The sequence below is a fragment of the Capra hircus genome, chromosome 26 (assembly GCF_001704415.2).
Source record: "Capra hircus breed San Clemente chromosome 26, ASM170441v1, whole genome shotgun sequence".
In the NCBI taxonomy this organism is placed as follows: Eukaryota; Metazoa; Chordata; class Mammalia; order Artiodactyla; family Bovidae; genus Capra; species Capra hircus.
In genome coordinates, this window is record NC_030833.1 from 29,981,859 (window position 1) to 30,124,468 (window position 142,610).

The following is a 142,610-nucleotide window of genomic DNA, read 5'->3' on the forward strand; positions in this document are numbered from 1 at the left end:
TTGTTTTATATAGTTCCCCACCACTCCAACTCCTAGACTTGTTTCATAGCAAACCCCAGACACCATATCATATAATCTGTATATAAGTGTATATTTCTAAAATAAAATGACTTCTTAAAATGATCATCATATCACTAGCACATCTGAATGTGTAATTTGTGTCATATTTACTTTTTCCTGATTACCTTGTAACTTCTCCTCTTCCTAATCCTCTTCCTCTTTTTAACTACTTGCAGGATTCAAGCTCCAGTACTCTTGCCTGGAAAATCCCATGGACGGAGGAGCCTGGTGGGCTGCAGTCCATGGGGTCGCTATGAGTCGGACACGACTGAGCGACTTCACTTTCACTTTTCACTTTCATGCATTGGAGAAGGAAATGGCAACCCACTCCAGGGTTCTTGCCTGGAGAATCACAGGGACGGGGGAGCCTGGTGGGCTGCCATCTATGGGGTCACACAGAGTCAGACACGACTGAAGCCGCTTGGCAGCAGCAGCAGCAGCAGGATTCAAGTATATTGCAATTAGTGAATACGTTTCTTAAGTCTCCTTTAGTCTACCCTTTTCCCCCCTTGCAATTTCTTCATTGAAGAAGAGATTATTTGCACTAAAGTTTCTCAGAGTCTGTGGAAACTATGCAAAGAAGAGCCTAGATCATGGGACTTCCCTAGTGGTCCCGTGGCTAAGACACCATGCTTTGATTCGATCCCTGGTCAGGGAACTAGATCTCACAGACCACAACTAAGAGTTTGAAGGCTGCAACTAAAGATCCCGTGAGCTGCTACTAAGACCAAGAACAACCAAATAAATAAATATTAAAAAGAAAAAAGAGAAGAAGAGCTTGGATCAGATTGCATCCTTGCGATTTCTCTATTTGCTTATTTTTGGCTCTACTGGGTCTTTGTTGCTGTGCACGGGCTTTCTCTGGTTGCAATGAGTAGGGGCTACACTCTAGCTGTGGTACACGGGTTTCTCATTTGTGGTGGCTTCTTTTATTGTGCAGCATGGGTTCTAGAGCATGCAGGCTCAGTAGTTGTGGTGCATGGGCTTAGTTGCCACACAGCATGTGGAATCCTTCGTGATCAGGTTTCAAACTCATGTCTGCTGAATTGGCAGGTAGATCTTTAACCACTGGACCACCAGGGAAGTCCCTTGTGGTTTCTTTGTTTATAGTGTTTTCTGTAAAATGGTAGTTACAGCTAAAGGCTTGATCAGATTCAGGTTTGATTTTTTTTTTAATACTACTTTTAAAGATTTTTTTGTTTCTTTGTATTTTCATTAAGAGGCACATAATGTTCTGCTGTTTCTCTTCTTGTGAAATTAACAGCCATTGATAATCACTGAAATCTGTTACTCCACTGGAGTCGCAAAATGGTGATACTCTAATTCTATCCATTCCTTCTTCATTTATTAGCTGGAAGACTTCTATAAAGAGAAACTTCCCTTCTTTCACTATTTGATTTCCTGAAGTACAGTTCTTATAAGAAGTAGAAATGCTTGATTCCTTTTATTTATCAGTTTCCCAAATAATGAGTTAGTTCCCTCCCTCCTCTAAAGAAGATCATAAAGATTTTTCTTTTAAGTATAATTATGAACTCGGATTTAAATATGGTTGATGAATTTCAGTCAGTTGCAGCTATTATTCTCACTGATGCTCAATTATCATCTCATTATCGGTCAATGGGAGCCTCTAATGGGCACCTAAGTCCCTTTAACATGATCCTAGTAATCTTTGATAGCTTTCTTGCTTCCTGTTATGACAAGATTTCCTTGATCATCTTGTATATTAATTTTTCAAATCTGACATCTTCCATTTCCCCAAAGAGTCCTGGTTGCTTTTAGTGCAAAGTGGTATTTAAAGACCAGAGTCTAGGAACAAGAGGTGCTTACAGCTATGGAGTTGGTTAGTTTCTTGTCCTTTTCGATGCACAGAGCCAGGAAGCGCATTTTTTAAAAGATGAAATGCATCGAGTTACTATTAATACATCCAATTAAATCCAGGACTATAGGGATTTTACTTATCTTAATTGATCTTCCATTTGGTTTGTTTGTTTCTCCCACACCAAAAACAAAACAAAACAAAACACCTCCAAGCATACAAATATCATTTTCTTATTCGCTTAATCAGTGTATGCCCCACCAGAGAATATATATTTGGTCAAACTCTAGGTTTCAAATTACTTGGAATAATTTCTCTCTATGTGGTTATGATACCAACTCAATAGAGAGTTAAATTCATTTGTTTTATTTGGCTTTTGCTTTTGGGGGGACTGCTTATTGATTTAATTTCATGGTGACATTATGTAAAATATTTACATGGTTCTAAAGTCATATCTTGGAGAAGGCAATGGCACCCCACTCCAGTACTCTTGCCTGGAAAATCCTATGAACAAAGGAGCCTGGTAGGCTGCAGTCCATGGGGTCGCTAAGAGTCGGATACGACTGAGCGACTTCCCTTTCACTTTTCACTTTCATGCATTGGAGAAGGAAATGTCAACTCACTCCATTGTTCTTGCCTGGAGAATCCCAGAGACGGGGAAGCCTGGTGGGCTGCCGTCTATGGGGTCGCACAGAGTCAGACAGGACTGAAGTGACTTAGCAGTAGCAGTAGCGGTAAAGTCATATCTACAATATAAGATATCAGTGATGGCAACCTTCTACCCTGTCTTCTCCATTTTGTTTCCTCCTGTCTTCTATAGATGGATGTTTAAAATAACCTTGTTGTCTTTCCATTTTATAAAATGATACGTTCATAAAATATGCATACATATTCCTCCTTTCTTATATAAATATTTGCCTATTATACACATTTATCCACCTTAATATTGACCTTTTAATAAAATTTATGGCTAGGAATATGTTGCATATTTATGTTGTGTTTCAACTTGTTCCCTGTTTTGCTTCTTACCTAGAGGGCCAAACTTCTTATAACGCAGATAACGTTGCAGATAATGCAATGTCAAGGGCGTGGATGTACTTTAAAAGGGAGATGGACGTTGAATTCCAGCTCTACCCCTTTCTTGCCACATTACCACCGTATAACTTCAGGTTGTTCACCAGTAAGGTCACCCATCATTTCCTGGTTGACATTAGTAAACTGTTGTATGGTTGTCCTCTTTGGGGATTGTGCCATTACAGCCCTACTGAATCACTTATGCCTGGTCACACATCTTTACCACATTATATTATATTCGGACCACAAGAACACATAGAAGAACTGCACAAACAGGTCTTCATGACCCAGATAACCATGATGGTGAGGTCACTCACCCAGAACCAGACATCCTGGAGCGTGAAGCCAAGTGGGCCTTAGCAAGCATTACTATGAAAAAAGCTAGTGGAAGTGATGAAATTCCAGCTGAGCTATTTCAAATCCTAAAAGATGATGCTGTTAAAGTGCTGCACTCAATATGTCAGCAAATTTGGAAAACTCAGCAGTGGCCACAGGACTGGAAAGGGTCAGTTTTCATCCCAATTGCAAAGAAAAGCAATGCCAAAGAATGTTCAAACTACTACATCAATGTGCTCATTTCACATGCTAGCAAGGTGATGTTCAAAAGCCTTCAAGTTAGGCTTCAGCAGTATGTGAAACGACAACTTCCAGATGTACAAGCTGGATTCAGAAAAGGCAGAGGAACTGTTGCAGGAAGGGGAACCCTTTTCAGGGCCCGAAACTGGGCTCTTGTCTAACACTCAGAAATGAATTGTCTGAGGAGACACATGTGTTGACAAAGCAAGAGATTTTATTGGGAAAGGGCACCCAGCTGCAGAACAGTAGAGTAAGGGAACCCAGGAGAACAGCTCTGTCACATGGCTTGCAATCTCAGGTTTTATGGTGATGGGATTAGTTTATGGGTTGTCTTTAGCCAGTCATTCTGACTCAGAGTCCTTCCTGGTGGTGCATGCCTTGTTCAGCCAAGATGGATGCCAGAGAGAAGGATTCTGGGAGGTGGTCGGACATGTGGTGTCTCCTTTGATCTTTCCTGAACTCTTCCGGTTGGTGGAGGCTTATTAGTTCTATGTTCCTTACCAGGACCTCCTGTCAGAAAATAAATCATGCAACTGGTTACTATGGTGCCTGGCCAGGGTGGGCGGTTTCAATCAGCATGCTTCTTCTAACAGAACCAGAGATCAAATTGCCAACATCTGTTGGATCATAGAAAAAGCAAGAGGCTTTTTCTGCTTCACTGCCTATGCTAAAGCCTTTGACAGTGTGGATCACAATAAACTGTGGAAAACGCTTCAAGAAATGGGAATACCAGACCACCTTACCTGTCTCCTGAGAAACCTATATGCAGGACAAGCAGCAACAGTTAGAAACAGACATGGAACAATGGACTGGTTTAAAATTGGGAAAGGAATATGTCAAGGCTGTATATTGTCACCCTGCTTACTTAACTTCTATGCAGAGTAGTACATCATACGAAATGTTGGGCTGGATGAATCACAAGCTGGAATCAAGATTGCCAGGAGAAATACCAACAAACTCAGGCGTGCAGATAATACCCTGCTAGTGGCAGAAAGTGAAGAGGAATTAAAGAGGAGAGTGAAAAAGCTGGCTTAAAACTCAACATTCAGGAAACTAAGATCATGGCATCTGGTACCATCACTTCATGGTAAATAGATGGGGAAAAATTGAGAACAGTGACAGATTTTATTTCCTTAGGCTCCAAAATCACTGTGAATGGTGACTGCAGTCATGAAATTAAAAGATGCTTGCTCCTTGAAAGGAAAACTGACAAACCTAGGCAGCATATTAAAAAGTGGAGACATCACTTTGCCAACAGTTTTTCCTTCTCCTCCTCAGATCAGCCCTGTGTTTCACATGCATCCACGTTGCTGCACAGAGCATGCTTCTTCAGATCCTGGGTTTTGCTCTTTTAGCAAGTCCTGGCTATTTTCTCTACCATTCTAACCTCCAACTATCTGCAGCCTCCTTGGAACCCACTCAGCACAACTGACTGAAGTTAGTCTGATGGGCTCACAGATTGACTGAATGTTCTCTGAGGGTTTCTCATCTTTCCAGCCACCCCAACCTATCTTGGTCTCCCAAGAGAGGTCTGGCTCTGGGGAACATGGCCTCAGAGTTAGGCCAGGCTTAGGGCCAAGACAAGATGAGGCTTTTATTCTTTCATTTATTTGTTCAACAAGTATTTTCTGGTTTCCATTAAGTGCCAGGCTCAAAGGATAAAGACATGGAGTCCATTCTCATGAAACTTAACATTTGGTGGAAAGAGAGAGTGCAGAAGTAGAGTGACATGTTGATGGATAGGTAAGTTTGGGAGCTGTGAAATCTAATCATGGGTTCAGGGAAAGCTTCCTGGAGGGAGTGACATTTAATTTTAAATCTCAAGGATGAATAGGAGTCAGTCAAGTGGTGGGGGTTGCAGGGTAGAAAGAACTTTTCAGGCTGCAAGAAAAACAGTGTCTGCAAAGGCAGGAAGGGAAGGTCATTGGGGCTGGAGTAGAGAAAGCACGGGGGAAGTGTGCTGAAGGTGAGGCTGGGCTGGTGGCAGAGGTTGGGGCTTTGTGGCTTGTGTCAAGAGTTTGGATTTCACCTCCTGCAGGCCCATGGTGGTCCACCAAAGAGTGTTAAACTGAAAGTTAGTGTGTATGTGTGTGATGGTGGGGGAGTACACCAGAATATTATTTGCATTTTTAAAGATAACATTAGCTACAAGCAAGAGAGAGCAGGCAGAGTTGCTGAACGTGGTGATGGGGAGCTAGAAGCAGGTGGCCCAGATTTGCTCTTTCCAGGAGGCTGAACTGACAGGACTTGGATTCTGATTGGCTGAGTGGATGAGGGAGAGGGAGGAGTCAAGGAGAACTGGTAGGGATCTGACATAAGCAGTTGAGTGGAAGATGGTGCCATGCTCTCAGATTGGGATCAATGGTTGGAACAGTCATGCCTTGGACTCTGCACAGAAAGTGACTCAGGATGGTTGAGGGTAATGATGGGGGCACATATGGGGCCTAACCGAGCCAAGGGGCCAGAGAAGCCTTCCTAGTTTAGACAGCTGATGGCAAGGCCTTGACTAAATGTGGCTGAGGGTCCAGGATATGAGATTGGGCCTAGGGTTGGGATCTGGGGACACCAGGAAGTTGAGGGGGGAGGCGGCCTGGAGACTCGGAAGTGGACTTAGGGTGGCCAAGTCCTGGGTGATTCTAGCCTTGGTCGGTGGCAGACGGCTGGGCTGGGCCGGGCTGCCCTCTCCTCCACCGATAATTAATCCCGCACGGGGGCCGCGGGCGATGACAGGGCTGTCTAGCGTGCACTTAAGCATTAAATGACCAATTTCTGTCAGACTAACTTCCCCAGCCTCCCCGTCCCCTCCTCTGCCGCCCACCCCCCGCCCACACCCCCTCCCTCCGCTCCTGCACTCTGAGTTTTTCAGCAACTGATGGCTCCTGGTTCATTTCTGTGGAATTAATTGGTCCCTGAATGAATTCTGTTGACAGGGCAATTTATCATGTGTTTGGGCTGACAGTGCGGGTGTCGGGGGGTAGGGGGGTGGGGAGATGAATGGGGGGGCTGAGATGAAGGGGAGGAGGGGGTCTGGGTTGGGGTGAGTATTGACCGTAGATAGGGACCTGGGAGGTGCCAGCCCCAGGGTTTGGGGTGCCATAGAGCACCCCCAATCATAGCTGCATGCTTTGTAACACATCCTTGATCCCACAAGTTTGAGAGAAAACCCTAAATTGGAGAGGACCTCCAAACTTTATCTGACTTCTCCCCTACCCTTCAATCATCTCAAGTGGGGTGTCTTCATTGGGAGAATTCAGCACCATGCTACGTTAATCCTCTGAAGGCTAGAATGGTGCTGGGGTTCTGGGATAGAATAAGAGAGTGCGAGTGTGTGTGTGTGTGTGTGTGTGTGTGTGTGTGTGTGTGTGTGTGTGCGTGCACATGCGCATGCATGCTCATGCACTCAAGGAGCAAAGGGACTGATTAGTCTGGGGGGTAAGGGGGCTGGTCCCCAGGGAGTTGGGCGCTCAGCCGGCCTGGCTAACAGGGGCCTAAGGGACTGGCTAATTAGAGTATTGGGATGCTCTGGGCTGGGGGAGTGTTGTGGGGGGCAGGACATGTGGTTGGCCCCCAATAGCTTCTTTCTTTGTCTCCCTCCCATGTACCTTATCCTACGCCCTCAGTGGTCTCCACCATTCTCCTAGAGATCTCTGGGCAGACACTGGGGAGAGAGAGAGGGAAAGGCAGTAATGACTCCCAGGTGAGAGAGATGGCAACAAATAAATAAATCCATGCCTCCTTTCCTAGCTTAAAAAGTCCCCCATCCCCTTCCCCATCTGAATGTATCCAATCTTCTTCCACAGAGCTTTCTTGAACTCCTCCTGATCATAGAGAGTGAAGTCTACCTACCACGTATAACTGCAGAAGCTTAGAATGTCAAAGTGGGAAAGCATCCTAAAGGCCATCTGGTTTTACACAGGAGGCAAGGACAGAGACCCGAGGGGCTTGTTGAAGGTCACATGGTGATCATGGGAGCCAATTTCTGGGTTCCTGCTGCTCTTAGCTTGGAGATGCCTCTGTACACACAAGCTTTTCGTTCTGCCTAGAGGATGCATTTCCGGTCTGAGGATTCTTTAGGGAAGGGGTGGCTCTTCTATAGGCCTCTTCAACCAGGAAATTGAGGCTGAGCCTGGGCACTTGAGGATGGACAGTCACAAAGATCAGGCCATGGGAACATACTGAGATGCTGCTGGGGTTCAATCAAGTAGGGAGGCCCCACTGACGAGGATGTGGGTCAGATGCGGGAGGGGAGAGCAGTGTAATCTGGGGGCCCCGAACCCTGGGTTCTGAGAGATGGAGCCAGCCAGGGTAAGGGGAGCCCTGGATCAAGGCGATGAACTCCCTCCCTCGTGTGCTCTCCTGCTGCAGGCCGGCGACGTGCTCAGGAGACGACGTGGTCTCACAGACCACCTTCGAAATCTCCCAGGATGGTTCTTCCAAAGCTCTCTACCCTCCACAAGGCGGGATCCAGTCCTGCTCCCCTCACTCTCAGCAGATAGCAACTGTGTCTCTTGCAAGCTTTCTAGGCAGCTTCTCAGCCCTATCCCCTCACGATCAGCTTTTTCCCAGCAGAATTCTCTGATTCATCCCTACTCCTCAAGCTGCACCCCATTCTTTCAGGCCTGTTGCCATAAGCCCCTCAGTCCATCTCTCAATAGCCCCTCCTTCCCCACTCAGTCTCCACCCTCTGCCTCAGCCCCCAGGCCGGTTCACATAGCCCTTAGCTTGAAAGGACTCTCCCTCAAGCTCACTGACCGCAGCATCTCCTGGCCCTTCTTGTGCCCCCTTCCCTTCCAAACTTTTCAAAAGAATTGTTTACCCTCTGCTTCCATCTGCTTCCTCAGTTCTTAGCTACCCCTCCCCCAGCAGCCCTCCCTCCACCTTCAGAAAGCACTAGCTTCCTGGTCACCAGGTGGCCCCTATTCACCAAATCCAATGGCCTTTCCCTCAATTATACAATAACAAAAAAGCAAAGTCTAGTTTATTCATTGGACAATTATGCTTATATGCATCAAGGATATGGTAGTCTCTTTACTTTTGTTTTAATTTAACTTTTTAAAACTCAAAATTACATTTAGAAAAGCATACTCACAGAAATCTCACCCTTACATACACCCATCCACACTGGTTCCCTGCTCAGAGACAACCATTTTTATTAGATTACTGTTTATCTTTCCAGTGTTTTCATATATATATAAGCAAATGTGATAAAATCTTTATTTTTCTTCTTTCTTACAGAGTGTGTCCATTATTCAGCACTTTTCTTCTTTTACTTAAAACTCTAATCTTGTACATCTCCATGTTGGTGTCCTCGTGGGGCTAATCCTTGGTGTGGCCTCCATCATCTCCTGCCTGGACCACTGTGGTGGCCTTGTACAGGCCTCCCTGTGCCCACTGTCTCTCTTTGTATCCCACTGCTCATGTCATGGACAGAGAGTGCCTCCTAAAATGCAGGTCTATGACACCACACTCTCTTGCTCAAAAACCTTCCATGACTCTCAATGCCTACAGCAAAAAAGTCCAAGGTTCTTAACAGGACATTAGTACCCCCTAGAACTATTTAACTCAGAACTTCTGGGTTACAATTGGAAGACACTCAACACATTTGCTCAAGTGATTAAAAGGAGAAGGTGCTGGCTTAGGACTCTGGAAGTGCCAAAGTGGCCTTGCTTCAGGCCTAGCTGGCTCCAGAGGCTCGAAAGACACCAGCACAGCTCTCCTTCAGTCTGCCTCTCAGCTCTGAGTGTCCCAGCCTGACTCTGAGTGTGTCTGCACAGCGCTCTCAGGCAGGGATTCTCCACACGGTGGGGAACTGTCCCTAGAGATCCAGAGCCCTCATCATTGCAGCTCATAGCCCAAAGAAAGAAGGGATCCTCTCTTTTCCAGCCCCAATAACAAGACGTCTGAGAGGACTCTTCCTACCTTGAGGTGCTTTGAACAGGGACATGGGGGTCCCCATTGGACAGACATAGGTCTCAGGCCCACATCTATGGTCAGGAGCTCATGGGGCATTTTGACTTACAGTCCCATAAGAACTACACAGGATGGGGGAGGGACAGTTTCAAATGGAATGGGGGGTGCAGACACCTTAAAGAAGTGGGGAGCTAGTCATGGGACTGCTTGGGGCACATTGAGAGCAAACGTCTTGATGTCTTGGAAGGCTCATGCTTGATGTAAATGAAGCACAGCACGGAGGCCAGCAAGCTCAGAGCACAGTGAGCTGGGGGTGGTGATGGGTACAGGTGGACAGCCAGAACATGTAGGGCCTTATAGATCAGATTTAAGATTCTGACTTTGGCTCAGAGGGAGAAGGGGAATTACTGGGGGGCTCTGAGCAGAGAAGGAGCATGCTCTGCTCTACACTTCGGGGATCACTCTGCTGATGGGAGAATAGACTGGGGTGGGTGAGGCGAAGATGGAAACAAGAAAGCTAATTTTTTTTTTTTTTTTGCAATTCAAGATGAAGGGTCATACTGGCTTAGACCAGAATGGTACAGTGCAGATCATCAGAAATGGTCAAATTCTGTTAACTGGTTTTTTTCTCCCCCGCTTTGGCTGCACTGTGCTGCATGTGACCTTAGTTCTCTGACCAGGGATCAAACCTGAGCTCCCTGCAGTGGAAGTGGGTAGTTTTAACCACTGGACTGCCAGGGAAGTCCCTGGATCCATTTTAAAGGTAGAGCTGTCTGATTTTGCTGGTGGATCAGATAGGGGATGGGAGAGACAGGAGCAGTCAGGGAAGACTGAAAACCTCAAATACTAGTTTGAGGTTTTGGCTTGAGTGACTGGTAGGATGGAGTTGTCCTTGACTGAGATGAAGAGGACTGGAGAGGGCTTCCCTGACGGCCAGTGGTAAAAGAAATCTTCCTGCCAATGTGGGAGGCATGGATTCAATCCCTGGCTGAGGAAGATCCCACGTGCCGAGGAGCAACTAAACCCGTGGGCCATAGCTATTTACCCTGGGCTCTAGGACTCTGGAAGTGCAACTAGTGAGCCCGCATGACACATCTGAAACCCGTGAGCCCTGGAGCCCATGCTCCTCAACTGGAGAAGCCACTTTATGAGAAGCTCGAGCACCGCAACTGGAAAGTAGTCCGTGCTCTTTGCAACTAGAGAAGAGCCCGTGCAGCACTGAAGACCCAGCACAGCCAGAAATAAAATAAATAAATAAAATAAAGGACTGCAGAATCCCCCAGTCTCCACTGGGCTTTGACTATATATCATGGTCAAATGGTCTTGTTCTCTCTGTTCCTCCTAGTTTTGTGTCCTGAGAGAGTGGATTGATTGGCTTAGTTCAGTTTTGTGTATGAGTCCAATTCTAGTACAGTTGTTGGTGGATACATGGTCAGGATGGGCTGTGAGTGGGACAGCTTCCTTAAAGAAGCCATGAGTAATGGATACCATTTGGCCATTTCTACTGTCCTGACTTTCAATCACTTTTAAGTTTTATCTCTTGCCTCCTCTCCCAACCCCTTCTATCTTTCCCCAGGCAGCTGATACCCCAGCCCATTTCATCTGGTATATTTGCATGCCTCCATGCTTCCCTGGTGGCTCAGAGGTTAAAGCGTTTGCCTGCAATGCGGGAGACCTGGGTTCGATTCCTGGGTTGGGAAGATCCCCTGGAGAAGGAAATGGCACCCCACTCCAGTATTCTTGCCTGGAGAATCCCATGGGCAGAGGTGCCTGGTGGGCTACAGTCCATGGGGTCGCAAACAGTCGGACATGACTGAGCGACTTCACTTTCACTTTCATGTCTTTGCTACTGTTGTTTCCTCGACCCAGGACAATTTCTAACTGTCATATTTGGTGAACATCAGCTAGGAACTCTGTGGGAGCAGGGTGGGAACAGGGCTAGCAGAATCAGAATTAGGTGAGTTCTGAGGAGCAACAGAGCTGGGGAACAGGCCCTGTTTGTGTTTGGAACTGCATTTAGAACAGGCAAATGCTCAAGGATTGTAGAGAATGTTTTGGGCCCCTCAGGCTGATTCTAGGAGGGAATATTCCCCAGGAGGGACACAGAATAAAAGTTTTTTTTTGGTAGAGGTGGTCACTGTTGACAGCAGGCCCTCAAAACCCAATTTAGTATGAAGGAGACCAGAAAGAGAGCAGAAGGTAAGAAGTTCTGGTGGGATCCAGGTGAGAGGCGCTGGCTCCCAATCTGATGAACTGAGCAGGACACTGCTCCCATTCTGGGGCACCTGAAGGCAAAGCCAGGCATCGGGGGCCAGAGAACCACTCCACGTGATGCGTGTTGCATTGCCTGGGCCAACCCAGTGCCTGGCAACATCCAGAATCCACTTGCTTGACTTTAGGCAATAAAATCAGGAGTTCTGCCACACTGGATTTGGGTTCTGAGCAGGCTCTCTAAAGTGGGGTAAACATTTTCCAGAGGGTGCAAAATAATCCATTTAGGCATGAGAAGAGAACACTGGAATTTCTTTGTATTCCAGTCTCATCCTTTTTCTATTTTATAAGATTTTTAATATGTTAGTTGAGTTTTTTATGGAATTTGTGAGTAAGTAAATATACTTATGGGCTTCCCAGGTGGCACTAGTGGTAAAGAACCCACCTGCCAATGCAGGAGACATAAGAGACACTGGTTTGAGCCCTGGGTCGGGAAGATCCCCTGGAGGAGAGGGCATGGCAACCTACTCCAGTATTCTTGCCTGGAGAATCCCACGGACAGAGGAGCCTTGCTTACAGTCCACAAGTTCACAAACAGGCACTGCTGAAGCGACTGAGCACATATGAACAAATATATTAGGAGTACAAATTCAGAATTCTTTTTACTGCTAGGATGCATGATCAAAGTAGTTTAAAGACCATTCTTCTAAGAGACTGGTGATTAAAAGGAGCAGTAGGGGCAAGTGGAAGGTGGGGCTGTCATTTATTAATATGGGATTAGGGAGGAGACACAAATTGTGATGCAGAAGGAAGTGGATGGACTTGACTGCTTTGGGGCTGGTTGATTTGTTGGGGGCCCTGCAGCATCACGATGTGAGTAGGCTGGGAAAGACAGGCCTGCTGGAATCCTGATCGGAGGTAGGGGTCTAGGAGACAGTGTCCCCAACCAATGGGAAAGGTCACTCCTTAGCTCGTCTCCAGGTCCTGCTTGCAGCTGCCCAGCCACCCCTGGCAGCTCAGAACTTCCAGAGTATTTCAAGCGGGAGGAGGCAGAGATGGACGTTCAGCTGGGAAGGTTTCCCAGGGGTAGAGAAGGAAAGTATCCTAGGGCAGAGACCAGGTGGAGGCTGTGGCCTTTGTGGGAGGACTGCCTCAGGATGTTGCTGAAGGGATGGAGGGCAGACCCCTTCCAAGTATAACAGAAGTAGGCTCGACAGTCACTCCATCCCTTCCCTAAACAGGACAGAGAGACATAGGGACAGACACAGTCAGCCTTCACTGGACACCTGGGCACAAGAACAGTCAGGGTGTCTGAAAAAACTACCAGTTCTCTCACTTCCCTACCCCTAGACTCACACAGGAACATGCAGACCCACGCAGAACAACAGAAATGAGAGCCGGCGACCGACTGCATAATATGCGCCCTCAAGATACACCCAGACCGCTCCGATCCTAGCGGCTGCTTGCCCAGGCGGAGACTCCGCAAGATCCAGGGGGCGCGCGAGGTCGCTTGAGCCCGCAGGTTCCCCGGGGTCTCTGTGGGACTGGATGCTGTCCTGGCCAAGAAATAAATGCGCAGCGAGAAAACCGGTGGCAAGCGTTTGTCGTCTCTGGGCGGTCTGGGGATGAAAACTGCGGCTGCGCGGAGGAGGGTGGAAGGAGACAGGACCGCAAAGAATCTCCCTACCACGCAGAGAGGGTCTCCGACGGCGAGTTCTGAGAGACTGCACCCTGAGTTTGGGTGTGAGTGGAGAGGTAGAGCGACCAAAGCACTCGAAGTTATTCTGAAGTTTTGCAAAGCGAAAACTCCTTGCTCCAAGGGCGGGGTGGGGGTCGGGTGGGGGTGGGGATGAGGGCGGGGGAGGGTGGCTTCTGATGCGCCGCCGATAGGTCTGGGCTACGGGGTGGGAGAGGGGTCGCAAAGGGAATGCAGCTGAGAGGATTATTGAGGGTTTATTTGAGATCGACTAGTATGAGGGAAGGCCTGTTCCAGAGACAGGTAGAGACAAACTTGGAGCCATGGGGAGTGACATACAAAATTTTATTATTATTATTTATTAATTATTATTTATTATTATTATTTATTTGTCATGTGCACAGAAAAGAAAAGAAAAAGAATCAAAACGAACCGACGCGCTGAAGGTGGCCAAGGAGACCAGAGCCATCCGGGAAACTTTCGAGGGTTCGGCTGGGTCCTGGGTTTGGGCCCCTGTCGCGCCAGCCCTACAGGGACTGGAATGGGCCGGGCCTCGACGTTTGAACCTCGGCTCCCTCGCCGCCCCGCTTGGGCCGCTGGAGCCTGGCGGGGCACCGGCAGTTCCCTTAACTATTCTCTTTTCTCGTTTTCCTTTTCAAATAAAAAGGCTCGAAGGAGAGAGAGATCTGGGCGAGGACTCCAAGCCTTTACGGATTTGTTCAAGGATTTTTATTTTTCACTTTTATTGACTTTGTTTCTGTTATTTCGAGTCGTCACGATCCACGGGTGAGGAGACATGCAGGGCGCATCGCCGCTACCGAGAGAGCAACTACGGGGCGGGGCGGCCCGGCCGCCGGCGGCCCAGAGCCCACGGGCACGGCCGCGAGGGGCGAACCAAGGGGCTGGAGTTGCCACCTCTGGTCTAGCCTCAGGGGGCAAGGCAGCCGGGGCAGGGCTGGGGAGAGAGGCCGAGGGAAGGACAGAGACAGAGAGACAAGAGAGACGAAGACTGAGAGAGACCGAGACAGAGGCGGAGAGAAGCAGAGAGCTGGAAAGGGGAGCGATGCAGAGAGATGAGGAGGAGAGAGCGAAAACACGGAATTACAGAGAAATAGCCAACAAAACAGAGGCGAGAGGAGTCCACAGGACCATGTTCGTCATTTTGCATAGAGATTTCTTTTCTTTCGTCATTTTTTGTAACATAAAAAAAGCCCCCCCCTCCCCCAGGACGTGCTGTGCTTTAGTGGGCGTGTAGCTGTGTTCCCCCCTCCCCCCCAGCGAGCGGCGACTCTCACAGCACAGACAGCGGGGCGTTATCTACAGGCAAGGCGGGCGGGCACCTGGGACTCTACCGGGAGGGGCGGGGCGGGAGGGGCGGGGTTATATACACGTGGGTTCGCCTTCACAAGACACACACCGTCTTTCTACAAAGCAGCAGCCTGTTGGGTGTTTTTGTTTTCCTTTTTGCAAAGACCATCATATTAAATAAATGTAGAATTGACTTTTTGCGGTTCTGTTCAGTTCCTGCCAGAGGAAGAGGATGGAGGTGGGTGGAGTGGGCAGCCCCCCACCTTCCACTCCGCGCAGCTCAGACGCCAGCTCACACCCTGCTCCTACCACCGGCGGATTGAGTCTGTGTCGGGGCGGGAGGCGGGGGTCATCGGGTAACTGCCTGGGGGGACCAGTGCCGCGGCCTGCAGAAGCTGGTCCTGAGGCAGGCACGGGGGCAGACTCAGGTGAGGGCGGCGAGTTAGGGAGGAGAGATGCAGAGCGACGTGGGATCGAAAAAGGACGGGGAGGAGGAGGAGCTGTGAGGTGGGTAGACGGAAGAGACGCCAAGGTAGGGGCGAGGCGGGGGCTGAGAGTCTGGTCACTAGTAGGAGCTGCCTGGGCTCTTGAGAACTGGGCAGTTCAGGTGGAGCTGGGAAGAGCCAAGGGTCGGACTCGGTGGGTGCGGGCTGCTGGGGCCTGTGTGCCTTGGGTCCCAACCTTGGAAACGCCTGACGATCCCCAAAGCGCATCCCTGAAGCCCGGCCCCCACGCCCCCATTCCATTCCACCTGGCAGGGCACACTCAGAAGGTAGGGGGCTATCTGGCTGAAGCCGGGATTCGGACATTTTCCCGAGGTCTCGGCAGGAGGCTCTTCCTCCTTCTGCAGAAAATCGTTTTGTTCTTCATTTCCTTTGCCCAGTCCCTCCAGCGAAGCCTCCCGGCGCTCGCCGGAGCGTCCGAGGCGGGCTGCTCCCGGGCTGGGCCAGGCTGCAGTCCGCGCTGATTGTGTGTCACAGAAGCGTGTCCCCCCGCGCAGCGGCGGGCCCGGCCAGAGTCCGGCGGTGCGGCTGGTGGGCTCCGGGCCAGCTCCGGCGAGGCGGGGACGAACTGGGTCGGGCCCTCCTCGCGACGCGGCGCAGTCCAGCAGGCGGGAAGGGGCGGCGGGCGGGGTTGGGGGCGGCGGGCCCGGGCCTGAGGGTCCCGCCCGCGGCTTCACTCGTCCTGTCCCGCCTCGGACGGGATGAAGTGAAGGGCTGGAGGGGTCTTGGCAGGGGGGTTGGGTCTGGGGCGGTGGCCGGGAGGCTTCGGGTCGCGTCGATCCTCCCTCCCTCCGGGGCGGGCGGTCAGACAGGGACGATGTGGAGGCCGAAGCTGTCGGCCTGAAGCTTGATGTGGTCCCCGCGGTAACTAGTGGCGGTCATAGGCAGCGGCAGCAGCGGCAGGGGCGGAGCCCCGGGGGGCGGCACTATAATAATAAGGGGAACCTGGAAGTTAACACAGGAGAAGAATGGGCTGGGTGAGAGGACAAACAGGAGAACAAAAAAGGAAAGAAAAGCAAAGCAGAGACCTCCTCGTGCTGGGGTCTAGCAGGATCCGTGCAGGGAGGCCTTGGCTGAGCTGCGGGGCCGGCTGCCCTCAGGAGAACTGCATTCACCGGGTGGGAGAGGGACCCGATCGGTGACCGCCGCCGCCCGACTGCGGACCTCGAAGGGGGCCCAGGGTGGGGCGGCGCAGAGCCTTGCAGCCGCCGGGAACAGAGCAGAGCGGAGGGAGGGGCGAGAGGCGCGGGCTTCCTCTAGGGATCCCGTGGCCTCAGAGCTGCGCTAACGAGCCTGCCCTGCTGGGCACCCAAAGGTCCGGTGGCGGGCTGTCGAACCCGCGTCCGGAAGCCGCACGGCCGAGCTGGCGGGCTGGCGGACCGAGACGCTGAGCCGCCGGCCAGCCAGGTGGCGGTACTCACTTAGTAAGGCGGGGTTGCTGAATCTCCAAGCCTCGTTGTAGGCCGTGTACTGGGGGTGGCTGTACGGGTTGCCGGAGAACTCGCTCCCTGCGGGAGGGCGGGGGAGTGGGGATCAGACAGGCGCAAGGCCAGGGCGGACCCGACGTGCCCGGCCAGGGGCCTCCCCCGGGTCCGAGGTGCAGATGCTTCGCCAGGCGGACGGGCGGAGACAGAACAATCCACCTGGTCCGCAGGGGGAGAGCCCGTGGTGGTGGTGGTGGTGGTGGGGTGTGTGTGTCTGCAGAAGCACCGACGCGCCTCCCACAGCACCGCGGAGGTAGTTTCGGGGCGCTCCCGCGGAAGCGCACCGAGTCACCCAGGGAGGGCTTGTTCTCAGTCCAGGGGCACCTACGCCCTGCGTTGGGGACCAAAGCCTTTTTAGTGGAGACTCTGGTTCGAGGAGCCACAGCCCCACAGCGTGGAAGCGGGGGAGGATAGTGAAGACAGGCTCTCGGGACGCTTTGTCCCGGAAAGTCCTGGGAATGGCATCTCAGCACGGTGCCAATGCGAGGGGTGGGGGCTCTGCTGGGAAACACTCCTCTCCCACCTTTCCCTCTAGAGATTTGATACGTGGGCCACGCAGCTGGGGAAGGAGGCGGCGGGAGGAGGCAGGTGGACTGCCCACGGGTTCACAAGGGGTGAACGGAGGGCCCCGTGGGCTGGGAGCCGTCGGAAGCGGCTTCCCTCCCTCCGCGCGAGAAAGGCCAGGCCCCCGGGTTTCCCCCTCGCCCTTTCTCCTGTGTGATGACCCCAGACTGTTTACAGTGATCCCTAACCGCGGGTTAAGTAGAGGAGAAGGGGCCCCTCTCGGAGAGGGAGCTGGGGTGGGGGTGGGGGATGCAGCCACTGGAAAGCCTGTTTATTGACGAGGAGGGAAAGCATGCGTGCAGCAGGATAATGAGCTTCTGAGCTCAACTGTGACCAAGAGGAACTGAGCTATCTCCTTCCCCATCGCTAATGAAACAAGTGTAATTTCCTCATCAGCACTAGATTCTGTTTAACGACTCCCCCCTTGCCACCATGAGCTCTCTGCGGCTCCCCTCACCCCCATCTCCTTGCAGACTACCACCCTCCCGCCCCAGCACCCCCATCTCTCTGAGACCTCCAGTCTCTACCTGCTCTTGCCTGGGACCTTCCCGGAAGAATCTCCTTGCACCCAACACTCCTGTTCCCCTACTTTAAATCTGGGCAAGAATTCCCCTACTCACACCCTCAACTCTCTTTACCCAGTTCCTCAGCCCCCTGTTCTGCAACACCAGGCAGCAATCTCCCCCTCTGCAATCCCACTCCCCCAGCTCTGCTGACCAAGGGTTGTCCCTGAAAGGCCCATCCAGGAATGGGGCCAGTCACCGTATTGTATCCACCACCCCCGCCTTCCATGAGAGCTGAGCTTCAGGGAATGGGCACACAGAGGGTGCCCAGCAGGACAGGATGCAGGGCCAGTGACTCTCATCCTCTTTAAGACAAGAGTTTTTTGGTGTTGATGTGAATAGGAACTTCAACTCTGGCTTCAAGCCCAGCTCCCAATCTGGGGTGAGGGGTTGGGGAGAGCACAGCCTCCAGGTGTAGTTACCAGATCCTACATAGGGCCCCTTTCTCTCTGATCCACACAGCCCGAACCCAGCTCCTCTCAGAGGGGGACAGGTCAGAGCCCCAGGAGCAGTGAAGGCCCAGGGCTCCTCTGAGACGTGGGGGTGCTCTAGGTTGTCTCTCTGAAGCCAGCCTCTCTGGTTCCTGCCACAGCCTGTCTTCTGTTCTCTCCTTAGGGACTGACTGCCTTCTCTCCCTGGGGTGGGGTTGCCTCCTGGTCTTCCCAGTGGGTTGGTGTGGACCAGGGTGGCTTTGTCTGAGTGACTGACATGCCCCTGGAAATGGTTCTTGGCTCCAAGTTTCCATGGAAACCAGGGCAGGCTCTTTCGAGCAGTGTCAGCTGGCTGGGGGTGGGCTAGGGCACTGAGGGTGGAGCTGAGGCCGAGTGCTCCCCGGGCACAGGCTGGGGTGGGTGGGTACTGCAGAGGGGCCAGGACATACAGGAGACTGCACACAGGGGGTACTTCTGCAGGCTCCCTCCATGGGGTGCCCAAGAGGGAAGGTGAGGGACCCCCGCTGTGGCCTCTAGGGAGACAGAGGGCTAAAACAGCAGTAGTTTGTGGGAGAGGAGATATTGGGTCTCCCCCCACCCCCAGTCTCAGACTACAGACCATGCAGCAGTTCACCCACAGTTCAGCTACCCCCACCTAAGTCAGGCAGCTGCAGCTCGGTCACATACCAGGCACCATTCCTGCCAGGGTGGAGGTGGGGTAGCTTCCCTGGCCAGTGGGGGGCACGTGAGGGGGGTAACCAGGCAGAGTGGTGCTCGCCATGTCACGACCTGGAAAAACACAAAAGGGGAAGGGGTGAGGCCTGGAAGAGAGGGGCCTGCCTCTGCTCACACCAGGGTACTCTGTGGAAAAGAAGCATTGAGTGCAGACACGTGGGAGCAGAGCTGAATGAGAAGGTCCAGGTGAGCCCTTACGTGTATCTAGCTTGTCACCTGAATGTCCCATGATCAGCTGTGTGTATGTACCTTGCTCAGTGTAGCTCTTTGTGTGTTTCTGTGCATGTGTGTTGGAGAAGGCAATAGCAACCCATGCCAGTACTCTTGCCTGGAGAATCTCAGGGACAGGGGAGCCTGGTGGGCTGCCGTCTATGGGGTCACAGAGTCGGACGTGACTGAAGCGACTTAGCAGCAGCAGCAGCAGGAGTGCATGTATGTGTGTTTGCCTTTGCTTGTGTCTCTTTCTAGCTCAAGCCCAGTTGGAGAAGGGAGGGAGATGACCTGGCTTTACTCCTCCTTCCCAGTGAGATACTCAGTTGTATCTCTCCAGTAGGAAAAACAACCTCTATCATCTTGCTCAGCTCTTCCCTCTCTGGTGCACATGGTTATTCCCTGTCCTCTCCAAGTGAAGCTGCAGGTGCTGGGCCTGGCGGGTGTGAAGAGCAGGGGCTGGCCAGTGGGCTATTTTCCTGTTAGTGTTTTTGACATTTAAGTGATAGAAAACCATCTCTGAAGCAAATCAGGAGCTTTGAGCCAGCAGTACAAGAAGATTAGACCAAGTATCAATGAGCAAAATCTGCTTTGCCCACTAGCTGCTAGACTTCTGTCCCTGGAGGTGTCTGTTGCTAAGAGTCTGGAGAGTGGGAGGAAGGGCTTTCCTATTGTCCAGGAGTGAAGGCGAAGCATGCCAGTCGGAGGGAGATACCCATGGACCACAGACATCTCTGGAACACAGCTGTTCCTGAATGGCTTTCCTTCCTTGCAGACCCCCTCCACTGCCATAAGCAGTCACTGCCTCCTTTGCAATTTAGCATGCTCCAGTCTCTAACAATAATTTGCCCACTCCCATACTTTCATGCCCTAGAGACTCATTCATGGTCTCCTGGGTCCCAGGTCCCATCTCTCCTCTCCATATTCCCCTTAGTCTCCTCTTCAGCCAGTGCCACTCTCCCACTCCAGTGCCTCTGTCCAACCCTGGGAAGAGGTGTGGCTGGAAGAAATCACAGAACTATGCATCTCTGGCCCACTTTCTTCTCATTGATGGCACTAGACCTCATCCTCCTGATGGCTATTCCAAAGCGCTTCTCTCTCTCTCCTTGACACTCTCCCCTTAAAGTTGACCTCACCCCCAACTTCCCTGAAATGTGTGAGTTTCCTCACTGCTACCTTAACACATCTGAGTGATTCATCCTTCCTTAAATAGACAAAGACACAGGTCAGGCCTTTGCATTCCCAGCTGCCTGTGAACCTCTTCATTAGCTGTCCCACTGTAACCTCAAACCTGACAGGAAAAAAAGTGATCGTCTTCCCCACAGTCAGTTCTACTGACCCATTTGAAGACCATCAGACCAAAACCTCTGGAGCTGTTCTTGACATAGCTCCCACCCCCTCGCCATATGAAGTCAGTCACTAAGTGCCATCAGTTTTCCTTAGCAATGTCTATTACATCCATCCTGTTTCCATTCCCTGCATTTGTGTTCCCTGCCTCCACATTCTTCTTCAGTCCATCCCACGTGTGGCTGCTTGGTTAGCCCTCATGAAACATTGCTTTCATCACATCACTTCCCTTGCAAAACCACTGCAGATTCTCTGTAGTCTATAGTTGGAGCGTCTCTCTGGCAGTCTAAAGCCTACCAGGCTTTCAAAGCCTCTCTGGTACTCTTCCCACTCAGCTCTCTCAGCTCTGATTCTCACCCCTCCTGGTTTCGTTTGACTGCTATCACTGGCTTGGGTGCTGCGAAATCTCTGCTTTTGCCATGTTATTTTCTTCTTACTATCATTTCCCTCTCCTTCCAGCTCAAGCCTTAAAACCCCTACTGTTCTACCTATCAGAGAAGTTTTCTCTCTTCTGAACTTTTCTATAATTTCTGTCCTCCATGTTTTACCAGTCACTATAGTTCACAAAGCATCAGCCCTATTGTTTGCTTCCTCAAACAGATCATAATGAAACCCTGTCTTCTGCTCTATCTTGCAGTTGAAAATATGGTAGATGCTCAATAAAAATTTACTGATTAATTCTCTACCAGTCTATTGGATTTAATAGACTTAATTAATGGACTTAATTCCAGGTGGGTTATATTGTTTTCTGTTTCATATACGTTGGTGTCCTTTGGACAGGAAAAGCTGAGCAAAATGTAAATTTTAAATCTGCTTTTTCTGTACAAATAGTTTAAATAATGGATTATGAATTTTTATAAGATGATGAAAGATTTATGTAGGATGATGAAAATGAGAGACTCATATGTTGTGAGTCAGCTTTATCATGCCATGGAATGACAGGCTTTCTACCTATCTAACATAGCTAATCTCTTACATTTCAAAACTGAAGAGTAGGACTGTCAAACAGAGATCACTTTGGACTCCCAGAGAGATAGAAGAATCTATATTTGCTTTGTTGTGGGTTTTCTTTCATTGACTTCTATTGTCAACTAAATGTATGACCCTCCTTGACTGTCTCTCAGTGGAGAGGACCAGAAGTAGACAAGTCAGCAACATCTATCAATTCCTAGGGAGATTAGTGATATGGCATTTTGTGGTCAAAAGAGTCCCAAGATAGAGGAGAGTTAGGGAGGATGTAGAGGCTTTTGTGGCTCAGATGGTAAAAGCATCTGCCTACAATGCAGGAGACCCGGGGTTCAATCCCTGAGTCGGGAAGATCCCCTGGAGAAGGAAATGGCAACCTGCTCCAGTACTCTTGCCTGGAAAAACTCCATTGACGGAGGAGCCTGCTAGGCTACAGTTCATGAGGTCGCAAAGAGGCAGAGAGGACTGAGCGACTTCACGTTCACTTTCAGAGGTTTTGAATTACAAGAATATGGAAGACCAGTTCTTGGTCTTCCAACCCTAATGGCCACAAAACAGCCAGGAAAAGGATGCTTCTTCTCAATAAACAGGAATTTAAATGCATTTGAAATTTGATTTTCAGCTGCATGGTTCTCACAGCTTGTTACACACAAATTCCTTGTACTCTAAGGTTGTGTCACACAATACCTTACCTAGCTTCAGGAGAGAAGAGGAAATGTGGGATAACCAGAAAGGTGTTTCCAGCTACCTGGAGGCACCTCTATGCAATGTTTATTTCCACTGGATTTTTCTCTTGCAAATGATCCAGCTTCCAGCCACAGAACTGTTGATTGAGAGACACATTTCTAAATACTATTTTTAAAAAACTGAATCTGGGAAGTGCTATTCAAATATTTTCGAAGTGTGAGATAAGAGACCCACGATGAGGAAAAAGCATAGAAAGCTTCCTGATGTTCTGCACACAGCTGTGCTTCTCCTCTCCTGGATTCTGTAACATCAGTATCACCACCAAGAAGTGCCTGTTCAGGACCCCTGAGCCAACAAAGGTATAAGCCACTGCATACAAAGTACTCTCAATGGCTTCATTAGCACACAGGTGACACCTGAAGAGCAGGAGCAAATTGACCAAACTCTTGCCAGAGCCATATATCCTTCTGGAACACCACTGTCAATAATGGAAAACACATACTGCAGGAAGTTTTCAAATTACTAAGACCATCATACCGTTTGCCCAGCAGCATTCTGTGAGCAAGCTTCTTTCAGTGAGTGAATATGAATGGGTAATGGAATCTGTGCAAGGAAGAATCAGCAGAGGACGGGGCCTTGCATTACTACAGATGAATGGACAAGCGGGAGTGGAGACGGACTCTAAAACGGTATGACAGCATAACCACCTTCTTCAAACAAACAGGCGGAAGTGCAGAAAGAGGAGGAAACAGCTTCCGAGAAGAATACGTGGCTATAAAATATGTATTATTTGACAGACTTAGGAAGCAGTCAAGCATTTGCTTTGCTCTCTGATGATGCCACGGACATGAAAGCAGTGCTAAGCATCACACATGAATAAACCCCCACATATTATAAGAGGATGGGCATTTCTCTTTGGATAATTGTTTCCTAAGATGACAAAGTTTTAAAGATGGAAGAGCCTTTGAGATGTTGGGTCTCACTTCCTTGTTTTAAAGTTAAGAAAATGGGGGCACAGAGAAGCATTGTGACTTTCCTATTGCTGCAGAGCTGGTAAATGACAAAGCGTGAAGCTCTGTCTGTACCACACTGCCTTTCAATGATAACATGAAGCCAGATCCTCCTCAAATGCACCAAAGAAAAGGAAAAAGAAGTCCTCTGACAAGCAGAATCTCATATTGTCACCACTGTTATTAGGATAAGGCAAGAAAAACAGGACACAAAGAACAAAATATTGACACTGAAAGTCTGCAGTAAAACTCCATGGGGTTGGGTATTAATCTCCTTTGAGAGTTTTCTGAAAAACAAAGAAGCTCTTCCAGAAACAGGAGTAGTTGAGAATCTAAAGTACCCAGAAGTGTTAGAAGCACTGTACTTGATGAGGATGTCTTCTCAGTTCAACTGCAGAAGTCCCTGAAGATTCTAAAGCCAATTTCTACAGCAATCACTACATCTGAATCAGACAGTGCACTTTTGTCAGACACTCCTTACCAAATGGGCCAGATCAAATCAACTGTTTGGGAGAAACTAACTGCAGTTCCTCTTACAAGTACAGAGAAAAGCAAAGTGAGGCTTTATTAAGAAAATTTCAGTCCCTGGTTAATTTATGCTACGTTGTCAGCTCTAAGATCCAAGGGCAGAGCTGTGTCTCTACTTGCACCTAGACTAGCTAGCATTCACTGAGCACCTACTAATTATGCTAGGCATTGTCCTAAATATTTTCTATTTTAATCCCAATATTAACCTATGGTGTTGATCTGGTTTTTTAAATCCACATTTTATAGATGAGAAACTGAACCTCAGAGGGGATAAGTATTGTGTTCAAGATTTCACAGCTCATAGATGACAGAACCTGGACTACAGAACAAGCAGTATCCTTGGAAATGGGTTCTAGGATGACATTCTCAACTACTGTAGACCCAGAAAATAGGTATTTGGTCCAGGAAAGTAATCTGGGATTATGCTAAGCAAATCCTTCCTACAATAGAACATTGCATCACTTCTTGTTTCTTGCATATTTCAAGTTCTTCCATTTTCTACAGCAAGTGTTTTAAACTGGGGATCACCGATCCTGTAGGGTATCACTGATGTGCTTTAGGGAGGCCATATAAAGCTATATATAAGATGTCACAGCTATACTTATGCCATATTTAGATGGCTTTTTATCATGTTCTCAAAAGTATTCATGACTCAAAGATTAGTAGGCAGTGTTTATTAAAAAAAAAAGACCAAAGACACTGGTTAGTAAGAAAGACACTGGTTTGTTTGAAACTATTTGAATGGTAGCGATAAACCAGATCATACAAAGAACAGTAGAATAACATGTGAAGAGACAGGAAGGCTTATCTCAAGTAAGACAAATGTCAGCATCCAGAAGACCAAGGAAATAATAAAAAGGAAGCCACCAAAGCAGCACAGATGCTTCCATTTAGTGATGGCAAGACAACAAGACTTATTAGACACAGATTTATACAGTGAAAGTTATATTCAATGAGCTTAGAGATGCCTTCCCTCAGCATCTTTCTCTGAAAATGAGCACTTTTGCTATCCACTTGACACTACGGAGGACCCTAAGGGGAGAAAACATAACTCTTGTTTTACTATCCTAACCTCAAGTTTTGTCTGCTTCTCATATGGTAGTGAAAATGAAGACATTAGATTGCTTCAAGGTTGGCAGTCTGTGCCTGCGTTCGACACAAGCGTTTATAATACTTTCAAGAATACACAGTTATTAAATTTGTAATTACTGTCTAAATATACTGTACATTTACATTTACTGCATCAATTATGATCACTTTAGGACCAATCCCAGTTATATAGAACACACCAAAGCAACAACTTTAAATCTGTAAAATATGTTTTAATAGGAGAGGGGAAGAAATTTCTACCTATTTCATTTTGTTCTTGATTTCCCAGGTTTCCAGATTCTCCAGAAGGTTTCTCCTGGGGGTCAGAGGTGCCTGTGTGAGGGCACCCAGCCCCAGGCTCTGCCTTGGCCCCGTAGCTCCTCATCCGGAGGTTGGCCTGCCCTGGGCTCCAGCAGAGGGGGCTGTTTCTGCAGCTCAGGGCGGTTGCTCTCCCAGCCAATCTGGCTTCCCACCCACAGCTGGACCTCTGTTCCCTGGGGTGTCCTGGGCAGAGATGCCACTCACAGCTATGTAGGGAGAATGAGGCCTGCACCTTGACAGCCAACCTGCTGGACACAGTCAGTCGTGCTGTTACTGCCCTTCTTCCAGCACACAGCCCCTGACTGGGCCACGCTAGCCTGCTGGCCCAGGGCCCCACAAGAGGTGCTCCTATAGCTCATCTGGACCATGGATGGAGCTGCAGCCTTAGGGTCCTGGGAGGACAGGGAGTGCGGGCAAGAATCGCATTCTCAAAGGACTGAAAGGGAAATTCACTATCCTCTAGTCTAAGTCCCTCATTCTACAGAGGAGGAAAGTGAGGCTCAGAGAGAGGGGACAACTTCCCTGTCCTCTCCTCCTTCACTTCCCCAGGCTACTACCTTCTCTGGCTCCACTAGCAAGTCGCAAGTGAAGAATGGAGTCTTTAGGCGCTGGCACTCTGGAGGCTGGGCCTAGGCTCGCTGATGGGCTCTCGGCCCCTCGTGCTGGGTGGGCAGAGGTTAAGCCTGTTTGCAGTCTCTCGATGCTCCAGGTCTCCCAGTTCCTCTCTGGCTTTATTTTGTTCTCTGAGAGCGCTGAATTGTCAGCTCTAATCCTTCCTGAAAGCACAGTGTTTTTCAGGCACTCTGTGTAAGTGAGACCCTAATCCCAAGGAAAACGGCCACTTAAGCTGCCAGAGCATTAGGCTGCTCTCTGAGCCTACTGCAAGATTTCCTCCCTCCCCAGCGGCTCCCGCACTCCACCGACTGGAGGAGGAGAGGGGAGGATTTCAGGCTGAAGGTGTGCAAAGCCTTCTCCGAAGTAACAACAGTGGCAGGGCTTGCCTCCCAAAGCTCAGGGCTGAAAAGGTGCTGGTTTGTTTGTCCCGAGGTTACAGCTCAGAACCTGGGAAGGAAGGGTTCTGATTACCCTGGGGTGGGGACCTACCTGTCACCTTGTTGGGGTGACTGGCTCTATAGGGGAAATGGCCTCTTACTTAGGTGACTCCGAGACCACCAGGGACATTTCTGAGTCCTTGGTGCCAATACATACCTATAACATTCACTGGGACACCACTATTTAGGGTTTCTGGTCCTTCAGGAAAGGCTGGGTTGACTGACTTCACTTTTACTTAGCCAACCTTTTCTTCTTAGTACCGAATAATGGAATAAATAGGTTTAGTGCTGGGGGGTCCCTCTTCCCACCTTTGGAGAACTCTCCTTTGGGACACTTCAAGCGTCTCTAAATATCTACAGCAGCAGAAAGGTTCCCTATAACCCAGCTAACCATGAAAACAGTGTTTTTTCTCTCTCTCTTTGTTTGGCTAGGTCATGCAGCATACAGAAGGACCCTAGTTTCCTGACCAGAGCCCAAACTCTCGCCCCCTGCACTAGAAGCATGGGGTCTTAAACCACTGGACCACCCAGAAGGTCCCAGGGAAGTTTTCTACTAGGCAACACTTTTTTCTTTTTTTTGTAGTTGGCTACTACGTGCGTTTGAAATAAAGATTGTTGCTTCCTCAAAAATATTTTGATTTAGATTCAAACTGTCCTCTCTCCTTGATCTCTAAATAAATCAGTGAGACCATGCTGTGGAGGGCCAAATACAGTCCATTTGGCATGCTCAGCCTTTGGGTCTCATGGATGGAAGGAGGAGATGAAGGGACGAGTCAAGAGGAGAAGTCCAAGGTAATGGGCCAAATTTGAGCTCAACTTAGAAGCCCATAGAAATACATCTTTGCTAAGATGCCAGAGAGCCCTTTATAACTTCTTCCTCTTCCCCATGCCTCCCTTCCCTCAGTGGCTCCATTAGCAGCCCTGGGTGCTTTTGTCCAAGGCACCCTGCTGGAGAGGGCAGCCCATCACTGCTGGGATAGCTGGTGAGCACAGTCATGGGTGTAGAATTGGGGCTGGAGATTAGGGTGGTATAGCTTTTATTGTGTTCAAATTTGACCTGACTCTCTCAGTCCTAGAGTAAATTAATGACTTTTATTTAAAATATCTTTTCCCTCTAGAGGTGGACTGGATGAAGGAGGAAGGGAAGGAGCCCTGATCCAATGACTCCCTAGGCTGCAGACCCACAGCACCCACGTTATCTGTCAATGTCTCATTGCTATGGAAATGCCCCCATAATTAAATCAGAGTTGATGTCTGGGGGCTGGTGGTCCTTGGGGATGTGTCTGGAGGCCTCAGGGATGTTTGGAGGAGGCTAGCCTCTTATCAGTGGGCCTTCTCAGCTGAGGAGAAGCCCTCTTGGCTTCATCCAGCCGCCATAGCAGTGGGCTCTATGACATGCTATGTGTCTGAAGTTGCCCTAGCCCTCTCCTTTCAAGGTTGGAGAGAAACTCTGATGTCTGTGCCCTAAATTCCTCTAGCTAATCAGGGGCTTTGAGCTGACAGACAAGGCTAGGAGACTCCCAGCCTCCTTCAGAAACATTTCTCAGCCTTTATTGCCCTCTCCTCCCCCAAGGGGCTGGCCAAGGGCTAAGCTGTTTGTTTTATGGAGGGAAATGCAGTCGCATTGGAAGGGGGTTGTTAACTACAGGAAAGAGGCATTTCCTAGAGGTCCTCAGGACTCCTGGAGCAAGAGGAGGGTTTCCCAGGGTCCACACCTCTATCTGCTAAAAGGCCACTTTTGCTCACCATCCCAGCTGTGGGTAAGGAGGCTGAACTTCTAACAGTCTGCAACCTTTTCTCAGAAGCTGAGCCCACACAACTCTCTCTAGGCCCCAGGGGCCAGCCCCTGATTTTCTTTGAACTTTGCCTTACTGGTTTCCTCCACCTCTGCTCAGATTTACCAGCTTCCAGAAGAACCCCATCTTCTGCTCCCTCCCCTGCCGTGGTGGTATTTCCTGCTTAGGCAGCATCCACATCTCCTCCCAGATCTCAGCTACAGGTTCCTGCAGAGCTGCAGTCTCTAGGCATCAAGAGAAATTTCCCTGAGCTCTTGAATAAAACCAGCTTATCCCCACCAGGATGGGGAAGCTAACAAGGCTTTTTAGAAATTTCCCCATAAGGAGGAATGGACCGTCCCTGCTACAGCTGTCCAACGTTCAGACATTTTTCCGAAAGGGAAGATTCTCTGCTGAGACTTAGCAGTATGGGAGCTTGGATAAGAAGGCGACAGGCTCTACTTTCAGGGGTGCCTGGGGGTCCTCTCTTTCCATGCCCCCGAGTCCCCAGAGAACACGATCTAGGTGTCTTCTCTGCCTTTTTAAGGTCACTATTACCTGCCTAGTTGCTGAGCAGTGGTGAGGAAGGGGATGTGAGATCAAGATCTGTGATTAACACAAAACATACTTTTAGATGGAGGAATAAATGACAACCCACTCCAGTATTCTTGCCTGGAGAATCCCCATGGACAGAGGAGCCTGGCGGGCTGCAGTCCATGGGGTCGCAAGAGTTGGACACAACTGAGTTACTAAGCACACCCACCCATACTTTTAGAAATAATTTTTAGAATTTTAAACACGCTTACTATATAGCTGCTTTTGGATTGTTCTGGATTGTTATTATCTCTAATTCTTGGGGGGTATTAATTGTTCTGCTTATTGCTTCTACTAACTCTCCCTCATAATAGTCTGTATATTCATATGAGGTCTGTTATTTGTTGTAGCGAGCTCATCTTTAGTGGTGGACTTGTTTCTGTGGGAGTCCCATGTCCTCTGGATTGTACAATGTCTCTGCAAAGAAGATTTGCCCTTGTCCTGCTGGGGTTTCTGAGTGGGTTACTATCCTGGACAAACTTGTATGTAAGTTCTTAGCTGGGAGTTCCTGCCACATCCCCATGGTGTAAATTTGGACTCCGGGTTAGGCTTGGGGTCTCCACTTCTTGTAGAGACATTACTTTGCCCTCACTTGTTTCCATGGGCCCTGGGATGACTCTGTGGTTTCCCTTTCATAGACAGTGTTGTCCTGCTTTGTTCCTGATTTATTCAGGGGAATACTCAGTTCTAGCTGCTGCTTCTCTGGGACCCAAGATCATGTTTTCTGCCTGGTGTGTTACAACCCCAGCCTCCTCCAGTTAGGGTCTGCCTCCAGTGTGGCCTCTCACACTTTGCTCTGGGTTTGAATCTCCCTCTGTTTCTGATACCAGAGGGTGAGGTTTGGTTGTGTATTAGCAACTCTCATTGTTATTTATCCAGCTGTGTTTTGGTGAGTTTAGCCTGCCTTGTTTCTGGACGTCTATCTCATTCATCTGTTACCTCCTGGGACTTAAAAGAGGGTGGGGAGAACTTTACTTGCATAAAGCCCCCTAGTGCTGAGCAGTGAGCCTCCCCAGAGGCTGTGAAGCTCACTCACTCAGGGCAGCAGCTCTGGGCCCAGTGTATCCCTCGGGTTATAGAGTGAGCATGGAGAACCGCTGCACAAGCCCTGACTCCCCCACACCACCTTGCTCCACTGGCGCTCCCGTGCAGGGAACCTGCTCTCATTATCAGGGTGGATCTTCACCCGGCAAAGGGACTCTCTAAATGCTCAGAAGCATCTCCAAGTGACTTTGGGAATCCTGAAACTAGTATTCATCTTACTCTCGCAGATCAACATCACTGCCAAGGTCCCTTCACACTCTTCTGCAGCTGCAGACCTGGCCAGGCACACAAGAGGAGTCACAGTGAGGAGGGCATGGGAAAGAGAGGCTCTTTTCTACCAGCGATGGGAGACTTGGAGGCATCAGCACACAGTCAGAACCAGAGTCCCTACTGAAAAGGCCCTGACTCAAAGGCCCTTGGGACCACTGAGGGGTTGATGGCAGCCCTGCTCTGAGGTCCTTTGAAAGGGTAAGAAGGTGGTAGAGGGTTGCCACAGCCAGGCAACCTGAGGAAGCCTGGGGCTAGAGTGCCTCCCACCCACTCTCTCATCCTGTTGGCCCCCTTTTCCTTATCACTTAGGAGAGACTCGGCTCTGTTCCAGACCAGCAGCCTAGAGCAGTGGGCTGGAGAGAAGAGATGCTGCTGAGCTGGAGCGGCCCAGCGGCGGAAGGGAAAGTGGGTGATAAATTTAAATAACCAGCTTGACTTGGCAGCTTGCTGAGTTGTGATGCAGTGAAATTAAAATCTCGGCAGAACTTGCAAACACTACCCAGAAAAATCCGTCTCCCTCTCTGGTTCCATGATGGAAGGTGGGGAGGGGAGGCATTTGGGCCAAGCCCCAGCCTCCAGCAGCCACCCTTGCTTGCAATGTGATTAGCTGTGTCCTGGCCCACTGGGCTCCACTCTCCCCTCCAAACAATAGTCCAGGTTCCTCTTGCTTCTCAGTCCTGACCTTGTGGAACAGCTGCATCAAGTGGCTGGTGAAGTTTGAAATCAGCCTCTAGTGCCAGGAGGTGGCAGGAATATCAATAAGGTTGGCTTGTCGGGTTGGGCTAGGGCTTCCTGAGCTGTTTCCTTAGGACTCACTTGCAGAGGTTTACAGCCTCAGCTGCCTGTCCCCTGGGAGGAAGAGGAGCTGGGGATTTAGTTTAGGATATGGGAGGTGAAGAGGGCTCCTCAAACACCTGAGCACATTCAAGCCAGACTGTGGCCACAGGATGCCCTCTCTCACCCAGAGCACACACCTGGCCAGAATCACCTGCTGGAAAGCTCCAGCCCTTTCCGCCCCCACCAAAGCCCTTCATACTCTCCAACCAAATAAAATCATAAAGAATCTTAGGGAGGAATTTTTTCAAATACACCAAAAGCCATTCCTGTATCCAAGCTGTGCTTGGAACCCAGTTCTAGATACCAACATCCTTCTAGAAAACTCACCTGAAATCTACCTCTCTGATGTCCGCTCTCTTTACATCACTGCTCACTACTACCTACAAACTCCTGGCCTAAAGGCCAACCTGGTGGACCCAACTCCTGAGATGGTCCAGGAAACCTCTGGGCACTGCCCTGTTTCTCACCTTGACAGTACCTCCAGCAAATTCTGTTCGTCCCCATAATAAACACATCATGAATCATTCATCTTTAATAGATTATGCAAATTAGGAGGACATAAAATCAACAAAGATCAATAACTGCAGCCATTTAATTGCCAGCAAAAACATTTTAAGAATGAGCATAATCTGTAGCCCTTTCTTGGGTAATGGCACCATTAATCCAAACCTTGGATCTTGGCCTAAGTGTAGAAAAATCATTCCCTGCCCCTTACCTCCTCCCATCGCCCCTCCCCCACTTCTCTACACACTTCTCTCTTTTTGGTAATTTCCAGTTTCTGAGCGAGTTTCCCCGTCATTACCACTGGTGAACAGCTCCGAATGTTAATGGTTCTGCTTTTGTTACTCCTCGCTTGATTGAAATGTCGCATACAGATTGAGATGTTAGTGCTAACTTGCCACCTGGGAATGTCAAGCTGGGTCTGAAATGAACTTTTCTCACACTTGGATCCAGATGGATCAGCCGGAGATGTTCCCAGGCTGAGCTGGGACCGTTCCAGGGCCATGGGGGGGAGGGGGGCGGGGGGATGCTCAAGGTGGAGGCACTTTTCTGCACCAGCCTGAGTTCTGCTGTAGGAACCCTGCCCCAGAGAGCCTTCTCTCCACTCCAGGAAGCCTCTACCTTCTGGATGGTGGCCCTGGGCCCAGGGAAGCATAGCTGGGGTTAGAGAAGGCTCCTGGGCTCTGATTTGCTGCTGCCTTAGGGTGGGCCACCTTTGAGAAGTGGCCACTCTAACTCTCAGCAGATCAGAAGAAACGTGACCCATCCTAGGCCATCACTCTTCCTTGGGTTGGAACGCCCACAGCTCAGAGAGCTTCTGTACTGGATGATGGACTGTCTCCTGCTGAGGGCCAGTGGGTCCTGTGCTGTGTCCTGACCCAGATTTTGGTTGTCACGCCCAAAAGCCTGTCCAGAGCTCAACTCTCTCCAGGCCAGGAACAGTGGGACTGGGACACCCCTTAGGGAGAATATGGAACAGCAAGCAACAGGGATCTCCCAAGCCCCCAGGTGGAGGATGGTGGCCGCTTGCAGCCTGTCTCAGACCTGAGGCGCGTTCAGAACAGCTCCAAGTTGGAACCTGTCCTCCAGTGGGGCCAAGCCCGCTCCCTATCTCTGCTGCTGGCTGCTTACAGCGGGGCTGCCAGGTCCCCATGCCACCTCCGCTCGCCTTGCTCGGCAAGTGATGCCTCAGCGTCTCCCAATCCCCACCGAGACCCTTCTCAGTCATTCTCTCTCCCAAGGAGCAAACGGCACATTGGCTTTATTGTCTCCAGAATAATTAGGTGAATTTTAATAACACCTCGATGTGTGTCTCTCCCACTTGGGCACTTTCCTGGCCCGGAAACCCTTTTCTGCAGTGCCAGCCCGCAGCTCGGAGGCCAGGAGTGTCATCAGCTGGGCCCTCCACTGCGCCGCACCTCAGCCTTCTTCCCCTCTAGCTGCCTCTGCTGCTCTTCATCCACCTGGATTAGGTGCCCTGCCCCCTGCATGGAGGGACGGGACCCTGTCTGGCCTTGAAACCAAGCCTTGGTCTCAGTGATGTCTCTGAGAAGCTGGAGAAGGGCTGAACTAATTGAGCTTATCTATTACCACAGAACCGGATGCCATGCCCTGAAGCCCAAAGCCACAATTTTGGCACTCCCGGGCCGCCCAGAGGAGAGGGACACAGGTCCTCCAGGAGACTTGGGGACACGGGAGTGTGGAGGCTCAACACTGAATGGGCACTCAGGCTCCATTCTTGCTGGTCTAGCTTATTTACCCTCCTTCTCCCATGCACATCCTAGCGAGAGGCTCATAATTCTCACCACCTTGGTAGAGGCAAGGAAAAAAGGCACAGAAAGAGGCAAAAGGATGGGCAGAGCCAGCTCTAACCCCTCCTGGCTTTGACCTCTCCAGGCTGCAGCACACAGAGAGCCTGCCCATGGTGTTTTCTCCCACATCTGTACACATCTGTTGAGGAAGTGCCCTGGCTTTTGGAGACTCGCTCTTTCTACAGAGATCATGGCAGGGAGCCCACTTGTCACACTGGGCCCCAGATGGCATAGGCTGAGGCGCCCCCACTGAAAGCAGTTTCCCCACCCTCCTGGAAGCCCCCTTACCGGTCACAACAGGGTATGTCTGCGTGCCTGACACGTTGCTGCCCAGCTCGGGGTTGGTGGATGCAGATAGACTCGACTTGACTTCATCAAGCCCAGGGGTCAGGGCTGGGAGGGAGTACTCATTCCCCTGGGAGGAGAGAGAAAAGAGACAGCTCGCTATTGACGCACACATGCGGAGAGAGGCCTCGGTGTGCAGATGGGGAGGAGGGACGGGGAGCCCTCCCAGATGGGGTGGAAGGAGCTGGCCAGGCAGAGGGCGGGGAGGGTGGGAGGGGTGGGCTCAAGGGATGATGCAGAGTTGTGTGTGGGGGGGAGGCAGACCTGACTCTGGGAAGTTGAGGGGCAGCCCATCCATTCTTGGTGGGTATCCAAGCACCCTTGACCTCTCTGTAGCCTCTCCTGCTTAAGAAGCCCCCAAGGGCGAGGGGTAGCAGTGGGAAACCCCCTGGTAAGAGGCCAGGGCTATTTTCAGGTGCCTGAGGGTAGGGCATCTCAGGGAGGGGAGATGAACCCTGATGTGATGGCAGAGGCAGGAGCTGGGGGGAAGGGCCTAGTGGGGCCTCCAGCCTGGCACTGCTGAGTCGCTGATCGGGTGCTGGCGCCCCTTTTTAAAAAACAAACAAAGACAGCCTCACGGGCCCCTCACTCTCTGCCTGTGCACTGGGGTATGAAATTGGGGAGGGGGAGAGTCCACATGGCTAACAGAAGGGTGGGAGGGGGCCAGTCATTGACTCTGAAAGGGTGTCCTGCCTGAAACACTCCGGTAATTGCCTTTTTATTGCAGCTACCGCCAAGCCAGACCCCAGAGCTGGGCCGACCAGGAGCCCGCACAAAGCAGGAAAAGTTGCTCTGATTAATATTACGTTAAATTAAAACTGATTTTCTGCGCTTTCGGGTCCGTTTTTTTCTCTTCCGCTTCCTGGCCCCCCCCAGAGGACCCCCTCCCCTCCTTGGCTGGACAGGATTGCCTCGTCATTTCCAATTCCTTCTCGTATTGATCTTCCTGTAGAAATCAGTTTTGTAATTAGCTGCAAATTAGGCCTTCTACTGGGGGTGAAGCTGCCCCCTGATTTATCACCAGAGTAATTCGCTGTGATCGGAGAGAAATTAAAATGAACTCAATTAGGCTTCGGATTTGCTTTATGGGCCCTGCTCCGAGTTTCAGGGGGAAAAATGACTGTGCTGGTGTTTAATAGTCTAATGAAAGTAAATAAAGGTTATTCATTGTAATACAGCCGGGGACTCGGGGAGGGTGCACCAAGCCGCCCGCCTCGGCCGGCTCCTCCTTTGTTGGTTTATGGCTCAGGGCACCTTAAAAAGACTTTTGATTTTTGTTTTATGAAGACAAACAGCTTATGGGATAAAAGGACGGGCGGGGAGAAAGGCGAATGGCTGAGAGCTGTTGGAGTCCCAAGTAGAACTGTGCTGTGCAGAGTCTGTGGGGCTGTGCGTGTGCATTGCGTGAGGGTGTGTGCTGAGTGTGCAAACATGGCAGGCTGTGTTGTGCTCGCTGTGGGCCTGGCCCGGGCCATAGTGTGGGGAGAATGTGTGTGTGCTCCCGTGTCGGAGCATGTACTCGCGGCAGGGGGCGGGGGGCTATCCTATCTTCTGGGTGAAAGCGGGCAAGGAGGGGTGCTGACTTGGTGATCTTGGGGAGGGCACAGCAACTGGCTGATGGGCCGTGGGGGAAGGGGTGGGGAGGGAGCAGGTGGGTGGTGGATCGTCTGTGAACACATGCACACGGGTAAATGTCAGGAGTTAGGAGATGTGTTTTGTGTATTGTGCTGGGGTGTTCTGGGGTGTTCTGGGTTGTTCTGCATCTGTGGGAAGTACTGGGTCTGAGGGGTGGGCTGTCAGCCTGTCTGGGGTCATGATGGACAGCCGGGTGAGGGAGTAGGAGGCAGGCACTGGGCTCTCTTCCTGACACCTCCTGGGGCAAGAATAGCATCCAGGCTTCCTCAGACTTTCTGTAGGACTCTAGGGGCATTTAGGCAAGGGGTGTTCCTGAACCCCTATGCCAGGAGCAGGGCTGGAATGCAGGGCTGGAAGCGACCTGTCAGGTTTTCTGTCTAGAGACAGGGAACCTGAGGATGGGGCTGAAACTGAGAGGGGGTAAGACTCGCCTACGGCGATGCTTGCACCCAGAACTCCCGCCTTCTAACTGCCACATACCATGATGATTTTCCCAGCTTTGTCATAATGTCCTCGTGTGAGGGTGCTTACAGGGCGCACACACGGCACACCTACAGGCAGCACATGTGATGCTGGGTGTGCACCTGGCCGACCTGCGAGCATGCTCCAGAAGCCTTGCTCTGCCCAGTCCCTCTCTCTTCTCCAAATGGAGAGCTCCTTCCTCACCTGCTCTGATTTGATGTGCTCTGATGCCTGGAAGACGTCAGGGTAGGAAGGACGCTCAAAGACCCGATCCAAAGCTTCCAGCTGCTGCTGGGTAAAGGTGTCGGCCCGCAAGTGCTTCCGCAAACTGTCCACGCCACTCTGGGAGTCTCCATTGGGGACTGAGCCCTCGGACACATCTGGAGGACACAGGGACACTCGGGGCGTGAGCGCAGGTGAGCAGAGGCACAGAGCAAAGCAGTGGGCAAAGGGGTGGGCACTTGGCTGGGCCCCCGGGGCTCTGCACCGCTTCTAGGACTCCTATGCCCAGTTTTGAGGCTTGAGGGGCTGACCCAGGGGCTGGCCATGCGTCAGAGTCCTGACTGAGGGAGCCAGCGCCCCAGAACAACCTGGGAAGACAAAGGGAAGTTGTCACAGCTGGGGGTGGGGGTGGGAAGGACTAGGCAGAGGTGGGGGAGCCAGAGGGGCTCCTGGGCACTGTCTCCTCAGGACCTGTCTCCCCTAAACCCCTCCTGTGCCTCAGCCCTTGGTCAGCCTGGGAGGAGGAGCTGGTTGTCTCAGGCCAGCATTACTGAGCCTGTGGAGAATTGAACTTGGCTCTGAGATGAATTTCAGTTCCACTGACTCCAAGGGTGGAAAATCATCAAATCTCCGAGGCTGAGTGTAACACAGAGACTGGGTGAAGTAATTAACTTCACCACCGAGGGAGGAGGGACTCGGGGCCCAGCAGAGGCGCTCTTCTTACGTTGGGCCAGGCCTGAGACTGGAGCAGGAGGAAGGCAGGTGGCAGGGAGCCAGGAAATGCGACTCAGGCAGAGACTGAAGCCCGGGTCCTTGCAGATGCTGCTGTGCTCTGAAAACCCCCTCTCAGCTTCTGTCCTTGACCTGGGCTCTGGCTAAACTCTGTCAGAGGCCTGCTCCTTGGCCATTTGGTTCCTCCTGCCATCTCCACAGAGAGCTGAGACCCACCCCAGGTCTGAAATACCAGGACAGCACCACAGAGCGCCCACTCCCGGCGCCTCCCACCACTCGGCTACCCCTGCCTCCCTGGCCCTGCCCTCTCCATCTGACCCACGGGGGTTTTCAGAGTGCACAGTGGGCCAAGCACCTGCTCTGCCCGCATTCCCCGAACCCCTGCCCCGCCACTCCCCGGGCCCAAAGCTGGGTCCTTGCAGCCACCGCTTGGCCTCTCCTTTGCTTCCCTCACCCTGAAACCAGCTGGGGAGTCCGGGGCCTGGGGCCAGCCATGCTGGAGGGCCCAGGGTGTTCCTCTGGGACTGTTATATATATCAGTTTATAGGTGATTATACAATATGATATAATCAATATTGCATTATATACAGTAACACCATACAGTATCATTCAGGAGACCATAGAAAATATTACATATTGATTAACCTCAACCTGCAACCATCGTCTCTTGCTGGTCTCCCAGATGTAGCAAGGGGATCTGCTTTCCTAATGGGACTTCCTGTCTTCACTCCATCCTGGAGGGGGTGGGAAAGCAAAGAAAGTGTGTTGTGTATGTGTGTGTGTGTGTGTGTGTGTGTGTGTGTGTGTGTGTGTGTGAAAGACAGAGAAATGGAGACCAGGATGATGTCTGAGGTGGACAGACAGACACAGGGACAGCATGAATGATATTTCTATGTTCCCTATGTTCCTAAGGCCACAAAACTTGTTGTGTTTTTTCTGTGTAAGCCTCTGGAATGCTTTTCTGTCTTAGAGGGAGTGTGTGCTTCTCTCTATCTGAGTTAGATGGTGATGTATTTATTTTCCCCTTTTGTGTATCTTCTGTGTATATGCATGCATTTGTACACATATACACACAAGAACCTTTCTGAACAGGTGTGTGTGTACGGGTATGACTGCACAGGGAGCGTGAGCCCACATCCCTATGTTTCTCCTGTGCCTCTTCTCTTTCAAGGACGTGCCATCATCCTAAGGCCATCCCTTGGAGCTATCAATATTTGCATGTTTCATTGTGTCTAATCCTCTGTTGCTGGAGTCCTACCTTTGTGGGAAGCCTTTCTGTCAGGGCACAGGGAGACAGTGAGTGTCTTTGTGTGTGGTTACTCCAGGGTCACCAATGGGTCCTGGGGAGTCACGTGCATTTGTCTGTGAACACAGCCTCACATGCTATATGCATAGGTGTGTGCTATGTGCAGTGAGACTCATACTATGCCTCTCTGTAGATTTGTGTATATGCCTGTGTGTGGCTTGGCTCAGCCCGTGTGTGTGTGTGTGTGTATGTGTGTGTGTGTATGTAGGGGCTAAACTGAAGCTTTGTCCTTAGGTCACTGGCTGGAGGAGTCTCTTTTCCTTCATTTATTCAGGGGCCCTTCAGATCTTGACAAATCTGTCACTCTAAATTTGCGAGAGATTATGGTGCTCTCTCCCCAGCCCGCAGAGAGGTGATATATGATATCTGCTGCCCCTATTGATTGCCTGATCTGGTGGCAGAGGCCGGCGAAATGAACTTGAAATGAACATCATGCCTCAACTCATTGTGCGTATAATACACTACTTAATCCCACATTTTTCAGCCGCTATGGAATTCAATTGATCAATCATGTTCCACTGATAGTACTGTTTTAGGGGTTATTGCTGCTCCCTCCACTCACTGACCTTTTTATTTATTTATTTTTTTTCATATACTCAGGCCCTGGTGATAAGACAGGTTACAGAGGCAGCCACAGAAAGGGGAGGGAGGAAAGAAAGGTGAAAGGAAGGCTGCTCCTGGAAGAGGTGGCGGGGAGACTGGGAAGGAGAAGGGGAGAGGGAAGGGGGGTGGGATGGGGAAGAGACAGAAGGTGCCAGAAGGGCAGAAAAGCAAACCAGGGTGATGGAGGCATGAGGCTGCCAAAGGCTTGAGGAGACCCCCCAAAGGAGAAGGAAGGTGACAGGGAGTGGGAAAGGCAGCAGTCGGGATGAATGGCGGAGAAGCACAAAGACACTTGTGGGGAACAGGGTGGGAAGTCACAGGGGCAGGGAGAGGACAGTGGCATCACTGGTGGGGGACAGGGAGGCAGTGCCCCCCGGGTCAGCCCGTGGGCCCACAGGCTCTCCCCAGAGACCAGGGTGGTACCCTTCCCTCGGCTAGAGAAGGGAGGCTGGAGCAAAGGCAGGAGGAAGGGTGGAGAAGGGAGGCAGGCAAGGAGGCCTGGACTCAGAGGTCCAAGGAGGAGGAAGCTCAGTGAAGGAGGAAAGCCAGAGGCAGAGACAGGGCAGAAAGAAAGAGAGGGAGAAAGGGAAGATGCTTCCCGCAGCAGATGCCTAGAGAAGCACAGGCTGTGCTGAGGGCATTTGCCCACTTGCCGTAGGAATGAGCCCAGCGGGCTCTGCTTTCCTGGAAGCCCGGGGATCCAGATGAGGAGCACAGTCCAGGACCCGGGTGGGGGTGGGGCTGGAGGGTAGAGGGCAGAGGAGGAAAGAAGAAGAGCGTAGAGGAAGAACAGAGACCGTGGAAGAAGAGAATTGAAAAGGAAGAGAACACGAAGCCGTTGCCAGTGCCTCCCGCTGGCGGGGATGCATCCTCAGGACGTGGAGAAAGAGGGCCCGGGTGGGCCTTCCCAAGGGTGGAGTCTCAGAGGTGCCATTGGGGGCGGGGTGGGGCTGGGCTAGGAGACACTGCCAGGCCCAGGCACTGGACAGCTCTCTGGGGCGAACATGGAGGAAGAGGCAGAAGCAAGTCTTAATCTGGGCTGAAGAGCGAGCAAGAAGGAAAGTAATTAGCATCCACCTCACCAAGGAGCCAGGCTGGGAGTTCCCCATGGGCAGGAACCATGACTAGTACATCTCTATAGCTACAGTGCCAGGCACGGCACTGGGCACAGAGTTGGTACTCAATGAATGAATGAATGAATGAGGCTCTCCTGAGTAGCATTCAAAGCCAGACCCCTGGCAGAAGGTCTCTGAACCAGCCACCTGGTTGACTTGGCATCCCAGGACATCCAGTCACTTGTCAGGCAAGTCCCATGCAGCCCCAGGTGTCAGAGGATGTGAGAAGCCCACAGCAGGCCCCTGCACTGACTCACACACATTCTTCACCCGCTCCACTGCTCGTTAACTTCCAACAGCATCAACTCTGGTCCATGGAGTTGATGGACCACTCACACCAACACCTTCCTGTCCACCTACAGTACCTCTGTCCAAGAAACAGAGCATGCCATGTTCCCAGTTAAGAGTGAAACTTGACCTCAGAGCTGCAGATGTCATCTAAGGCAGCCGGCAGAGGCTGCTTGAGAACAGGGCCCAGAGATGGCCCTTACGTTGGACTCCCCACACCACGGCTTTGATCACAAGGTGTGGGATAAAGCAGGTCTACCTGCTCATTTCTGGTTCCAGAGAAGTCCTCCCCTAGGTGACACAGTGGGCCCTCAGCCTTCATCTTGATGGGAAAACCAGCCCAAGCCTTGTCAGGGCTCCAAGAAGAGGGCAGGAGTATGATGCCACACGTTCTGGGCTTTCTGGAGCAATTCTGATTTCCAATATCCTTTTCCACTCTTAGGCCCCACTTTCAGACTGAAGTTGGAAAATGTGGTTGCTGAAGGTTTAGTAACCTTGCCCCCTCCCCTGAGGGGACACCCTGCACTTGTTGGTCTCAGTATGTGGAGGGTTCAGCCCTGTTCTGCTGTCCCTGCTCAGCCACCATCCATTAGCAGCTCACAGCACCGAGAGCTTGTTCCATTCAACCCACCATCTAATCCTCCCAACAACCTGCAAGGTAGATGCTGCGATACCTCTTTTAAAGATAAAGATGGGACCTCTCTGGTAGTCCAGTGGTGAAGAATCTATCTGCCAATGCAGAGGACACGAGTTCGATCCCTGGTCCAGGAAGATGCCACTTGCCGCAGGGAGACTAAGCCTGTGAGCCACAACTACTGAGCCTGCACTCTAGAGTTGGTGCTCAGCAACAAGAGAAGCCAGCTCGATGAGAAGCCCATGCACCACAATCAGAGAAAGCTTGCAAGCAGCAGCAACAAAGACCCAGCACAGCCAAAAATAAAAACACTTTTTAAAAAAGGAAACCGAGGCAGAGAGGTTAAGTGGCTTATCCAAGGCCATGCAGCTGGTAAATGAGCTGGGATTTGAATTCAGGTCTGTTTGAACCCAGAGCCTGCCCTCCACATCATTTCATTCTGCTGCCCGGGTTCCAAACCCAGGAGACCCAGCTGAGGGGCCCCTGACCCCATCCAGGCCGCTGTGTCCCTCCCAGGATCCCCCCTTTCCTGATTTGCACTCTCCCTACACTGAAGCTACAGCCTATGAGCTGCTGAGCCCAGACTGTACGAAGAATGATGAGGGGACACTTGGTCCAAACTCCTCATTTTAAGGTAATAAAAACCAGCAGGGTGGACGGTGAAGTGGGGGAGGGGAGGTGACCAGTCCAAGGTCACACTACGAGGCAGCAGGACTCTCAGAACTGGAGCCCATTCCAAGTGCCGTGTCCACTCTGGCATGAGCCATAGCATATCTGAAGGAGAGTGAGCTCCCGTAAGTCGTTTCCAGAATGAGGCAGCATATAAATAAATTAATTAAACAAACTGCTGAGTTAAAACTTTGACGCAGATTATTCTTTCAAAGGGAACAAAGGCTTGTATTGTCTTCTCTGACCGCTTCATATTTGTCTAGCAGTGAACAAAAAGCTTTCGTAGACCTTATGTTATTTGGGCTTCCTAACTACTCTCTAGGAGAAGGCAACAGTAACCCACTCCAGTGTTCTTGCCTGGAGAATCCCAGGGACGGGGGAGCCTGGTGGGCTGCCGTCTATGGGGTCGCACAGGGTCGGACAAGACTGAAGCGACTTAGCAGCAGCAGCAGCAACTACTCTCTAAGATAGCTAGGGATTATAAGCCCCTTTTTACTGGTGGCTCAGATGGTAGAGAATCTGCCTGCAATGTGGAAGACCTGGGTTTGGAAGATCCTCTGGAGAAGGGAAAGTCTATCCACTCCAGCATTCTTGCCTGGAGAATTCCATGGAAGGAGGAGCCTGGTGGGCTACTCCATGGGGTCGCAAAGAGTTGGACACGACTGAGCAACTTTCACTTTTTACTGGTGAGGAAACTAAGGTTCAGAGTAACTGAAGTGCAGGTTAAACGAAGGTAAATGGCTAGATCAAGGGCATATCTACCAGGCTCTACCAGGGAGCCTGGCACACGGAAAGCCCCTGTGGACAGTTGTGGCCTGAGCAGCAACGAGTAGCAGTATCTGCCGGTCCAGCCCACAAACAGGGCTCCAGCAGTGGGGCCCTGAACTCCATGCAAAAGAAGAGAATTGTAGGACCAAAGATCACCTTGACCAGGAGAGCCACCCACAGGGTAACAGTGATTACTCCCTGATCATGAGCAAATGCTTCACTTCTCATCTAAGTTTTTCCATATGATCCAGGCTTTGTACAAGAAGCACATACCACTTGGAGAATCATTAATAAAAATGACTTTTACTCCTCAACAAAAAAGGTGTTATCTCATTCACTTAGCCTTGTCACTCCCCATCCATTCCTGGACTGCCTGGGAGCACAGCCCTACCTCCCGCCCCTCTGGTCCCAGGCCAGATCCCTCTGACTGGCCAGCCATGAATAGGGCTAGCCAGTGAGGTCTCAGAATCTTCGGGAGGAGGGCAGGCACTGATCACAGAATAAAATTATGCCATTTCCTTGGTTAGAAAGCACCAAGGTTCATCAAAGTCAATGTGGAATGAACAGGGGCTGTCCACTGAACCCAAGGAAGTAGGAATCAGGCATTTGAGAGGAATTCTTTTAAAGTATAGCAAAAAAGTATATTAATTTCAAATTAACCCAAATATACCTGTCTACCCATCTATAGGGAAACTGACATCATCAGGGCTTCCATACACACGCATTAATCCATTCAATTTTATGAAGTATTTACTATCACTATTCTCGTTTTTTCAGATGAGAGGCAAAAATTATTTGTTCAACATTTCCCAACTAGAAAGTAGCCAAAGGCTGGATTTGAACTCAGGAAAGTCTGACTCTAAGGCTCTCCCCACTCTATCAGATTTGCTTTCCTTGTCAAAGATCATCATCGCAGCCATTTACTGAGCACTAACTGTGTATGAGGCAGGCTTCAGGTGCTTTCCACACATTATCCCTAATCCCCCACAGAACACTTGCAGAAGAGATACCATTAGTCCAATGTTACAAATGGAGAAATAAGCTAAAGGAGAGTAAAAAACATGTGTGTGATCACACAGCTAACAAGAAGCAAGCTCAGGGAAAATAAGCCTTACTTCACCTGTAGACTAAAAATGACCCAGAAAAGTGATACAGGGAGAAAAGAGGAAAATGTGGAGGAAGTGGGGACACTAAGTGATGGACCCGGCCTCTAGCGGCTTTGGGGAGCAGGAGCGATCAGGGGTACTGGGTCCAGGTGGGGGCTCTTTGCTGCATCCCATTTTGACTGGTGGCCTCTACCCCGCTCTCTCTGCCTTAGCTCCTCTCACACCACCTTCCCTCTGCGGGGTTCACCCCCAGGCCTCCCCCAGTCTCCCCAGCTGCCAGTTGTTGCAGTTTCAAACTCAATTGTTCTCCTCGGTACTGAGGCAAATGGAGTCATTAATTACCTTCTATCGGCTGGGCTGAGTTCAGAATGCGATCAATATCCCCGCTTGTCATTCAGGGCAGCCCGCCTGTGCAGCCCCGGCCCCACCCCCACGGCGGCCAGGACCAGAGGTCTGGGCTGCCACCCTGGCCTCCCCTCTGATGGAGGGCCCGGAGAGAAGTCAGAGATGCCGAAGAACCAGGCTGCTGTCCAGACTGGGAGAAGAGTGGGGATTCAGAGAATGGAGAGGCAAGTGGAAGGAGGAAGGAAAAGGAAGGGGATGAGGGGGTGAGGAGAGAAGGGCAGGAGACCAGAAAGGAAGGAGAAAGCAGGAGAGCGGAGCGCCACATGCTGGGAAGGGGCTGACGTAAATAAACACTGTCCAGGGAGGTGGGATGACATTCCGGAACCACGGCCTCTCATCCTTATATTAATACTAGACAATCCGTGGGACTGCCCTGGCCAGGCACCCCAAGCCAAGTTCAAGGGGAAAGCATAAAGAAGCCCTTTGAAACCTGGCCCGAAGCTTTGGCTCTGAGCAACACCAGCTTCTGCCCAGCCTTCCAGCCCTGGCAAACCTGCTAATTGTGACCAGGCTCTGCTTCTCAACACTCCATGTGTTCAGGACAGGGTGGAAGACAGGGGTGGCTACCTGCCTGCCTGACCTCAGTCTTACTGTGCCAATTTACACCCATGTGTCTCTGGGGACACGAACTACATTTGTGGTCCTAACATAATACTGGACTAGAAGTAACATCTCCTGGGCTGAAATTCTAGTTTTGTCCCTTACCTGCTATATGTCCTTGGCCAAGTCTCTCAAGCTTTTCTAGACTGTTTCCTCAGATGAACACCAGAGGGTTGCTAACTGCTACCTCAGAAGGATTCACTTCTCTGTTCTCTGTGTTCCAACAAACATCTATCCAAACCTCTATTGTAGAAATAATAATAACTAAAATCGATCCAATTCCTATTATGGTACCAGACACTAAGCCTAACATAGTCCAATGATTTAATCCTTACAATAACAGCAGCTAACATTAAGTGCTTACTATATATTGGGCACTCATCTAAGAAGTTTACATATATTAACTCATTTCATTTTCACCAGAACTTAAGCAGGAAGCTTCTATTATTATCTCCATTTTGTAGGTGAGGAAATGGAAATGCAGAGGTTCAGGAACTTTCCTAAGGTTACACAGCTAACTAGTGAAGGAGGAGGCAGAAGCAACCCAGACGACATGCCTCTGGCAGCTGAGCTCATAACCTGGAGAAACTGAGAGCTAGCGAGGTTGGGTAACTTGCTCTAAAGCACTCGTTCCAGACAGTAAGTGGCAGAGTCAAATTTAGAATCCATATGTACTTAAGGCTTTTTTTTTTTTTTTTGATGTTTGTTTTCTTCACTAAACTGTGACTATTTTAAAGCCAGGGACCCATCTTTTTTCATTTTTGTAAATCTAGCCCAGAGCCTGACACATAGTAGCTGATAAAAGAATGTTGGCTGCTTTGTAATATAGAATTCCAAAAGCAAAGATTGATTCTTTCTTTACTTGCCTTACAGTTTACCTTTAGAAGGAGCATAGGACTTTGCTACTCTGAATTCAGTGTTATCACATTTTATAGCTAGAAAGTATCATGGAGATAATTTAATCTGATGGCTTCTTATAGATTTAAAAAAAAAGGGGGCTCAGAAAGGTTGAGTGATTTCCGCATGTCACACAGCTAGTTATCCTTAGGATAGGAACGAAAGCTCTTAGTCTTATGCCCTTTCCCAGTAGTCCAGGCTGCTTAATTCTGATCAAGAAAGAGGAAACTGATAAAACGGAAGCACTGGGGATTTGGGAAGAAAAGAACCATGTCTAGAGCTGACAGTGGCAAAAGAAGAGGACTCGGGCAGAATCCAACTGGAGGAGAGCAAACTGCTACGCCTTGCGGGAAAGAATGGCTGTGTGCACCCACAGCAAGAGATTCTAGAGGGGAATATAATTCCATGAGGACAGGATGCTCTAAAAATGAAATTCCACTGCCACAAGCTCAAATAATCAACCTGACAAAGTAAAGACAGTGGGAGTGGGGGAGGGGTGGGAAGAGAGGGCGTTTAAGGGAAATCATTGTTGCTGCACACGAATGAGCTTTAAAATATGATGAGCCTAGATTTTAAAAGGACATGTACACGGAACAGTGGAAGATTATGCAACCATTAAAAAAATCATGTTTTCAAAGGATATTTAATGATATGTGAAAATGGTCCTATATAATGTTAAGTAAAAAAAGTGAGTTGTAAGCTGTATATACAGGATCATTCCAATTTTGATAAAAAGTATACATATATATTAATATATATAATTATATGTAATATAACGAATTATATACACACAGGAAACAAAAAGACTGTAAAGAATATGCCAAAATTCTAACAGTTGTTATCTCTTGGTGATGTGATTATGGGTAATTTTTTAAAAAAATTACTGTATCTTCTGAATATTTTTACAATGAGCATATATTACACTTAGTATCAGACAAGTTATTTTTTTTTTCTTATGAAGGACAGGAGGGAGGAGGGGACCCTAACCAGGGATAGATAGGAGAGTAGCAGGAGCCTGTCAGGAAGACAAAAGCTCAGAACAAGCTGAAACAACAAAAAGGGCCTTGGCAACCATGTTTGGAGAAAGAACAAAAAGGAAGGCAGGCTTAGGCTCAGTGCTCAGGAAAGGAGGTAATTCTGAGAGAAACGAAAGAGAAGGCAGAACTTCTCAACCCCTGGCTTGACTTTGTCTTCTCCATCAAAGAAAGGAATCCTCAAAATGAGACCAGCAGGAGACGCCTAGTCAGGTGGGAGCCAGGTGGGTAACTCTTAACCATTTCAACTGGGTTACCTCTCCCAGGCTCAAATAACTCAAATATCAGGACCTCAGGTGGGGCAGGGTGGTGGGGTGAGGTGGACAGGATCCTAAATTTTTTGTTGAAAATCCTTGAGCAGTCACAATGAAAGGGCAAGGCAGTGACAAGATCAATGCCATAGCAAAAAAGGGGGAAAGGTAAGCTTATGCAAACAACACTCTAACACATTTACCATTAGGGTCTGGAAATCTTTAGAATAAATTATCATGCAGGGGCTTCCCAGGTGGCACTAGTGGTAAAGAACCTGCCTACCAATGCAGGAGACGTAAGAGTCACGGGTTCAATCCCTGGGTTGGGAAGATCCCCTGGAGGAGGGCACGGCAACCCACTCCCAGTATTCTTGCCTGGAGAATCCCATGGACAGAGGAGCCTGGTGGGCTACGGTCCATAGGGTATCAAGAAGTCAGACATGACTGAAGCGACTTAGCACAGCACACACAGCGTATCGTGCAGTTAATCTGTGGGCATTAGAAAAGAGGGATACCATGGAGACTGCATACACTCACCAAGAGTAGGTTGTAGCACCCTAACTAGTTATCATTATTTAGGTCAAATGCCAGCCCCACCAAGACTTCCTCCATTGCCCTGGTGAGAAGCTACTGACTCCCTCTTTCTTGACATTTATCATTCGCACTTTATGCTTTGATCACAGATCTATCACAATCTGCTTGTATAATGGTGTGCACTATCTATCTATCTCCCTACTAGGCTAGAAGGTTTTTGAGGTCAAGGACAGCATCCTTCCTGTTTACCTTTGTTAAGTCAGTTCTGTTATGCTTTATCCATAGCAGACATTCAATCTGCTCATCAACTTATATTGGATTTTTTTTAACTGATTGAGAAAACACTGCAGATATAGTAAATGTTAACATTTCACAGAAAATCTTTCTAACTTTATGAACAAGATGAAGAACAGCGAAATGGCTGACGGTTGTTGGGCTCAATAGTTCCTAAAGCAGCCAGGAGGGATAGCTCCACTGGTGTGCTTTGTAGCTTTCCTTTATTTTAAAGGAAAATAACTTTTAAAAAAAAGCTACTTGGATGATGACATAGAAGACATCCTTAAGATCTTATTCGGGTGAAATTAAGAGCCCAAACCAACAAGATGAAATTCAACAGGGATAAATGGAATGCCCTATGTTTAGGTTTTTAAAAAATCAATTACACAAGTGCAGAATGGGGTAGACCTGGCTTGATAGCAATTGATGTGAAAAAGATCTCGAGGTTTTAGTTGACCACGAACTCAATATGAGCTTCAGTCTGACACGGCTGCTAAAAAATCGAATGTAATCTTAGGCTACATTATGGATGTAGACTCTCCAGATGGACAATGGCAAGGGTTCTACTGTACTTGGCTTTGGCTAGACTGTCTCTAGAGTTCAGTGTTCATTTAAGAGGGACTTTAACGGTCAAGAATGAATTCAGAGATGGGTAACCAGGATGGTGAAGGACCTCCCTTAAGTGCAGGGACCACACCACGTGAGAAATTGAAATCCACCCAGGGCTCAGCCAAGTGTCTTTTCAGATGCTCATTAAACCAGATGGAATGAATGGAAGGGAGGGAGGAGGGGTGGGAGAGAGAAGGACTGTCGCATGGAGATCTTGTCCTCCATTCTATTATCTGTTCTAAAAATGAAGAAACAGATGCAGAGAGATTATGTAACCAGCCAAAGGTCCCAGAGCAAGCAAGGAGAGGAGATGAAGCCCACATCCAGACATCAAGATCCAAGTCCCATGCTCTCCCCTTACCACCACACTGACTCAATACAAAGGCCATGTCGCTACCAGTGACAACTGTCCATCTGGGTCTTGTGTCCAGGCAGGGGCCGTGACCTGTCAGGAAGACCTGCTGCTGTGGAGAGTTTTATGTGCACAGCAGATAAGACCAGATGACCTTTAGGAATCTGACTCCTCCTTGTCACCACTCTCAGCCCCGTCACTGGCCTCCCTCCATGGGGGAGACAGCCCTAGGGATAGCCTCTCCATATTTCAGCCATTTCCAGCTTCAAGTTCCATTTCCTGCCTGCTCTTCTAGCCACTTGCCTGGATTCCTACTGAAAGCTCAGCCGCGTGGCTCAGCATTGAATTAACAGCTTATCGTCTGATCTAGGCAAGCCTTGCCTCCCCAAAGACTGTGAGTGCTGTGAGGTACACATCTTGGATATTTGCTTCTCTTAAACATCCCAACACAGTGGGAACTTCTGCCCATAGAGATCCCCAAAGAGGTCAGTGAAAGCTTTCTCAGTATCCCACAGACTCTCAGTTCTCTGAAACTGTGGGAAATATGCCTGTGGACAGAGGGATGGACTGAATGATCATTTAGGGAGAAGGGGGATATATGGAGGAGACCTAGAACCCCAGAGAATGATACCTGTACAGTTACTTTTCCTGTTTTGAAGAAGTTAGCCTCCAGTTTGGAGAAAAGAAGTGCACAGTCTCCCGCTGCCAACACACTGCCAGCATGGTGTGTGTGACCTCCAGTGAAGAAGCAGGAGGGTGAGCAGGTGGGGGAAGGGGAGCAAACAGGTAGTGGAAGAGAGAACAGCTGCAGAGAGGAAGAGGAGGGGTGAGTTTTGGGTGGATTTGGGTGAATTCCCCAGAGTGATCAACGTTCCTGGCCAAGAGTATGCGCTGTGCCTTCCTGCTGACTGTGGGCAGAGGCTGGGGCTCTGGGCTCACTGGCCACTGGTGGGGAAGGAGGGCTGGCTGGGGTTCTGTCTGGGTGGGACCTGAGGCCTCCTTCAGTCCTGTTTGGGCTCTCGGGAGGGCTGGGGCCTTCTGCCTGGGGCCGGGCTCCAGCTGCAGCCATAATCAGTTAGAAACCTCTCTGGAGCCAGAAGGGAAGGGGGCTTTGTTAGCTCAAAGGACACAAGCAAGGCGAAAAATTACATACCAGGCCGCTCTAAGTATGCTTGTTTAGAGAAACTGCTTGCATTTATGAAGTCTTTGGTGCGGAAAGCAGGGTTGCAAATGACTGCATCAGAGCGACAGTAAAGGCCATTAATTTCCTGTTATGTTTTCCTGTGTTGGGGGCTTTATTAATTTAATTTTACACTGTCGAACAACAACGAGAGCTGACACTGCCACACCGCCACGGCTGGAGTTTTCTTTTTGTGTGTGTAGCAAGGCTTTGCCTGACATGCAAATCAACGCTATTACCGGAACCAATAAAGATGTGCGGAGGCAAGAGGGGAGGGATGAGGATGGGAAGGGAGGGAGAAGGGGAGAAAAGAGGAGAGAAAGGGCAAAAGCCATCCCTGGGCAGGTCTCCTGGCTTCCCAGAGCATCCTCCTCAATCAGCGATTTCTAGCCACCCTTCCCCTTCCCTTGTACCCCCTCCTCCTTGACTTCCTGCCTTCAGATGACTCCATCTCTGTTGTCTTTCTCTGTCCCAGCTCCTGGAAGCACTTGAGTAGGGACATGGAGCTCCCAGGAAGAGGTGTGTGTGTGTGTGGAGGGGGTGGTCGTAGGCTTCTCCTCCTGCCCATTCTCAGCCCAGGCATGTCAAGGAAGCACAGGGACAAGAGACTGGAGGTTTCCCTCTGTCCCCTCCACCTCTCCCCAGCCAGAGCTAAGGCCTTTGCTATATAGTTCCCTTTCCAGTCATTTTTCTTCACACTCCCCTTTCCTCTAAAGCTAAGGATTCTGGCCTACTTACATATGATTAGTGAACACACACATGAACCCATGTGCTTGTGCACATGATGAAGAGTCTAGAAAGTGATTCCAGCTTGCTTGTAAGTCCCTCTGAGCACTCCTGTAGCCTACCTGGTCAACCATTTATTTCCTTTGAATTCCCAGAAAAAATACTGTCTCTGATTGTTTCTCCTTAAGAGATTCTTAAGTTTCTCCTTCAGAGCTGTCTTAAGTAGCTCCGAGGTATTGCATTGGTCTAGACCAAGTTGCCAAAGAACAATGGATCGCCAGTATCAGAAATACAGGCAGGTTCCTGGGAGACCACTTTTTGGTCCCTTTTCTTCCCAGGACCTCAAGATCACCCACACTGCCCTTCTCCCAGAGCTGCTTCCATAAGCTGGTTGCCCCAGTGGTCCACACTATATAAGTGATGGAGATGGGGGTGGGGAAGTAAGAGGGCAGGGAAGCTCCCAGGGACCCTCCTACCAAACACTTATCCGCATCCCTCATCGCAGGCTCTGCCGTCTGCTGGGGCTGAGAGGGATCTGTGAGAGCCAGAGAGAGAGAGGGAGAAAGAGAGTCCGTGCATCTTGCCTCTGTCGCTGGCTTGCTCGCACTCCTGCCTGCACTTTCTGCTTTGGGAGCTGTCTGGCAGACTTGGAGAGGCTGTTGGACAAACTCCAGCTCTTCCCAGGAGGAAAGCATAAACTTCATAAACTGCATTTACTTTAATGCAGGTTCCTGGGGCTGCTTTCCTCCAGCTTTTCTTTCCTCCCCGTGTCTGTTCTGTCTCGATCACATTTTTCCTCTGCCCCTGTGTGCACCCAGACCACACACACACACACGCGCGCACACACACACACACACACACAATGTGGCTAGTGCTCCTGAAAAAGCTGAAGTCTGGGCAGGAGGACAAGCATGCCTGTTGTAAAAGCTCTGTCTGAAGGAGAAAGCCTCAGCCTAGCCCCAGAGAGACCCTGTGAGATGCCCACACGCCTGTCTCCAGTGGAAATGAGCACAAAGGGTGCTTTGAGGCAAGCTGGCAGGCACCCCAGGGGAGGGAGGGATGCTGACGTTTCGCTGGGACGGCCAAATGAGGAGCCACCTGAAGGCTGGGCCACAGGCTCTGAGGCAGGGAGGGAGAGAAGGTGAGGCCTCCACGCAGGTTGAGGTCTGTGAGGCCTCCCTTGTCTAGGGCTGTCAAGGTCAGCAGGTTTGGGTTCACCGAAGGGTCAGGATGGTTTGAATTACTGGCTCTGCAGCAACTCTGCTCTGAGGCTCGTGATCAGTCTCTCAGCCCTCCCCCAACCCTCCTGGCAGAATGGGGAGGGTCCCGGAGACCCCTACTGGCCACCAGGGCCCTGAGGAAGGCAAGTGATGGCAGGGTGGAGGTTGGGGGAAGGCTTCTGCGGGCCCCAGCGCCCCTCTGATGCAGACACCCATGGTTGGGAGTTTACTGGCACCCATTCCTCTTGCAGGCGGCAGGGCTGGGTCTCCCAGGATGCCTTTTCCCTGACCCTTTTTCTGAAGGATCCTCTAGGACCCTTCCCTTCTCATCTGCCCGTGGGCCTGCAGAGGAGATGGTGCCTGGAGAAGGCGAGCCTTCCTGCAGAAGGGCCTGAGGAGCAGCCTCAGCGCCGAGCTCTTCCCTCCATGGCCCCGCCTGAGGGAGAAGGGCAGAGCTGAGGCAGCGGAATTCTTGCTTGGTGCCCTTGCCCATGGGGGAAGGAGGACAATGCCTACCTGCAAGGCTTGAAGGGAGTTGCTGAGTGAAGACAAGGGGGTGAAGACATTCTGACAAGGTGAGTGTGCATACACAGACGTGGGGGTGGGAGGACCCAAGGCCTCTGCCCAGTGCCCGTACTGCACTCCTGCCACCCCTGTTTCCAGTGGTGGAGGGTTGCACACAGCCCCTCCAATGTGAGTCTGTGCATTCTCTCCTGGGGAGTGGGGTCAACCCATTCATTCTGACTTTTTTGGCACTCTACCGAAAAAAAATACATGCTTTTGTGCTAAACCTTAACATACTTCCTCAAACAACGAAATGTAACTCTTCATCCACAGCAGCATGAACTGGCTGGGAAACTAAGGTGGTTAATGACTCAGCTGCATTCGCTGGTATAATCTCAGGTATTTATGTACAAATTCATGCACCTACGTCAGCTACACACAGTCATGGCTAAACCCTGGTTCCTCCCTACTGAAAAAGGTATGTTCAGGTGTACACAGGGCCCAAGGCAAAGGTCTTAATAAAACCTTTAAACCTATCCCTGTATAATGACCTGGTTGGTGTTCAACAGGCTTGTAGCCAACATTACCCTGAGAGTTTAGCTAAAATATGTGATCCAACTACTATAGAAAAATTCCCCCCTCCGGTATGAACGGTCTAATCTCCAAGGTTACTAGCAAGATATAATCATAACAATGAATGTGTGTTCAGAAGTGGATTTTTGGGGGGCGTGTGTGTCTTAGTGAATGCTGACCTTTGGACCTTAGTTCGCTCTTGGGCTGGATGGACAGCAGCCAGGTTTTGAATATTTGTTGGAAAATGAACATAGGCTGAGCTTTGTTCACGCAAGGTAAGGTCAGGTACCTGTCTGGACGGGTGATTCCCTCTATGGAGATCTGGTTTCTGAGGACCTGGCTCCTGGGGGCTCAGAGTCTGTGACCTGTGCTAGGTAGCAGGCAGTGTGTGTGAAATCCTATCATTCCAGCAATGATCCACAGAAGCATTTTCCTTACAGAAACTCAAGCTCTGCTTGACTTCCCTCTGCCAGTCTACTGTCTTCCTGCAGTGCCTGGTCGGGGCCTGGAGGAGAGGAAAAGCCAAAAAGGCCCTGCCACGCCCACGATGTAAGCTCACTTCAGAGGTGTGAGAGCCCACAACCCGTGGGTCCATGCTCCTGGGGGGTCTTCTCTAAGAAGGAGCTGGATGGCTGGGTTTGGCTGTGATTTTAAGGGTTTCATGGCAAAAAGACATAACTGCGCCCAAGTACCGAGTTTAGGTTAAGGAATCAGTGCAACCTCCTTTTGTTTACCCAACATAGCGCAACCTCACCTTGCTGTCTAGGCCCTCTCAGCTCTGCAGACTCAGCAAAACATCCTAAGAGCTTTTCATGAAGGGAGCACTCAGATCCCTCTCTGCTTTCGCCAGCCCCTGGCCTCTGGACCAAAAGGTCAGAGAGAACTGGCCCTGTGGGCCCCAGAGAACTGGCTCCTGCCTCTGCCTCTAAATGTCCACCCATGCAAACCTGCCACAGAGAACTCACCTGCTGACCCCCTCAACAGGACTGCAGGTCCAGGCCATGGACACCCAAAGAACCAGAGCCTGGCATCTGGCCAGGGGCAGTCTCTCCTCTCTCCTGGGGTCCTCCTCGCCTGCCTTTTCTGACACCAGCACTCCTCCCACTGCCCCTCCAGAAAGACAGCGGAGAAGGGAGCCGGTGACCAGGGCATGCCTGGTTTACATTAATGAGATACACCGAGGGTAATCCAGCCATGGCGGCGGCCTACAAAAGGAGGTGATCGCGGGCGGCCAGGAGCAGAGCGGCTCAGGTAATTGGTTTATCTATCTGGAAGCAGGGGGAGCAATCTCAGCACAGACAGACTAGCAGTAAAGTCTCTTCCTTAAGGCTATTTCCTTTGTCTTTTCAATTGCTTGCACATCCATGTGAGAGAGGGAGAGAGTGTTAAAGAGAGAGGGAGAGGGAGAAATGTTAATTTGTGAATTAATGGCTTTTCTCAGCGGAATTGTAAATTCAAATGTCACCTCACACGGTGACACCACGGCTGGTCTGCTGAAGAAGCAATGATAAGATTCCCCCACCTCCCTCGGTGCCCCTCCCTCCCCAAAGATAGCTGCGGAGTGGAACATGCTACTTTTAATTTGCAATAACAACACAACAGAGGTATGCAGTAATGACTGCCTTCTTCTCCCCTCCTCCTGGCTTCTTGTACCCCCCCAGTCCAGTTGGCTCCCCACTTCCTCCCTCCCACCCCTGTGCTCTTCTGAAACAACACCTCACCTCACCCTGGCTCACCCCCCCAACCCCACCCCACCCAGGCCCTGATCACATGGAGGGGTGTGCCTTTGGAATTGACGATGCTGCAACCCTCTCTTCTCCTTCAATAATCAGGGAATTAATGACCCTGAAGTTAAAGTGAGGCTGATACTGAGGCCCTGCCCAGCGTTGGGAAAAAGCCTTCATTGTTTTCAAGCAGGAGGCGGGCAGCAGAGAGGGAGATTCATGGATGGAGATTGAATATGCAATTTTCTTTCACCTTGCCAAGAGCTGCCCCTGGGCTGTGCCTGGCCTAAATTTTTCCTTTTACCATCTCTGCCTTATCCGGCCCTCCCACCTCCCTTCCATTCTTTCCAGAAAATTACCTTCAAAATTGATTTCCACTTTTACAAACAAATATAATGGGAACACAGGAAAAAACTTGGGCCGTGATGAATTAGGGCTGTCAGGTGCTTCCAGGTCTCCTTTGCTTTTGTTTTACTACCCGATCTGCTCTTTGTTTTTCCAAGGGCTGGAAAAAGTGCCCCCATCCACTGAGGGCCTGACCCTCCAGGCCACCAGGGCCTCAGCCCCCCAATCCAGCAGAGCCCAAGGCGGAAGTGAGCCAGGCCCTGAGACTCCGTTTGCCTTTGGTTTCCAGTGGAAGCCTGGGCCACCTCCTCCTAGTCTGCTCTCTGACCCTTAGGAACCCACTCACTGAAGAGTCTCTAACCACCTCCCCAGCTCTCTCCCCTGGCCCCCGCACCAGGTTCCCTCTGGCCCCCATACCTCTTAAAGTCCAGACCAGATGCAAACCTCCACCTCCTCTAATGTGGGCAGGATCAGTGTATACCTCGACTAGAGCAAATAAGAGACAGACAGACACTGAGAGATCATGAAAGGCAGGCAGGTCGAAGACCAGAGGTAAATCCAGAGACTGGAAGGCCAGGCTCCTCTGTGAGGGTCCCCAGCCTCAGTCTCCCTTGTGGTGGGGCCCAGGACCCCCTGGAGGCAGGACCAGAACAGATCATCGTTTTGCCAACGGGGTAATGCTGACATGGGCCTTTGGGCAAAACTCGACATGCACATCTGTGTCTCAAGACCAGGCAGCCTGAGCGCACCCAGGCCTGGCTCAGGACTCTCCCCATCCCCTGGTGCTGGTGACAGGGACACGATTGTGCACCTGCTCACATTTGATCATCTCTCTGCCTGTATGTACTACCCAGAAAACTGTGTGCCTGCCCAATGCATGGCATTCCATGTCCCCTTTCACCCAAAGGTATCAGAAAGGCAGAAAACACACAATACCCGCTTTTGCATAAATCACGTGAGAAAGCACCTGTGTGTCCACAAATCAAGCACACATTTCCCAGGGTAAATAAATAAATGTGTATGTGGGGGCAGAAATACACAGCAATGGATGGAGGGAGGGAAGACTCCGTGTTGGAGAAGAGGAGGTCCTGGGTTTATTTACACACATCTGAAATGCCTTTGGAGGCTAATAAGAGATGACACGTGGCCCAAGTGGATGGCCACAGAGCAAATGTGAAAACAGAGATGGACAGAGGTCTTCCCGGTTACACAGGGAGGCTGACATCTTTCCTTGGCTGCCCTGGTCCCATCCAGGTTGGTTTATCCAGCATCAGGTTCCCTAGGCTGCTCTGTTTAAAAGGAACCACACCAAGATGAGGGTGCTGGTGCCCACAAAGTTTCCTTCTGACACAACTTCATTTCCCCTTGAAACATAAACCTGCCAATGACGCCTTCCTCCCCAGACACACAGTGAGCCATCTTCGAAGATGGAGTTGGCTCAGCTCCATGTCCATGATTTTGTGTAATCCTCTCCACGGTCCCCGTGAAGTTGGTGCCGTCACTATCTCCATTTTACAGAGGGGAAGACTGAGCTGATGAAGGTTAAGAGGCTTGCCCAAGGCACTGCGATGCAAACCCAGCTGCGCCTCCCTCCAGAGCCCTTCCCCACTGAGTCACACTGCCCAGCCCGGGACTGCCTGCTGGCCACTCCATCGAATCCTCCTTCTACGTGGGGCCCTTTGCAGCCTTTTCTTGCTTGAAGCCTGGGATCCTAGATGAGGCAGGAGCCGCTCCTTCCTACAGCATAATCCCCTCATCTGCCCCAAGTCAAACCCTAGCAACACACGACGGACTTCAAGCAGGGGAACTAAGGAAATCACTTCTCACAGTTATGGCTTCAGCCAAAGCAGAAGGGAGCTATGAAAGGCAGTGGCAGGGTTTGGCTGTTCACAGCCATGCAACCTGCTCTGCCTGCAAACGCACAACTGCACTGCCTTGGCACCACTCAACTGAACAATTCATTGTGCACCTAATTAATGGAAGGCAGAATCACGGCCCCCTGCAATCCCATGCATCAAAGGATGATACCGACACACCTCCCCTTGCACAGATCTAAAGACTCACACCATATGACTTCATTTGGATTTCTGGACAAGTTATGTAATTGTTTTGGGCTTCACCACCACTGATGGACGGCAATGCTTTAAACCATGGCCAAAAGCAACTGGGTGAAGGCAAAGGCCTTTGGTCCTGAAAAAATACAAGAGTCCCTATTCTGCAGTCACATCAGCCAGCTCATGCAATATTCGGTGATACAGTGTCCCTAAAAAGGACTCTAACATACCCACCCATAATTAGAGCCAAGAAGAGGGACAGATTTCAGGAGGGTACTGAATGGGAATCTACCTTCTCAGAGTGATGGATGGCCTGTCTGCCAGGTGCTTTATGACATAACTTCCCCATCTATCCCTGGTCTGTCTACCTGTCTCATTCCAGGATCTTCTGGACTCTTGGGGGGAAGGGGGAGGGTCAAAGCTTCTTGACTAGCACCTTTCTCAAAGGAGAAGTCTGGGGATTTTTCCATCCTTCCAAAGGCCAGGGCATGAGAGGGCGTCTCAAGCAGGCTCACAGTTACTGTCGGTTTCCTTTCTCCCCAGAGTCACAGCTGATCAGTCCTTTACTAATGTCCCCACAGATCTGCTTGCTGCAGATACTAATAACGCTGTCCATATTCTGAGTGCCAACGCCAATAATGCTCTGGGTATTATCACTGTGAACACCAGTAACTACTGCTGAGATTGTCTCCAATAATACCAGCACACGCTGCAGCAATTGTCCTCGCTAATGCCCACCACCGTGACATTGTTAGAGCTAAAGAACAGGCCGCCCTGTACCCATAGGCAGGAGTAGGAGTGGCTTCCTTGAGGACAGAGATGCTCACAGCTGGCCCCTGGGCTATGACACTGCCAGGGAGATGCCCCCCATGTGTGGGGCCAAAATCAAGCTGGCCTGGCAGGGGCACAGGGCCCTCCAGAAGGAGACCTGCCCCCCCACTCCCTCAAGGTCTAGTGCCTTGATGAGCACCCTTGTTCCCATCCCAGCCCCCCTCAGGTCCCTGGGCCAGCTCTTTCTTTTGCCTGCAGTGCCGGGAGCTGAAGGACGCACCTGGGTGTCTGTGCGGCCCATGCCTGAGGCTGCCTTCTGCGCCCGGCCTACCACCCGCTGTGCTACCTTGGCCTGACTGCAGAGTTGGGCTACATCATCTTGACACTTAATTATCTCCCCTGTTCTTAATCATCTGAGCTGCTCCCTAATGCAAACTGGGCCTGGCTGTTTGGAGGTGCCCGGAGTCGAGGGAGGGGGTGGCTGTAGAGGGTCTGCCCTTCCTGTCCTCTCCCTTCCCACCTGGCCTGATGGATCAAGTGCATGGATCATGTGTGGTGTGGTGTGTGTGTGGTGGTGTGTGTGTGGTGGTGTGTGTGTGTGTGTGTGTGTGTGTGTGTGTGTTTTGGCACAGGGTAGTCAGGGAGAACTGGCTTTCCTAATAGGTTCTGGCCTCCACAAGGGAAAGGACAGCTCCATCTGGCCTGGGGTTGATCAGAAGGAAGGGTGGGTCAAGGCAAAAGAACCTCCCTACCTCCCCAAAAGAGAAGCAGGGTCTCTGATCCTTCTTGCCACTGAGCTAGGCCTCGGGGTAAGTATTTATGCAGTAAGAGTAAATTTAGAGACTGCCATTACCTCTCACCTAGAATTCAACTGCTTCCTGAGGTATCTCCCCACTGCCATCGCTACCACCATGCTGGAGGAGGGCCTCCCCAAGCCCAGCCCTGCTCTTGTGCCCTTCCTGATCAGACACTTTTGGTGGCTTCTCATGTCTGCAGGCAAAAGTCCCATCTTGGCCTGCTCTCCCATACCCCTAACCCCTCCATTTAGCCCTACCTCCGCAACTTCCCCTCAGGCCGTTTCGTCTGAGCTGAAGCACCCCTGTTTTCTCGGCACAGTACCTTCTGGCCACTAGGCTCAGTCTGTCCCATAGAATCTCAACTACCATTGTCTTTGAACTGTGCCGCTCGCCATCCCTTAGGCCTCTCCTCAGAGAGCAGCCCTTCCTGGGGGTTCACTCCTTCCTCTGTCTGAGTTCCCACAGCCTGCAGCCCAGACCTCCGTCACAACACAGATATCCAGATATCTGATGGGCCTTTCTGCTCTCTGGGCTCATGTTTTATACGCCCCACTAGACTATAAGCTCCTTAAGGACAAGAATCATATCTTGTTCTGCTCTGGGAACCTAGAGCACCAAGCCTTTCTTATGAGTGATGCCCAGAAAAGGTTCACTGAATTGAATTGACTTGAAACAATGAATGTGATCAACTGCTCAGAGAGGAGAGCATTCTGTTCTGCCCACCTGCAGTGGCCACAGCCTCAGGCCAGTGCTTCTCTATCTCCAGACTCCTTCCTTGACCCACAGGAGTCCAGGAAGCAGCGGACATGCTTGACCCCAACTTCAGACCAGTGGGGAAGAGTCCAAGGGGGTCCTGTGCCTCCCCCAGGCCCCTGGTTGTCTCACAAGTGCTAGAGGTTCAAAGGAGAAATCCTCAGGGTCTGAGGCAGAATCTTCCAGATTACTCAGGGTGCTGGGGAGCTTGGCGAAGGCCTGAGTATGGGGAACCCCCAGGGAGAACTGAGATGCAGGCCCTTTCACACAGCCGCCCCCTGCCCATCAGTGGCTATTGCCAAAACAACCACAATGAAATTTAGTGAGTGGCAAAGGCCGTGGCAGCCAAATGTGTTTGGATATTTTGGAAGAAGGAGAAACAGAGCCAGACAAGCTGTTTTCCTGTGAAACGAGGCCATTAGGGCTTCTGGAAGGAGGCCAGACCCGGGTCATCACTGTCTTGCCAGACCGAGGCCTCGCCTACACACTGTCCCTTTCTGCTGGAGTCCTGGGCTCTCACACTCTCTTTTCCCTCAGCCTGGGCCTAAGGAATCTCAGCTTTGTCTCTCTTCTCTGTTCCTCACCCTCTAGAGCTGTCCCAATCAAGGGCTTGTCTGTGCTTGGGATGACCACAAGATTTACTGTCCAAATAGGACATTTTTGAGAGAAAAAGGAGAGGCTGACTGGCCAAGATGCAGAGACAAAGGCATAAATTGGGACTGTCTGGATGAATGCGATATATGGTCCCCCACCTATGTTCATATTTAGAGGGTTCTATTTCATGGGAGATACCCTTAAAAGTATACCCTCTCTAGACCAGGAAGTTACTGCTTCCCCAGCAGGGACGGTAAGATCAGGGCAGGAAGCAGGCTCCAGACACTGGGGTCTTCCTTTGTCTGGGCCTGCCAGCCCTGTGCCCTGGCCTCATGCATCAAAAGAGAACCAGATGGTCACCAAGGGACCCTTAATGTCACAACATTTGAAAAACACCTTCTCCCAAGCTCATCGCCACCACTTTCTCCTCTGATTTTCTTTCCCTGCTTCTCCTCCTCTTCATTCCTCTCACTCTATAACTCCCTGCCCAACAGCTAGCTGCCCCCAAGGGATTACAGGGGATGAGGGGAAGGGCCAGAAAGGAGCCTTGGGGGTGTCTTCTCCCATAGCAAAGAGCAGAGAGGGCCCATGCCCAGTTCCCCTAGTGGTTTGAATGGGCACAGAGTCAACGTGTTACAGAGAAAGGGCAGTAGGGTCAGCTGCACGTGACATCACTCCCCCATTTCCTGATGGGTTGAGATCAGGGGAGGACAAGTCAGTTTAGCTTTTCATCCCCAGGTCAGAAACCAGCTGTCCCCTAACCTCCAAAACCTTCCCATGGTCCATGGTTCCTGCTTTTCCTCCTGGCATCCCACAGGGATGTTTGGGGTGAGTCCCAGCGGAAGGTAAAGCAGTTGGGGCTGCTGAGCAGATGGTGAAGCTGACGGCCCCACCAGCAGCCTGCCTCCCTCTCTCCAGGAGCCAGCAGGGTAGTGGACGGACCTGGGCTTTGCTACTAAAAGTGATCTCACAGCAAAGCAGCTGCGAAGCTGGGCCGAAACCGGAGCTCTGAGTCCAGGGACAAAGCATGCACAGGGGAAGCCAAGCCTCTTCCCTCCTCCCTACCTTCATCACGTTTCCTCTTCTCGCCATTGGAGCGAGGGATCCCCAGGATCCCGTTGATGGAGTAGGATCCCACTGGATCATTGGAGGCGCTGGAAACAGGAGGGGAGGCCGTACTGGGAACTGGATGGGAGGAAGGAGGAAAGGCCATCAGGATACTGGTTGTGATCGCAGGCCAAAGCCCCAAGGCTGGGGGCAGAGAGAGGCAGAGGGAATGAGAGGGGATGGGGAGCCCAGAGTCTCCTTTCTCCAAGATTTAAGGGGGAATGAGTTGCTGCATACAATTCAGGCTCTTCACTGCTGTCCACCCTGGGCTTAGTGGGGACCAGTCAACCCAGGCCTTCTCTGCAGACCTGGAGATTTCACTCACTCACTACAGGTTGAACCCACTCTTGAGGATGGATGGAAATGGCAAAGCGGACTCAACCTAGAAAGTGGTTCAGGGGCCCTGAGAGAGCACAGCACCTTCTTGCAAAGCTCATCCCTGGATCCCTGGGGCTGGGCAAATCCATTTAAACAAGTCCCAGCCCATTGTTTCTAGTCTCCTAGGTAGAGTCTTTCCCAGTCCTGATTTAGAGTCTGTGGCTTTCTAAGATCTCTCTGATTCTCTTAGAGACACATGAATGGGCCTGATATTCCCCAGGGGTATGAAGCTCTTCACTCCGCCTGTTGCTTCTGGTCTTGAAATCACCTGAGAAGTTCCTAATTTCCCCTTCAGGGCACAGAGTAGTGAACACATTCACTCAGCAGTGATCAACTCAGGTACAGCTCGATCCAACTCTCCCCCCGCCCCAGCACACGCTGCAACCTGGGCCTAGCAAACAGGGCTCCTGCCAACTCCTGGAGGGCTGGGACCCACCCTTTCTACTGGTCCAGAGAGAGGGCACAGCTGCCAAGAGGAACAGCAGGAGAAGTTTAACCACATCCCAGTCCCTCAAGATCTCACCTATGGCTTCTGCAGCACTGAGCGCCCTTGGGTCAAAGAGACAGTGAGTGGGCGGGAGGGGGGCTGCTGGCAGGTGTTCTGGTGGGTCATGTCTCTGCAAGGCTGTGAGCGAGGGTCAATAAATGAGGGGGCTGGAGAGGGCAGAGAGGTATGGCAGATGAGAGAGACAGACAAAGGCATCAAGCGAGATGAACTGAGAGAGGCCGTGAGGAAGGAGGGGGACAGACAGAGGAGGAGGTCTGGGGCCACCTGGACAGAGAGGAGAGGAGAGGGAAAGGCAGAAGGGGGAGGAAGAGGAGAGAAGACAGAGGGAGAGAGAAGAGGAGAGGAGAATCTTAAAAATTAACAAAACAATAACGGAGTAAGCAAGTAGATATGAAAGAGAGAAGGACAGAGAACAAGAGATGGAGCAGGAGGAGGATGGGAAAGAGGAGGAAAGCTAGAGGAAAGGGAGGGAGAGCGACAGACGCACAGACTGATAAGGGCAAGGAGATGCGGGCAGGAAGCAGAGCGGTCCTTGTGAGCTGGTCTCTCAGGCAGATCCTGCACCTCTAGGAACCCAGGGAGAGCGCAGGCCTTGGACCTCAGACACTGTGCATTCCCCAGGGCTGGAGCTGCACTGCCCAGCTCTCAGGAGGCCCAGCATCCCCCCTTCCCTAAGTCCTCTTACCAATGGTGTGGCCAGGGGCAGTCACTCCGGTCCCAGCTCCATCCGGCGTTGGGTGGAAAGGCTGCTGAACTTTGGTCCGGATGATCCTGCAACAGCATCACCAACAGCATCACATGTCACATGCCCTCTGATGCCCTGCCCAGCCAAGCCCTACGGAGGTGGCTCCCCCAAGCTGCCTAGCTCCCTCCTCCCTCAGCTGCTCTCTGCACCCCTGCCCTCCCTGACTGCTGCAAGGCAGGAGCTTGCCCTCCTGTTGGCTCTGTGATCCAAGTTCAGTGCATCCCTGGGCCAAGGCAGTCTGCATTCTGTCCTGCCGTGCATCGACCAAATTGTCGTTTGACGTCTGGTAATGGCAACCCACTCCAGTGTTCTTGCCTGGAGAATCCCAGGGATGAGGGAGCCTGGTGGGCTGCCGTCTATGGGGTCACACAGAGTCGGATACGACTGAAGTGACTTAGCAGCAGCAGCAGCGAGGATAAGCAGAGAAGGCAGTGGCACCCTACTCCAGTACTCTTGCCTAGAAAATCCTACGGATGGAGGAGCCTGGAAGGCTGCAGTCCATGGAGTCGCTGAGGGTCGGACACGACTGAGCGACTTCACTTTCACTTTTCACTTTCATGTATTGGAGAAGGAAATGGTAACCCACTCCAGTGTTTTTGCCTGGAGAATCCCAGGGACGGGGGAGCCTGGTGGGCTGCCCTCTATGGGGTTGTACAGAGTTGGACACGACTGAAGCAACTTAGCAGCAGCAGCAGCAAGGATCAGGGTAGTGGAGTGAGCAGACCACAGCATCCTTCCCTTTTCTGGGAGCTGGGGCTGCCCTGGTGACTCACTGTCCACCCTTCCCTTCCGGAGATCATTTTGGAGCTGGCTTTCCTATTGGGACTGTATCACAGTCCTCCAGAGTCAGGGAGAGGGTGAGATCTCCCCATTTCCTGAGCTAAAGACAGAGTCAGGGAAGGGCTGGGTCACAGTAACCCTTTCGTCTCCAGGGTTCCAACACAGCACACAGTCACTCTGTCAGGCCCTGAGCAACTGCTTGAACTACTTAGTGCTCTCACACCCCGCAAAGCCCTGTTGCTACCCAGCTCGCTGGCACACTGGCCTCCTTCCCAGAGGCCTTACTTGAATCTCAGCTTCTTTACCCTGGGTGAAGAGACTGGTGCCTTCACCAAGCACTCCAGGTGAGGGTGGGGAGGAGGGCTCCAGATCAAGCACTGCAGGGCTGAGGCCCATCAGTGATCCAAGGGCCCAGGGCTCAGGGACGCAAAAGACCAACCCTAGGGCCAGCATCGAGGAACATTTCCCTCCACCCACTGGTCCATCAGGTGCCCTTTTCTGAAGGCAAGGCCTGCTCCCCACAGAGAGGTGTGTGAGCCAAGTTCATCTCAACCAGCCAGGTGAGTCACAAGCTGTGCATGGACCGGAACACTTGCAGGTGGCCAAGATAAGGTCTCTGCCTCCCAGGACTGGTAATGAAATTGGGTAGGGAGGTCACACCCTGAGAAACCTAAGTCACCCCGAGGGAGGGAGCAGGCAGTAAGTACCAGGAAGATGCAAGAGAGGAGTCACCTGCTGTGCATGGGGCAGAGGAAGGGGAATGGGAAAAAAAGACATTGAGGAGGTGGAATCTGGAATTTGATGTAGAGCCTCCAAGCAGTGTAAGGCTGAATACACACACACACACACACACACACACACACACGAGCCAAAGGCACAGAGGATAGTGGAAAAGTCACTGGGCCGCATGTCTAACGTCTTGATTCTGCCATTAATTGGCCACAGAGCCTTGGCCTCATCGTTCTCCTTCTAGGCCTCAGTTTCTTCAGTTATAAAGTAAAGAGGATGGATGACAGGCTCTCTAAGGTCTCTTTCCCCAGTAAAAAATAGCATGCTCTTGACATGAACAAAGAAGTGGGAAAGAGGACGTTATAAGCAGATGCTGGAGGAGGGTGAAAGAAAAGCGAGGGAGGGAGCAGGGGGTGAGGGGGCATGCCTATCCAGGAACGCTGGAGGGATGTAAGGGACTAAGAGGAAACAGAGCTGAAAAGCTGGAAGTAATGATGACACTAGTGATTTTTCTACTTATTGAGTGTCTACTATGTGCCTTTATTACTGTACATATAAAGTTTTTAATTCTCATAACAATCTTCAAAGCAATACTATTATCCTCATTTTGCAGACTTAAAGTCAAAACTCAAAGAGGTTAAGGAGCTTACTGAAGATTACACTGTCAGCTAGGGCAGAGGTGGAATTCAGTCTCTAAAATGTGCACTTTTCATTACGTTGTCAGACTTCCCTCAGTATATAGGAACCAGGTTTACAGGGTCTTAAGCCATGAGTGATTTCTAAACTAAAGGAGACAGGTACAAACCAATGCAGGTAAAGCAACGGACAGGCACAAGGCCTTAAGGGGCTGGTCTCAGAAAAGAGAAGGAAAGGGGGGGAAAAGGGAACTCCCTGGCGGTCTGGTGGTTAGGACTCAGTGCTTCCACTGCTGAGGGCCCGGGATCAATCCCTGGTCGAGGAACTAAGATCCCACAAGCCACTCAGGGTGCCCCCCCCAAAAAAAAAGAGGGAGAAAGAAGAATTTGCAAGACACAGTAAAGGCAGAATGGCCAGGATTTGGCAACTAACTGGAGTCAACCATGACTCCACTAGTCTGCAGCTCTGAAACCACAGTGGTGGGTAACTGGAAGGCTGGTGGTTTGTCCAGCTCTCAGGAAAAGGAACGCAGCATGGTGACTGGCTGGTCCTTGACACGCATCATTTGAGGAGGTAGATGAGTGCCCAGGTAGAAGACTGTTCACCAGCCAGCATAGCAGACACAGATTAGGAGATTGTCAAAGAAGGGCGTGTTGGTTGGGATGAAAGGCCTAAGGAGGAGACCCTGGAGGACACCTCCTAACAGAGGCTAAGGAAAAGAACCTGACCTTGCACGGCACTCACAATTGGTCGTACAGGAAATGGCAGAACCAGGATCAGGTGGTGGTAGCCAAGTCAACAGAGAAGAACATTGCCAGAAGGAGAACATAACCCACAGCCTCCATGATGACACCATCCATGGTGACATAAAGTTTGAAGGGAACTGGAAATTAGAAGTGGCACAGATTTGGGGATTTGGGTGACCACTAATGACCTTGTGAGAGTCAACAAAGCAACTCAGGCAGAAGCCAGACAGAAAGAGGTTAGCGAGTGGACAGGAGGAGAGGGAGGCAGTGAAATAGATCATTGCTTCAGAAGTTTGCAGAAAAGGAGAGAGATGTGTGCAAGCTGAAGAAGGCAGGTGAGTGGAGGGAAGCCTGTTCAGGGCAGGAAGGACCTGGACATGTTCGTAGGCCAAGAAGAAAGAACTGATGAAGAAGGAGAGGCTGAAGTTGCCGGAGAGAATGTGGATGGCCGCGAGACAAGGTAGAAGAAGGAGAGAACAGAATGGCGGGCACAGGGGGCAGGCAGTGAGAAACAGCACGTGCTGACGTGGCCCAGAGTTTCTGGGTTTGGAGCATGATCACGATGGCAAAGACCCGACAGTCGCTAAGGGCAGTGTAGTCTGGTCTACAGGTGAGTGGCTCTGATTTGAGGGCTGATGAGCTCTGGACAGAGGGAGCCCCCAGACTGAGGCTGGGTGAGACAGACAACTGGGTGGCCTCATGCAGCTGCTGTCTTTGTTACCCAGAGCCTCTGACCCCTGGGGCGCTGGTGCAGATTTAGCTGAGGCAGCAAGTGATGGAAAATCACTACTTCCTGACAGCGGCTTGCTGGTGCACAGGAGAGGAGCTGGGCAGGATGCCTGCTGTGACTTACTAATGCTCTTGGTGTCCATCCATGCCCCCCAGGTGGTGGACACTCACCAGTCCCCAAAGCTAGATCTCAGAATTTGAGAACCAGGACTGTGGAAACCTGATGGCCATCCATTGCCCTCCTGCATCCCATAAACAACCCAATGACTCATGGGAATATCCCTAACGGTTAAATGGATAAAGGTTGCTTTGCGTGACTGCCTGATACTATTTCCCCGTTTCTCCTCCTGTTGCTTCTTCAATTCTTTCTCATTCTTGGCCCCATAAGACAGCCAAATACATCTGTAGCCCCCACAGCTCCAGGCAGACTTGGCCTGGAAAGTCAAGTTCCCACACATGCATCCTTGGAGGAGACAGGAGCTTTGAGCACATTTACTGGGGGCTGGGAGGTACCATTTCCTGTTTGCACAGAAAGCCTGCCCTGCCAGGGTACCTGCTCCCCACTTCTCCTCCAGGCACACTTTCCTTGACAGGGATGCTCTTTCTCCCCCACCTTCCAGGGAACCTCCTGGACTTTGCCTTGGCTCAGCACAGGGCCTGCAGATACTCAGCATCTCACACTCATGAGGCTGTGAGCAGAGCAAAGGGGAGTAGAGGGTGGGCTCCGGGCTCAGGCTGCCTGAGCCTGAGTCCCAGTTCTGTCACTTATTGTCCGTGGAATGAATCCCAGGTGTTTCTCATTCTCTCATCTGTAAAACAAGATGACACTATCCACCTCATAGGACTGCTGTGGGGGTTAAACAGGATAATTCATGTAAAATGATTAGTGTGATGCTTGGCTCAATAAATGCTAACTATAACTGTAACTACTACTACTATTATTCCTGTGGGTGACCCCCAGGCCAGGCTGCTCTCTATGGAGGGGCTAAACCAGGTACAGGCGAGGAGGCCACTCAGGCCCATCTGCCCCAGCCTGGTCAACGCAGCTGCTTGCAGGACCCTGGGAGGCGCACTGAGACAGGAAACAGGAGCAGCAGGTGTCAAGGCTGACCCACAAGAGATGCATCAGAGACTCTTGGGAAGACAGACTGGGGGCCCTGTCTGGCAGCACTGGGAAGGGTCCATAGACAGTGGGAGCAGCAGTTCCCTCAGGACCCAAAGATGCCAGGGGGTTGTGGTAGAGCTTTGGAGTAAAGGAGGACAAGGCAGGTGAAGTCACTTCCTCTTTGGTTAAATTCCCAGGAGGTCTCCACCCCTGGCCATGCTGGACATCCAAAGAGTCTCATGAGGGGGGAGTTCCCTGGTGGCTCAGTGATTAGGACTCTGCCACTGCTGGGAGCACGGGTTCAATGCCTGGTTGGGGAACTAAGGTCCTGCATACCCTGCAGCTATGGCCTAAATAAATAAACAAATTTAAAACCAAACCACACCAAATTAAAAAAAAACAAAACAAAAACCCAATCTCAACTGCTCTGTGAGTTAGCCTGAAATCAGGTAATGAGGCTCCCATTAACAGTTTGTTAAACTCACAAAGAAAGAAAGACACTCTCAACTCTAAGAAAGCGCTGGGGTGGGGGGGGGGAATTCTTCACTCCTGTTCTGATTTTCTTCCTCCTCCTTCCTCTGCACCTCATTCTCTCTCTCCCCTTCGTGTCTGTCTCTGCCCCTTCTCTGTCTCCCTTCCCTATGCCTGTCCGTCTGTCTCTCGGCACCCTGAAGTCCCACTGTGGCTGTGTGAGCTTATTGATTCCTGGGAGCTGGGGGAAAGCGGGAGGCAGGGCTGGGGTGCAGGCTCGGGGATGGAAATGGAAGGCTATAAATTATTTGTGACAGGAAAGCAATAGTGGCAGAGTGCTGAGCACAAGTCCTGTGTCACTATTAGATTCCTTTTAGCCTGATGACACTGTAAAAAAGGTTAAGTGTCTGCTGGAATCGTACACCTGGGGGGCCGGGGCAGCCTGGGAGCAGAACAAGCCACTGAGAGCAGGTATATCAATTCTCCAGGCCAATAATATTCCTCTCATTGATCGCCACGCAAAGTTCAAAAATCTCATTACAGCCAGGCAGACCGGGAACTTTTTACAAATCAATAGAATGATATAATGTATGTATACTTAGTACAAATGTATCTATTCATCTATCCATCCATCCACGGTCCGCCTCAGGGTTTCCAAGTTAACCTACCCATCATATTATGTTATGTTATGTATGATATTATATTGCATTATATTATATGATAATAAATGGTGTGCAAAAACTCCCCCTGAGGTGGAGACAAGAAGAGGCCCTATTAGCATTGAGGTGACCTCAGACAGCTCACCTTGGAGTGAGTCAGGTGGCAGCATTTCCAGGGCTGGGCTGCTCAGGATTTCTGGGAGCAGTGCTTCCTTAGCAGAGACTCCAGTAATAAAAACATACTGTTTACTGAGTATTTACTATGAGCTAAACCCAGGTGGCTCAGTAGTAAAGAACCCGCCTGCCAATGCAGGAGATGTGGGTTCATTCCCTGGGTCGGGAAGTTCCCCTGGATAAGGAAATGGCGACCCACTCCAGTATTCTTCGCTGGAAAATCCCACGGACAGAGAAAGCTAGAGGGCTACCGTCCATGCGGTCACAAAGAGTCGGACATGAATGAGCGACTAAATAACAGAAAACAATGTTCTAAGTGCTTAAAACAAACAGTTCATTTAATCCTCACAAGAACACATTTTGCATATAAGGCATATTATAACTTGCCTAAAGTTACCTATTTAAGAAATGGAAAATCTGGGGTTTTAATTCAGGCAGACTAACCCCAAGGCCCCTACCCTTAACTGTGAAACCATACTGCCTCCAGGAAAGAGATACCCCAAAGCCCAGAATTCAAACTCCAGGATTCTACGGTTCTGTTCTCTTGTTCTATTGTGTTTTGAGAAACAAAGGATAAGGGACTCCCTGGGATTCAGCATTCCTTTCTATAAAATGGGAGTATAACACCTGCTGGAGCCAGCTGCTGACAGCATGATACACACGTGGGACCTCCAAGCGCGTCCCCACAAAATCCTGCCCAGCTACCCAGAACAGACTGCTTTCTCCACTTTGGAAGTACTTCTTAGTAGAACCACAGGTTGGCCCAGGGCCTGGTCATATTGCTGATTTGCTGAAAGAGTCTTTGGGGCAACAAGTCAAGTATTAACATACATGTGTTGTGTACATATATAAATCAGTTTCAGTTGCCTGCTTCTAGAGGTTTGCAGAAAACGTTTCATCTCTGGTATGGGGAAAGTCTTTCCTGATTGAGTAAATCAAAGGAACTCCAAGGTAGAGAATGTTTCAGACTAGCTGGCCCCACTGATTATTAAGAAAATGATGGTGGGAGGGGCCTCTACCAGTGACTTTGAGCTGCCTGGGTATTACAGGCTGGATCATTGAAGAGGACAAAATATTTGCTTCAGCAAAGGGTATTTTGCACACCGAATGCAGGTAATTGCTTTAACTCAGGCCTTTGAGAGCTGCCTTCAGCAGGCTGGAGTCCCTGGCTCTGCCCTGAGGCAAATCAGAGCTACAAAAACAGCTGGACACTTTTCACGGCAGAACTTCAACTGAGATCTCATAGATGATTCAGGAAAATTTTGCCCTTCCCCAGAATAGTTCCTACTTCTCCCTACTCCTGAGAACTCTAAGAAACTGACATTCTCCACGCTGTACATCCCAGGAACTGAAGAACTGAAATTCATCCCCTCCTCCCCACAGGCACCAAAAGCAGACAGTAGCCACCCAGCCCTCCCCATGGGTAGCCCGGAAGTCCTTCACATGAACTCTCTTTTGGTGCAGAGTTTAGAGTTGTTTGCCCACACCCACTTGCATGCCCCTTGGGTTTCAGTTTGGACAACTGACCATATGGCAGGCAGGGTTCTGTGCATGAGAATGGCCCCTGATGAGTGGAACCTAAGGACAGGCCCTTCCTTTCTGGCTGCAATAGGATATAATTAGAATACACAGGTTTCCCCTAAATGTGTCAAGAGTTTCTGCCTCTTTTACTACTTCTCAGAGGTCACAACTGAGCTTCAAGAGATGACAGTCCTGCCTAAATGCGTACAGAAAGTTGTCCCCAAACTACCGTCCTTGAGCCACTGGCATTAGAATCCCCTGGGGTGCATGCTAACAGGCACATCCCTGGAACCTCCTTCAGACCTTATGCATTCAGAATTTCTGATGGGAGTCGGATCAGGAATCTGTATTTAAGAAATTCTCCAGATTACTCTTAAACTCTCTGATATTTGAGAAACCTAGCTTAAGTCAAGGGGTAAGGAAACCATTCTCGAGAGAGCTGAGAGAACATCTTAGTGAGTTGAAGGTTTTTTACTCATATTCTATCAATGCGCGTTTCCCTCATCAGCTAATCCTGACTCCATCCGACAGAGTAAACAAAACTCAAGAGGCTATCAGTTCCTCTGTGGAAACAAACAATAAGCCACAAATAAATATAATTTCAAAATAGTTTTTGGTACCTTCCTAGGCTGATGGGTTCCCAGTGGGTTGCTTAGATGCCAGGCATACTTTCTGCATCAGTTTAGCTTCCTAAGACTGGCACTGCCCTTCTACCACGTGTCCCTGGGAGCCCAGGCCAGATACAATTTACCAGGCTAGATGGGCCATGGGGCTGGCCCAAGGGGGCAATAGTGACGGTTTATATGATGAATGGTAAGCATATGGATTGATTTAACTTCAAGATATGCATAGGTTTAAAAATTAAGGGGCAATGTGATTAACTAACCATTTGGAAACCAGTCTGCAGTGCATGCCAAGCTCAGAGCGTGACCAGACTAGCTCCTCTCACCACCGGCCATGCCCTCATCTGTCAGGGCTGCCCTGGGCTAGAGTTCTGGTCTACCAGCTGTCCACCGCACAGTCCAGCGGCTACAAGACTGACTAATGTGATGGTGAAAGGGGTCCCTATAGACTCATTGCAGGGACAAGACGTCCCTATCCATCCTTCCTAGCCTTCCATAGGCAAGCAGAAGGGAGCCTGGAGAGGAGAGGTCTTCAGCAGCAGCAGCCAGGGTGGGACCTACTAGTTGCTGTCTGGCCTGCCTCTGGCCCCTCCCACTGCTTACCTTCTTACCCCATATTCAAAAACAATCCATTGGTCTCTCTGTGCCTGCTCCTGAAAGACTGCAATGTGGCTAAACCCAACTATTGCTTCCTATTACCTACAGGATAAATTTAAAATTCCTCAGCCTGGCCTTCAGAATGTTTCCCAATCTGGCTCCGCTCTGGTTTTCCAACTTGTTTCTCTCTCATCCCCTCTTCCACGTAGGGTGCAGCACAGAGCTGAAACCTGTTCTTTTGTTTACTCAATCCACAGTGAGTCCTCCTCTGGACTCCGAGCTCTGTAAGGTCATATGTGACGCCTATTTTTCTCACCATTGTATTTCCCGCACTTAGCAACAGTGCTTGGCATGATATAAGTACTTAAAAACTACTTGTTGAATAGCAAGTGAATGTTATTACTATTAAAAATAACAATAACATAATCTTAAGGGACATAGTGAACTAATATATGTTCACTATGTGCCAAGGCACTCTGCTAAGTAAATGGATTCTTTGTTTTTCGCAACTCCTTATGAAGACTATTATCCTGTTCTGCAGAAATGGAAGCTGAGGCTCAGAGAGGTTGTGTAACTTGCCAAAGGTCACACAGCTGTTAAGTACCAGAGCCAGGATATTTGAACTTGGGACCCTGACTCCAAAACCCATGTTGCTAAACACTAGGTAGAATAAGTCAGTCAGATCAAGAACATATGGTAAAGTCTATGAGAAACTGGGCCTGGATAGAAGAGTTGCATATAAAAATAGTAAAAGCAATAAGTATCATTTATTTCATACTCATTCTATGACAAGCATTATAACAAATGTATTTTCTTATCCAAATCCTAACTATAACTCTATCAAATGGAGAAGTTTTCTATTTTCCTGAGGAGACAACAGAGGGGCTAAGCACTTAGCCCAAGGTCATGTGCTTCACAGCACTGAAGCCAGACTTTGGGTCTGTGACTCCAATGTCTATAGGCTGAACCATATCACCTCTTCTGGAAATTTCTATTACTAATATTTCTTTTTATTAGCTGTTTGGGCATAAGCAAATTTTTTTCCTTCAGTCTTTTCAAATCCATGGTCTGGACAGTTGAGCAAATGCATGTGTAGACAATTAACAGAAACTGAAGGTGGCTGTAACTCTAAACACACCTACCCTCTCCTGCACACGCGCCATGGTTGTGTTTGATAAGCATCCTGTGTTAGCCTCAATTTCAGGTTAAGTGGTTATGGTTTCACTGTATTTTATACATGAATACATTGGTAGGTTGGAGGGATAGATTTTCTAAATTCTTTGTATCTGTCTATCTATCTTATCTGTCTACTTTCCCAATCATGTACACAATTCTGTGGCGATGCTGAATACAAATGTGTTTTGTCAGTTTCTAGAAACTATTTCTATGATTACTGTATCTTTATATTCATGTCTGCTCTAATGCATTGATCCAAGATTTATAATACTGGATATATTTATCAAAACTCCCCTCATGAATTCTGCCCAGTTATGCCTTTCTGTCAGATCTGTAAGCCACAGTCATACACGACTCCACACACATCACTGTTCTCTTCCCAAGGTGTTTCAGATGCTCACGTCGCAACTGCGTTTTTATATTGGTCTGTGCACCAATATTGATGTGCATAAATGTGCATTTGTATACCTGTGTATCTTTCTGTCTATGGCCAGGACGGGGTGGGGGTGGGGGACTGTGGAAATGAGAGAATTATTAAATGCCAAGTAGATGTGCAATAAATTCCATTGATTTTATAAACTCCTACTTGTCTTCAGTCTCCTTCCATTCTTTATCCTGGGGGCATTACAACAAAAACCTATTTTAAATACCTTTACTCCCCTCTCCCCCTCCCCAAAAAAGTGTCAATATTTTATTTGGATTTTTAACTTCGCTCCATAACAGTTGTTTGACCTCCTGACTCGTGCAAGTCACATAAATTCTGGGACTTTATTCAGGAGCCATGTTCCTGCTATTGAATAAGCAATTTGGGAGGGTGAATTAATGACTTGTGCTGTTGCTGGAAAGTCCCTGAAGAAATATTAAAATTGCTTGCAGACTGAATCGATACTCAGTGAACACCCAGCAAGAGGGCTTCGGCTCTGGAATGGCCACAGGAGGCAGGGCTTGGTGGAGGAAGGGGAATTCCCGCACCCAGCCTGGAGAGCCCCCTTCCAAGCCACCTCACTTGCCCTCCATCCCTGGAGCTCTGTCATTTTCAGTAACGGCCAAGTCTTATTAAACCCCAACCAGTAGACCGCTGATTTGTCCTGTCTCGGGAAGCAGGCTCAGGGGACAGTTTACTCTCTTACTAGCAACGAGAGCCCAGAGGCTTTATTGGAGGTGATGGTCTGGACATATCCACCTGCTGGAGAGATGGGAGGGCGCAGCTGCTGTCTGGCAGGCTGCACTGTGCTGCGGACTGAACACGCTGGGTCTGGGGAGGCGGTGGTGATGATCTCTGCTGGGTGTGCAGGAGGGCTGGGTGTTGCACTGCTGGCTCCATCTCTGTGTGTGCCCGACCAGTGTTTACTATCACTCAGGTGGCCACAGGATTGCAGCCTTTGTGCGCGGGCGTGCCGGTGGGATGGAGTGCTTGAATTGTGTGTGTTACCATGTATTGCTGACACATTCTGGCAGTTGGCTTAAGGTTTGTTACTGGATGTTTTGTGGTATTGTATTAAGGTGACTGCACTTTGTGTAACACTGAGTTGGAGGAATTTGATTATTGTTTGGCGGCAATGTCTGTATTTCTGCTTTGAGTTATCGCATTCGTTGATCATATCAGCATCTTTCTCTTTCATAATGTATGTCTCAGGGCTTAGGTTAATGGGTGTCTCCTTAGTGATGTGGGTTGAGTAACAATGTTGGATCTGGGTGGTGGTGTACGATTCGGTAATTACTTTCTTGGTGGAGCTGTGGGTGAGAAGACCTATCCTTTAGCTTTTTTTAGTTCACTCTGGCTTGGTCATCTGCCCTGCTCCTTTTCAGAAGGAGGATTCTAGAGACGCAGGACAAGTCTCTTCTTGATGACCATTTCTACACTTCTATTATTCTTGGAAGCATGCTCTCTCTGCTCAGTGAAACAGATCTGATCTTACCATGGTGACACAGGTTCTGGTGCCATCTTCCCTGTATCTGTCTAATTTGGAGAGTTAAACCTCAGGGCCAAACACTATGCCTGTCTAAAATTTAGATCCCTGGTAGAACTAGAGGAGGATGGATGGGACTAAACTCCCCAATCCCGATGGGAATAACAACACGAACTCTAGTTCGGAGAATCCCCGGTCCACTCCACTCTGTGACTCTGGCCATAAGCATCTTCTTCCTTCCCAGCATCCCCAGATGATGTGGCTCAGCCGTGGCTTACATTTACAGGGACACACACACACACCAAGGAAGAATACAGAAACTCATACTAGGCATGACTTTCTATTAGGTGCAGAGCCTTTGTTCTGAGCTTGTAAGTAGAAGTATAAATACATCCCTGGGCATGAGACTGCAAAATATACAGAGCTGCCCAAGGAATGCCTGTACTTCCTTTGATCCAAAGCTGATATGAAGTATGGGGTAGTGGAAAAGCACATAGGTTTCAGAGCCAGTATTGTAGGAGTTCAAATCCTAGTTGTGGTACTTAGCATGTAACCTGAATTAGTTACTCAGCTTCTCTGGACTCCAGTTACATTATCTATAGACAATCCTATAAAGCCCTATGGGGTTGTTTGAAAGTGAAAGTGTTAGTTGCTCAGCTGTGTCCAACTATTTGCAACTTCATGGACTGTAGCCCACTAGGCTCCTCTGTCCATGGGATTCTCCAGGCAAGAATACTGCAGTGGGTTGCCCTTCCCTTCTCCAGGGGGTCTTCCCAACCCAGGAATTGAACCTGGGTCTCCTGCATTGCAGGCAGATTCTTTACATCCTGAGCCACCAGGAAAGCCCCTATGGGGTTGTTTATGAGGTTTAAATAAATTAATATATGCAACATGCTTATAACAGTTCCTACTGTAGTAAGCACTTGTTAGCTATTATTATTGAGAACATAGGACTTACCAAGTAAAGTGGCTATAAGATTGTCCTAATCATGTGTATAACCACATATGTTAATGTGAATAAAATCCAAGATAAGTCAAGGGGTGTGTGTGTGTGTGTGTGTGTGTGTGATTCAAGCAGAGAAGTGCAAAAATTGCAGTGTGAAGGCACTTGGCTTTCTGTCCTTGCAGAGAGTGGCAGGGGTTGGGGGTTGATAAGAGTTCACCACTCCCCATCTCCATACTGAGGGCTGTACCCAGGTGATGAATAGGTAGAAAGAAAGATGGTAGCCCTTATACATTTGTAATTGTAAAAAAAAATTTCAGGATGATTGAGCTCTTTCAAGATTAAAAATATTTACATGTTAAAATATTATTAACTCATTAAAAATATTTACTTTCTAATTTTAAAAATCAGGACTAACAGCTAATAGGTGTCAGTGAGGAATAATGGAATCTAGGCACTAAATTGGGAACTAAGGAAGAGATAAGAAAATAATCAGATGAGTGAATATTAATGCATTTGGTATGGATTTTACAGAAGTCCATTGAGCTGGACTTGTTTACCTAACTAGGCCCAAGGGGCAGGGAGAACTTGGGGCCTCAGACTTATTCCACAGGCTTTCCCATCAAGATAGCAAGCCAGACTATATCATGAGTTTAGGAAATGTCAGTTTTCATTTTTGCTCGTGGGCACAGATTAAGTAGGAGAAGTCACAGAGTCCAGTTACTTTGAGCCATTACACTGAGGACTTTAAGCCCAAAGTGATTTTTTTCTCCTGATTTTTAAGAATTATTTTACCCCTTAGTGGTGGAATAACTGCAATAATTATCAACCTCCCATGCTTCCCTGGAATATCCAGGTATGCAGGGCCACAGGAGATAGATTTGGTTTGAATTTGTCAGATGTTTGCTCAGTTCTTCCTCTCCTCTTTCTTCATCTTTTACCTTATCTTCATTTTCTCTCCTCTTTTCTCCTCCTCCTTCTATTTATCTCCCTGTCCTCTCCCCTCTATGACATTTAAGAATCGGAGGAACCCTGCAAACCCATCAAATAAGGATTTTTTCCCCCATAACAATTTCATTTTGTCTTTTAAAAAAAACTACAAAATGCAAAGCACCACAACCCATGAAAAGGCCACGAAGCCCAGAAAATGCCACCCTTCAGCTCCTCGAGCAATCGTAGGCTCGTTCCAGAGAAGGAGTGTGCAGTCATTAAGTACACATGCGCACACACACACACACAGGCTGGGCTCTCAAACTAAGTGGATGAAGGGGGCAATTATCTGACTAATTCTGTTCAATGGTCAGATAACAGTCATAAGGGTTTCTACTTTTCTGGAAGTACACAGAGCAGGTCCCCTTCTTAAATCCAGCTGGGCTTACAGTGAACCATAATTCTCACTGGCATTCATGATACACAGTTCTGTTCACGGAATATCCTTTTGGCTCCTCAAGCTTTTTTATTTCAAAGATTTCAGTGTTTATGCATGCACAAGCCAGAACTCATGTACACTGACAGACACGTAACTTGATGATTACTGTTGCTGTAATAATAACTAACATTTATGGAGTACTTGGTATCTGCCAGGTGCAATTCTAAGCAGGTTTATGTGGAACAATGCATTCAACCTTCACAACAACCTATGACAGTGCTATAGCTACATGATTACCTTCCATATTAGATCAGAGTAAGGAAACTGAGGTCCAGAGAAGACATTCCCACAACCACAGAGCCAAGGCGTAGGGAAGCTAGATCATCAACACAATGGACATGAGTTTGAGCAAGCTCTGGGAGATAGTGAAGGACAAGAAGCCTGGCACACTAGAGTCCATGGGGTTGCAAAGAGTTGGATAAGACTTAGCAACTGAACAACACAACAAGGGAAGCTAGATTCAAACTCAGGCAATCACTTCCCAGAGCCCCCTTTCTTGTGTTTTCTGTACCGCACATGTTTATGTCCGGCACATAAGTCTTTGCTTAGCAAAGACTTTCGGAATGGATGAATGAAAGAACAAATGAAGGATGGATCATATCTTAAGAACCTTGACATGCCCCGAAGATGGTGCAGTGGGCTCCCTTATGAAGCCAGGCCTATCAATAGCTTAAGCTTTATTTGGACAAAGTAATTTGCCCTCCCAAGCAATTTTCCGGGGAAAGTGTCCAGCAGCCATGCTTGCTCAGATATTAAATGTTCCTGACCACCAGCTCGCCACTTGACTTTCAAGCCAAATCCAGACTCCCTTCAAAGCAGATATGAGACCGAAATACATCAAAGATGCTTTCTAACATTTTGTTTCCTAGACTATTTCCCTCCAAAAATGGGTGTTTCCCAATGCAATGAAACACCAGTGAAATGAAAATGGGTGTTGGTGCTGCGTCTGGATAAAAACTAAGAAATTCAATCAATCATGCCAACATCTCTAAATCCCCAGATATTTGGCATCATATTGACAATGTTTATAGATGATTGACTGAAGGTTTGAGTTTTCCTCCAGATGTTTGGGAGTTGCCACAGTCATTAACCTGTTTGTCAGCCAGTGCTCATGCATTTCTAAGAGACATAAGTGAACACTAAAGAGGGAAAGAATAACCCAGAATAAAACAGACTAAAGAGGACCGGAGTAATAGCCATTCGATGAAACTAGTCAAGCAGACTCTGTTCCGGGAATGGGTTGCTGCCCTGGAGATCCATTAGAATGTGGATCCAGCTCACCAGAGACTCAGGTGCTCAAAGACCTTCCAAAACCTCATAAGACTGTATCCTTGACTGTCTACCGAGCCCTACCCCACCAGAATGCCGTGTGGCAGGGCTGATGGACCAGCCCCAGCATCGGCACAGAGAGCTCATGTTGTGGTCAATCCACCTTCATACCAACCCAGCCACTCCCCGGACACCTCATGCCAGTGTACGTAGTATGTCTACGCACTGTCAGTCCAAGCCATCGACTTGCACAAAGCTTGTCGTAAATCTGCTTTGTGCCTTTGTCCATGTCCCCATTTGTGATTTAGCACTCTGCCTTTTATCATCTCTCCTACCTCCATTTTCTTTCCCTCTCTACTTTTTAATGCTATTTACAACTTCCTTAGCCATAGTGCAGCACAGCAATCTTTCAGTGTCTCTATTGATAAACCCAAATGATGTTTCTTGCCCGGGTTTTCTCTCTATTCGACTTAATTTGTGTTTTGGTAAATAGGAACTTAAGGTCGTTCCATTCAATAGCATTTAGAGTTACCACTTTTATCAGAGGGATCAGGGCACTAAAGGACTCCCTGCACGGGACATTTGTTTATTCTCATGAGTGATCAGCTCTCCCTACGTTCGAGAAGGCTGCGTGCGTGCGGGCGTGCATGCACAGCGTCCTCGGTTAGAGCCTCTATGCTCCACTGCTCTGTGTCAATGCCGCTTGGCACTGGCAGGAAGAGCCCAGTGGAACCATTATGTGGACAGCAGCCGGCCCTCAAACTGCTGGAGATAAATCCAAGCCCTGGGCCCTTGTCTGCTGATGACCACTTGGTTCTTTGAGGAGCAAGCCCACATCTGCTGGCAAGGCTGCTTCTCCAAACTCTCCCTCCCATATCCGTCCTTCTTCGCTGAACTGCAGGGAAGGCTTGTCAGGACATTACTCACAAGCAACGTCTGGGGTCCCTTCTCCTAGAGGTGGGTGTTGGAGGGGGAAGGTGGGAAATGGGGACAGTGCCTCTCTTTCTATTTCTGGGCTATCTATTGTCTTTTTCTCCTTTTCAATTCTTTCCACACCTTCCCCTCTATTTCTAACTCTATTTGACCTTGAACTCTGGCCTCTCCCTTCATACCAGAATGTGTCCCAAGGGTGACAGAACCTCCAAAGGAGCAGTTACCTGGCTTGACAGGCCGGGAGACCAGTAGCCAGAGGGGCCAGCCCGTCACTCCACTCCTAGAAATAAATTCCATTGTATTTGCATTTTAATTTTCCACATAAACAAAGGCCCAGAGTACTCGCTTGGGCAGCATCACTGGACGAATTTAATTAGAAATGAAAAGTTTATAGGGCGCTCTTTAATGCGATTAATGCTCAGTTAACATTTATCACATTCGTATGCTGGAATCGCCTTTTTTAAGCAGCCACTGGCCATGAAATGAATTTCTCTCAACTTTTTTTTGTATCCAACCTGGGAAGCCATCTCTTAAGGAGTCTGCACTGCCCTCCAAGCTGTCTCCCTGGGGTCAGGAATTACTGTCTTCAAAGCCAAGTTAAAGGGAGATGAGGGTAGGGAAAGAGGCACACGTGTGCTGGATTGGGAGGGCAGAGGGCGGGAGGGTGAGCATGAACACAGTTTCTAGGAGGCTGTACCCTCTGCAGTGAGCTCAGTGATCAGCCCAGCAGACTGGCTAAAAGATCTGAGAGTCTCTACCCCCACCCCCACCCCCCAAAAAAGACACTCCCCCGACTCCCTTCCCAACACACATACTCAGTCAAAAGCCAGGCTTTGGCTCCTGCTTCTCTCCATCTCAGCCATCTCTCTTCTACCCTTTTTCTCCCTCATCCTGGGCTCTCTTAGACTTTCCTCCCCAGGCTCGTGGTGAGCAGGAAAGGCAGCCCCAGTCTCAAGCCCAGGAATACGTCCTCTTCTCCGGCTCTCCCAGTCATAGTCCACAGGAAGGCGACTGTCCTGGTGTGTCAGCTCCTCAAGAGAGGCAGAGCAGAGCATGCGGAACACGAAACCTCTTTTGGTCCCTAGAGGAAGGATGGCCTTCCTGATCTTATCAAATCCTCTCTACTCTTCCCTTAGAGTCTACTGAGATTCGCAGCCTAACTCAAAGCAGCTAACCTGAGTAATGTTGAGGAAGAGAAAGAGAAAGGAGAGGACGAGGGATGCGGGGAGGGAGGGGAGGTACCCACTCCACAGATGATAAAAGGAGATAAATAGCTTGACCTTTGTCCCTATCTAAATGTACACTCCCTGTGAGGACCTCAGCAGACACCAACCAAGTAGCTGCTGCTAGTATTGCCAGTAGCATGTCACACACACACACACACACCAGTCCCGCATCGCACACAGCTCCACACCCTCACCTCCAGCAGAGCAAATGCACACGTGCCTGCACACAAACTAAACTGTGTTGGGACCCTCTGTGCACCCGATAGGGGGCCCCTCATCCACCCACTGCGATGCTGACCATCTCATCAACCCCATGATTTTCTGACAACATCCCAAACAGGCAGGCCATCCTGGTGAAGGCGGAGACTTTTGTCCTGGAACCCAAAAATGCCTTCAGCTGGAAACTCTCTGAAAGGCTAACCAGTCTGCTGTTGTCCACTGGACAAGATGGGCAGCTAAAGCCTTTTAAGAGCTCCTGGTGATGCCAGGCCCTTTGAGACAGCTTCCCAGGGCATGAATGCAAGACTTGGCCAGATGCCATGAGCCCACCCACTCTTTCCAAAACAGAGCCACACGGAGACCCCCAACACAGACGCACCAACCCCTCTCAGAACCACACGCTAGGCAGGCACCATCTTGTCCTCTAGAATTAGGAAGAAGGGTCATGGGATATAGGGCAGAATGAGGGCCTCTTCCGTAACCATCTCTGGGGCCTGTCGGGCTGGGGGCTGCCCACAGGCTCCTGGTCACCCTAGGCTTCCTTCACCGACCCAGCAGAGACCCTGGGGCCACGAGGGCACATGAGGCCCGGAGGCAGCTGCCCTAGTGCTCGCTCCCATGTGTTCATGCCTGGGGGCCCCTGCGCTCTCCCTTCTGCCCTCCTCCAGTCTCCTGAGTCCTTCTCTCCATTTCCCCAACTGACTATGCCTACAGTGGGCACAGCTCCCCTTGCAGCCTGCTGCCTCACAGCCCTTTCTCCTCCTGCTGCCAGGAGCCGCCCAGCTCGTCCTTTGGCTGCCTCTGTTCCTGGATGGCTTCGGGAGGGGTTCACTGCAGGGGACTTCATGCCGGGCTGAAAGCAGGCAGAGGAGTCCAGAGCCAAGTGGCCAGGGCTCCCAGGTGGAGGGGGCTCTAACCTGGAACACCCAGGAAGCCAGCCCTCCCTTCCTTCCCCTTGGCTTCCCTCCCACTGTCTCTTCTGCCAGGGACCGGGCTGGAGTGACCGCACTGCAGCAGCCCCGCAGCCGCTGCCTGCCTGCCTTGCGGTATGCTCCCTGGTACAGGCAACCGTGGGCTCCAGGTTTTAAGACTTTAGCTCCCACACCACATCCTTTGCTCTGCCACCTTTCTCCTCCCAGGCTGGCCTCTCCTTTTCTCCTTAACAACCTTCCGAGCCTCTCCTGGAGGCCACCCCAGCTGCCTGCTCTAGCAGCCGCTCAGAGCTCTGGCTCCCTGCAACCTTCTGACACGTTCAGGCCAGGCAAGCCCAGCCCAGCAAACCCAGGTCCCAGGCCTCTGCCTTTCACCTCTCAGCCTCATCACCTCCTTCCTCACTCTTCCTCCTCATTCTTACTTTTGTTCTTCCCTTTCCATGTGCATCACCCCCTCTCCTCCTCTAGCTATGAGGACTTAGAACTCGTTCCCTTCCTCAGGGGCTCCAGGACTCAGGGGCTCTGGAAATGTCACATCCCCGATACCCGCCCTGAGATGACAGCTCTGGTCTGAAGCTGAGAGGTAAGTTATGTCCAGTTACGCAGACCAGGGGCTACAAACCAGTGGCCCATGAACTGAATCAGGCCCGGAGATGTATTTTATTTGACCAACACAGAGTTTTTAAAAGCGAAATCTCAGTGCCTCTAGGCTGGGCCTGTGCAATCCAGCTCCTGATTCTGTGGCTCTCACCACCTCTGTCCCAGCCTCCTCAGCTCTCCCACCGACCTTCCTCACGGGGTCCTGGAGGCACCTGTCCTCATGACCTCTGCAGCCATACGGCATCTCCACTAACATGTTTCTCACCAGTCTGGACTTCAGGGCACTGCTTTCCTTCCCACACAGCCCCACAATAGACCCCAGCCTCTTCAGAATGCCAATAACTCTGTTTCTCTCTCATGAAAAACTCAAATACCTTCTTATCATATTATCACTCAAAACCCACAAGAGTCCAGTTCTTTTTATGGTTGTTGAGAATGAGCCACAGAGGAGCCTGGCTCCGCAGCCTCGCCCATCTCCCTCCTACATGCCTTCTCCTCCTAGCAGAGAGCTCCCAGGTATATACAGGGCCTTGCTTCTTCTTCCCCTGTCCCAGGTCATCCTCCTCTGGTTTTCTACACCCTCCATAGCTCCCCTGCACCCAGATCCCAAGCATCTGCCTCTGCCATCATGCCCTGCGGGGTTTGGTGTCCAAGCCCTCTCTGGTTCCCAGCTCTGTTTCTGCCCTCCCCTCCCCTCCCCTCCCCGGCCCTGCCCTGTCCTACCTCAGGTTCTTCCTTATTTCCCTGGCACCTGGATTCCTGGGGCAGGATTTGGAGGCTGTAACTAAGGCCTGGCACTTAGGAGCTATGCCCATGACGGTGTCTCAGTGCTGCTGCCATGCTTCCTGCTGGGGGCATGGTGGGCCTTGATGGGCCACTGCACTGTAACTCTGCAGCAAGGGGGTGCACCAGGAAGGGCATCTTCTTAGCTGCTTTTGCAATTGGTCCTTAACTAGTTCTGCTGACAGGACTGGGACTCAAGTGTCAAAGTGAAGATGGACAGTGGATCACAAAGCTCTCTATCATAAAGGAGCGTCACTGTAGCAAAGCCCCTCGTATTGCGGGCTAAAGAGAGTGCTACAGTACAAATAAAGATGGAAGAAAAACTTGGTCCCAGTTTTTCCAAATTATGGAATGAGGACTTCTCAACTCAGCCCTATTACTGTTGCCCAGTGGCCCGATAACCGCCTCAACGACTGGCCTGATGGTCCCAGGGACAGGGTGTCCAGTCTGTGACTCCAGGCCATACTGCATGGGCCTTGTCTGTTTTCTGCTCTTGACCTCAGAGCCCATTCACCAAGGAACAGACACAAGTAGGCACAAACACACACACATCCACACACCCTGAAGATAGCAACCTCTGTTGCCCATAAACCATCATGAATGTACTCAAGCTGCACCTTCAAAGCACCGAAACAACGGGAAGAAAAACATTTCAACAACCTGCTCAACGGGAGAAAAACATTTCAACCCAGTAGTTCAGTGGTAGACAGATAAACCCACAGTGATTTAATTTTAAGCCCATTCAATATTTTACCTGTTCCTGGGCACTGGTTGTGAGACACTGTCCCACACCCCTGAGATCTATCAGAGGCCCTTCTCTCTTCTCTAGGCTCACCCACATGGCTGGATGAGTGGTACTCGACATGGCTGCACCTGTACCTGTTTCCCCAGCATGAATGCAAGAAACTCTCCCTCGGAGAATCTGACCTAGGGGAGGGCCAGTGAGGGAGTGGGGGGGGGGGGTGAGGTGAAACAGCAGGGATTCAGGGAAGTGGCAGGCCAGGCTCACACCCTATACTACACCCTATTCTTTTAAAGAACAGGAAGTGAGAGAGAAATTCTTTCCAGTGTACAGTTTCCTCTTAAAGAACTCCAACTCCAGGTAGCAATAAGGAAGGGCTAAGAACGGACCTGAACTTTAAGAGGTGAAGTTTCAGAGCAGTTGGAGTTGGAGATCTAGGGAGCTGGGGACAGAAAATGAAGCCCCTGGTTTAAGGCACTCCTTTGTGGGCTCAGAGGGAGAGAGTGCAGGCTGGGGAGGGTGGGGAGCCGGGAGGTTGGTTCATCTTCCACATCAGCTACTACTGTAGCTATTCTTTCTATGCAAGCATAACGTTCTAGTCCACAAACACACCATCACATATACAACCACACTGTCTCACATACTGGAACAAGCCCACTTCCCAACTGTTCCCTAGCGCCCCAGCTTCCGACGGTGCCTCCAGTCCCCTGGGTCTACTGTGCACAATAATTCCCTCCAATATGCACACAAAGCCATTGCTCCATCTCACTCCCTCCCGAATATTCCCTTCACTAGGCACCCTGTCTCCCTTCTCCAGGGGCTCCTCCTGTCTGGTCCATCTCCACTTGGCTAATTCCCCCCGTGGCCCCTGTATTGAACTGTTGTGTTGTCCATTTCCCTGTGACAAGGGCTCTGGTTACAGAGTTATTGATTGGTTTTCATGCAGACAGATGGGCCCTTCCGAGCTCCCATCGAAATCCCTGGCTGTATGGGCTGATTGTTGCCTCTCGGGGTGTAGGATTGCACTGGAGACCACCCTCCACGCAAGCTCCTTTGCCCAGACTGTGGACGGTAATAAATGGAGGCAGCCTGAGCGATAATAAAAGCAATTGAGTAGGTTACCTGTGCAGACACAAGATTTATGCCTCTTCATATTTGATGTGATTGTTTTATTGAGTTCTCGGAATAGTTGGGACACACTTTATTTATTTAGGGTTCCCCCTCTAGTTTCCTCTTTGAATCACCCTCCAAAATGCACCTGGAGCTTTCATTATGGACAACCCCTCCTGTCCTCCTCTTGTTCCTAGAGTTGCCAGTGGAGGTATGAACTCAGGGCAACCAGCCATCACTCTCACCTGAAAGCCATCTTGTGGCCTGACTTCCCACTCGAAGCCTGCCCACAGGGAAACAGTTAGACCAATACAACTGCTGGCCAAGACATCTAAAATAACTAAGTGAACAAAGATGGCTTTTCAGGGGGACAAGTCCAGCTCATTTAAAGAAATAAGAGTGCCAGCAGTCGTGACTATTTCACGTGTTATTCTAATGAGGGGAAGCCTCCTTAGAAGCAGGAGACATTCTCTAGGGAAGGACAGGTGGGCAAGGGTCTTCCGACAGAAACTGGCACATCTGTCCACTAGAGGTGGCCTGATCCAGAAAACCAAGGGGCACACAAAGCAAGTCCTTTATCCTTATTTTTCCCTTTCCTCTGTGGGGAGAAGCCTTCTTCTTTGCCTTGGCTCTTGGCCACAAGACCAACAGACCTGACCACCAAACAAGTGCAAGGGTATGGAAATGTGGTGGGCAACGCAGCCTCTCTGGTCCAGCTTTGTGCCAAACCGGGTCTGTCCAAGAGTCAAATATGCTATGTTCTAGAACCTGAGTCTCAGAAAGAGACACAGACCCCAGCCCCGAATGTGTCTTCAGCATTCCCTTGGCTGGGATGAGTGGCTCCCAGCTTCTTTGGAAAGACCTCTGAATGAACAGCTAGACCACCTGTCACCCCAGTGCCAGATTCTGACGAAGACTTGCAGATAACACAAGATGGAACTGTTTAACAGCCCTGGGGCTGGTGCCTTCTTGAAGCCAGTGTTGCCACGGCTAGGAGAGTACATATGCTCACTTATAAGCCAAATAGGTTAAGGAAGGGTGTGGGTAGCAGGTGATTGGTGGGAAATTGACTCTGGGAGGGTCCACTTGAAAGATCTAGGAGCTGGGAGTGCCCTGGTCCCACACAGTATAGTGTCGGCTGAGAAAGCTAAAAGATGGATGGCCTCCTTGTCAGCTCAGTCCAAGACAGTACCCTCAGGGGATCTTCAGGAACACTTGACTCTCGCTAGAGTCTGTGCCTGTGCCTTCAAAGGAGCTATATTCCCTTCCCAGAGCAACAGCCAGACCTGAAGACGTTGGCATATAATCAGGAAAATCCTTCCTGCCTAGCCAATTGCTCAGCGACGTAACTAGGCAGGTGACTGTTAGCAGGGTGGGTCCCCCTCCATCTCCTCCCCACTCTAGGCCATTTCCCACATGAGCTTTCAGCCTCAAGTCACCTGTTTATAAACACACCCCCCAACCCCCATACACACAGCAGCAGTGTTTAAGCACAAGCTGAAGAGCTGGCAACTCCACACTCAACGGCCAGTAACCCCAAATTGAGAGCCATTCAGATAAATTCCGCAAGTTAAACAATCCGGTCCAGCCTCCGGATTTTTGATGGTGGTTTCTGCGAGTGAGGGTGAGATTGGGAGGCCTCCCTTACCTACTCCATTGGCTCAGAGAGGTACTGCTATGAGGATTTGCCAATGGAGAAGGGGAGTTGGATGTCCAAGCCTTTATCACGACAGGATCAGAAAAAGCCAAAACCATTTTTAAAGCAGGAAAAGCAATTTAGTTTATAACCATAATAGCATATTTCAAGTGCGGTGACAGCATCTGTTTGGAGGAGGAGAAGATGAAAACCCTTGCGATTTGGCTCAGGTGGATAAGCACGTGTGGACTTCCTTTCTTGCCAACAGCCAGTACAGACACATCCTTGATTGTGAGTATTATAAAGTGCCCAACACAAGCGGCACCTCACCCACAGTAAAGGTCTAAACTCGAGAACCACCCAGTCCCCAACACACCATACTTTCAACACAGAAGAACATCTCCAGGTTCTTCCTACAAGGAGTGAGAATTCACAAAGTTCCTGGCATCAGCAGTACCAGCAGAAATCCCACTTTTAGCAGCCTTTAGGGTGAAGCAATGCATCTCAGACAAACCTTCCCCTTCAGACCAAAGCATCTGGAGGCATAATGCTAAGGGCATCTGGCCCAGATGCATCCCCCCAGACCCAATTCAGCAGCATACCAGGAAGCCCCCAGAATTCTTTCCCACATATGAATCACAATGCAAAGTCAAGAAAACTCTGACCAAGCCTTGTTGACAAAGCCAGCCAAGAAGCCTCACTGCAGACCCAGGGCTGGCTCATGCTGCCAGCAGCTTCCCCGTTCTCTTCCCACTCCCTGGCCATCTCCAGCAACACCTGCCCACAGATGGCTATAGTTCCACACCCAAAGGTAGCCTCTGTGTCCCTCGGGTGATCACTCTCTGTGTTAAGCAAATCCTGCTGCTGTCAGAGCTGTTAAACCGAGGTCATTCTCCCACTCTCATCCCACTAGCAGCTCACTCTTCTACTTTCTCCCAGTTCTGGTGAGTGCACCTCAAGGCCTCTGGAGCTTGGTCCTGGGGTCATCCGTCCCCTGCTCTCCGTGGCTTTTCAGGATGAGAGCATTCTCAAACTTTTGCATAAGCCAGCTTCCCAAAACATCTTAGCCAGTGAGAGGTATATAGTGGGGAGAGGGGGGAAGAAGGGGTGCCAGGCAAGGGGTGCTGCCACCACACCTGCACTGACTGCCCCAATCTTCCACGCCCCCAGAGCGAAGCACATTGCTTTAACCAAACATATCTTGGGCTCCTCCAAAGGCTTGCAAATCCTATCACAACAAGATTGCTTCAGAATACCAGCACCCAGTCCCATCAACACTGCTCCTCAGCAGGGCTTCTCTCTTCCCAAGACCCCAGTTCAAACCCACTCCCTAGACCAGTAGCCAGCCTAGAGGTTGAGAGGAGACATTGCTTTGTACCCTTCCCACTCCTGCCCCAGCCCCAGAGCTTCCCCAGCCTCCTCCACTGGCTTTTAAATGCAAAAGACTCATTCCTCTCCCAATACAGGTTGTGTGTGTGGTGGGGGAGGGCCCAGTCTTTCTCCAGCTCCTTTGGAAGGTGTCTGAATGTCAAACCGCTATGCTCTCAATACCTAGCTGAGCCAGGCCCAGGGAGCTGGAGGGTTTTCGGAGGGTGTATAATTAGCTGATCAGTATTATGTTACCCTGTTCATAACTGAATAACCATTTTAATACAGATGGCACACAGTGGGATAATTTCTGGGGTCGCCTCGCAGTACGTTACAGCACGAGTGTGGCAGAGGGAATCTTCTTTAGCCAAGGTACATTCTACCAGCTAATTTTACCTGCTGTTTTCAGGATGATTTGGGATAATTCCATATCATTTGCAAAATATTAAAAAAAAAAAGAACCTTGATACGTGATGCCAGTTTCAGAAAAAGGCACCAGCTGAATTATTAGTTGCTCTGATAATGAGCCTATGAAGAGTGTAAAGAAAAACACGGGTATGAAACCCTCAGCCTTCTTCTCATTTGGGGATTTGCCTTAAAAAGCAAGGGGCCAGGGTTGAAAAGCTGGCCAAGGCTGTCTGGAATTTGCACAGGGTCTCTGCTGATGTCAGGTTGCGCAGTTCTGTGATGGGAAAGCCATCCTGGGTCCCCATCTCCAAGTGCTCCTGTTATGTGCTATACCTGCCACATGTATACGCTGGCCTGGGTGGGGTGGTACATATGTGGAGTGTGCATGTATCTTGGAGAGCACACTGGAGTGGCTCGAAGATTGAGAGACTAACTTGTGCTACTATATGTTGAGCTGACTCCAGCCTGAGTTGTCACCCTGTGCCTGAACCTGTCATCAGTGCAGCCTCAGGCCTGGACACAGGTCCTCTAGGTGGTTGGAGGCATCTCCTGAGCTTCAGCTTCAGGGTCCAGAGTTCTCCCTCCTGACTTGGCATCCCACTCCTTGTCTAGCTTCTCTGCTCCCTGCCAGCAGTTTGCTGGTCGTTGATGTTTGCTCTACAGGCCTGGATACTGGTGCTAATAGGCCAGAAATTTGTGTGGAACTGGCTAGCAAGGCCTGGGCTCCCAGGAAGGCCACCTTTATAGGAGTCAGCAGAGATGATGGGTGGGGGGAGGCGGGGAGCCAGGACAGGTGGCTGCCCCTGGGGAAGGGAGCATGCCTTTAGAAAGGAAAGTCTGTTTAGAGGCGATGAATAGGACGCTGGTCATTTTAAAGGCTTCAGCTGTGGGCTGTGATTGTCTCTAGATACCGAGGCGCGTAATCTTGGAGTCTTAATTACCACAAACACTTGGATTCATTTCCAGGACGCCAGCGGGAGAAGCCTGGCAGGAAATACCCAGTCCTGAGCTGGAGACAGCCCTGTCTGTCTGTCTGTCTCTCTGCCTCCCAGGTCCCCTCTCCCTGCCCAAAGGACCTGGGAGCCTAGGAGCAAGGGCAGGCGGAGGCTGGAGAAAGAACGGAGCTGGAGCTGGGAGAAACTCTGGTGCGCGGGAGCTGGGAGCTGGAGCCCCGCCCTGCAGCCCAGCGTGGCTTACTCACCTGTTGATGGAAGAGACGCTGGGCACCGTGTCGTTGTCACAGATGCCCTCCGCCAGAAGCCGGTCCCGGATCTCCCAGGCAAACATAGTTGGGTTCTGTCGCTTGTATTCAGCAATCTTGTCTACAACTTTGGGTGTTGCCACTTTTGGCTTGGAGCCGCCGATCACTCCGGGTTTGATGCTGCCGGTCTCGTAGTACCTGCGCGGGGAAAGGCAGCAGGGTCAGTGAGAAGCAGGCGGTGGCAGAGAGTGAGGCTGCAGGCTCTGGAGCCGCTAAGCCACTCTCCCGCTGGAGGCAGTGGTGCGGAGGGAAAAGACCTAGCGTGTCTGAGCGGGCTTCCAAAGCCACTCGGCTAAGGCAGGGATACGTCGGAGGATGAGGGCAGGGACAACAGGGACGCTCTCTCCCAGAAGGTGGTCGTACCAAAGGCTGCACACACAACAGCTGCAATAGGCGAACAGGGAAGCCTGGCCTTTCATTTGAGAAGAGCAGGAGGAACAGCACTTGGAGGCCTCCTGCCCATTCCCGCTGAGCACAGGGCCCCTATGGGAACCAGGACTAACCTTGTACCTCTCAAGCTGATTCTTTTCTCGGGGCACCCATCTTTACCTTCACCCTATTCCTCCAACCCTCCCTTCCAAAGAGAAGAGCTGTCCTTCCGTTTCTGAAGACAGGAATCCGGCTCTCTCCCAGGGAGGAATCTGGAGCCTGGCAAGTGCGCTGGACGGCGCTTCTGGGGCCGCAGTCACCACCTGCGTGCCCTTGCCCAAAGGAGCCGCTCTCCAGATAGCCGCAGTCAGGGATCTCCCACGCCCGCTAGCGACCTGCACTTTTAGCCAAGCCCTCGGCTGAAGACCCAGGGCCGTCCAGCCCGCGAAGGAGACAGGGGCATCTCTCAGGGGCGGCTCCGCGACCCTCACCTGCCCAGGATTTTGCTGACACAGCCGTGGCTGACCCGCAGCTGCCGGGAGATGTCGCAGGGCCGCACGCCCTGGTGGGCCAGCTCCACGATGCGCTGCCTCACCACGTCGGGCAGGGGCCTGCCGTTCACAAACACCCCCCCGAGCTGGTTCACACCCCCGTGCCCTGCTGGGGAGAGACAAGAAAAAGACACAACACCCCACACACAGCAGGGACCGGCCATTAGTCAGGGTCCGCGCGCGGCCCAGGATGGGAGAAGGGAGCAGGCAGGGCGGAAGGGCATGTTCCTGGGCTCGCGGGCGAACGGCGGAGGCCGACCACAACGCAGGGGATTAGGGACAGGGAGCCGCGGGGCCGTAGAGACGCGGAAGTGCAGAGGCTGGGCGGAGGGCTGGGAAAGGACGCGCGACTCCAAAACCGGTACACGCCAGGGAGAAAATGAGGAAGGGATGGGCAGCGGGGCGAGAGGGGGTAAAGGGGGAAGAAGGGGAGAAAAAGAGCCAAGTGGGAATTAATACCGGCAGGAAAGAATGTAGGCAAGAGAGGGCCGGCGGAGGACAGTGCGCAATCCCGCCTGAGCCGCAGGCGAGAGGGAGTTGTCGGAGCGTGCTTGGAAGTGGATGATTCTGGGGTGCTGGGTAGGAGAGGAGCTAAGTCCCTGACATTCTCCCCTCTGCTCCCTACCTCTTTCCTTGTATTTATTTGGAATTGGAGTCTTCCTACATCTTTCCCCGTGTTTTTATTGTGATTTTTTTTGGGGGGGGGACAGGGAGTTTTTCTTTCCTTTATGTTTTCTATCTTTAGGTATTTGGGGAGCCATATCCCCCCCCCCCCGCCTAGTGTTTAAAGTTCAAAGAAAGCCAACTGAAGGAAGGAAGGGGCTAGGCTGAAGAGGCAGGGGCCCAGAGTCTGCTGCGTTCGGTGACAGGGATGCAGTGGAGAGCGGTGAGGTGCCCGCTAGCAACCACAGAATGCAGACTGCTTGGGTTCATTCGCCTGCCCCACTGCGCCAGGCTGGGGACCCACCGCCTTGCCCAGGACACATGGTACAGGTTGCCTAGGTGGGCTGAAGGTTTACAGGGCACCCTGTGCAGCCAGCCTCAGCCAGCTCACGTTCCTCTGACCTTTTAGACCTCCGCTGCCACTCAGGAAAGGGGACAGCAAGGGCGTTTGCTCTCCTGGGCAAGAGGAGGGTGCTGGGTCTCCAACCTGACTCCTGCTGCAGGCGCCCAACCTCGGAGCCGTAGTGGTCGCCGGATGCCAGGCCTGAAGGTGCTGCCTGGCGCCCCATTCTCCCTGACTCACAGCAGTCTAGAAATCCTGCACCCAGAGCCATCAACACGCAGTCGCAGTTACTGAGCAATCCAAGCACAGAGTTCTAGCGGCAGAGTCCAACCTGACCGGACCAACAACCTGCAGCCCTGTCCTGCTAGCCTCTGGAGACTTTCGGAGAAAGCGGGGACACCTGCACCCGGCTTGCTGCTCTCCCGTCCCCTTCTGGGGGGACCGAGAATAGGGTCCGGCTAAACCTCTAGGGAGAGGCCTCTGATCTCCAGGCTGGGGGAGACCGAAGCCTCTTATCCTACCCCTCACCCATGCTAGGTTCCCTACGTCTAGCCCCACTCCTCACCCCTCCCCTCCCTCCAAAGCCGACCATCAATAATTTAGGCCCCGGGAGAACTCGCGTTACCGGTATGAAAAGGCGGCAGCTGCGGGCAGATTAAAGATGAATAATTCAGCCTCCCCGGGCTCCGGGCCCGGCCCCTCGACCCCAATCTAAGGGGTGGGGAAAGAAAGGGGGTACCGCGGGAGTCCAGGGCTGGGGCCGAGGGCCGGTGCTGAGTCGGGCCTAGACTGCGCCACCGCCGCCGCCGGCGCCGACTCCGGCTGCCGCTGCTGGCCGGCTAGCCCGCGCCGCGGTCTCTCCCTTCCTTCGACCACCTTCGGCTCGCCTTGCTCCCCTTTGGGCTTCAAAGTGGTACCCAGTGGGCGGCCAGGACTCGGCAGATCCCACGCGGAATCGGCGAGAGAGGAGAGAAAGAGCAGAAGCAGCAGGGCCAGGAGGCCGGCTGGCTGGGCGAAGACGGTGTGGTACCCGGTTCCACTCCCTCCGAAAAGGAGACAGGATTTCAGGCTCGGCTGGCACAAACCGGCGGGAGCCGGAGGTCTCTGGCTCGGATTTCCTGTCTATGCTTGGAAATTATTTAGGGAAATATATTTTATCCCAGGAGTACTTTTAAAAGCATATATATACATATATATGCTAAATAAATGCTTAGAGAAAAATGCAGCTCTCCCTCCCTCCTGGACTCTCTTGTCCAAAGCACAGATCCAAGCCAGCTCTAAAAAGTTTCCTTGTGAAAAGTTACAAATCATCCTTGTTTATTAATCTACAGAGAAGTTTTCTATTTAGAATCTATTTACCTTTTGGGGGGGAAAAGCCTGCAAAAAAAAATCTCTGAATTGTTTCCAAGCTAAAGACATAGGACAAGAATTAGATAAATTCAAATTTAATTTAAATAGTCCTCCTTTCCTATTTTAAATTTATTTTCTCCCCTTCTCTTTTTTACTGTAACATTTTTTTTTCCTGTTTTCTTGCTCTTTCTTAGCCCTGGTTTTGGTTTCTCTTTTCTTTCTCCCCAGCTTTGGCATTTGCCTTCCTTTTGTTCTTCCCACCTCCTTTTCTCCCTCTTTTCTGATCCCCTGGCCAGGTTACTGGTTGGATCATCCTTACCAGGGAGTGGGAGACTGGCAAGGAGCCTCTAGAACTAGAAGCAGAGCAAAGCTTTGGGACTGCTTGGAAGGCTTTTCTATGTGATATCTCGCTGACTTCGATTTCTCCTTGGAACCCCTCTTTGTTTTTAGAGCATCTCCCCAGGAAAGGCAGAGAAAGATGACCACCACGTCTGGCCAGTCTCAGACTCCCAACTCCAGGGACACCAGACGGGAAGTAGGATGGAAGGCAAGAAAGAAAAGAAGAGGAAGGAAGTATTTCAAACCAGCCCACATGAAGCCTTGCCTGGGCTGGTAGGGCCAGGAGAAGCTGGGAGCTGAGGGTCAGAAGGGGGCACCCCACCCCCACGCTCTTCTGCCTGATTGTCCTGACACTGCGACTGCCTGTGCGGGGAGTCTTCTCCTGGACAGCCACACTCTAAGTTCGAGAAAGGTACAGATGAGAGGAGGAAGGACGTGGGGGGGGGCCAAACAGAGAGAAAACAAAGTAAGCATAACACAAAACCCTAAAAACTGCCTGCCCATTAGTCTCCCAGCCCCAGGCAAGAGGGTGGCCGGGGTGGCTGGAGCCAGGGTCATGGGCTGTGGATCCACTATTTAAGAAGAAGCAGGTGGAAGTAAGGAAGAAAGGATGGGCACCCGGGAGGTAGGAAGGCAGGTAGTAGGATAAATATGAGAGACATAAGGCAGAAGGAAGAGAAGGGTCTTTAGATAGACCGAGAAATGGGAGAAAGAGGAAGAACGAAAAGGGGGGACCAGGAGAAGCCAGGGTGGCCTCCAAGATGGGACCTGAGCATAAGAGGCCAGAGCCGCCTCAGGACAGGACAGGACAGGACAGGACAGGACAGGACAGGCTAGGGTGGGACGGGGAGCCCCGAGCTGGGACAGGAGCCGGGCGCCGGTACTCACGGTGCATCGCGGAGAAGGGGTCTGCTTTGCAGTGCATATCCATGGGGAGGCAGAGGAGCGGGAGCAGCGCGGCCGCCGCCGCCGTGTCGCCTCTCAAACTCAACTTCAGGACTTGAGGAGAAAAGGGAGGGACGGGGGGGGAGGGAGGGTGAGTGGGCGCCCGGCTGCGACCAGGCGCTCGAGAGCCGGGGGCGCTGCGCTCCCCGCGGGGACTCCTCCCGGCCCGATCGGAGCTCGCAACCGCAGCGGCCGCAACTTCCCACCGTCGGGGCGCGGGGCTGGGCGGTCAGCAGAACGGCCCCGGGGCGGCAGGTCGAACCGGGGGGACCTGGGGGCGCATGGCGCGCGCGGCAGCTGCGGCCAGGGCTGAGGCTGGGCGGGGAGACGGCTCGCTCAGCTCCCCTGGAACCCGGTCATCCAGAGGCGGCAGTCGGGAGTGGGCCAGGAGAAGGGCGGCCCGAGGGCGCCAGGCGGGGAGCCGGGCTGCTCCAAGTGCCGGTGAGTTGAAGAAGTTGGCAAAGAAGTAGCAATCCTCGGGATGTCCGAGCCGGCGCCTTCGGAAGGGGAGAGCGCGAGCCGGGCCCCCGCCCCCGGAAAAGGCTGGCGCGCGCCGCCGCGGCCGAAGGGCCAGGAGGGAGGGAGGGAGCCGAACAACGCCGGCAGCACTGGACTGGCCCCAGGTGGGTTGCGTTTGCGAGAAGACTCGGCCGCAGACTGGAGCCTGGGCTCCCGGTGTGTCTCTCTCTAAAAGCTGCAAAGCCCTCTCCAGACCCCCTCCCCCTCCCCGCGCTGGGAGATGGATGACTTGTCAGACAAAGGCAATAGATTCCACCACTCTGTGATTCGCCAGCGCCGGAGCCCGGAGCTTCGGCGAGGAGGGCCCCGCGCCTGTCACTCCGGTGCCGGCGAGGGGAGGGCAGGGGAGGGGGAAACGGGAGGGAGGGAGCGAGCAGCGGGCGAAGGAAGAGGGAGGGAGGGGAGTGGGCCAGGGGGAGGGTGAAGGGGAGCCTGGGATTAAAACTACACTGAGAAACGAAACTCGCCGATAAGATAAACGTTAGATAAGGATAAAGAAGGGCCAGTCTAATGAATATTCAGGCAACGACAGAGGACCGCAGAGCGCGCCACGCTCCGAATCCGGCTCGAAGTCCCAACTCACCCAGCCCTGCCATCCACCGGCCAGTGCCCGCAAGAGCCACGGAGCCCCCAGCTCGGTCCGCATCCCTAGTCCTGTTCCCCCCGCTACTCTCAGCTGAGTTCCCTTCCGTTCCTCCTGGTTCTTCCTTCCTCTCTCTGGTCCTTCCCTTTCGCCTGTCCCTCCTGAGGTACCTCCCCACCCACACACCCCCAATTCTCATTCCGGGGCAGTGTCCGGCAATTTGTCCTCTCCCGTCCCACGCGCGGCTGCGTGCAAGGCTTCCCTCGTCCCCTTGCCTAAAGGGGTCTGGACAGTCCAGAACGCGAGCTGGAGACCTCCGGCGGGGACCCACCTGCCTCAGTGGGACCCAACGGACGGTGCGAGAACCCGGGGACTTTGCTCCTGGACCCTCAGGTGGCCAGGGAGGGGGCTTGGGGAGACAGTGCAGAACGACCGGTCGCTGGCGGCAGAGGCGGCGGGAGATCAAGGCTCGCCTCGCTCTCCCCGGCTGGGGAGAAGAGGCTGCGAACGAGGCTGAGCGCCGCCCGCTGCCTGCTCGGCGGATCCAGAGCCAGCGCAGGAGGCGCTGCGCGCTCGACCCGGCCCAGCCGCCGCAGCCCTCGTCCGCACTCGCTCGCTCGCTCAGGTTAGCTCGCGCAAGCACCAGGCAGGAGAAGCCCTTTGTCTCCTAACTGGTTAAGTACAGAATATCCGGGAGATCTTTATGAAATATTTTCCCTCCTCTCATAAATCATCTTGGCACTTCAGCTGATGTTTTAACTCTCTCCCTCCTTCGCTCGCTCCGCACCCCCCCAGCTTCCTGGGTCTGCGAAAGGGCGGCTCAGGGAAGCCCGCGATGCGCTCTTGCAGCCGGTACTCGAGGCAACTCTGGCCCCTGCCTGTTGACCCTGGCGCCTGCAGAAGAGCCGCGGACTCGCGCCGCTGTCTCTCTGTCCGGAACCTAGGCTGCAGCTAGGTTGGGGGGTCGAAGGCGGCTGCCCCCGCTCACCCCCCGCTCCGACTCAGGTAGGAGGAAACTCCTATAGGGCCTCTCGCACGTTGGTTTTCAGAACTCCCTTCATCCTCGGCCCGGTTCGGGCCAGGTTCAGACCGACAGGGTTTCAAGCTCCCCACTCTTTAGGAGGTCGGATCTGCTGGGATCCTGGCATTTCCTCTCCTTCCTGGATCCTCCGGAGCCCAGTTCGTTTAATCCACTTGCGGAGTAACTTCTGAAAGGAAAAGTCCCCTCCCCACCTGCCCCCTCCTTCCCAGCCCTCAGCCCCACATCCCTTGGGCGGCCCAGCTGGTTCCCTCGGGCGGGAGATGAAAGACGCAGGGTCCAGCCCCGAAGGTCAGTCTCTTCCTCTCGAGACCTGCAGATGGCGCTCCTGGGTTTCCTTTGGCCTCACAGCCCCACGAACACGCACTAACTTGGTGTGGGGAGCGAGAAGGGAAAACCGTCCCCGGCAGCCTAAAGGGAATGGCTCTCGGGCCTGGGAGCAAGGGGCTCTCGGGTGATATTAGCTGGTACAGCCTCGGGCTTCTTTCAGGGAGGTAATTAAGTCACAATTGAGATGAGGGGGCCCCCCCCTGCATGGAGGAAGGGTCTTCTTTACTGAGAAGGAGCTCAATACTAAAGGAGCCCTTTGCCCCAGGTCTCCTTATGTTGGTCTAGGAAGTTGTCTTAGGGAGTCTGAACTCTTGGAAAAACTGGACAGTGGACAGCACCCCTGTCTGCACAGAGACTCAGATTTTTCTAGAATCAGCCAGACATATCCTTAGGTTACACAGACTATGAAGAAGCCTGGGTGCAGACAACAGGCTTTTTTTACATACCAACGAAGAGGGATTTTCTTCTCTTGTAAAGGAGACGGTACACAAAGTGTGCTGGAAGTTGCGCTCACACACCTATACTTGACATGACCCCCTGAGAAGTGAAGACCCTTCCCTGACAGTCCAGTTCCCAGGTAGTCCCTGGGACTCCAGAACCCCACCACCCTGCTCCTGAGACACTTTTCCCTGTACCACGCCAGCTGGACATCCACCCTCCCACCAAGCCAGCCCCTGGCACCTTCCTTTTTGGCTCCAGCCCATTCAAGGACCTAGAAAATCAAAGAGCAATATTCCATGATGATTAGAAACCCTTTTAGTCAAGCCCGGCCTTCTCCCAGGGCTCCAGGCTGAAGGACTGGCACAGATTTCTCTCCAGAGGCGCTGGTCTCTCCCTCTGATGTTCTCTTTCCTGTTCTTCCCTTTCTTCTTCTATAGTCAGTAGAGGAGGGGGAAAAAAAAAGCCAGAAAGGAAAAAAAGGAAAGAAGAGGAAAAGAAAGAAAAAGAAAGAAAACAACCCAACCCCAAACACAACCCGGGCTCCGACCTGTCAGGGTTGGTTGCTTTTCCCGTCTGCCTCTAAATGAACCTTTTCTCTCTGGTGTTTTCAAAGCGGCCCTTCCACCCCCCAACCTAGGGGCATTTACACTTCAAACAAGGCGCCCGCCTCCCTGCGGAAATTTAAAGGCAAATAAACTTTTGGGGAGTTGCTCTGATACCCATCTCGGGATTTGCTTCATTAGCCGCCTCTGTGCATCTGATCTGCCCAATAAATCTTCCTTGTGGATCTCCGCTCCTTCACCTTCTCCGCTCCCTTCCCTGCCAGGCTCACCCGGCGCCTAGCGCCCCCGCCTTTGCCTCCTTCCTCACTGATGAGCACTGGCCGCCTGACTCTCTGGCTGTCTCCTGCCTGCTCTGCCGGGTGTAGGTGTCCGAGGCTAAGGTCTCCACTGAGCTTCTCTCTCCTCCCCCACAGCATACACACGCAAAGACGCCCCAAGCCAAGAGCAACTAGCACCCAGAGCTCCCAGATGCATTTCTGGGCAGACTGTGCTTGAACTCAAGTGGTCAAAACCCTGTCTGCAACCCCTAATTGCATGCTCTCCCTGCACAATCCTTCAGCTCCTTTTCACGTTTCCCATGTAATTTCTTGGACTGAATTCCCTAGTCTGCCCCAGTGCTTTCTGCCCTGGCGAAGAAAGGCTGAGGCTTGGCTGCCTACCCACTGCAGGCAGGGCCCTGACCCAGGGCCTGGATGCCTGACCTGGAGCAGTTGGGGAAGGTGGCTTGCCTCTGAGGGGAGGGCTTGGTGGGGGCCCAGGGAGCATCTCAGTCATGCCCCTCCTGGACACGTCGGCCAGCCTTCCTCCTTCCACTCCTTCCACCTCCCGGGGAGCGGCAAGGGGAGCCAGGGCTGGGGCTCTGAGTGAGGGGATTAGAAATTCCGAAATTAAATGTATCTCCCTAGGAAATGCTCCCCACGGTGCGGACCAAATTAAATGCATTAAAGTTCAAGGCGGGGAAAGCTGTTTAGAACCAAGGGGGAAAAAAAAACTAGTCCAAAGGGAAGAAAAGCGAAAACAGAGGAGGGAAGAGAGGAGGGTGGAGCAGAGCATCAGCTCCACAGCCAAGCTCCTTTTCAGAATTATTCTTAGTTTTGGAAGTCACCACCACCAGAAAAAAAAAAAAATTACAAGAAAAGAGAAAAAAGTTCGACTGACAATCTAAGTCTTGGACAGCCAAGGCCCACTGGTCCCCAGGGTCCCGGGGTGCCCCTGGGGCGCATCCTCTCTGGGACCAGGTCCCAAGCGGCCGCTTCACGCACTGGGGCCCCACTTCAGCTCGCCCTGACCAGCTCCGGCCCGACCCTTTCTCCTCCTCCTCCCGCTTCTCTCCCCGCCCCTCCCCCTTCCTAGCCCTCTGGTCACGTTGGAGGATGGTGTTTTTTTTTTTTTTTTTGGAAGAGCTTCTGGTACAATATGGAGCACCATGGGCTGCAATTTCACACTCCACGGCACATTCCCCCTAAAGCTACTTTCTTTTTTTTCATCTAAGACCCCCTAATTTCTGCTTCCTCGCTCCCTCCCTTGCTCCCTCCCACCCTCCTGCGCTCACTCTTCTTTCCCCGCTTTTGTTCCCAATATTTGGGCTCCCTGCGTGAAGCCCGGGGGGCCTGACTCCCGGCTGGCCCCGCCCGCTCTGTCTGTTGGTCCTGAGGAGGCCGAGCGCACGTGCTGCGCCTTTATCCTCCCCGGCCCCTCCTCCTTTAACCCGGCTTTTCCTCACAAGAGGTCCTAGCGACCTGCCGGCCCTTCACAGTCCCTTTGACGAGAAACGACAATGCAAGCCACTTGGCCACCAAAGCGGCCTCTTAGCGGCACGGGCCTGCCAGGTGGCTGCCGCCAGTGGGCCACCAGACTGGGGAGCAGGAAAAAAAAAAAAAAAACTGTCAAGCCAGGAGAAACTGGGCCAGCAAGGCTATAGGGTAGGAGGTAAGGTAATGAATTCTCTGTCCAACAGAGAACAAGCTGGAAGGCGGTGAGGGGGGCACAAGAGGCCCAGTGAGGCTCTAGTGCTCCAGGACACAGCCTGCCCTCCCCCTCTGCTTCTAGACCTCTGCACAGCTAAAGGGCCACTCACCCAGGGAAGGAGCAATAGCTTCCACGTGCACAGTCCCTTTGCCTCTTTGAGCCTCAGTTTTCTTGCCTGTAAAATAGGGATAATTCCACCTGTCTTGCTTCTCCATGGAGCTAGCCAATAGGAAAGCATTTTAAAAACCAAATATGTCTACAGTAGACTTTCTGAACACTTAACCTTTCACAAAGAGGGAAGAGAGGGATCTAGGCACTCAGGGCAGGGGGTGATGTTTCTCATCCAACGTCTACCCTATAAAGGTAAAGAGGACTCCTCACTGCTTTCCTTTCTGTGTTCCTCCCTTTCAGATGTTTTTCTTTCTGTTGTCGCAATGCACCCTTGTCCATGTTCATCACTCTACTTTTCTTTCCCTGCCTTTCTTCCATTCCCACTTCTTCCTGCGCCCCTCTCCCCACTGCAACTGCTAGAGGATCAGTTAAATACCACGCCCTGGCCAACAGCCCAGGTTAAGTGTGGCCTCAGGCGTGGTCCCCTGTGGGCAAAATGGTTGGGAGGAAGTGGCTTGCTGGTGGAGATTTGGGTAAGGAAATCCCATCCAGTTCGGTTCCAAACAAAGAAAGTTGTTCCTCCCAGGACCTGCAGTCAACCTGCCAAAGCCAGAGCGGAGATAAGCTGGCGGGGAGAGGCCTGACCAAGGGGAGGAGTGGAAGAAGGGAGAGAGGAGGAAAAGAAAGGGATGTGAAAGGTGCTGAGGGACCAGAGAAGGCACGTGTCTCTGGAAGGGCCGAGGAGGCTGGCTGGGGTCAAGCCGGGGTGCCCACCTGGCCATCTGCCTTCCTCACTTCCTCCCCCAGGGTGAGAGAGTCCCAGTGAGGCTGAGGGTCTGTGGCGAGTAATGATTAACCCTCTTCTCAGCCAGGCCCTGAGCCCTGAGCCTGACCCGGCTGGTGAAGGGCGATTGTGCCGGCGGACCTCGGACGTCCCCAGCGACACCTTCCAAGCCACCGCCAAGAAGGGGGCTGCGGAGGAAGGGGACAGAAGGTAGCATGCGGGAAGCCAAAAGGCAACGGAGTATAGGGCAGGGGGAACGCAACTTCAGATGCTGGGCAGACCAGGGAAGTGAAATAGCCACCGCCAACGTACAAGGAAAGGAAGGGGCCAAACGCGGGTGAGGGCGCGCGGCTCCGAGGCGCTGAGGGATAGTTGAAGAGGGGCGGGCTGAGTTTTTCCCGAGTTGCAGCAAGCACCAAATCTACTCTCCCGGATCCGTCCGCGGCGCTCCCGCCCTCCCTGCCTCCTCTCCCAGCAGCTGTGCGGACGTGAGGAGCAGGCGGAGAACGCGCCAGAGCCGAGAGCGGGTAAGGAAGGCAGGGGGAGCCCCGCCAGACAAACAGGGAAGCCAGGGGCAGGGCCGCCCAGGCAGGGGCCAGGCTGCCCGGCGCCGCTAAGTGGCCGGAGACAAAGGACCGGAGCGGAGGGGAGAGAGAAGGGCTGATGAGACTGGGAGAGTACCAAGGAAAAGGGGTCTCTCTGGGGACTGGCCGAGGGTCGTCTGCCCCTCCCGCCTCTGCCCACCCCAGCCTGGAAGTGGGTCGTCCCGGGGTTCACTATCGCTTGGATTCCAAGCCGGAGGGCCTGTGGCCTGGAATCGGGCAGCGAGGTGTTGCTGTGTCTGTGGGGTCGTGTGTTTGTGTGTGTGTGCGCGCGCGTGTGCGCGCGCGCGACAAGGTTTAGGGAAGGGGGAGGGGTGGAGAGGGGAGGGCCTTCGCCTTTGGGTCAGACCCCTATCCCTAGCTGCCACAAGCCTCTGCCCTCTATCCTGCGCGGTCCAGAGCGGTCCATCCACCGAACTTGAAACAAAAGGGCTTAACCAAATCCCTCTGGAGTCGGGGCACGGAGTCTTTCTAGAGAAGTGCTTTGGTCTGAGACTTTAAGGGTTACCTGCATCCAGGATTGTTTCTTAACTTTCTGCAACGGTTCCTGGGAGGAGGGGCGGGGAGGTTGGGGGAGATGCAAAGTAAATATCGGACAGAAAAAAAGCCCAGGTCTCAGTAGGTCACTCCGGCTATCTCTGAACAGGCTGGTCGGGAAGTCTAAGACCTGCGGATAACGAAGGTAGAGAAGAAACTGATGGAGAGAGGAAGCCTCTTTCAATTTCTAAATCTATGGAGAATTTCTGATGTGTCTCCTTGAGGGCTGAACGCCTCTTGGTGAAGGGATCCTGTGAGTGTGTGAGTGTTGTGAGGGTGTGAAAGATCTGTGAGGCAGGTGGAGTAAGTGTCTAGGCAAACAGCTGTGTCCCAGGCGGGGCTGAGATAGGCGCTCAGGACCCATACCCAGCACCTCCCCCTCCCCTCTCTGCCCTCAGCCGAGGCTGCACCGAGGCCAAGGCCTCCGCAGCCTCTTCCAGCGGGGCCGCCAATCAATCCTGCAGGTCAACACAGCAATTAATAACGGGGTGAGGAGACCTGGCAAAAGAGGGTGGGAGGCATCAGGCTGTGTCTCCCCCAGGCCCCGAGGGCCCGGCTGCAGGAGTAGGGAGTAGGAGGGGTCTGGAGGGGGCATAAAGACACCTGAGAAATCAGCGTGGGCCCAGAGCCACAGGAGGGAGAGAGAGGACCAGAGACAGGGAGGCAGAGAACTTGCTGGGTCAGGCCAGTGGAGTAAAAGGAAGGTCGTTAAATAAAGGACTTATTTTTATGGTTCTGAGAGTAGAGGCATCGATGGCCAAAAACCGCAATTGACCTGATAGCCGATCCTTTCCAGTTACCCCTTCTCTGGCTTTATCCTGGTGGTCTTCGCTGTTTCCGGACAGGCTCAGCGATACTAAATAAAACCCGCATCCTTCGCAAACCCGTCTGCGCCGGTTGCGCCAGGGCGTCCGCCAGGCACGCTCGCTCCTGCGCGTCATTTTGAACCAGCCGTATGGGTCTAAGAGGGGACCCGGGGCCCTCTAGGGCACGCAGAGTCCTGGTTTGTTCTGTGCCTCGGCCAGAGGTGTTCAAAAATGAGGGGAGGGCCGAGGGACCGGAGGAAGGCAGTGAAAAAAGAGTGAAGGCGCCTTGGAAGGGAAACATTTCCTTGCTCAGACCCAGCCCTGCCTCCTGCCCTGTTCCGCAGCTCCTCCCTACCCTTCCCCAAGGCCTGGCTGGGCTGGCGGGAATGTGATCCCCGCGTCGGCCAAAGCGGGGAAAGGAGGGAAGGGAAAATTGGAGTGCTGTGCGCAGCTGGTCTTCCTGGCCGCTGGGCCGACCGCGCCGGGAGAGCGGATCGTCGGGCAGATGCCGGTAGGCGCAGGCGGCCCTGGGTAAGCGCCCTCGCCTCTTGTGAAGTATCCCCAACGCCAGGAAGCTTGAGATGAGGGCCCGGAGAGGTGCCCAAGGATGCCCCCACCGCTCTGCCTTCTCCTTCCCGAGGCGCTGGGGATTGGGTCGGGCTGTGTCTTCCGGGAGACTTGCAGGGACTGGGAGCCAGGTCCACACACCCCAGGCCTGCGAGGCAGTGAAAGCCTCCTTCCACGAGGGAAAATGGCAAAGTGGGAGTGTCGTGAGCCTGAGCAGACAGGACCGGGAAGGAAGGAGGGGTGGGGGCAGGAGGCAGTAGGAGGCAAAATAAATAGATTCAGAGGGAGAGAGAAGCTCTGTGCAGGAGGGGAAGAAAGGGGGAGAGAGGTTCCCAGGAAGGCCCAGCCATTAGGTCTGTCCTTGGGCTGCATATTTATACGGTCGAGGGGGTGCACAGATGGGCTCTCAATTGAATTCCATCTTCAACACCATCAGAGATTGATTTTGTACTCGCTTTTAATTTTGCCATAATTAATTAGATCATTACAACTGTTTGCTATTGATCTCCCTACTTAAACCTCCGGTGCGGAGGGGTGGCCCAGATCCCTAAAAGCCCAAGAGGCCCCAGTTGACACTCTTGGGGGCCCAAGTTCCCCCAGTGAGGACAAGGCCCCCGAGAGGGAATGGAGGTAGCTGAGGGACTAGGCCAAGAAGCTACAGGAAGGGCAGTGCTGAGGGTGGATAAGCAGTTGAAAGAACTGGAGCCTGAGCTGGTAGATGTGGGGAGGAGGGAGAGGAAGAAGGTGATTTGGAGAAGGAGAGGAGTGAGGCAAAAAGGTCTGGAGTTAGTCCTTGACCTCTGTGGTATTATTTGAAAAACTCTTGGAAACCTGATCCAACCCTCTCCCTCCTTGACAATCTGAAACTAAACTTGGGTCCCTGGCTTTCCACCCCTGTGCTACATCAGGAAAACTAGTGGGCAGACAGAGTGGAGGTGGCCGGCCTGGGGGAGGGAAAAGAGAGAGGAACAGCCTTCCACTGCCTTAGCCCGTTGGGTAAGCAGCTTCAGATTCTCCTCCCTACTCAGGTCCCCCGGGGCCTGACATCCCTCTTCTTGTCCCAGGCCTCCCTGGAGTTGTTTATTTTGGGAGCAACCTTCTCTCCACACATATTATCTACACCAGTGCTTACACTCTCGCTCATACTCAAATACACAAGACCCTCACACATGTGCACAGAGACTTGTGCACACAGCCTGTCCTCACCCACTAGCACACATGCACCCACACTCCATCCCCACTAGAAACTAAGGCCTTCCCAGTGCTCCCAACTTGGGGGAAGTCGGGTGAAATATTTCTACACTGAAGGAAAGCAAAGCGGAAAGATCAAGTCGTAAAGGCACAGCAAGAGAGCCAAGGCCAGATTCTGCAAAGAGACCAAGAGAAGTTGTAAAACTCACGTTTTCTGGGTGGAAAGTTTTTCGTCAGTTTAGAGGACACTGGGACGGAAGGCGGGAGGCCTCAGCGGTGGGAAAGAGGCCCCAGGGCTCCAGTCCCCAGCCATGCCGCCGGGCAAGCACCAGAAATAGAAGTGGAGTCCCTCAGTTGGCCGCCCCCGTGCGTTTCAGTCACCCACTTGCCTGTGGCGCCTCAGGGTCCTCCTCGCTCTTACCTGCCCGGCCCGCGCGCTGTTCCATGCTCTGCTCCCCGCCGCTGCCGTCTGGGCCTGGGTCTCGCTTCTCGGCTTCTCTGCGGCCCGACAGCGCGTCTCGCCTTTGCCGCCGCCGCCCTGAAATCTGGGCGCAGTCACCCAAGACCGAGCGGCTCAGATAACCTGGGCTGCTCGCCGCCTCGGTTATGCGTTCCGCTCGCGCCCGCGCTCACCCAGCCGGCCGCGCCGAGGCACAGCCACGCGCCCAGGAGCCCCAGCCTCTCCGTCCCGCGCACACGCGCGCACACGCACCCCGGCCCCGAGCCCGCCGCAGGCAAGCCGCCGCCGCGCTGCCGCAGGCACCCAGAGACCGAATCCCCAGCCTAGACGCCGGCACACCCTCTCACCCCACCCCCCTCTTCGCTGTCACTCGCTCCCGTCAGTCGCCAGCCTTACACGCAGGGGCGTCTTCACTCTCATGCGTTCCCCAACTTTGTGCGTTCCCCTTCTCCACGACGCTCGGCGCTCGCCCCCTGCCACTTTCTCCACTAGCACTTACTCCGCCGCCTGCCACACGGCTTAGTCTTAATACATGCTTCCAAGATTCCTACACACGCACCCCAACTTTCTTGGGCGACATAATCACTCCTTGTCGCCAATACATTGTGAAACTGCTCGCTAAATCCCTTACAAGCCTCTCCTGCTCCAAATTTTCTTTCCATTCTTCATTAAAAAAAAAAAATCAGAATACAAGGGAAAAGTTCTGGCTTCCCTGCCTTCAGGAGATGAGGCAGGCTCAGAAGAAAGGGAGAAAGCCCAGAACCCTCCACGGCTCTGGCTGTGCTCAGAGGCCCACCCGTCTGAACCACCCCCTTCCGCATTATTCTGGTCTTCTCACTCCAAGTTTCTTGGACCCTCAGATTCACACCCCTCCAAGCACACTCAAGCTTTCCATCCCTGATCAAAGGCTCACTTGAGCTTTGTCCCACCTCAGGCCCTCCCAACCTGGAATTTACACCTCTCACACCTTGGTCACAAGTTCTGCCTCAAACTTCTACACCACTTTGTCCACACACACCCTTAAACTCCTTACACACTCACACACTTCTCAAGCACCACTACTCCCACTTCTACTCCCCAGGTCCCCTTTTCTCATCTGCCCCCATTTCACACTCCCACTCACTTGCTCTGGGCCTCCCACTCTCATTCAGCCTTTGCATACACATGCTGAGTAACACTGAGAAGCAGGCAAGGTAAGTGCTGGGTGAGCCCCAGTGTGCAGGCAGAGGTCTGTAGCTGGTCCTGTCTGCTGCGCAAACACCTCCAGGCTCCAGGCAGAAGGCACCAAAGCAAGGACCGAGGCCCAGGTCCGAAAGGCCCACTGGGACCACTTAGCAATGGATGCTCTTTATTGAGAGTCCCAGATACTTCAGCTGAAGTTCCTTCAAAAAGATTGTGCAACTCAGGACTGAAGAGGCACAGGCACCCAGAGGCCAAACCCAAATAATGGCTCCCCAACTTAAAAAGAAAATTTTTTTTTGTCATGCACAGGTTTGAGATCTTATTTCCCTGCCCAGGGGTTGAATTAGGGCCCTTGACAATGAAAGCTTGGAGTCCTAACCACTGCACCACCAGGAAATTCCCTTCCCCAACTTAAATTTTTAAAAAATCATCCTCCAGGACCATGAATCTCTACTGTTTCAGGCAAATCATGGCCGAGTTACCATCTTACCACAAATGTGTGATTTAAAACATCAGACTTTGCTGGGGTTTCTTTTCTTAACTTCTTTTTAAAAAAAATCAAGCAATGATTTCCCAACATAAGCATATGTTAGAAATAAACTTAAAAGTGAAAAAAAAAAAAAGGTTTTTGCTTTTTGTTATACACAGAACACATTCCCAAGGACAAGGATGAGAAAGCAATGTGTATAAATGTAACCCTAGTCTCTCTCCTTTTTCCCCCACCATGCATTCTCATGCTGTTATTCCATTACACACAAGTGAGATGTTCACACACATAGACTCTCTGTCACCCACTCACATGGGCCATGACCTGCTGAGTCACACCTCCACTGCAAGGCTCTTTGTGCCTTTGTTACCACTTCTAAAATAGTGATTATAATCCTTGCCTTTCTCCCAGATTTCTCTTGAGAAACTTGGGTGAAAGTGATTGATAGAATGTGAAGTGTGACCACAGACATATTCATTGCTCTTATTCCTGCGTTTTCAGAAGCAGGAATTTAGACCCAGCATTACACACACACACAAGCAGGGAGGCACCCAGTGGGGAATCAGGTGTTTTGAACTGGGGACACTCACACACATAGCTTTAGTGTCCTTGCCTGCTCCTGAGCCAGCTTGTCACAGTTACCTGAACACAGGGCCCAAGGTTGGGGCAGTGCCAGGACTGGGGCCTAGGCCTAGGGGAAGGCAGCTGAAGCCATTGTGTTAAGCAGCCTGTCGCATACCAGGGGGACCAAGAGGAGGAAGGAGTTTTCTTAGCTCTCGCTCTGATACTTTTGGAGCCTTGGGAACTCTGGAGACCTGCAAAGTGATGCCAGTCAAAGGGCAGGCCCTGTACCTTAGTCTCCCTCCAGCCTTCTCTTTGTCTCCCAGGCCTCACCCCTGTCCCACAGTCTCTCAGGGCCCTCCTGCTCACTGCCCGCCCCATTGATTGAAAGTCTCTCTCAGGTTCTCCAAGGAGTCCCAGGAAAAATGATCCGCCAGCCTATTGATTCTTCATTAGAATTACATTTTCACGTGTGCTAAATTGGTTTTAAAAGCTTTTTCTGTTGTTATTGTCTTGTCAGACCCTGTGGTCCAGGGCAAACCAAGTTAAAACGTTGTGGCTTCTTAGAGAAAAAAAAAATCACTGGGGCCAGGTCTGAGATTACTTGCTTTCCTGCCTTATTGTTGTCATGATGACAGTTGTGATTTGCTTTAAGTATCTTTAGGAAAAGAGCCCTGCAGGAGGCCACTCTTGTCAGACTAGGGCTGGCTAGGGGTGTGAGGGGGTGGGTGTGTGTGGAGAGGGCTCTGAAGCCCCTGGAGGAAGGACACAAGAGTAGTTTTTCTTTCTTTGAAAATTAAACTTAGCACTTGAACCTGTATTAATTGCTTCTGGGACAAGAGGAAAGGTGAAAGTTTTAGAAATCACTTTTATTTTCTCTATCTCCTTCCAGATTGAATACAGGAGAAACAGAAAACACAACCTCACTTATTCTAGCTCCCTGCCCTTTCCCCTAAATAACTGGAGAGGGGGTGTCAGTATTTCACAAAGTGCTGAGGGCGAGGTTGCAGACTTCTGCTTTGTCGTGGGGCAGAGGCCCAGTCACAAGGATGCTTTTAATCATTACACTTTGTGCTGGGGGAGGAATGAATCCAAATGAGGGTAGAGAAGAGGGAAGAAAGAGGTAGGGACTCCCACAGAGAAGGGAGGTTGGGGGACAAGACTATCAGAGAGAGACAAACAGACATATCCAACCCAGAGTCAGTCTGATGGACTATTCCTTGCAGAGAAGCAGAGGATGAAGAATGCAAGGGGGGAAGAAAGGAAGAAGAAAGAAGGGGAAAAAGAGGGACTGAGAAAAGGAAATGTATAGAGGAAGGGAAAGAAAGCGAGAAAGGTAGGCAGAGGAGCAAGCCCGGGGGAGCTGGCAGCCCCTCCAGCCCCGCCTTCTTCCTGGACTGGCAGCCAGAGGCTGTACTGGGGTGTGGGCACAGGGCGGCTGCGGAGCCCAGGCAGGAGAGCCGAATGTCTCCGTGATGTGTTTATCCCCTAATCAGTTCATTAGTTATAAACAACATGACATTAGAAGTTAGGAGGCAGTTGATATTAATTTTTATTTAACTAGTTGATGTTTAATCCGTCACGCCAGGCTGGGTAGCAGCGAGAAAGATCTTCCTGACACAAAACCAGTTAGAACTTCATAAGGCGCAATCAGTGTCCGCGAGTTGAAACAAACAAGAGAGACAGAGACAGAGAGACAGGGAGAGACAGAGAGACAGAGGCAGCCTCGCCAGAAATGGAGGCTGCTAGGTGGCAGGGGAGAGAGCTAACCCGGCGGGGAGGGCAGGAGAGAAGTAACCTGGAAAGGCGGAGAATACAGAGATGACTGCTTGGCAAGTGGCTGGCAGTCCAGAACTGAGCCCCAGGCCCAGCATTGCGGGAGGCAATAGTAAGGGGCTCAGCGTCCCCCGGAATGCCCGGTCCCAGGAGCGGCGGAGCCATGAGCTAGGGGCCCTGCCAAGCCGGGCCATGGCCACCAGCAGCCTTCCGCCATGCAGTGCTTTGGGTGTCTGGCGGTCTGAAAGGGTGGTGAGAGGGTAACGTCCCAGCCTGGCGAGGCCCAGACTTCCCCAAACGGTCCTCTCCGAAACCCAGAACGCCCTCCTGTCCTACTCCAGGAAGAGCGGGCCAGCAAGGAGTAAAGTAGGGAAAGGCGAGGAGCCTGTGCCTTGAGCCAGCGGCTTAAGTCTGACAAAGTTTGTTGTGATCGCAACCCAGAGCAGGATGTGTGTGGGTGTGTGTTGGGGTGCTCCGTGGTGGTAAAGGGGAAGGAAGCAAGCGACTGTCTGGCGATTCTGCAGGCGGGAAAGGGTTTTCCTCCCAAGTTGGCCAACCCCTCCAAGAGCATCCCCGCGTGCTGGACTCCCAAGTAGAGACCAGGCTGTGTCGGTCGCGGGCTCCTCGGGTGGCCTTGCCCAGTTAAGCTCCCTTCTCAACCCCGCCCCCAAGCACTAGCTGTTCGGCTTTTTCCACCTTCACCCCGGGCACCGGCCGGGCACTGGCTCGGTCACGGCTTGGTGACCCGGCACGGACGGGGAAGGGGGGTGGCTCGGGCTGTAGTTTTCCGCCCTCGCGAGGGACACTATTTGGAGGGGCCGAGGCATCCTCACCCGCACGCAGATTCAAGCCGAGCATCTCACCATTTGCATGTTAATCTGCCTCCACCGCGAAAAGGAAATCGCTGAAATTCCGAAGAAAATTGCCTCTCGCCAGCGGTTAATAGTTAACTCAGACGGGAAAGTTCCCAGGGAAAGGCGAATGCTGGGGCGAGTGGCGCAGGGGAGGCGGCCTGGGAGGGCTGCGGCCCGGCTCCGGCCTCTCCCCTCGCCCGGCGCGCCCTCTCCCCTCGCCCGGCGCGCCTCCCCTCCTCGGGGCGGCGCGTCCCCCACCCCGTAATTAGCATCGTTTAGTTCACAAAACCCTTCCTGGGAGAAATCTGTTCCCTCGTTCAGCACCTGATTCCTCCGAGTGAGGCGAATAAATCACGCGCCGGCGGCGGCGGCGGCGGCGGGAGAGCCCGACCCGAGCCCGCCAGTCTGGGGTCGCCGGGAAAACGAAAAAGTGAGAAAGAGGCGGCCAAGTCAGGAAAAACGATTTAGGGAGATGGTGCAGCCCTCACGCAGGGAAAGGGAAGGGTCCGGGAGGAGAGATCCAAAGAAAGACAGGGACTCAGAGGCAGAGTCGGGACCAAAATAGAAGAGGGAGGTACAGAAAAGGACGGAGAGAAGAGATGCAAAGACAGAGAGTGAGAAAGAAAAAGCGAAGGAAAAGAAAGGGAAAGGGGAAGGTTAGGGAAGAAGTCGAAACAAAAGAATAAAGGAAATAAAAGAAATCCAAAAGATCAAATGCTTTTGTTGTTATATTTAAAAAGAAAAAAAAAAAAAAAACTCCCCTGCGAGGCTCAGCAGTGGAAGCGCGCCCCGCGGCGGCCAGTGCTCCCTGCCCAAGGGCCGAAGACCCGGGAGCGCAGTTTGCGCCCTGGGCGCTCTAGGCCAGGTCGGCGTAGAACCCGACTCTCATTTGAAGTTCCAGGGCATGGGGCGCACAGGAGTATCTGCCCTTGGAAGCAATGAAGTTTGAGTGTGGGATGTCATCCTGGATAGACGGCCGGGAGGGGATGAGTAAATAAAAGGCTCACGGCTCTTTCTTGGGCGCGCACTGGGCACCAGGAACTTTCTGTCCCGGCGCGAAGGGAGGCAAGGACTGGGAGAGGAGAGGCTTCTGATGCTTAGCTCAGAGCCCAGCTTTCCCGTAGCTAGAACCCCCTCCCACTACCACACATACTATTTAGCAGGGTCCACCCGCTCCCCCACCCGCTCCCCCACCCCAACCCCCCTTACAGATTCCTAGCGCCCAGGCGGGCTCTCAGGGGCACAGCTACGAGAAAAAAGTAACGCGTCGAGAACCGCGACCCGCACCAGCGGAGGGCGCATTTCCTGACCCGCCTTCCCGCGGCTAGAGAGGCGCGGCGCAGGTTCAGCTGGCTGTAGGGGCCTGGCACGGCACTGGGCTGCCCAGGCCAGAAGTTGGGGAGGAGAAAAGGGAAAGAAGAGAAAGAAGCGGGGGAGGGGGGTAGGGAACGTGCAGAAGAGAAGCAGAGAGAATTGAAAAGTGGAAATGCGGGCTGGAGGGAAAGGCAGAGCAAGGGTGTTAGGGAGCGTCTCCCCTTCGGTCTGACCCTAGTGGGAGTGCTCCCTCCCAGGCCGCAGTCATTTCGAGCCCCTGTCCTCTGGCCCCTCCTCAGGACTCCAGGCAGGAGACTGAGGCCCGGACAGGCCACTGTGCGCATGTGAACAGAGGGTGAGGCGAGAGAGGCTTCCCTGCCAGCCGGGCGGACCCTAGGATGACAAGCATTCCCAACATTTCCAACCTTTGGGACTTCCGGGTCAATGTGGTCCCGCCCACTTCGCCCCTCCTGCGGGCTTCTACCCCTCCCTCCTGTCTTGTTCCTCTAGGCTGCTCAGCCACCTAGCTGACTAGAGGAGTTTGGGGGGGAGGGGCGGGGGTTAAATACTTCCAAGAAGAAAACCGGTAATTCAGTCAATTCCAACTTTTGCACAGGGACAGGAGAAACCGATATCTAGACCAGAACACTTTGGGCTGGGGAGGAGGCCGTGACCAAGCTGACTTAAGTGGGAAAGCACTGGTCAGTCAGTCAGTACGCCATGGGGTTGCTCTGTGGACACTGGGTTTATGGTACTGTACCCCAAGTTCGTATGCCTGAGGCACAGTGAGGCCGAACAACACCAAAACGTTGGGAATTCGGAGCAGAAAAAGGTTTATTGCAGGGCCATACAAGGAGAAAGGGTGTCTTATGACCCCGTCAAAACCCTGAACTCTGAAAGGTTTCAGCAAAGCATTTTTAAAGGCAAGGTGAAGAAGGGGCGTGGTTGGTTGTTGCAAACTTTCTGGTGGTAGAATCCTTTGTTCTTGCAGCTGTCCATGTAGGTCAGGTCCCTATAAATCTTCAACAAGGCAAATGTTATTCTTTGTTCTGCAACTTTGTATTTCTGTATGAATGGTAAAGTGTTGTACCTTTAAAGACCAGAGCCTTGAGAATGGGCTATCCTGTATATTTCAGGCTACAGGCAACATTTTTAACTCAAAGCAAAAGCAATAGAATACAAAGATTGAAGTAAAATAAACATCTAATGTGGAGTCAGAGTTTCTCTTCCCTGTTATTTAGTTCAGTTCAGTCGCTCAGTCTGATTCTTTGCTACCCCATGGCCTGCAGCATGCCAGGCTTCCCTGTCCATCACCAACTTCTGGAGCTTGCTCAAACTCATGTCCTTCGAGTTGGTGATGGCATCCAACTATCTCATCCTCTGTCGTCCCCTTCTCCTCCTGCCTTCAATCTTTCCCAGCATCAGGGTCTTTTCCAATGAGTCAGTGTTTTGCATCAGGTGGCCAAAGTATTGGAGCTACAGCTTCAGCATCAGTCCTTCCAATGAATATTCAGCACTGATTTCCTTTTGGATTGACTGGTTGGATTCTCCTTGCTGTCCAAGGGACTCTCAAGAGTCTTCCCCAACACCACAGTTCAAAAGCATCAATTCTTTGGTGCTCAGCTTTCTTTATAGTTCAACTCTCACATCCATATATGACTATTATATTTAAGTAGATCAGACACTGGCTCTGCTTTTAAGGATATCACCTGGTGACAAAAAGAAAGTTTTGCCAAGAAACTCCAGAAAGTGTCACGATATGGACTGGAAGGGTGACTGAAACACGGGAGTGTCAGAAAATGCTTTGTAAATAGATGAGGTCTTGCAAGATGATGAAATGTACACCAAATGCAGGGGATACCTAGCTGAAATATTCCCAGGCAGAAGGAGATCAGGAGCAAAAGCATGGGGAGGGGGCAGCAACCCACCTAGCTGGGAAATTGCAAAGGATTCTGTGAGGCCAATATGGATGTGAGAATTGAGTCAAGGGGAACAAGGTTGGGAGATAGGCAGGGCCTAGATCAAGGAGCACTTTTGCAAAGTTTTGATTTCTCATTTAGGCCATGGAGTGTCATTGGAGGATTTTATACAGGGAAGAGAAAAGATCTGATCTGGAGAGGAAAGACCACTGCAAATGTAGATGGTGGGCTGGAGGTAGAGAAAGCAGCAGAGACTGGGAAAACAGTCTCAGCAGAAGAAGATAAGAGGTCTTGGAACAAAAACGTCTGAGGGAGATAAAGAAGAGAGGGTAGATGTGAGAGATGAAGGCAGGATGGTCAGGACTCAGGCACAGATTGGATGTGTGTGTATATTGTGGGGTGAGATGATAAATTAAGGTCTGTCTGGGTCTCTGGGTAACTTAAGTCTCAACTCTGATCCCTCGCCTCCCTCTCCCCTCTCGTCCCCTCCTCCTCCACCCATCCCCTTGCAAACCCTTCCCTTTCAGTGGTTATATAAGTGGAAACCCCATGTATCATATCTGGAGGCAACTCTTTTCTCCTCTTCTCATGCACCCTTACCAGGCAGTCCCATGTTCATCGCAGAAGAAGAAATTCTCATTAACTCTAAGACAGAGAAAGCAGCACCTAAGAGTGAAAGATGGAGCCAGGATAGACCCCTCCCTTCTTTCAGTTCCAAAGCATACCAGTTTTCTGGTCTTGGGCACATCCCTTGAACTCCTTGTGCCTAAGTGTTCACATCTATAAAGTGAGGACAAGGATATTTGACTTGGGGAATTATTGGGTGGTATTAAACATGGGGTATAGTAACCACGGACATACAGAAGCCCACCCCATGCCCAGACCTCTCAGCAAACACTGATTGAGCATTGTCTCCTGCACAGGCACAGGGTGTCAGGGAGTATAAAGAGCAGTAATATAAAGATATTCGGGGAAGTTGTTGATCCAGAGGGAAGATCAGGTGCCCGATTGGAACAAAGTTAATAATAAAAACAACTAACATGTCTGAGAGCTTACTGCATGTCAGACATGGTTTGCATACATTAATTCCATTCGTTCTGCCTACTGTTTATTCCTAACTATTTTAAAGACGATGAAACTGAGGCACAGAGAGTTTCAGTAACTTGTCCACAATCACGCAGTGAATAGGTGGCAAAGGTAGGATCTGTGCCCAGATACTGCCTCCATAACCTATGCTCCTAAGCACATGCTATGCCAAGTATTCCTAGGGCCCACTGCAGAGTCAGAGAGAAAAGAGGCACAGGCTGTGGCTCAGAGGTTGGTTGGGTCTGAGAGGATTCCTTCAGTACATCCAGTTGGTGAAACCCAAGAACCCTTCTCCCCTCTTCTTCCAAATCCTCATGCCTTCCACCATCTCTATGCTCTTCTCTCTCCTCTCTTCTCTCTCTCTCCTCAGAGCCTTTGAATCTGGAAACCCAGAGTTAGCTCCTGTGACCTGGACAGCCAATTCTGTGAGGCTGCAGGGCCAGCAGCCCTCATCCAGCCTTGCAGGAAGCTGGGAGCCCCACCCTAAGAGTTTTCCAGCCAGGCCTTGTCCCTTCCCATGAGACCTCAGGCTTTTCCAGCTTCCAGGTCTGAAGCCTCAATATGGGATGGGGTGGGGGGGCTCCCTGCCATGCCTCCCTCCAGCTGGGCTCAGCCTCTGATCAGGCCTTGTGGATCCTGATCCTGAACACCAGCCATGGCGAGAATTCCATGGATTGAACCTGATGCCCTCCCCCTACAAGCCTGACCTGGGCTGTCCCATTTGAATCCCCATGAGCTGGGCCAAAGCACCCTGGGAACTGCAGAGGAGCATGGAGGAGCCTACTCATGAGCCCATCCTCATTACTGGCTCTTCTGGGTCCACAGAACAGGCACTGTGACAGGTGCCTTTTCCCTATATGCTAGAATAACCCTATAATCGCTCTTTTCCCTGAGCCTGCAGAGGTCTGTCTTTTTCCTCTTAGAGCAGGTGTTATCTTCGCCCAAGGCAGAAATTGAAGAAGTTCTGGAATAATCCAGGACTGTGGAAACTATCTTTAACCCTTCCAGTAAGAGTGAGACAGAAATGAATGTGTAGCAGGAGGAGGGGTTTGGGCCTTTGGGTTTGAGGGGTCTCATTTTCTTTTACTGGAATTTAACCAGTTCCCCACCTATTACACCGAATGGCCTTTTCTCAATGATTTGTGAGTTCTTTAAAATACTCACTGTGGCCAGGCAGATACTATACCCAAAGTGCCAGTGCTGTGGAGCAAAACCATTTATGAACTTTCGGGTGTTTGCCTTCCCAGTTTGCAGCCCAGTCTTTTGAAAATCTTTCTTCAAGATGGACAATGTGTTAGGCAATACGCTGGGTCACCCAGAACAGACACTAGGAATGACAGTGACTGCGTGGATGTGAATTAGAGAGAGGAGTTTTCTCTGTTGTTCCCTCCTCTGCCCTCCACAGCAGTTGGTCAAGGGAAGCTGTCTGGGGGGCCGCGGGGCGGGGGGGTTGGGGGGGCGCGGAGAGAAAGGCTGCCTGCAGCATCCTTAAAGTAAACATATCCCCTCCCAAGAACAAATTATTCTCTTAGTTTCCTCCTCTGAGGAGTGGGGAGGCTCATCCATTCTGCCCGGGGAAATTAAAGAATTAAAGCCCCCAGCACAGCTCCTGGCACACGTAGGGGCTCGCATAAATGCTATTGTTCTTTTCGTTTGTCTCTAAAGGAGCCCCAGACTGCATCAGTCACAGACTTGGGGTTCACGGGTGGGAGCTGGGAGCCCTGAGGGTGCGCTTCCTGCCGCAAAGCCGCGCCTCCTGGACCTGGGGCTGCGAACGCCACTCGTTCCCCTGGCGCAAAGCTGGACGTTCGGCTGCGCAGGCGCGAGGACCAGGGCTAGAGGATGGACCGCAGGTCAGATGCGGGATGGAGATGAGGGATGCAGACTGCGCGCGGAAGCCTCTGCATCCTCAGCCAGTCTGCAAAACGGTCCTGGCGGCCACCGCCGCGGAGCCCTCCAGGCTTGGAGCTGCCCGGAGCCCAGCGCATCTTCCGCGCTTGCCCGCCGCCGGCTCCGCCTCGCTCGCCGAGAGCCCGCACTCAATTAATAATCATAAACCCCCCGCTCACCCTCCTCTTAAAATTAATAACTCTGTAATTAGAGTCATTTCAGAAGCCTCCTGAGCCGCCGAGGCCTGCCCGGCCGCTGGCCGACCCGCGCTTGGCCGAGAGGTAGAACGAGGCCCAGCGCGGCGGCCGCGGCATCTGCAGGTAGAGAATGAGAATTAAAATCGCTCTCAACAATCCAATACACTTTTTATCAGCCATCTATCTGAGAGCCGGGCCCATTCATCATCCGAGGCATTCTCCCTGAAAACAAGACCCATTCAGATTTTATACAAATTATCATATTTATCATCGTCTCCAACTCCGGAGTAACATCTCCGCAAAGTGTCTGCCGTCTCCCCGGGGAGCCGCGCGGCTCGGAGCGCCCGAGCGCCCGCCCGGCAATTCCCCCGCCGAGCCCCCTCCCTTCGCCCTTTCTTCCCCCTCCCCCTTCTCGGGTCTCGTCTCTGGCCTTTGATCCACTGTCTCTGCTTTCCCCACCGCTCTTTTCTCCCCACTTCCCATCAATCTCTCTTTCTCTCATCCCTCTCTCGCTCTCTTCTCCCTCTCATCTCGCCCTCTGGCCTTCGATCCGATCCATTGTCTCTCTGCTTTCCCCTCACCTCCTAGAACACTTACTCACACTCTCTTCCTTGCACCACCCACCCCTGGCCCCCCAGTCCACCCCGTGTCTCCCACCTGGTCTCAAGGGCCTGGTCAGGTCTTTCTTCTCTTCCTATCTCTCTTCTCTGTCTCCATTTCGGTCTGTCTCTCTGGGTCTTTGCCTTCACCCCACCCAGCATCCCCATTGCCCTGCCATCATGCCTCCCCTCCTGGGTGGAGGACGTGTTCCACAGGGGGACCCCCCAGGTTTATTCCAGGGGTCTACTCTGGCCCACATCACGAAGCATGAGGAAGTGAAGCAAGACCACAGGAAAGACACAGCCATCACACACTACAAACACATACACAACCCACCACACATACACACACTACACACATGCACACACATAGCCCCCAATACACTCATCCGCTCACCGCAGACCCACCACACATATACAGCCTCATACACACACAGCCCCTGTCAACCAACACACGCAGCCTCCAACCCACAGCCCTCAATATGCACTCCACACACACCTCCTAACTGTAATCATGTAACTGATCTCACTACACATAAAGCCCCTCTTATACCACACACAGCCCCCAATACATACACAGCTCCCTACCACACACCTGGTCCCCAATACCTACAAACATAAGGGCAGAAAATCACACCTTCTAAAAATCTAAGTGTGCTCACTATTTACTCTTGTCTTCTTACCTAGATTCTCAGGCCCTGTCCTCTACCTTCTGTTACCCGTGGTTTAGGCAGGAACAGATCAGGCACTACAGCCTCTGGAAACAGCTTCTGGCTTGGGTGGGGAAGTAACCAGCAAGGACTTAGATCCCTCAAACAGCTACTGAAGATGCTCTGCACTGACCCCCAGGGGTTAATGAGGCCTCCCCAGTCCAGACCCACAGACACTGGGGGCATTTCAGAAGGGGCTTTTCTTCAGATTCTACGGAGGGAGACCTCACAAAAAGTAACAGCAGGAAGGTTGAGAACACAGGTTTCTGACTCAAAAAACCATCTGTGGGTGATTACTTCCTTTCCAGGCCTCAGTCTTGGGGGGTGACCCTGCTGGCCTCTCTGGGGACATTGAGGCTCCAGTATTATATTGAGGTCCTCCATGACCCAGCCCATCCTATTTCCCCTCAAAAACCTGCCTCAGTGGGGTGCTGTGGAGGAACCTCTGGCTGTACCTCCTTTGGGCCCTTGGTTGGTTGATTTATTCATTCCTCAGCCATTAGTTCAACAACCATTACAGAGTGCCTTCTCTGTGCCAGCTCTGTGATTGGCATGGGGTCATGGTGATACAAGAGATACACAGCCCCTGCCTCCATGGAGCTTACATTCTAGAACAATGCTGTCCAATGGAATTTTCTGTGATAGTACAAATATTCTGTATCTGCACTTCAAGACGGTGGCCACTAACCATATGTGGCAGTTGAACACTTGAAAATGTGAGGAACAGATTTTAAATTCTATTTATTTATTTAAATTAACTTTCATTGAATTTATTTAATTTAAATGTGGAAAATGGCTACGATATTTGCCAGCATAAGTCTCACCGGCAGGTTAGTCTTAATTTCTTTCAATGGAGCAGTGTATATATAAAGGAATTTCCTTCCTCTTCCAGAGCTGTGGAAGGTTTGTGAGCAAGGGGCCTCTGAGCATGACTCCTCTTCCTGTGTGGACCACCAGTTTCCCATATGCAACAAGAAGGCACCCCAGCCCCACATGTGTGAACATAAGAACCTGTGCCCCTAAGACAGGCCCATTTGAAAAACTGTAGATGAGTAATTCCCCACGAGAGAGTAAAAATAGCATTTTTTGGCTAGCAGACACTATTTGCACATGCAGTTTCATAAGTCTTACTGGGGGTTCATAAACACAGATGCCTGTAGGGGCAGAAATGGCTGGGAAGACAACAGGGAGCGGGAAAAATTCTCTCTAAAGGATGTCATGCTGAAGTGGGGGCCAGTGATGGCTAGCTGTCTAATTTTTTTAAGAGTAATGAGGAATCTTAGTTTTTCTTTGAAATTCATTTAGAAACTATTTAAAAATTTTTTAAAAATGTGAACAGGCAGATGACCAAATGATGGATGTGTACGGACAGTCACAGTGGCTTTGCTTGAAGGTTAGAAGTAATCTTAATATCCACTATTAAGAGTCTGCTTGAAGACATGAAATATTTATTCAATGAAATACTAGGCAGCCATAACCAAGAATCAAGTGAACTTTGTACGTAGGTGAGGAAAGATCTCCAAGGTGAACTAAGTGAAAAAAGTAAGGCATAGAACAATGTGTAAGGGGCCATTTATTTATTTTTTATGTGGTTAGGTACCGTTTATTGATAAGTGCTTTTTTTTTTTTTGCCACACAGCATGTGGGATCTTAATTCCCCAACCAGGGATCAAAGCATGCCCCCTGCATTGGAATCATGGAGTCTTAACCACTGGACCACCAGGGAAGGGCTGGGACCATTTATTGAAAGAAGAGGCATACATATATATATATATGAAAGTGTTAGCTGCTCAGTCATGTCCAACTCTTTTCGACCCCGTGGACTCTAGCCTGACAGGCTCTTCTGTCCATGGAATTCTCCAGGCAAGAATACTGGAGTGGGTAGCCATTCCCTTCTCCAGGGGATCTTCTTAACTCAGGGATTGAACCTGGGTCTTCTGCACTCCAGGCAGATTCTTTACCATCAGAGCCACCACGGAAGCCACATACACATATACACACACACATGTACCTGAACAGGTTAGCTCTGGAAAGATATACAAGAAACTGGAAATAGTGGTTGCCTCAAGGAAGAGGGCAGGGGTGGGAGGAAGACTTATTTTCCTCTGTATATCCTTTGGCACTAACTGCATGATTATGTATTTACAGTGTAGGCTGAGAAAACCTAGCTAAAGGCCAGCTGTGGCTTTGGGGTCACTTTGTTAAAGTCTGTTAAATCTGTTACAGTCTTGCTTCTGTTTTTTGTTTTGCCTGTGAGACATGTGGGATCCTAGCTCCCTGCTCAGGGATCGAATCCACACCCTCTGCATTGGAAGGCAAAGTCTTAACCACTCATGGTGTGTCTGTTTGAAGCAGATGTTACTGACCCTATTATATAGATGAGGAAGCTGAGGTTCATTTGGATTAAAGTTGGTCAAGTGTATGTAACTGGTTAGTGGTGGAACTTCGATTCTAACCAGGTCCCTCTGACTCGCTAACACCACATGGCCTCCTCCCAGAAGTGGGGAGGAATGATGATGTCAGCAACATCATCACTGTCAACAATAGTGTTTATTGGAAACTTGTTATATGCCAGGTGCTGTGATAAATATTTCATGTCTCATTTAATTTTCACAACAACCTTATGAATTAGATATCATTATCATTCCATTTTATAGACGGGGAAGCTAAGACTGAGAGGTTAACTTTGCTCTCAGAGTTACACTGGCCAGAAGTGGTGGAGCTGAGTTCCCTGCCTGGGTATTCAAACTCCAGAATTTGGTTCTTAATCACCTGAATGCAGAAAGTTTTGTATCCTGGCAGCCGCTCATCCCCAAAATACTCTATCACACCTCCCTGGGGCCTGCCATGAGTGTACACTGTCTCCTATAGTGTGGACCTGTGAACACATTTGCTCAAACACATCTGTCCTGAAGCAGATGTCCTCAGGGGACAGACTTCTAATGTTATCTTTCATAGTGAGAAGAAATGGATATCTGTTAGCAATGGTTCTTCGGATTCCTGGTGACTTGCCCTTCCTACCTATACCTTTGCACTGCCCTTTTCCTCAGAGTGGCCAGAGTTGCCTCTTCTCTCCAAGTAAACTCGTGTCTGGCTCCAGGGCCCAGGCATTGCAAATACTAAGTGATTGTAGAGCAGGTTTTCTTTCAAGTCTCTTAACATCCATTGAGGAAGGCAGGAAAGGAGTATTTATTCGCATTGTGTGGATGAGGAAACTGAGGCTCACAGATACACACATACCTGCACATACGGGTAAGAATGAAAACTATATTGTGGTGCAAATGAATCCACTTACTCCATTATCTCATGGCAAAGTCTCCAAAGTCCCTGCCCCCATCTGGGAAACATGCAAGGAGCACTCTCCAGGCAGGCCCAAGCTGGAGATGAAAGAAGACAGAAAAAGAAGCAAAGAGCTAAGGAAAAGCCACGGCCTTTGAGCAAGAAATTCCCCCATTGGTGGCTTGAGTTCTATGGTTAAAATCGTGGCCAAGTGTGACTGACAATCTGGTGTAGCTCTCTGTGCCCACGGACGTGTGTATACTCACTCCACTGGCTCTTAAGGCACTTGCTTCCCAGTTTTCCTTCCCCCACGGCAACTCTGTCCTCCTGCCTAGTCTGATCCAAAGAACTAGTGAATGGGAGGATCTGAAGATTCTCAACCTGCCCCCTGAAACCCCTCAGCCCAGGCCTAAATGCATGTGCTAGCCCCAAGCCCAGTGCATGATTCAGGAAGAAGAAGCAGGCAGACATTGAAGGAGCATCCCCTCCACCCTCTGAGCTGTGTCCATGTCTATGATGGCAAAACACAGGCTCTGGCAGGATCCAGAATCTTGGAGGGTCCAGGGTAGCCAGAGGCAGGCTTACATGTAGATGGCAAATCTGGCGACTGATAAACTAGGCCTTTCCTCGGGCCTCAGTAATCTCCTGTGAGGGATTTTTTAAAAATATTTATTTATTTGGCTGTGCCAGGTCTTAGCTGTGCCACACCAGAATGTAACTCTTGGTTGCAGCATGTAGAATCTAGTTCCCTGACCTGGCCTGGCCCCCTGCATTGGCAGCTCTGACTCTTAGCCACTGGACCACCAGGGAAGTCCTGCCTCCTCAGAATTTATTTAACAAATACTTTTAAGGAATTCCCTTGTGGTCCAGGGTTAGGACTTGGAGCTTTCATTGCCAGCTGGGGTTCAATCCTTAGTCAAGGAACTAAGATCCCATACGTGTGTGATACAGCCGAAACAAAAAAAACAAACAACAAATACTTATAATGCATATGCTGTGTACTTGGTTGGCACTCTTGTACCTACTTTTACAAGGATTAGTTTCCTCTGGCTGCTGTAATAAATTACTACACATTTATTAGCTTAAAACAACACATTTATTAGCTTACCTTTCTTGAGTTCAAGGTCTAAAACAGGTCAGCAGGCTATGTTTCTTCTGGAGACTCTAGGGGAGAATTCGTTTCCTTACCTTTTCCAGTTTCCAGAAGTCACCCACATTCCTTGGCTCATGGCCACCTCACTCTGATCTTGCCTTCTGTCCTCACATTTTCTTTGACTGCTATTCCTGCTTCCCTCTTATAAAAACCCTTGTGATGACATTGGGCATGCTCCAAAAATCCAGGGTGATCTTCTCATGTAAAGATCCTTAACATGATCCTGCCTTCTAAATCTCTTTTGCCAGGTAAGGTAAGATAATCATAGATTTGGGGGGTTGAGATTTGTGAGGCAACCATTATTCTGCCTACTACAGCAAGTATTCACTCATCGAATCCCAATGACAACTCTGTGAAGTACATGATATTACTATTACCATTTTGCAGATGGGGAAGCTAAGGCAACCAGAGGTTACATTTGCCCAGCGTCATACACTAAGTACATGATAAAGCCATAATTCAATCCTAAGCAGCTTGTCTGTAAAGCCTGTGCTCTTAACCACCATACTACAAGTACTTGGGGGCTTGATAAAAGCACATGCTGTGTGACATCCACAGACACTCCATACACTCAGACATCTCACATAATGTCTATGCATTATTCACAAACCTATAACATACACTTGCATTTGCCCTTCACATATATGCACTCTGCTCACATACATACACTCCATAGATACTTGAAATATACACAAAAGACCCGGACGCATGCCTTCAAAAACATCCCCTCTGCTCATGTGTACTCATACTGCATGCATATACACATGCCCTAAACACATACACACACATTATGCACACTATCCCATACAGATACTATGCATAAATACATATTCTGCATATAGAGCAAATGTATTATACTTTCTATGCTATGTGCATACACAAACATCCTTTCACAACCACATAATGCCCTATGATACATACATCTTGCACATGCATGCACACTGAGCCAAGCAAGCATAAATCTTCTTTAAAACATATCTTTCAAAAAGACACATAATGTGCCTGTGAGAGCATACATACCCCATACATGAATACACCATGCACATGCAGTATACTCAGCAAATACCTATCCTGTCTAGACACATAGGTAACCTACACATAGACTCCATGCATTTATACCTTATTAGAGTCTCACCTGACATATATACATATTTGAACATACACACCCTGAACCCCAAAGTTCTGTACTCTGCACACCCTACCTACATATCTATTTACATACCATACATATATTACCAAGGACCACCATACACACACAGATAGAGTGGCCCTGGGGACACACATCCTGCACACGCACACACAGCCCAGCTAGAATGCATACATTCGTGCATACATACAATTCTTTCTTAATACACTTTATATGCACATCTTGCAGCTACAGAAATGTACATCCTATCCATCAGGACTGAATCCACAGTGAATTGTCTGCTTTAAGTAGCACTTCACACACAAAAATAACCTCACAAGGGCATTTCCCAACACTTGAGGGGGACTGTTATCCCCATTTTCCTGGAGAGGAGGCTGAGGCTAGGAAAGGGCGGGGCTAGCCCAAGGGCGGCCCCGCCCCCCTCCCACCTTCGCCGATGTGTGATCAGCCCCGGCTCGTATCCCTCAGCCCCAACAGAAAAGTAGTTCCAATACCATGTTTGTTAACTAGGTTATCTAGGCTGTGGAAGATTTTAATGTTGAATTTTATAGCTTTACCACGCTCTGCCGTCCTTGTGAATATTGTAATATTGCATTTTTTACAAGTTACTCTTCTGTTAATGTTCCAGCTAGTAACTTTTATAATCCTCCTCAATGAAATTTTTTTGTATTCTTCCGCACCGTTAACCCCAATGGCGGCGCCTCGGCCCCTGGCAGGAGGCAGATACGAGATGAATTCCTCTTTAATCAGAAATAATAATAATAAAAACACACACGCGGCTCGGCTGCCTCTCACTCTGGCTTCCCTCGCCGCCGCGGCCGCCTCTCCGGGCCGCCTGTGGGCCCTGCGGCCTAGGCCTGGGGCGGCTCCGAGAGAGAGCCGACATCCGGCGCCCGGCTAGGGCAGCCCCAGGCTCCCGGGCGCTTCCCGCATTTCCAGACCCTCGCCCCTTGGCGTCTCCCTCCCCGACGCTGCTGCTCCCGCTCTCCCGGAATCCGAGGCTCCACTCTCCAGGATCCGGGGCACACTCCCTGTTTTCCATTCCTCGGCCTGTGTCTGTCCGTCTGGGCCTCTTTGGCTGGCTGTCTCTGCCAGTCGCTGTTTCTGCCTCTTCTGTCTTTCTGCCTCTGTCCTCTAAAGCGCTCTTCTTTGTGGATTCTTCTCTTCCCCTCTTCTTCCAATCATTTCGGTTTTCTTTCAGGCTTTTCTCTTTTCCACTTCTTTTTCCTCTACATGTCCAGTCTCCAGTTCTTTTGCTTTTTTCTTTTCAGACCATTGCCAAAACTCCCCACTCTACATCCCCAAAGGGCTTCTGGTCCTAGTGAAATGGGGTTTTGAACTAGGTTGGGGCTGGGTTGGGATTAGGGCTGCCTTTGGACTAAGCATATAGCACACTGAACACACCAGGCAACAGGAGTATCGGAGAGGGTTATGGTGTTTGTGGCCATGCAGGCAGTTGGGGACAGTTGGGGGGCGGGGGCAGGGAGAGGATGTCCAAGAGTCAGGGGAAGGCTCAGAGGGTCCTAGCTGCTGGGGTCTGGGGAGAGAAGGCAACTGGCCAAAGCAGCCCTGGCCGAATGTCAGACATACTCTTGCCCTGAGGTACTCTTCTACCTGATGGGAGAGACCCACCATGGAGGTAGGAGGAGAATGGGCTGTTTCCCAGGAAGACAAGGCTTGCCGTTTGGGAATAGTCTCCATGGAGGGGGATTGTGTGTGCATGTTTAGGTGCATGGAGTGAAAGGCCGGTCTTTAATGATAATGGTAGAAGAAAATATGATCTAAGACTATAGCATAGAGGTAGTTGGATAGCATCACTGACTCAATGGACATGGATTTGAGTAAACTCCGGGAAATAATGAAGGACAGGGAAGCCTTGTGTGCTGTAGTCCATGGGGTTGCAAAGAGTTGGACACGACTTAGCAACTCAATGATAAGATTGTAGAAGACCACACAGATTTCTTCATTCAGTCAACAAATATTTATTGAGCATCTGCTTTGAGCACCAACTGAGGCCCAGTGCTCGACCCAGAGAACACAAAGGTAAATAAAAACATAGTCCTTGGCCTCTTGGAACTTATGGGTTAATGGAAGTGACAGATAGTTAAATAATCACACAACTTGCAAACTAGAATCACTGCTAAGAATTTCTGAGCTGGAGGAAGAGTACATCCCTGTGCCTTTCAGAGATCCTTCAGAGGCTAGGGGGAGCAAACTGACCACAGGGCTTGATAAGAGCTTCAGAGCCTCTCATCTTCCTCCTCCCACGCCTGCTCCTACTTTACAGAGGGCACTACTCCCCCAGTTCATGTGAGTTTCATCAGCTGGTCTTCAAGAAGTCACCCCATCAGATTTCCCTAGAGACTCTCAGATCTGACCACTAAGGTACTCTCCTTCCTCATAATGCAGAGGGGAGTACTGCCCCACACATGAGAACAGAGATGCCCAACATCTGGAAATCTCAGCCCCAGCAACCGCCGAACATCTGGAGCGCTAATCACAGGAGCCGCGATCGGCCCCGGAGGTGGGGCTGGGGAATGGGACGGAAGGTGGGATAACTCAGCAAGTGGGTCATTCGATGCCCAGCTCCTCGCCTCCTCCAATGTGTACCTGGCCGGGAATGCGCCTCAACGCAATGCTGAGGACCTCCCCCTCCCCGCCAGTGTCCCCGCGTGTGCCGTCACTGGCGGAACCCCAGGTCCTCTAGCAAGGGTTAACGGCCCAACGCCCCACTCCTAGCTCCACGTCGGACCAGGAGCATGCAGGTGAGGGAATATCTTTAAACCACGACCGGGGGATGCGGGGAGAAGAAGAGGGACCGGAGGGGGAGGGGTGGGGCGGGCGTGGTGAAGCGGGGTGGGGGCGCCCCGCGCGCCTGTGCGGAGCGTGGAAGCTGCGAGCGCCCGCGACAGTAAAACATCTGTAATGTGCCATTCGCCGCTGCTCGCTGATTGCTCATGGATTAAAGATTAAAATCTCGGCTTTGGCAGATGGGGAGAGAGAGGAAACTCTTACGAGCACGTTTTGCATCTGCATTTCATTCTGCTCGGTTCCCTGCGCCACGCCTGGTGGCGCCCGCCCCACCCCGCCCACTCCGCTCCCGGTTACCCCTGCGCCGCCCGCCTGGCCCGGACCTCTCAGACCACTGGTCCTATTCCCACCGTCCCTGTCGCTCCGAACCCTAGGCGCCTGCACCCCTCGTCTCATTCTCCTTTGGAGTTCTCATCTCTGATCCAGTGTTGGTTCCCCGGCTCCCACCGGAGACTCCAGGCAGGGCAGAATGAACTTTCCCCAGAAAGGAGGTTGCCTCCCTTCCACATGGGGGCACCGCCCACACAGCCACCGTACCTGGCTGCCTATCCCTGGGAGAGGTACGCAGGCCGAGGAGGGCTGGTGTCCGGAAAGTGGATCCAATGGTGGTACTCCTGGCCCTTGGAAATGGTGAAACTTGATTGCGACGTGGCCAGGTGGGCTCACCAGCATGGATGTGTCCCCTCTGTTTTTCACACTGAGCTGCTGTGGAGGCTGGGAGATAAAATAGACAGGGACAGGACGACTCTTAGGAGCTCTTAGGGTCGGGAGGGCTACTCCTAGAACGGGGTCTATTTTGGTTTTAGAATAATCCCTGTAAATCAGCCTGGTTCTGGACCACAGAGGAGTTGAAATGCATGCTGGTGTTCTCCACACCCGGGGCAGATCCACTGGCTTCCTCATTTCCTTCTCTCTCCCAGAAAATGTCTCTGGATTAAACTTTGTCTTGGAGGGAAATCCAGGCAGAGAGAACTAGAGGCAAAGGGCTGTTAAAAAGACAGACAGGTGTTAAAGAAACAGAAAAAGGAACAAAAAGCTGCAGAGTAGGATGGCAGATGTAAGCAAGTGCATCTGGTGGTGGGAGGAGAAGGCTGGGGAGATGGTGGGAGGGAGCCCTGCCTAGGTTCTCAGGACTCAACTGGGAGGAGGAGGTTGGTTCAGAGTGAACAGAAGAGATGCTGAAGAAGGATGAACGAGAGGAGGGTCGGTGTGGCAGATGTAATTAATTACTGCATATTAAAATGTTTGTTTACAGAGATGAACAGCGGCCAGAGGTCTGATGGTAATTAATTCACAGCATTTTCCAGCCCTCTTTGAGCCCAGACCCCTCTTGGGGGTCTGGGAGTGGACTGGGGTGGGTAAGATACTGGCTTGTTCTTGTTCTCCTCTCACCAGGGATTGGAGCCCTGATTGCTGACACTGGAGGGAATCTGAGACAGCATCTCGGCCAGTCTACACACTCAGGGAAACCCAGGCCAGAGTGAATTTGTGACTAGTGATTTGCTCAAGGCCACCAGCTAGTTAGTGATGGAGCTAAGGCTGTAGTCCTTGTTTTCTTGCTCTTAGAAATATGTTCATGGAACACTGAGGAGATGGTGATTTTGGGTAGAGATGATAGAACAGAGGGCAGAAAGGGAGATTAAGACTGAAGAAAGGGCTTGGGAAGAAAGAGACAGACTTAAGACCATGGTGGAGAGGGGACCAGAGCCCCCCACTAGGTTGGGCCAGGCAGCCTGGTTATCAAAAATTGACTCTATCCCCTCACCCCCTACCCCCGCCACTGCACTATCCTGGGCCATGAGGAAGGAGGCAGGTGCAGCTAGCATCCTGGTCTTAGAGTCTGCCACTCGCAGCCTTGTGACCTTTTGGAAATAATGTAATGTCCCTGAGCCTCTGAGTCTTATAAAATGGACACCACCCAGGTTGGGTAGTTGTTAGTACAGAGGGATTGGGAAGTGGTGCTTACTCCATGTAGCTGCCTCTGCTCCCACTTCCTCTTCATTCACACATGCTCACACTCTCAACACATGTTCACCCACATCCTTTAACTCATCTATTTGTTCATTAAGATATTGGCTGAGGGACTGCTAGGCAGGTATGTGGGGTGAAGGGATGCAAGATGCAGCCAGGATTTGCCCCTGTTTTGTAGGAGCTCATAAGATTCACAGCCATGAAGAGAGACTCAAAAGTGAAGGCACAAAAGGAATGTCACCAGAGTGAGGGGTAAGGTCAGCAGATAGGAGTCCTGGGGGCAGCCAGGCTCCAGGAGGGGAGGCTTCTGGAGAATCTGGGCCCCAAGATAGGCCACAGAGGATAGGTAGGAAGGAGGTGGGATGAGTAGGAGTGGAGGAGGAGGAAGGCTCTGTAGTGGGGCTGGGCAGGTCATCAGTTCATAGGAAGAAGGCCGGCCAGCCCAGAGCCCACAGGGATTCCACATAGGCCTCTTATTTGGGGAAGCACAGTAGGGGGATCCCTCATTTCCCGCCTTAGGCCCTGCTCCTTCTGTACCAAATAAAGAGCTGAGATCGGGTTGTAAAGCGAGCAAAATTTCTCTTGTATCTCAGCACCATGACATGACATAAGAGTTTAAGGGAGAGGGGAAAGGAGACGCCATTGGTGGGGAGAGGGAGGGGTTGAGGTAAGCCGCTAAAGAACTGGAGAAGGATGAAGGAGTGTGTTTGAGGAGAATAAGGCCTTCACTCCCGGAAGGGCCAGGGCTGGAGGAAGGATGTGAGCAGGAGGCCATGACTGGTGGTGTGTGGTGGGGGCTGTGAGGGCAGGCTGAGTGTGTCAGTGCTCCTGTGAGTGCACACCTGTGCATGAGTGCATTCTTTGATGTGTGGCCGTGGCTGCAAGGATATGTTTACAGGTGTGTGAATGCATGTGTGAGTGAGTGTGAATGTGTGCCAGCATGTCAGCATGCCCCTGACTGTCCCTGAGTGTTCACATGTGAGGAGATGTGAGAGGCTCCTTTTGTACATCTGGGCCTTTCTCCTACATCCACCTCCCATCCCCATGCACCCTCAGCCTCTGCAGGTAAAGTGCGAGGAGGGCAGGGTCCCCCAGGGAGGGGTCTCTCACCCAGGCCCCTTCCATAGTGCACTGGCCTCCCTCCCTGTGGCTGAATCAGTGTCAGAGCCTGGGGTCTGGGCCAGAGCATCCCTCCAACAGCCCCTCCGTCCTTCTGTGGCTTTTATACCTCTGGGGGAGGGGGGTCGTCACACATGATATGTTTATTGCAAACACACAAAGACAAAGACGAAACTCAGGAGATACAGATAAACGAAAAGAAGGAAAAACCCACCTGTCAACTTAGGGAAACCCGCTCTACAAGTTGGTGTATTTCTTGCTGACCTTTTTTCTATGTGAACAAGGTGAAGGCAGAAGCGGGGTCGTGCAACGCAAACTGTTCAGTTGCCTGCTTGCCCCCTGCCATCGTGGCTCTGCTTCTGTGCCTCTCTGGGGCCCTTCTCGCCCCCACTCCCCTCATCCCAGCTCTGAGGCTGCAGCGAGGGCGACGCTGCTCCCCCTTGCCCCCCCCCCCCAGAACCCCAGAACGCACGGGAGGGCTGGGTGACGACTTGTCCTTGTCGGGCTGGGGTGAGGGGGTCGGGGGCACCTGCTGGGCGCCCGGCCGGGCAGTGTTGGGCCTGCAGCTGGCCGGTGAGCGAGGCGCAGGGGAGGAGCCGAGGGAGGGAAGGGAGCGGAGGGAGGCGGAGCGGGGCTGTCGCTTCCCATCAGGCGGAGGATTGTTCCCGACACGCGCAAGCCCCGCGGCGTTTCTGTGTCAGGGAGTTTTGCCGGCGCCGTGACCCATGCAAGGGGGGTCGGGCTGCGCGCGGGGAGCGGCCAAGAGTGACCAGGGCGGCCGGCCGCATCATCACCACCTGGCCGGGTCACTGCTTCCCTCTCCAGCCGGGAGCGCCGCCGAGAGGGGGCGGGGCTGAAGGATGGGGCGGGGGCGGGTTTCTCCCAGTGTCACTGCCCCTCCCTCTCCCTTGGGGAAGGTCGAGTGGGAGAAGCATTTCCCACGTGGAGGGAGCATCGGGAGAAGTCACCACGCAGGGTCTCCGTGTCTTCCTTTTGGAATGGAGGGGAGGTCTCTCCTAGTCTTGAATTAAGGGTGTCCTGTTGTTCCCTGAGAAGTGGATGAGGCCACTGGCTAGAGAATGGAGTGCCCGAGGGTGAGCAAGGCCCTCCGACAGGAGCGAGGAGGCCCAGTCAATCCCAGGTTGGCCCCAGAGCCAGAGCTGCTCAAATAGAACTGGAACCTGGACTCTGTGGAATGAGACCAGGGACCAGGAAGGCTGGGGTGGGGCATCAATGCAAATAAGATGATAATGGGGGTGTGGGTGGCCGAGTTTCCCAAGCGGGGATGGCGGGTGGAGGGATGGAGGAGGGGCTGCAGGGAGAGAGGGGCAGGCTCGTGACCTCTTCCCCCCACTCACGGGTCCCATCTGAAGTCTGCAGCTCCCATCTTCAGCACTTAATGATTTTGACGGGCCCCACCCGCGTACCATCCGGGCCTTTGTGTCTGCCAGACCAATGGCCCCTCTCCCGGGCCCACCCATCAGTCACCCGGAGCTCCAGCTGTTCCCAGCCTTTGGAGCAACCTCGGCAGTCACCACTACAAATTGGCTCTCAACAGCCGCTCAGAGACCCCTTCTCTGCCATTGTCTCGGGACAAATGGCCTTTCCTCTGCACACCGCCCCTCAGGCCCAGCCCAGGCTGCCTGCTGCTCCTGGGAAGGGGAGGGAATGCCCAGAGCTCTTCTGGGAAGCCTTCCTCCTTCTCTAACCCGACCGTTCTAATCTGGCTGGGCTGGTACTTGGGTCCCCACCGCCCAGTTCTGGCCTAGACACCCTGTGGCCTTTCCTCAGACAGATATGGGCTCCATGCTGTTAAGGACTGAAACTCCTCTTTCTGTTTCTGTCACAGCCCCCAGAGCTGAAGAAGTCTCAGTACGGACTTGTTGACTGAGGCTGAAGAGAGGGGTAAAAGGGAAGGGAGGGAAGGACTGATCAAGGGAGGCTTGGAAACTGGGAGCCAGGGTTCCTAGGAGCCAACACTGCCAAGCGCATAGCCAAGACAATTACATGGCTAGTTTTGCTGATTGCATTAAAATCATTAGAATGAGGGATCTGACAATCGTACGTTAAGGGGTAGAATTAGAAAGGGCTTTAGAGACTCGCACAGGCATCCCCAAAGTGAATCTGGTACAACTGACTCACATACTTCCATGCACGACCTCAGTGACCCTCTCAGGACACCATCTCAAACTCCCTTCCCCTCTTTCTTTCTGTTCCACCTGCAGGATCTCAAACTCTCTCCTCACTCCTCCTCTTTCGCTTTCTTCTCTCACACGCCACGTTGCTTCTTCAGCTGCCTACTTTGTATGCATTGCAGTGAGTTAGATGAGAGGATACAGTGAGTGGGGTGTTTGGCTTTGAGGGTGGGAGATAGACAGACCAAGACATCCCCTGTGGAGCTCGCCCCTAGTCAGATGCCCCTCCTAGCATCTGTCCCAGCATCGGTGCCAGGGCAGCAGGAGAGTTAAAATGCCCTGGTTTGGGGGAGGGAGAGGGTGGGCCTGTCTGCTAGTGTCTGTGTGAGAATTGGCCTGAATATCAGAGTCTGGATGGAATTGAGTCTATGGCTGCCTTTGTGAGGGTATCTGTGTGTGTGTGTCTGTGTGTATGTGTGTGTCCTGGCTATGGGTAGCCAGCCTTCCTCCAATGGGCGTGTGTCAGAGTTCTGGGGAAGGGAGCCAGAGTGCCTCTCTTGTGATCTCATGGAGCAGCGGGCTGGGGACTCAGGCCTGGCCAGACGGGGCTGCCGTGTGGAGAGTCTGATGGAGCACTGGTGAATGGGCCTCTCTGGCTAGGGGAAGGGTGGAGAAAGGATGGGGCGTGAGTGGGGGTGGAAAATGGAATTGCCAGCCTGGAATGAATGGATGGTGGAGTTTCTCTTTTGTAACCAGGAATAATTAAGATAGATGTGCGGATGGATTAGCTGTCCTGCAAGGTCAGGAGCGCATTGCCGGATCACTCTATTATTTCGCTGCGCCAGGGCTAGCCGGCTAACGCCTTTTTCATGATATTTTGAACATCCGCACAGAAAAAAACCAAGTGAGTGCACGAGAGATACAAATGGATCGTTTGGTGGAGAAATCCGTCTTCGTCACTGCCGCCAGGCTGGGATTAATGCGATTGAAGGCTCCTCCAGGCTCCGCCAGGGAGCCGGGCTCTGGAAAGCAAGAGAAATTGGTTTGTACCCCTGGGAGCACGATTGATGGGCCGGGCCGCCAGGCTGGGCCGGGCCACCGCGTTCTCTGACTGGTCTGGGGGCAGGGAATGAGTCTGGGCCCTGGCCTTGGCCTGGGTGGGGCCCTGTCCTGGAGGAGAGGCCTAAACAGGCTGGAACCTACAGGAGCTTGGAACCTAAAGGAGAGACTTTAGGTTTAGGGAAAGAATAAGAAGAGGGTGGCGGGGGGCGGCTAATTCCCAGTGACATCCCTCTTCCTAGAGTGGCCAACAAGGCTGCTAAAGTCGTAGCAGGACATAGGATTCACCAGGTAGGGGTAGTGGCATGGGATGGGGTGGGGAGGGCTGAGGGGTGGGTTTTCTGCAGAAGGGCATGTCCTTTTACTCTCAGAGAGTATTTACTGAGCTTGAACCATGTGGCAAGCACTGTGCTAGGTGTGAAAAGCCCTGTAGGGTTCCTGTCCTCAGGGAGCGTGTAGTCTAACTGGGAAGGGAAACACTGAACAAGTCATGCCAACCAAGTGTGATGGGGCTTGTGACAACGTTTAATCTCCTTGACTAAGAGATTAGGGAGGTTTTCCTCCAAGGGTGACATGAAAACTGAGTCTTGAAGAATGGCTGGGAGTTAGCAAGTCAGGGGAGGGAACAGTATTTTATAGGCAGAAAGGTCAGACTGTTTGAAGATCTGGAAGTTAGGAGGCTGATGGAGAACTCTTCACCTACCTGATAGAGGAGACAGAACTTACCTGCAGAGAGGTCCAATGACTTGTCCAGGGTTATACAGCTAGCAGCAAATGGTGGAGCCAGGGCTAGAACGAAAGTCCTTGGTCTTCAAGTGACTGCAGAATCTGCTATTCTGGTGAAAGAGACTAGGTCTTCTGTCTTTTAAAATGGTCCATGGGTTAGGCTTATTTGAGAGGTCCCTATCAGAAGAGGGGAACAGGGCACACACTTGTGTACTACTAGGCACAAACACACTCTCATGTAATACAATGAAGATGGGCTCAGGGAGATGATCAGAGAAAGTCCAGAAAATTTTGTGTTTGTTTTTGTTTTTACTTGTTAAAGGTGTGGGTATGGTAAAAATTTAAATATTATATATGGATATACAGTGAAAATTACATCTCTTTTTACCCTTCACTTTCAATTCCTAGATTCTCCTTTCTAGAAGAGGCTACTGGTATTATTTTGTGTGCAAAAATATTGTACACATGTATTGTAGAAATATTATCTACTGTCACAAATGATGGCAAACTATACACATTGTTCCACAGCTTAGTTTTTTTTTAATTTAACACATTATTTTAGAGGTTATTCCAGAACAATACATGAAGATCCCTCTTATTCTTTAGAAAAGCAGTATAGTATCCCATTGTGGGAGAAGGCAATGGCACCCCACTCCAGTACTCTTGCCTGGAAAATCCCATGGACGGAGGAGCCTGGTAGGCTGCAGTCCATGGGGTCGCTAAGAGTTGGACACAACTGAGTGACTTCACTTTCACTTTTCACTTTCATGCATTGGAGAAGGAAATGGCAGCCCACTCCAGTATTCTTGCCTGGAGAATCCCAGGGACAGAGGAGCCTAGTGGGCTGCTGTCTATGGGGTCGCACAGAGTCGGACACGACTGAAGCGACTTAGCAGCAGCAGCAGCAGCATCCCATTGTGAAGATGTACTGTCACATTTTTTTATTTTACATTTTTTTTAATTAAAAAAATTATTTTTTTCTATTCTTTTTCAGATTCTTTTTCTCATTTACATTTTTGCAGAATACTGAGCAGTGTTCCCTGTGCTAAACAGTTGGTCCTTGTTGGTTATCTGTTTTAAATACAGCAGTGTGTACATGTCAGTCCCAACAAGTGTGAAGGGAGAAAGCTCTGATGTAAGAGGAATAGGAGGAGAGGGAGAGGGAAAAGGGCCAGGAAGGATGGTGAGAGTGAGGGTCCCTGAGCTGGGGAGGCTGGAGGCTTGTCTCTCCACCTTGGTCTTTTTTCTTTTTTTACTGGTTCTGTGTGATCTTGAGCAAGCTGTTGAATTTATCTGAACTCTTTTTTTAAAATGAGATTTTGTGTGAAGTTTAAATATTTTCCATGATTATATATGAGAAGAAGAGTGGATATACTCTACAATAAAAGTAGCAACTACCACTGGGGAGTAGTATTTGAAATGTTTTTATTTTTTCTTTTATATTTTCTGCATTGTCTATGTTATCGAAAATGTCTACAATGTGCACACATTATTTTCACAATCAGAAAGGAGTCATACAAACTTAGATGCTTATGATGGGGATGGGGAAGGGATGGAGGTGGAAGCCTCTGCAGGCTCATGTATTAGGCAAGATTACTTGGGAGAACTTTCCAGGGGTGGGTTGGATTTTCAGGAAGCAGAGTTGGCAAGAAAGTATATCAAGTGGAGGGACATGAGTGAGTAAAGGTGTGGACGAGAAAGCATCTGTGGGAAAATCAATCCAGTTGTGCAGATTATACTTGATTCTTTCACTCACTCATTTGACATGCATTTATTGAGGTCAGATTCTGGGCCAGGCACAGCTCTGCCCTTTGGACATAATGGTGATCAGAAACAGAAACAGTCCCACACCTTGTGGTGTGGGAATAAGTACAAGGAAGAGGTATGAGTTACCTTTTTATTATTATTATTTTTGGTTCCACTGAGTCTTTGTTGCTGTGCGTGGGCTTTTGCTAGTTGCAGAGAGCAGGGGCTACTGTTTGTTGCAGTGTGCTGAGTTCTCATTGCGGTGGCTTCTCTCGGGTTGTAGGCACATGGGCTTCAGTAGTTGCAGCACACAGGCTCAGTATTGTGGTGCCCGGGCTTTGTTGTTCTATGGCATGTGTGATCTTCCCGGACCAGGGATCGAACCCATGCCCCCTGCATCGACAGGCAGATTCTCATCCACTGTACCACCAGGGAAGTCTTACCTCTTTTTTTTTTTTTTTAAGATTTTTTGATGTGGATCATTTTTAAAGTCTTTTTTGAATTTGTTACAATATTGCTTCTGTTTTCTGTTTTTGGCCAGGAGGTATGTGGGATCTTAGCTCCTTGACCAGGGATTGAACCTGTACCCTGTACATTGGAAGAAGTCTTAACCCCTGGACTGACAGGGAGGTCCAAGTTACCTTTTTTTTTTTTTTTTTTACGAGAAAATCTACAAAGAAGCAGGCCTTTGCAGCTTCTAATAGAGAGGTTTGGCCTTACCAGGGAGGTCAGGGAAGGCTTTGTAGAGGAAGTGCCTACTAAATTACGGATTGGAAGGACAAATAGGTGCCAGGTAGGCAAAGAGGAAAGAGAGTAATGTTTCAGGAAAAGGGAACAGCATGGTGGGTTACCCAGTGTCAGCAGGAGCCTAGTGAGTATGAAAGACAAGGGCAGAAAGCAAGGGAAGGGGGCTGGAGATGTTGGTATGCCAGGCTGTCCAGGGCCTTCCCAGTTGTGGGAAGAATTTTGGATTTATATATTAAAAGCAACGAGGAGCCATGGAAGGATTTAAACCTACAAGTGACAGGGTCAGGCTTGTGTTTTCAGCAGTCCCTGCTGGCTGCAGAGAAATGGAGGTCAGTGAATATGAGGAGACCACTCAGAATAGAAGGTGATAATGTATCAGAGGGGAGTGATGATGAAGATGGAAGGAAAAGGGTGGGGCTAACAGAATAGGAGTGGGAGAAAAGGCTGGAGAGATCATGTGTATATGTGTGTGTGTGTGTATAGCCTGTGAGGTGTGAATGCAAGGCCAAGATGAAAAGTTTAATCACTTGGCCACCTGGAGTTTTTGATAGTCTTTGATCCATAGAGTGAAGTAGTTTTCACATGCATGTCTCATTTAATCCTTGCAGCTACCCTATGAGGATGGTGCTGTTATGCCCAAGTTATGGACAAAGTTAAGCGATTTTTAAAGTTTTTTTTTTAAATTTTATTTTGGCTCTGCTGAGTCTTCATTGCTGCAGCAGCTTTTCTCTGGTTGTGGCAAGCGGGGACTACTCTAGTTCCAGTGCGTGGTCTTACTGTGATAGCTTCTCTTGTTGCAGAACATGGGCTCTAGGCACATGGGGTCAGTAGTTGTTGCTCAGCAGCTTAGTTGCTCTGAGGTTTGTGGGATCTTCCTAGACCAGGGTTTGAATCTGTGTCTCCTGTATTGCCTGGCAGATTCTTCACCACTGAGCTGTCAGGGAAGCCTTGAAGTTAAGCAATTTGATCTGGGTTACCTGCTACCTGAGGGACTTCCCTGGTGGCTCAATGGTAAAGAATCCACCTGCAATGCAGGACTCACAGGAAATGCAAGTTCAGTCCCTGGGTCAGGAAGATCCCCTGGAGGAAGGCATGGCAACCTACTCTAGTATTCTTGCCTGGAAGATCCCACGGACAGAGGAGCCTGGTAAGCTACAGTCCATAGGGTTGGAAAGAGAGGACACGACTGAAGCGACTTAGCATGCACACACACACACACACACACACACACACACCCCATGCACCTGCTACTTAGAGGTGGAACTGGGCCTTATACCCTACGTTCTGGTTTTCAGAGTGTAATGAACAGGCTGTACTGTCATGGAAGCTTTTTGAGCAAAAGAAGGATGTAATCAGGGTTGTAACTTTGGAAAATTAATCTGGTGGCAGTGAGTTGGACAGATGGGTTGAGGAGAGAGGCCCAGAGGTTAGTATTTCAGTTGAGGTCAGAGAGTCTGAGCCATAGTGAGATCAAAATGCTGGAAGGGAAGGAATGACAACAAAGGCTGCTGTGAACAGTTGGGATTTAAGTAGGTATTATTCCCTATTGCTGCTGAAACAATTTACTGTACACTTAGTGATTTAAAACAACCTCCACTTTAAGATCTCATAGTCGTATAGATCAAAGTCCGAGTGAGTTGGATTGGTTTCTTTTTTAGAGTGAGAAAGCTGAAATCAATGTGTCAGCTAGTCTAGGTTCTTATCTGGAGGCTCTGGGAAAGAATCTGTTTCCATGCACACTCATGTTGGCAGAATTCAGTTCCTTGTGGTTGTAAGACTTAGGTTCCTATTTTCTTACTGGCTGTTAGCTGAGATTCACTCTTAGTTCCTGAAGCACTCACCTTGCATGAAGCCACTACATCTTCAAAGGCAGCAACAGTGCATCGTTCTTGTGCTTTGAATACCTCTGACTTCCTCTCCAGCTAGCAGCAAAATTTTAAACTCAGAAAGTTCTTTGACGTTAAAGAGTTTTTGTGATTGGATTAGCATCCCCTAGACACTTAGTTTCCCTTTTGCCCTATGACATCAACACAGGAGTAACATTAGTGAGTGAAAGTCATGGGGCCATCTTAAAATGTTGTGTAACCATGGAACCCCTTGTGTTTACACGCTTTGGAAAGCTAGGTGAGGCAGGATAGACAAAGGGGTGGTATGGGAACAAGATGGTGCTAAGGTTTGGAAACTAAATGATTGGGAGCACAGTGGTGACAACGCTGGGAAGGGGAACAGGAGGAGAGCTGATGTGGGAGGCTGGGAAAGACATCTAGGTGTGCAGACAGAGCAGTTAGAAATTAGGGGTTCCCTCTCAGGAGAAGGTGGTATTGCAGTTGTTTCCCCTTTTTGTTGAGTTATACCAGACATACAATAAAGCTTAGGCTTAGAGCTCAGTGAGCTTTTACATATGCAAATTCATGTGTTGCCACCCTCAGATCAAGATTTCTAGTCCCTATGAGTTCCCTTGCGCTCCTGTTCAGTCACTCTCTCCCCATAGGCAGCCACTCTTCTGACACTGATCACTGTAGTGTCATTCCGTGTGCTCTTGAGCTTCATATTAACAGAATCTTACAGTATATCCCACCACCAAATAATTTACTGGGTGCCTGCTGGGTGCCAGGCACTGTGCCAAGCCCTGGGGATGCAACAGTGATGAGATAGACAAAATCCCAACCTTCGTGGAACTTAAATTCTGCTCAGAAGGGAGAGATCAGTACTGTGGGAGGCAACAGGATGACCAAGGGGGAGAGTGCAGGCAAAGAAGAAAGAGGATGAAGACAAAACAATGAGAAATATTTAAAATGGGGTGGTGGGAGGGTGGAGTGGTCAGAGGATTGAGAGAAGCCTGAGCAAGCAGCCGCGCAGAAGCCTGAGAACAAGGAGGGAATGATCCACAGTGTCACATGCTGCTGAGAGGTTAATCAACACATATTTATGGAGCACCTGCTTCGTACAAGGCTAGGCATGGAGTGGAATGGAGGGTGGCATAAAACTCCCTGTAATAATGATCTCTAACATGTCTATAGAGAGAAGGGAAGGCCCTGGCGGGGGAAAACACCATAAAATTCCAATATGATCATGTCACTGCCCTGCCTAAAATCTTCCTTTGGCTTCTCACTGCCATTGAGATTAAGATCAAAACCTCACCATGGCCTCCTGGGCTCTGGTGATCTGACTCAGTGGACTCCTCCAGCCTCAGCTTTCTCTTCCTGTCACTCTGACTCTCCTGGCATCCTGGCCTTCTTTTTTCCTCTTCTTCTGCTCCTCACTGCCCCAGGGCCTTTGTACACACCATTCTGCAGCCTAAAACACTTTTCTCCTTCGCTCTACCTCTAGAAAGATAGTTAATTCTACTCACCATTATTCACATCTCTGCTCGATGGTTGCCTCTTCAGAGAAGGCTTCCCTGGTTTTCCAGCTTAGAATAGTTCCCTGTGTTTTGCATTTCCACAACTCATTTTATTGAACTTTCTTTCCTAGCACTTATCATGGTGAGTGATGATATATCTGTGTGGTTATTGTATAAATGTTTGTTTTTCTCCAAATCAGACCCCCCCTGTGAGAGCAGAGACCTTATCTCCTTATGATTGTCAATGATCCCCAGCACCTGCCTCAATGCTGGGCCCATCATGAGGGCTCAATAAGTATTTACTGAATGAATGAGCTTATGAATTTGAAGTCAGAAGACTGTCTTTAAGCCCTAGCTATGTGACTTTGGATAAGTGACTTTTTTCCCTTCCTCAGGTCTCAGTTTCATCATCCATAAAATGAAGGGATAGACTCTCTAAGGGCCTTTACAGCCTTATGTCCTCGGATTCGATGATTCACACTCATAAAAATGTCACTGGGCTGCCCGCCAACACATTAGCACCGATATTAGTGCTGAATGAGAAGGTGCAAAACATCAAGTGCTGTAGAGATAAGACAGAGCAGTGTGATCCAGGATGATCAGAGAAGACTTCCTGGAAGAAGTGGGTAGAAATTACTTAAATAGATGAGGAGAAAAGAGATTTTTCTGATGAACCAGAGAAGCACAGAGGCATGAAGCATGATGGGAGACCACAAGGAGACTGGTCTGGCTGTGGTCTACGGGAAGGATCCAGCTTCTTTAAAATGGGAGAGGCCCTCTGTACTACTTTTCTAGTGTTTAGTGGCTTAAAATAACACCTTTTATTATCTTACAGCTCCAGAGATCAAAAGTCCAAAACAAGTCTCACTGGGCTAAATTCAAGGTGTTGATGGAGCTGGTTCCTCCTGTATGCTCTGGGGGAGAATCTCTTTCCTTGTCTTTTCCAGCTTCTAAAGGCTGTCTTCATTCCTTGGTTCATGGCCCTGCCTCCCCTCACCGTTTTCTCTGACTTTGACCCCGATGTTTCCCTCTTATGAGGGTCCTTGTGATTACACTGGGCCCACTCAAATAATCCAGGATAATCTCCTGATTGCATGACTGTTAACATAATCACATCTGCAAAGGCCCTTTTACCATGTTCGTGGGTTCTGGGGATTAGGGTGAGGACTCATCTGAGGGGCCCTTTTCCAGCTTCTCACACTGTAGTGGTTATTCCTGTGGTCTCTGGACTCAGAGTGCCTCAGCTCAAGCTTTGGCTTTGTCACTCATTAGTGGCTTAATCCTATGTCATTTATTTAACCCCGCTCTGCCTCATTTTTCTCATTTGTAAAATAAGGAAACAGTAGTATACACCTTATTTGTTTCAGCTATCTACTGCCATATGACAAACCACGCCAGATCTTAGTGGCTGTAAACAGAAATGATTAAAAAAATTTTTTTTTCATGATGGAAGGTTCTTCTGCTCTCCGTGGTGCTGCTGAGTTCACTCTTGCAGCTGCATTTATCTGGAAACTCAGCTGGGATCACAGCATCTAAGTTGGCCTCACTAACACATCTGATGCTTGATGTTGGTGATTGGCTGGAAGGCCTTAGTTCCCCTCCAGGGGCCTTTCAAACTGTGGTACTGGAGAAGACTCTTGAGAGTCCTCTGGACCGCAAGGAGATCAAACCAGTCAATCCTAAAGGAAATCAACCCTGAATATTCATTGGAAGGATTGATGCTGAAACTGTAGCTCCAATACTTTGGCTCCCTGATGTCAAGAGCTGACTCACCGGAAACGACTCTAAGACTGGGAAAGATTAAGGGCAAGAGGAGAAGAGGGGCACAGAGGATGAGATGGTTAGATAGTATCACTGACTCAATGGACATGAATCTGAACAAACTCCGGGAGATAGTGAAGGACAGGGAAGGCTGGAGTGCTGTAGTCCATGGGGTGGCAAAGAGTCAGACATGACTGAGCGACTGAACAATAGGGGGCCTCTCATCCCACAGGGCCTCCGTCCCTTCACTGGCCTCTCCAGCAGGATAGTTCAGACTTTTTTTACATGGTAGCTGACTTCCAAAGAGTGATTATGGAACTGCAAGATGTTTCAAGACCTCAGCCCAGTGGTCACAAAGTGTCACTTCTGTCAAAGCCTATTGGTCAAATAAATCACATGGCCAGCCCAGATTCAATGGGAGGGGAAATAGACTTCACTTCATCTGAAAGTCACATTGCACAAGTCTTGTGAGATATACCGTTTGCCATGGTAACTGTGAGGATTGTATGAATGAAACATGTAAAAGGGGGTAGAATTTTGGCTGGTACTTAGTAATTGCTCACTGTTTTTAAAAAGGAAGGATCTAGTGTTCAGCTGCCTAGGTTTAAAACCTAATTCCACAGTTTATGGTTTTGTGACCTTTGGCAAATTACTTAAGCCTCAGGGTCCTCATCTGTAAATGAGATTAATGGTAAAGATTCTTTTCCAGTGTTGGTACAAGGAGGAAATGTAGTGATACTCTCAGTTCAGGGCCTAGTGTATAGTTAATAAGCTTTCACTTGATATTACCAAAGTTCTGTCAAGTACAATATGAGGATTTTTTTTTTTTTCCTGCACTGCATGGCCTGTGAAATCTTATTTCCCCAACCAGGGATTGAACCCTTGACCCCCGCATTGGAAGTGTGGAGTCTTAACCACTGGACCACCAGGGAAGTCCCATATATATATATAAAATATATATATATATTTTTTACTTAAGCCTAGTGTCAACCCTATGTGTCCATGTACACACACACACACACACACACACACACACACACACACACACACACATATATACACACACACATATGAGGAAACAGGCCCAAAGTACTTCAGAAACTTGGGACTGGAACCTAGGTTTTTGTGACTCTTTCTACTTTACTAATGTGACTCTTTCCACTTTACTAATCATTTACTAATGATTTCAAAAATTTCTTTTTAGTAGAGTACCTCCTGTCCTCCTTTTCAAACAAACTCAATCGATAAAACTGGGAAAGAGAGTATTTTCCTAGCACATATTATGAAGGCTCGCATTTTAGCTTTTTAGACATTAGAGGGAAAACATGTCGGTTAGCACACACATTCTCTAATGTGTTAAAATTCAATTCATAACACTTCTGTGAACATGTGATCTGTAATTGAAGTTTCAAAGAGTTTATTCTTAAACAAAACTGAAATCAAAACTCTGTGGACCCTCTAAATACCTCAAAGGAACTTAGGTTTCCGTGGACCCCAGATTGAAAACGCCTCCATCAGATGACATTCTTCCACATGAGGAACGGTAGATGGAGCATCTGGGTTCTAGCAACAGGGGTCTCAAGAACATGACAAAGGAGCTTCGAGTCATTTTGTAAGCAGTATTGTATCATTTAATGTCTTGTAATCCATTATTTATTGGATTTTTGAGGATTTGTGATCAGGAAGAAGAAAAGCAGGAGCACACAATCACGCCATTATTCATTAAAGGCTTACTGTGTACCGTGTGCTACACTCTTTCCTTGTTTCATCTCGTTGACTTGTGACGGTGCTATGCGGTACGTCCTTTTATCGTTTCTGTTTGACAGATGATGAAACTGAAGCTCGGACTGAATAAGTAATTTACCAAGCTATTAAATAATGGAGCTGGATTGCAAACCTATAAGAAGCCATTGGAACTTCTTTCTTTAATCAGGAGATCATCAGTGCCCTGGTGAGTGGGAGCTGAGGGGTCAGGGAAGGAAGACAAGGTGGCAGGCACCCTCCCAGGCATTTCTCTCCTTAGGAAGGCATCCTTGTTTGTGCTAAGCATCTCCAGGTCTTCCTACTACTACTCCCTACTGACCTCGCAATATTTTGACTGACAACTGAGATCTAATGGGTCCATTCCTATTGCTCAATCCCTTTTCCAAGGAAAAGTTCGTTTTCCAGTTGCCAATGCAGGTTTCCTCAATGGAGATAAACAGCAGGAAACTGTTTTCCTTTGCCTATTAATATGTCAGATTAAAGAGTCAATCATATAATCAGCACAGCATTTCTTACTGGCCCTTGAATAAGCTCAGAGTCCCATCTGCGAGACGAAGCTCTCCTTGACAATAAGCAAGCTGAAAGACATCCCAAGGAAGCATGTGGGTAGGCAGCCACATGTGGGGGAATCACAGGAATAATAAAATGTTTCCTCAAGAGTTTCTACCTGATAGAACAATTGCAAACCCATTATCTCAGGTGACTCTCATAACACTCCTGTCCCAATTATCTGCATTGGGCAGATGGGAAACTGAGGTTCAGAGAGGTGAAGTCACTTGCCAAGGTCAGATAGCCAATAAGTGACAAAACCAGAATGGAAGGAGTGGCTTATTTGGGAATCTTTTGCTGGCTGAGTCCTGGCTGTGAGCTGTGGACTCTGCAGTTTGTGGATGCACGCCCCCGGCCCCACCCCAAGCCCTCCATGAGAATCCTTCTACCCTACTGCCAGGGTTCTGGGCTGGGAGGACAGGACGGGCTGTCAGGCCCCAGGCCTCTTCCCAGCCTCCCCTGCTGTACCCCCGTCAATGATCTCTATGGCTTTTTGAGCCAAAGGTGGCTTCAGAATCCCGGTGCCTCCCTCCTGGTCCCACGGGCCAGTCTGCACCCCTTGCCCATATCCTGAGACCCTGAGAAAATTCCTTAGCCATCCATCCGGGTCCCCTCCCTGCAGGTCAGTGCTCCCCCCGCCACGGACAGGCTCCTGCGATGATGGATCGCTGGCCCCAACGCACATATTATTATGAAATGGGTTTATTACACTCTAAATCTCTCACTAATGTGCTGCTGTTTAATCCCTTTATCCAATTCTCAGTCTCTCAGGCTCGGCCACAGCTCTCTCCACCCAGGACTAGGTTTGAATGGTTTATTGGATGATTTCTGACTTGAGGGGACTAGGGTGGGGGCTATTCAGGGGAGGGGGAGGACAGAGAGCCATGCAGCCCTTGAGAGAAGAAGTCCAAAGGCTTGTCTGGGGGCTTCTAACCCGGAGGCTTCGTGGCCCTGCTCTCAGTCTGTTGGCCGCTTCCTATCTTCTCCATCTCAGTCTCTCTGACCTGGGGCCTTGCTCGGTCTCCACCTCTTGGCTCTCATCACTTTCTCACTTCCTCTCTGACCGTCTCTTTTTGTCACTCTGTCTTCTCTTGAAGCCAGATGGTGGTTAGGGTGATGACATCTAGTTACCCCTGCCATGAGGAGGGCAGTGA

The 142,610-nt window shown here is 50.8% G+C and overlaps 1 protein-coding gene across 5 annotated transcripts; it reads right to left on the minus strand.

The window, feature by feature from the left end:
* On the minus strand, window positions 13,675-103,730 carry PAX2 (paired box 2). 5 transcript variants are annotated; one of them, XM_018041680.1, is made up of 12 exons: window positions 103,533-103,730; window positions 93,014-93,124; window positions 89,371-89,539; window positions 88,451-88,648; window positions 61,736-61,821; window positions 60,123-60,242; window positions 54,506-54,574; window positions 35,620-35,795; window positions 33,262-33,388; window positions 18,884-18,985; window positions 16,576-16,662; window positions 15,934-16,080 (listed from the first exon to the last, which is right to left on the minus strand). In XM_018041680.1, exons 1-12 carry the CDS (start codon window positions 103,555-103,557, stop codon window positions 15,959-15,961), a joined length of 1,392 nt encoding a protein of 463 aa, XP_017897169.1. In that variant the 5' UTR covers window positions 103,558-103,730; the 3' UTR covers window positions 15,934-15,958. The 5 variants fall into 5 exon arrangements, with proteins under 5 accessions (XP_017897172.1, XP_017897169.1, XP_017897171.1 ...); XM_018041682.1 differs by having other exon boundaries at window positions 15,942-16,099; window positions 89,371-89,536; XM_018041681.1 differs by having other exon boundaries at window positions 15,942-16,099.

Coding starts and splice junctions, on each gene's coding strand:
- PAX2 (XM_018041680.1), bottom strand. CDS start 103,557: ATGGAACAGCGCGCGGGCCGGGCAG. Junction 93,125..103,532: donor ACAGCGCGCGGGCCGGGCAG/GTAAGAGCGAGG, acceptor TTTCTCCTCAAG/TCCTGAAGTTGAGTTTGAGA. Junction 18,986..33,261: donor GACATACCCTGTTGTGACCG/GTAAGGGGGCTT, acceptor GTGTTTTTCCAG/GTCGTGACATGGCGAGCACC.